Consider the following 144,179-nt stretch of genomic DNA (forward strand, 5'->3'; position numbering starts at 1 on the left):
CTCGCCTAACGATTCGTCACCCAAACATATCCAATAGGAGAAATCATACAATGCAGGTCGTAAAAAGTTAATCTCCTTCCTCATGAGCAGAAGAGAACTCTACCGTCTGGCCAGTCCAATAGGTACGCCACGCATGATTCCACAAGGCTCGAGACCGGCTGAGACCGGCTGAGTCCGGCTATGAGTCCGGCTATGAGTCCGGTCATTGGGTCCGGCTTGAGCCCGGCACAACCGTAGGCTCCCGTTGACCCCCGTTGACTCCCGTAGACTCCCGTAGCTCCCGTAGGCTCCCGTAGCTCGACCTTGGAATCCCGTTCTAGGCAAAGTAGCTCCTAATGTAGGGAGGGAACAAATCCCGAATCGTATCGTGCCACAGAACTCGCATGCGTATGCACGTAATAATAATATAGTCTTTTACGAGAAGAAGACAGCTAATAGCCTAATATTCTAATAAGATACATATATAATATTATTTAATTACTCTACTCTTAAAATACAGTAAATTCGAGTTTTTCAGGGTTCATGCAATTCTACCTACAGTGCAGAAAGGATAAACATGCTCTACAGTTTTAAGGCAACTACTTAAAAATAAAGTGCGGATGTCAGGTCAGATGGATCGACTGGTAAGAGTACGCCCACGAAAAGAATAATTCAGATATCCCACACCTGTAGGGCTGGAGTCTCTGTCGCTAATAATCAACGTGCTCCGCGTATGCTCCGAACTGCGGGTCAGTCGGATCGATCCACGGATCAGACTCGTACGGAGTCGACTGATCTGAAATCACGAAATTACACTAATTAAAATCTACGCTAAATTATTCTAACCCTCGCCCCAGTTAATATGTAAATTAAATTATCAATTATTTCGATTTTATAAAGGTTATCGATTCAGTCAGCCCGACTGAACCAGTTAGTCGGATATTAATTATTTACTTTGATTTAAATTATCCAAATTTTAATTCTAAATAATTTATAGTTTTAATAATTTAATTTGAAGATAAGTTGCTTATAAAAAAAAAAAAAAATTCTAAAGTCGAAATATTCGTAAAATTATTATTCGTGAGTTACATAAATCTTTTACATGTTCTTACCTAATTAGTATATCCTAATTACTTAGCTATTTGCTTTATTCTAACTTAACTATAATTATTCTAACCAATTGAATTGCATTTTCGAAGAATTAATTTATTATTAAAAATTCCTAATATTACTATTCTTATAAAAGTGCATAACTTATGTAATTATTACTAAACTAATAAGTATTATAATATGTCTTTAGTTATAGTAAAATTTAGATACGTAAACTTGTTTTACGAAAATTTTAGAAAAGAAATGTTTACCTACTTTACGTGTTTTGCTAATTATTTCTAAGTCGAGCAGTTCGTTATTTTATAACTAATCTAATTCTACGTATAATTAGTCGTTTCGAATCTAAGTCAGACATAATATTTTTCTGTTACTAATTAATCGTCATTTATTAATTAGCAATGAGTTTTCGTACAAGTTTGAAAATGTTTAAAAGGAATGTTTTAATTTTAAAAACCTCTTATGAAACTTTTATTTTTATTTTAATGTGTTGGGTGTTTTAGTTGGGTTTGTTTCGGGATCATACAGGTGTCCAATCGGGTTATTATAGTATCTGCTCAAATTATGTTATGAGTCATCATCGAGGCATCAGACCCTGGACGGTATAATCATTTCCCGAGCTAGTTCAAGTTTACGTAAGCATTCGATTTTAATTCGATTCCTCATAAAACTTAAACTTAAAAAGCCACGTTTTAAATCCGACAATTACGCTTTTTGGAAAAATTCCAAATACCATAATTATTAATAAAGCCAAGCCCACATTCTTTTATTTAATTTCTGCATAGGCCCATAAAGAAAGCCCAAGCTTTCCTCAATTTATTAATAACTTGATTTCGGCCCAGCAGAAACCATAGGCCCATAAGGCCCCCTTTTATTATTTGTTTTACAAGGGCCCAATTCCAATTTCATACATATTTTCAAAACAATCCCTTCTTAAATTTCAATTATCACAAGGACCTACATTATGCGTAAACAACCCCCACAATTCAGAACATCACGAAAGGGGTCCCTGTCAGATCAATATTGGTTACCAGTAATTACACTAGGTCTGTACCGACTGGTACCAGTACCAGAACTCAAGCAAAATAGCACAACCAGGCTGCACGGAACAGAGGTCAAACAGCACCAGATAGGGAAAACAACAAGCAACCAGCATCACAGCAGATAGGAAAAAAAACAGAACTGGTACGATTCAGTACCAGTTACCAATCAATACAACAATGCAGGGGGGGTAAGTGCATCATACAACAATTCACAAGGGTAGTAGCAAAGCACAAGCCAAGCAACATAACACACTGACAAGGCAGCAGCAAGGCGTAAATTAACACAGCCCCCAGGTCAAAACTTTGCCGAGAAAATCAACAACTCGAGCAAAGGGCCAAAAATTCGATCACATAAACGAGTGTTTTAGAGTTTACCCGATTGAGCTAGCACGAGATGGATTGGGAAAAGAACAGCCGGCTCCAAGCGAATACCAGAACAGCACCGGGCCAACACCAGCACGGCACCAAGCAAGCGCCAGTCAGAACAGTCACAACAATCACCAAGCAAAGGAAATCAGAGCACACCGAGACAATGGAATCAGCGAGCACCAAGACAGTCACTACTTAGCACCGAAATTTTCACACTAGAACAACCAATTCAGAGGGAAAACAGAAATTTATAGAGGGAGATGCAAGTTTTTCTCAACACATGAGACAAGGCACAGGGGCATCACTATCAATGGCAAAAAAAACAAAGGGAAAAACCAGAGAGAGAGCTGAGAGGGGAATTTATAGCAACTCACACCATTTCGTACACGAGGGGACGGGTCAGTCTTGCAGGGACAACCATCTGACAGCCGTGCTGCCGAGGTCATCGCCCACGAGGGTGAAACGATGGGAGCAGGTGGAGAATGAAGAAAATCGCGACCACTCGAACCAAAGGCGGGATTTTTCCCTCCTCTTTTTCGTCTCCATGAAACGAAATGGAAAGAGAGAGAGCAACGGGAGGGGGCCCGTAAGTCAGCGGAAGAGGAGATGGGTGGGCCTAGGGTTTTAGTGAAACAAAGAGGAAGAGGCAGGGGCGCCTCTGTCTTGCGCGAAAGGGAGAAGAAGGGGAACGGGAGGGGAGAAAAGAGAGAAAGAGAAAGGTCTGTGGGGGTGGGGTCCGTTGTCGGTGGAAGAAAGAAGAAAAGGAGAGAAACGGAGGCAGGAGTGATATGTGCATGGATCCGAAATTTTTATTCAATTTGATTAAATCTTAGTTTCAATTGGATTCAAAAACAAGGCATGGGATTAAGTCAAGATTCGTGCTAGATTTAATCCAAAGGTCCAAACGAATTCAGAATTTCAATATGAATTTATTTAATTCAACATCAAGGGTTTAGATAACTTCAAATGCAGTGCTATGAAGAGATCCAAGGGTTACAACAATCTAACAATAAAATGGGGTTTCTAATGAATATGATTGGATATAATAATTGGATTCTAATGAAAATTGGTTTGGGAAAATTTGTTATAATACTCATTTATGCATATAAAAATCTAATTTGGCTATATAATTTATTATGAACGAGATTTGTAGCTTTTAAAGTTTTGTTTGCGTGAAAACTCATATCCTTGTACATTTAATTAAATCCTGATTGATTTATCTATTTACACAATCTTGTTGTTTATTTTCAAAGTTTCATAAATTATATATATGTATATATCTCAAGGTTTCTAGTTTATATTTTAATTTGATAAATAAAATAGAATAAAATAAATTATTTGAGTAAAACTTTTAGATTAGTATAATTAATCATGTTTTAAATTTATGGGATATAACAATAATTTTACAAACGAATACTATAAAAAGAGTAATCAAAATGAATAATTAGTATTTGAATATTTCTCGATATAGAATGATAGAATAAATCACAAATAAAAATAGAAGCATATAGTTTGGTTTAGTATACTTATCGTAGAAGACCATGTAGCATTAGAAATAAGAATAGAAGTATAGAAGTCCATATAAATTGCAAAAAAAAATCATGTAGCATAGTGCTAGCTATAGCGGGTCTCATATAGCGGTAATAGCGGTCAGCTATTATAGCTATAGCGGTCGTAGCTGAGTTAGCGCAATTTTATCTCACAGCTTAGCGTTTATGGTCCGGAAAAGCTATAGCGCCGCTATTTAGAAGCCTGAAAAAAATATAAAATTTATGTGGAGACCATATTGAACGATTTCAAATCGACTATTTAAACTTTGAAAATAAAAATATAATAATGTAGTCTCACTCTTTAAAACGTTCTCATTGCTTTCTGTTTCCATGTTTTTCTATTTTCTATAGCTATTTTTCTTTCTAAGGCACTATCTGACATGAAACGTGATGTACTAGTTTCAATGTTATCAGAATCGGACCGAACGTCGATCCAGTAAAGCTTCGGATCAAGAGTTTACTGGTCAGATCGATGGATCAATCAGTTAAACCGTTGACTTTTTAAATAATTATATACATATTATGTTTCCGACTATATATATATATATATAAAAACGACCATAATTTTACATATTTTTGATGAAAATAATTATATTGTACTGTGTACTTCAATTTGTAACTTGACTTTGAAGTTTGAAGATTGTATCAAATTATTGTTTTCTGTTAGAGAGGAGACGAGTACATTTATTTACATATAAACATGAAAGGTTACATAATAACAACTATATAATATTAAAATGTGTAACTAAAAGAAGAGAAAATAGAAAAGATGGGCTCTCAGACTCATCTTTTATATCGAATAGTATTGACACCTAATTAAGGCTACCGTCTTGAATTATTACTATTTTTCTTAAGCACTGCAAAATCAGTTCTAAACTAATTTGTGCTTAGCTAGTTTCCAATGTACTTGCTCGCTGGAACATTACGCGGAGAAGCAACAGTTCAGATGGGAGATCGGAGAAGAGGAAGGAATTAAACAATTAAGGCACCAAATTAATATTATTTGTTTAAAACCAGTTTTTCTTTTTCTAAACAGTTGTCGGTTTGAAATAAAACCGATAAAAAAGGGGATTTGGGCCACTTCAGAATAGTTAATTTTCTCATGAAATTAAGTATCATAATATTCTAAACCCTTCTTCTCTTATTCTCTACTTCTCCCACACTAAATCTTCTTCTGCTCAAGAGAAACAATTCTCCACTGTCACATCCCTCCCTCTGTAGTCTGTATAGCTCTAGCTACGATTAATTGATTACGGAGGAATTAGAACTGATGGATAAGTAACTTGCATTAAAATTGAAAAAAATTCATTACATGAGTTGCAGCATAAACAACATATATAGCAATTGACTAAATATATAACTCCTCCTGGTACCTAACACCACTACCTCTACTGAAAGTACATTAAAATTAAAATAAAACAGCTAGCCTAAAATATGTCCTAATTCAACCAAGGGATTCCTTCATTTCTAGCACAAAATTATCCCTGTTTAGTTCGAAATTCATCTGGATTTGGCGTACCAGTAAAGCTCAATCTGCCTTGTTTCAAATTTTAAAACATACCTTCTTTATTTTTAATAAGTAGCGGATTTTTTCTGAACTAAATTCAGACTGTTTTTCTATTATTATTTTTTTTTTTCAACACCTGATACCAGAAAGAAAAAAACAATACTTGAGAAAAAAGTTGATTACGTCTCTGATCTCCATTCAACCCTTCACTAAATAACACATTGAATTCAATTCATGACTAGCTAGATTGCTATGAATTGAAACAGATGAAGCCACCACATATATATATATATATATATAGTAATCCCAATTTACACATCAATAACTCAAAAGATAAGTTTGCATATTCTCAAATTTAACAAAACATTAATGAATGAAATAGGTGACCAACAGTGCTACAAGCATGAGAGCATAAGCTATTCCTTGATCGATTGCACTTCCAACGACGCGGCGGCTCGGTGTAGTACTCGTCTGGCCTTGCGCTAGCCATGTGAAACCGGAAAGGAAGAAGGTAAACAAAAGCATGGCTGATTCCCTTACAGAACTCATCTTCAATCTACGACTTAAGAGAAGCTAACTTTAAAAATGGTAGGTTTGAACTTGAAGAAGGAAGGAGAGAAATGTGTTGTGTGACTTGAAGTGAGAATTTGAAAGGGGATGTGGTATTTATTGGAAGGAATGGGTATGGTGGAATTTTTTGGGGTTTTGTGTAAAATTTTATTTAGGGATGATTCATGTGTATTTTTGCATAATTGGTAGAAAGTCTAGACTCTAGAAGACCGCCTGCCTTTGAATACTTAGGAAAGAAGAATATATTGGTATGAATCAAACCTCTGAAATTTTAACAATTGGACCTGGTGGAATCCATAGTACTGTCTATTGACTCCTTTGATTACTTAACAGAATCGAGACTAAAAGTTAAAATTGTAGAGGAAATGAAAATGAGAATGGTCAGACAGAGGTTAGAAAACGCGGAGCCCACCAGCAGATTTGTATCCACTAAACTAAAGCAACGTCTAAGGTAATTATTTAATGTCTATTCTGGAAACAAAAAAAGAAAAGAAAACCACTGCTTTAGGCTTTAGCTCAGCCAGACAGATGGCGAGGGGAAGCATCTATTCTACTTCCATTTCTTTTCTCCGTGGTGTCGTTCCAAAGCTTTATTCTACTTTAGAATTTGGATTTCCTGAGGCATGCAATTCATATATAGTTACACCGCACAGTCGAGTTTGGGATCGAATGGTATGAATCATGCATGGTATCATTTAATTACATTATTTGACATAAAATCATTCACACTTAATTGGGACTGATTAATTTGCGCATCATTTTATAGTGAATAGCTCTTTCAAACAACTTTACTTCGCAAGTATTACTTTTACAGTTTTACTCAAATGAAATGGTTTTTTTTTTTTTTTTCTCTAAATAATTTGAGAAGAATTGAACTCTTTTCTATTTTGATTCCAATCAACAAAGTTGAGTTAAAAATTATCTCTATTCAATTGAAATCAATTGAAATCTTGTATTCCGATCACAACCTAAGAGCATCTACATTCCTAAAACTCTTGGAGTTTCTAATCTGATGTGGCAGTTTCTAAACCAATTTCAGGGATGCAGATGAGTTTCTTATTTAGCAACTTTGCTCCAAAGTTTCTTAATAAGAAATCGTTTATAAACTCTGACGTGGCCAAATAATTTGCTCAAATTCTTTTCTCCTTTAATTTATTTATTGATGTGGCAATTAAGAAACTCTAATTTTAGTTTCAGAAATGTGGGGGTTTTGAAACTTTCAGAGACAAAATTTTTAAAAATTAGTTAACAGTTATTTAGAAACTTCAAGAGTTTCAGGGATGCAGATGCTCACTAACGATAATTTTGAATTTATTTTTTGTCCATCACCCATCATATATTTTAAAATAGTGGTCTTCTGTGTGGGAAGTTGTGGGTTAGAAATTTAAAAAGAGAGTCTTCTGAATATTAAAATTTAGAAAGTTAAATCTCCATCTTTAAAAAAAAAAGACTGTCTAAAATATTGTGTTCATAACTATTTTTTAAACACGTGTGTCCATGTAATAAACCTAAAAATTTACAAATTTTGAACTAAAATTGTTTTAGGTCTGAATAAATATTTTGTGATATATTACTAAACATGTGTACAAAGTTTTTTTTTTTTTTTTAAACCTTCACAGAGGCTGTGTGTACAAAGTTAACACCTAATTTTTTACGATATTTAAGAAGAAGAAACAAAGTACATTATCAATATATTAATTTTGTATAATTATATTGAAAAAAATGTTTCTAAATTGAAAGAGATAAGAGAAGTTCAGGTTTAGTCAATTTTGATGATTCTCTGCACTGTCACAAGGCTGACGCTTGTGACACCTACCACAGATAGAGATAGAGGATCCAAAATAAACCTGAGATAAATACAAATTATGAACGCATAACTTTATGGTATTTTAAGAAAATAAAGGGACATTATTGCTAACTTGTGTGTAATTGAAGTGAGAAGTTGAGGTTTAGTCAGGTTTGATGATTCGCTTCACCGCCACAGAGGATCCAAAATCTCAATCAATGAATATTGAATAAGAGTTCAACTTGGAAAGTTCCAAGTCTTGACTCGTAACTTCTCCGCGTTTTTTTTTAAATAATCAATCCAATTCATCACGTGTTTCAGAAATTACAAGTGTAATGCTTTGATCATATAAATTGAATCATTTGAGAGAGTGGGAAGAGAGATCTATAGGTTTAATTAATTGTTGGACTTGGATCTTTTAAATGGGCCGATACAGTACGAGGCTTTGGGCCTTGTTAATAGGGAAATTCGGTATATCATAATTCATATGCAAACTATATGCTTGGTACCAATCATGATCAAATTTAATTGCAACGGTTGGTTATGCTACTTGCGCATGTCGCCTTCTTATATCTTGTTAATTAATTGTTCTTTTCAGTATGAGAACTTGATTTTCTCCTTTTTCTGATCCTATATATGCCTACGGTCAAGTTTTAATAACCAACTTTGCTATTACTTTATAACTTAACATTTGCTAATTTAATGCAACTGGGCTATTTTTTTTATTGCACTTCTCTGTCAGTTTTTATGTCATAATACAAACCAGTGGTTGTTAAGTTCACCTTCTACAATAAAATAGAAAAAGAAAAAACAAGCACGCACACACGCACGCATGCACGCACATTTGTTGATGTTACTTGGATGGACAAATATGGTTTATTACCAAAAAAAATACCATTAATGCCCTCTTAAAATGTTAATTTATCTGTGAGCAATCTTTTAAAATACAATTTTACATCATTATAACCTAATTAATACGCATTGAAAATACACATCAGATCAAATCCAAGATACAGATTTGAAATATATTTAATTGCCATCATATATGAAGTACCAACTGGCAACTGCTATACAAGCTAATCATAGCAGATGAAACCTTACAATAGAATCTATTTTTAGCTCTCTCTCTCTCACACACACACACACACACATTTTCACTTTAAGGATCTCAATTCACAAGGAATTATAATGAGTTCTCTGAGAGAGACTTCAAAGCCTTCTTTGGCACGACACGTCAGAGGCGCCTCGGCTGTGACATCTTTGGTTGATCAGGGGAAGGTGATTGATCAAGTAGTAGCCTACATTCTCATGATTTTGGCACTTGTTCTTACCTATCTTCTCCACTAGAGAATTTAAAAAAAAATAAAAAATCTTGTATTTTCTTTTGTCTTTTTTTTCTAGTTCTTGGTTATGACCTTATGTATGCTCTATTTCTCTGTGGCAATTTGTGATTCCAAAGTGGAAATATAATGTCTCAGATTGTTGACAGATTATTGCAGTCAATTATTTGTGATGCTTAAGCTTCTGAGTGATACAACTATATACTTACTGCTGTTTTTTATTTCTTTCTTTTAAGCAAACCGTAATCAGATATATAATAGGCTACCAGATGATGCGCCTTAGAAGCAAAATTACAAAATTTTGTAGACTGATACTGATCTAACATTGCCGAGTAGATCATTTCTGGCATGAGTTGGCATTAATTTGATGCTTATGAAAAATCCTGAGTATCTGGTATACTGCTGTGCAAATTTTACTGAAAATGGTAAATTGATCCCTAGCGTTCACTGCCTTAATTATAAGGATTATTTTATTGTTTTGAATTCATATATTAAATATGCAAATTACAAAAACAAATCGACTTAGTGTGGTGATACTGATGTTAAATTGGAACTCTCTTCAACTGCAAGAAAGAAAAAAAAAAAAAAAATCTTAAAATTAGGGACCCCAGCTACTGGAATAAGAAATGTTATTGGGCATCCATATATTTAGAAAGAGGAGGGGAGGGTCCCACTTAGGGGTGAAAACGGAGCGGATAATGCTGATACCATATCCACATCCTTCGGATAATGAGCGGATACGAATACGGATACGGATAGTAAACATATATCAAAATTCAAAACCAAATCCGTCTTAAACGGATACGGAACGGATAGTCCACAGATACGGATTCGAATACGGATATAAGACAAATAATTATCGGATAATTGAGTCATGTGAACTTTAAAATAAAATAGTAATTAACAAAATTTAAAATGTTTTTGTAATGCAGCAAAAAATCAATAAAAAAAACATATGCCTTAAAGGAATAAAGTTTACTGGAAGAAAGCTGCATGAAATATTAGTAAAAAAAAATATTAAAATTGGGATGAGGATTGAGTCATTGGACGCAATAGCTGTTGTTATATTACGCAAAAAAAAAAAATTGAAATTTGATATAACGGCCAGGAATTTTTTTTTTTTTTTTTTAAGAAGTGCGGTGATTAGTGCTAATTCTGGCCGTGATAGTCTATAACGGTCAGAAGACGTGCTTAACTATCACGTTTTCTCTATATCTCAAAAAAACGCAAAAGCGTTCTTCATTTTAGATAGGAGAGACAACAAGGAAGAATGTGTGTGATCGACGGAGAGCTTGCGCGCGCGAGAGAGAGAGAGAGAACGGCGAAGGGTCTCTTTTCCAAAAAGGAGATGGATCGCTGAGAGGGAGGGCAACAGGAGATGTCCAGTAATGGGCAATGAATTTTTGCGCTGATCAGTTCTCTGATCTGCACGATTTTTGACGAAGATCAGGTGGTGCAAATTTTAGGAGCATTTGGGAGTAGAGAATTTTGGGTGCCTCATTTAGAAGGCCAATTTACATAGGCGGACACAAAATAAAAGAAGAAATGTTAAAATGGTTTACATTAACCCTTTAACGTACATGGTAACAAATAATTGTACGTACATGATCAAACCTCTATACCTCCCAAACATTTTCAATAAATTACGCAATTATCAATATTCTAATTAATACATTCAAAGTAGCCAGAAAATAATTATGACGTATTCTGGAAAATAAAACACAATTATTTGCCAGATTCTCTGAAAGAAATGTATTAATTATGCAATCCTAGCCTCGTGATTTAGAGAAGCGCTACATGATACAGAAATTAAAACCAAACCCAAATCATAAAATGTTAATAATGCACCAGCTGGTATTTAAAGAGCATTAATTTATGGAGTGATCAGATCTATATTTCAATTTTTCAATTTTCAATCCACCGATCATAATTCAATGGCTTTTCAAAAAGAAAAGAAAGTAAAAGCTGTGGCAACCATCTAAATTTCATACAGTGCACAATGCCTATATCTAAATTTCATACAGTGCGCAACCCAAATCATAAATTTCCTAGATGCATACATAAAATGTTAATTATGCACCAGCTGGTATTTAAAGAGCATTTATGGATTGATCAGATCTATATTTGTTTGCATAGCTTAACCTATTTTTTGCAAAATTTTGTCCTTCCCATGTATCGTCCGTTAGCTATTCAATCTACCTAGCTAGGAATCAGTAGTAATTGTATGTGTACCATTCCATTAATTTAAAGTGAATTTCACACACACACACACACACACACACACACACACATAAGTTAACCCCGATCGACAAACTGAGAGCAAATCAAAACAGTAAGTAGAAAATGCCTAAGAAGAAGAAATCCACATTACCTCCTCTAAGCTCTTCTCAGGAAAACTCTCCCCGGGCAGAATTGGTCGACACAAGCACCACAGCCTTCAATGACGACCCGTTGGATCTTTCTCCCCCTTGTGGTTCCATCGCTCCATCGGACCGGTTCTTCATCCCGGTTGCTGACGTGGCAAGCGGTTCTCTCATCGAAGAGGCGCGGCTCACGAGCTCCGGGTCTAGGGAGCGAAGAAGCGCGAAGATTTACGGTTGGCCCGTGGTGGTGAATTCTAGCGATCCGATCGAGGATTTCAGACGGTCGATGGAGGAGATGATGAAGGAGATGGAGATAGAAGAGCCGTTGGATTGGAAGCAATTGGAAGAGTTATTGGATGCATATTTGGAGGTGAACGAGAGAAGGGTGTATAGGTACATATTCGCGGCCTTCTTTCATCTCACACTCACACTCACGCTCACAGTGGATTTGTTGTGATTTCCAACCGAATGGGCCAGAATGAGATCTTTTTCGAAATAAGGCCCATGTGACGGTTTTCAAAGGATCCGATTCCTTCTACATATATATATAAGAAACAATAATATAATATAAATGAATACCATTTCTGCATAACTAATTTCTTTTTGGAAAGATAAATGCAATTTTCTTTCTAAAGATTAATGTACAACTTCCTAAGTTATGGAAATATATTAAAATTACGAAGCAGATAAAGGGGAACGAGTGCTAAGCACCTCTTATAAATTAAAATTTTCAATTTTGTGATTTTTGTCCTTCAAGAAATTTTAATTTTCACAACAGAAAAAATTATAATATCAGTTTCTCCTCATAAAATGAAATTACATAAGGCTTTTTTCTCCATTTTGTGGGAGCAATGTAAAGAAGTGCCAAGTTTTCCTAATTTGAAGCACTTAGTTGAGGATTTGGTTGAGTCCTTAAAGAAGAGTCTGGCTAATATAATATCGGCATCATTTCAGTCTATGTAACACAAACTCCAAAATCTATCGAATCGACTTCAAACGGTGAACCCAAACTGTTCAAAACGATATACTTCATTAGTAGTGCATTTAAATGTAAAGTTTATAACTTTTTGAATTTATTTGGTATCAAGTCAAGCGGTCAAATGTGTGAGTTTTTAAGTTAATTTTAATACATTCATTTTTCAACATTTTTACCGCTTGATTTGATATTAAAATAACTCGAAAATATAAAAAATTGCATGTAAACGCATTACTCATAAAGTAAATTGGTTTGAACAATTTAGATTAATCGTTTAAAGTCTATTCAATCAATTTTCAAGTTAGTGTCATGTGACACATATATCATACTAGCTGGATCCCTTGAAGAATGCTGAGAACAAACTTGTGGTGGTTGCAGAAGAAAAAGGAAAGATTGGAGATCAACGGCTATTCAACGCTACATAAAAAAAAAAAAAAAAAACAATGTTGACAATCGTAAATGTTATATTTATTTGTAAAATAGTAAAAAGTACATGAAACTTCTGAATAAAAAATCTATAGTAAAGAAATGTAATAAACTCATTTTTATTGCTTTACTTGTATTAACTTATTATGTTTAAGCTAAATAGTCTACACCCTTTTTTGTTATTAGTGTTGACACAATTTAAATTATTTTATTGATATATTGAGGACTTTGAGAATAGCCAAGTATGATGGCAAAAATAATTTGTTTGGTTTTGCTCGTGTATATTAGACATAAATATAAGCATGCTGAAGGTTTACGTCAAATTTTCCTTTTAAAATTTACTTTATTGGAATGGGTAGTAAGAGGTGGAGTAAATTTTTTAAACGTGGATCAAAAGAGGAGTAAAATAAAAGAAACAAGATGATGGAGTAAGAAGTGAGTTAATCCGGAATAAGTTACTCTGCTTCTCTAGATGAATTAACTTACTCCAAAGTCTACACTTACTATATCTATAGGATCCATTATCATATACATAACTCATTTTTCAACACTGTATTCCTTCATATGAATAAATTTAATTCATAACTTATGTTATCAAATAAGGTGTAAAAGTTAAGAAGTAAGATAGAATAAGCAATTTAATCTTATTAACTTTACTCCATAATCAAACATGACCTACGTGCTCCAAAAAAAAAACACCCACTTTCATTTTCTCTTTAGTTTACAAAAAATTAGAAGAGAGATATTGCAGTATTTCTTTCTAAATTTTAGGAAATGTTCTATTGATTGACAAATTTTAGTGTATGACGTTCATTTCGTTTGAAATTAACATCTACTAGTTTGCCATCGTGCAACTGAAGAGGAGATCGTCGCCAACTTATATATTTATTTTGCAATAATTTTATTTGATTTTAGAATTTACGGTCATATTTGATTGGAATGGAAAGTAAGAGGTGAAGTAAACTTCTTACTCTATATTTAAGGAGTCAAAAGAGAAATAAAATAAAAAAAGCAAGATAGAATAAGAGATGAGTTAATTCAGAATAAGTTATTATATCTCTCTAGGTGGATTAACTTAATCCACACTTACTCCATCTATAGAACCCATTATCATATATATAACTCATTTTTTAACACCTTACTCCTTTATATGAATTAATTTAATCCATAACTTATGTTATCAAACGAGATGTAAAATTTAAGAAGTAAGATGAAATAAGTAATTTAATCTCATTAACTTTATCCCATAATCATATATGACCTACTTGCTTCAAACTAAACGCCCCTTTCATTTTGTCTTTAGTTTCCAGAAAATTAGAATTCTTTATATGTTATTAGACATACAAATAAAAATTTCATATGAATGTTATTTGATTATGCATCACGTATCAACAATTTCACATCACTAAAATTTTAAATTACTTAGCTTAAATAAAATATAAATTAAATCTTATCATGTCTTATATACATTATACATGCTTGATATAAATCATTTCCATATTAATGAATTCAAATTTCAACCGTATTTTTATGAAATTGTAGAAATTATCAAAATAATTTTTTTAAGAGATATTGCATTATTTCTATCTGAGTATTAGAAAATGTTCTATTGGCTGACAAATTTTAGTGTACGATGTCCATTTCGTTTGAAATTTCACAAATTTTCCTTTGCATTGAGTAATAGATAAAAAAAAAATTGAAACGACTAATCCAGATCATTGAATTAGATTTTTCAGCATGAAAGACGCATACACATCAAAATATAAATATCAGAAGTGATGTGATTTTTTGAACTAATGTTGAAGGTACTATTGCAAAAGAGATAACTTCACTGCTATTAGTGCATACATAACCCCAGATTAGCCAGTATATATGTGCTGAGAGACCATCTTTAGCACATAAAACAAAACTTCGCACTGGACACATACCCTAATCTACATACAAAAAATAAGGTTAACTACTAATCCGACTCACTATCTGAAACCCTAGCAGCCTCCTGATAATTGCACATATCTGCTTCAGAGTCTGATATGTACTCAGTGTTAACTACCGGCCTCTGCCTCAGTCTTTTTTTGGCCTCGGGTGTACCATTTCCTCGGTATCCCATTTGATCACTGGTAGGTGCATTTCTTTTACTCCGGCGAAGCACCACCGGTAAATTAGGGTTTTGACCGCGCTTTCTTTTGGCAATACGCCCTTTTCCACAATCACTATCAGAATTGGTAAGACCAAAGTCACTATGCGAGTCTGCCTTAGAAGAGGTAGCACTGTCAGACTGGAGGGCTCCATTTCGGGATCCCTCTTGAGAATTATCTTTGCGATCATCATTCCTGATATTCCTAGTTCAAATAATCAAATTAGAACATTAATTAGTACTTTATTACAAAAATCATTGAAAACCAAAATGTGGCTCTTAATTTAGAACTTCAATACTGAAAGGACTCAATTTAGGAACTTACTCTGCTTGATTTATGGCTTCATTGATACGCTGATCATAATCATCTATTTACAAAAACAACATAACAGTAGTTAGTATTTCATGGCTAGAATTGCAAAGAGCTCTGCAAAATAAATTTGGAAACTATGAGCCGATTGTTACATGGGCTTATTTGGTGTTTAATTGCATATGGATAATAAAGCGAGAGCTAAACCAAAGCTTGATTGAGCCTCATATCATAAGTGAAAAAAATAGGTTAGGTGAGACAACATTGGCCTCAACAAAGTCTCTATGGAACAGTTCCATGGTTAATCAAGGCTTAATTTGCTAAATAGGAGAGACCACCTTAATAAAATAAATCATTAATGCACTGATACAGAAATCCATCAGAGATGCAATACAGACTTGGACAAAGATAAATACAAAAGAAGAAAAAGGAAAAGGTATACTCACAACCAATTCAACAACTGTGACAAATGACGTCAAAATTCATCAATATACAAGAATAAGTAATAAATTGTTAATTAAAATTTTTCTAATATATTGAATCTCAGAATAACAAATTAGAAATGCATTTAATAAGCCATTTTCTGTAACGCTTCAAATGCAAATTGCAAGTGGATTGATTTAGGAGGTAGTAATTGAGGGGCCCACTATTGTGTGTCAGCTTCTTAAACTACTACACTCTTGTGTCCTTTTTCGTCAAAAATAAGCGAAATTTGACCAAAAAACTTGGATTTAAATCAGGAAATCATCTAAAAACTATAAAAAAGAAACAATCGAACTAATATCAGATTGCAGATCCTTATCTCTGATATTCCTAATTGACAGCCTTGATTTCCTTCATCCAAAATCCACTTTTTCAGAAAATTTTCCAGGATTTACCAGGTCCGCAGATATTATCTGCACAACCAAATTGTTATGAAATCCAGTGCAATCAATATCTAAACAGACTAATTTGGTTTCGCAGATAATAAGTGCGGACCTGGTAATTCTGGAATTTTTCAAAAAAGTGGCTTTTGGTTCATATTTTTTTTGGAAGATGGTAAGAAAAAAAAAATTGGATCACAGAAACCTCATATTTTCCCTCAAAACGCCATAAGAGAGATCACATCTGACTAAAAGGAAATTTTCAGAAAAAGAAAGAAAGGCGGATGTGGTAAAATTCATGCTTGATACTGGAAATCAGGAGGAAATAAATGGCATTTTCTTTTTAGGATTTTGCAACTGAATCAAAACATGTCAGACTATCAAGGTGGGAGGGAGGGGAGGGGATTGGGGGGGGGGGGGGGGGGGGGGGGGGGGGGTCTTAGATGGAGAGGAAGAGATCATTAATTGTCAATTAGATAGAATCTTGCGTTGAACTTGGTGCAATTTGAAAATGGTTGGCTGCCAATCAAAAGCATAGAACAGGTCTGTTTGTATTTCTTCTCACTAGATGGATGCTTAACCTGTTTTCATACCGTGCCGAATTTGAGAGATGATGAAGAAAATATCTAAAATTCTAAAATTTATTTGGATAAGCATATTTTTGGTTGTCAAATAAGATTATTGTCACTATAACATATCCCATAAACAAATAACATGACATAATAACTAACCATAGGTGTAACTGACAGGCTGAAGCCCACGGCGGGTACGTGAAATTCTCAGAGAATTGCGAAAAACATCTAGCATCAGTGCCTCCTTTTGCTGCCGCTTAAGCTTCCTTTCTCTCTTCTGTTGTGGATCACACAAAGATGCAGAGTAAAAGAAACACAAAGCAGTCAGACTACAATACTTGCTCCTGCAAGTTACAAACTTCTACAATGAATTATAATAACTTCCAAATATATCAGAAGAGTGAAATCATGTTGGCATCACACTCATTATTTTATGTTGGTATAACATGAGTGCAAGCTCCTCTATGTACTTTCTCATATGACCTTGGTGGCTTGTAGGATTAGAAACAACCATAAAAGCAGCATTCAGCAGAAAGAAAGATAAAATAGATAATGCATAGTAAATGATTTACATCTATTACCTTGTAAAGTGCCTCAACTTTAGGTAAGATGTCTACTTTTATTCTCTCCCCAATAGAAGCTTCCTGAATATCTTCACTAGATATCATTTTTTCCTAAATTCCAAAAAGAAATCAATGCACTAATTAACATATTATTAAACGAACCCTCCCAAAATTCTTTTCCACTCTTTTTCATGCACATCATTTGATATGGGGTGCAAACGGATCAGATACGGATTGGATATGGATGGATAATATCCAATCCGTTTGCACCCCTATTTGATATTCCATTCATGGACTCATCCAAAATAAATCAAGGTCTCAGCCATTTCTATGGAACGTAAGCATCATTGCCAATCTGCACCCATGGTCATGTAGCATATATCCTAAGAAAAGCCAGTGGTAAATGGTCATATAAAATTCATAATTTCCTTACTGCATTTAACATTTGTGATCCAACCTCAAAAGATGCAATATTTGGTTTACCGAAGCAGGTTTTCTCATATCATGGCACCAAATCTGTACTGATTGTCTGATACAACCAACTGGTATGGAAACCTTGGTAAAACTAAAAAAACAAAAAGTTAATATGATAACAATAAACAAGTTAAACAAGCCATACTGCTATCTCTTGAAATTCATCAAGATTTGTTGCAATAGTTTCCCACTGAAACTCCATTTTTGACTCAGTTAATCGGCCTTTTCTGTTCCAATTCGGCTTATGTTCAACTTTAACCTCTTCTCTGTACAGCCTATAGCCTAAATCAGAGGTCCCGTCATACCTAACAAAAAAAATATATATATTGAGAAGGGTTTGTTCAGGTTCCACCACCATGGTCAGATTATACCAGTACTGGTCAGTTTAGTTTTGTACTTCATAAACAAGTTGATGTGCAGTAGGATTTCGAAACAGGCAAAGGGGAAATGTGATACATATGAAAAATGCAATAACACAAATAAAAAAGTAATACAAAAGAAGGACATTAAGACATCACAGGAATGAGCTAATCAATAAATTAAGACATCACAGAAAAGATTGACACTCAAATGAATTACTAAGATAATCAATAAAAGTAAAGTCCAGGCTTACCAGTATGTAAAACCTCTGTTGTTTCCTATGCTCTCTTTACGAAAATTAATAATTGGCCTTCCCATTTTGAGCTCATCAGCGATATACCTCAACACATCCTCTTGCTACCAAATGCAAACAAATAAAGTAAAAATAAAGTAAAAAATTAATGCAACATAAAAAGTGCCCGGATAAGCCATGTGAGAAGAAAACATTACCTCGCCTCGAAGCTCACAAACTGCTTTCAAAATCAGCAAACGGGTCACAGGATTGAGCTCTGCATATGTAGTTATTTCCTTCCTGTATATGCAACAAGAATATGAGCTGTTTTGCATGTGTGCTTTCTTCCAAATCTAAATTTTCATGATTTTTGGGCAAAAACATAAGAACAATAGTCTTTTGATATATAGATTAAACAGAGAGCTGGATACCAAGCTCAATCTAATATAAATGTTAAGTATTCCAGGTTGAAGTACAGAAAAAAAAAAACAACAAAGCCTTTAGTCCCAAACAAGGTTGAAATACAGAAAACATTGACAAAATTTAAGAATTGTACCAATTACATACCCATGATCAGGTCTGAGTGGGTTTTCTCCCTCAGCAACCTGCTCTCAGACAAGGAAATAATTAATCAAACATTGAACCATGAGAAAGTTGTAACAAATAAATTAGAACCTGACAATTCTATCAATCCTGCATTTTTCAAAATTTGAACTTAGTTACATACCCATTTCCACCAGGGGTCTAGCTTTTTGCTGGTTGCTGTTATCCATGCATTTGGTTCCTTCATGTTTCTTGCTGCCGGTGGAATTCCCTAAATGATTTTTTATTTTTTATAAAAAAAAGTTAGCAAGTATCATTTTGACTCTTCTTTTATTTTTTCTTACAGCATCTTTCATGCTTACTTTAACAGAAAATTAATAGCAGAAGAACAAATAATATATGTTATATTGACAAGTGACAACCATGGTAAGTTGGCATCTGTAAAAAAGCTTATCAGAATTTAAAAAAAAAAATAGATTGTAGATATTTTCTCCGTATTTTACAAAGGCTGTGTATAAAAATTGGTGTAACGAGAAAACTGACCGGTCATTTCTCCAGCAATTTGAGGAATCAACTATTTTTTATTATATATCGTGGCTAATAAAGTACTGACTTTTTCTATTCTCTCACACCACATGATGTTGGACTTAGGTTACTGAGAATACCATCAATTTTATTATTTGCATATTGGAAAAAAAAGGCAAAGTTGTCTGCAAGTTTAAACATCTCCAATAAAAAAAAATGCAGCCAATGGTACGATTTTCCGTAATCCTTGTACAAGCAAAATAACAGTAACCAAACAAGATTGGAATAACTTGATTCATTAAATTAATCGAACAAACCATTTCCTTAAAGTGGTGAGTGATCGGAAATAAAGAGCAGAGGAAAACCTTCAAAAGAGCAATGTGAAGCCTTGCCAGATCATTATTTGGCGAAATCAAAGCCTCTTCTATCTCTTCAGCTGATAAACCTAACTCAGCCTTCATCAGCGGCTCAAAAACCTAATATGCACAAAAAAAATTGCACGAATTAACTAAATGAAATTACCAGCAATTTAAAACTATTAGAGCTGAACTTACGTCAAAGAAATTTAGAACTGATGCGAGCTCCCATCGCCGTCGCAATAGTTTCAACGGCTCGAGGTTTGGTTCTGACATGTGTTTGATTTTGGGGAGAAGAGCAGAAGAGTAGAAAGAAAGTCGCGCGTAAAGGTGCGGAAAGCGAAACAAATGGAGAGAACGAGAGAAGCTTGGAGGCCTGGACCAGTGATGGAGAAGGAGAAAGAGAAAGAGAAAGAGAGAGGGGGGGAAGGTTCGATCTTTCGGGGGGATGGAGAGGGAGAGAAAGAGAGAGAGAGAGAGAGAAGGGTTCCAACTTCTAAGCGCCTTTTCGTCTCCCGCCTGTGAAGCTCTTTTTGTGTTGTATTTTTGAGCTCCGGGAGTATTTTCATTTTGCCCCCTTAAAATGTCTAAATATTATATTTCCTCGTCAGAGATATTTCTGATGCGTCACTCACTCTTCAAACCAAGATTCGTATCACCCAGCTTTTACAGCAGATTGGAATCATTGGATGGACGGAAAATTACCATCATTTATATTTTCATCAAGATTCGTGTTATGAAAATATCTTGCTGGCGGTGCGGTGTTATGAAAATAAGTTTTAGTATGCGTTATTTTGAGAGCAATAATTATATTATACAACTCAAAAATAATTTTTTATTTTTCTCTAATTTATCATTTTTCTGATTACGGTAGTGACTTAATAAAGCTTGTATCAAATATATAAAAGGAAATATTAAATGTTATTTGAAAGAGGGTGAAAGAAATGACTTGACTTATTATCTTTTTTTATTTTTTGTAACACTTATTTTGAGAGTTGAATACCGTTAAAAATTACAACAACAACAACCAAGCTTTTAGTCTCAAACAAGAAATTCACATCCTCTCCAATACCTGATAAGGGAATCTTTTACAATTACTAGATCTGAACCGTTCTTTTTAACTTGGCACGAATCTCAAAGCCAAAAAATATTGCCCCCTATTGCAGCCCGAATACCAAACTGATTGAAATTTAATCTCAAACCGTAAAGTGAGGGTGATCCTCTACAATACCGAAGAGGATATGGATTCCCAAACAAGTTGGGGTAGGCTACAAATAAAATCCAATCACAGTTATAAAATAAAGATAAGTAGTAATAAAGTAGTAATAAAAAAATAAAAATAAAAGTGAAAGTGAAAGTGATAGTAATAATACTAATACTAATATTAACTATATTATATCTAAACTATTAATCGTAAAGGTCAAAGTCATAAGCTTACATTCTTGACTCCAAATTTCTAGTCCTACGACCTAAGACCTATAATACTATCCCTAAATAATCCCTAACTACTACTAGGTCATAGTTCTAGTACATATATAATAGTCCTATGTTAGAAATTAATAAGCTTAATTATTAGTCAAATATAATAGTTAATGGTTACAAATTTTTATAATTATCATGAATGTATTGCTTAATGTTGGAATAATCAGGTCATGTTGTGATCTTCTAAGTTGTCTTGAAAGATGAAAAATATGTATGAGAAGTTTAAATGTTATTTAGTTATAAACTTATAATAGAGTGTGTAGAAAATTTATATGAGGTTTATACAATGTGTAATGAGCCTTTTGAACGTAAAAGAGTAAGAGAATATTGATAGTACAAGTAAATTTTCTGTCATAGAGTGTTTTCTCATCCACTACTAAAATATATTAAGTCTGCCTCTATATTAAATCGATCATATCTAATTGGTATCAGAGCCTTGTTGAAAATGACAACTACAAATCTAAATGTCTCCTTCCAATATCCAATTCTTGTTGTTGCAAGCAATTTTTTGTGATGCTTGACTAATTTGCAAAATATATAATCATTGAATTTTACAGTTTCTCTGTTTAAGATGTATGCAGGTTTAGTAGTTACTATCAAAGGTCAAAGAAAGTCAACAATTCATATAATGGCAAGTTGGTGCAACAAGTCATGTTCGAATGTCAAAGCAAACAAAGTAAGTCAACGTGCATATCATGACAAGTCACACAAGATAATCTATTGCATGATTTTCTTAAGTTACAAGAAATGATTTGATAGATATGATATGATGGAAGATTCACATAAGTTATTTGGAATGTCGGATATTAAAAAGATGTATCATAAAGATTACGAAAGATCATGAAGATTATGAAAGAACTTAAAAAACAACTAAAAAAATATGAAATACAATAATATAAGATGAAAGACAATTAGCAAAATATAAAAAACAATCAATACAAGTAAAGACAACTAAAAAAAGTGAAAAATTAACTAGTAGAAGGTAAAATTAACAAGTAGGAGGTGAAAAACAACTAGTAAAAAATTAAAGACAACCAGTGCAAGATAAAAGACAATTAGTAAAAAATGAAAAACGATAAAAAGAAGATGAAAGACTAGCAGTAAAATATGAAAGACAACTAATACACGATATTAGACAATTCTTCTAGAGTGAGTCTATGGTACTATGCATATCACGGGTTGTTACCGTGCTACGGCTCTATATTCGAGTTTTCAAATCCTAACGGTCGATTCGAACCGTTCATCTTGTTCTCCATATTAATATGTGTTTGGAGACCAAATTTAACATTTTTTGAAAAAAAAATTTACCATTTTTTTAGATATTTAGAAAATCACTTGATCTGAAAATTCTGGACCATCCAAAAACATTGATTTTCAATAAATCTAAAAAAATAGTAAAAAAATTTCAAAAAATGTAAAATTTATTTAATGATTGTTTTTGAAAAAAAATAAAAACTTTAATTTATTTAATGATTGTTTTTCAAAAAGAATTTTCAAAATAGATACAACTTTTTATAAATTAAATGTACTAGAAAGATCACAATATTTTCTGGATTATCTAGAAGTGACTTTTGAACCGGGATCAATAACTCAGAATCTAAACATTTTTATTTTTTTCCAATAACACATAAAGAAATATATTAATTTTTCTTACAGCCGCGAAAAATCCGGCCTGAAAAATATTGATCCGGGTTATTTGTTGCAGTCTTTCTAATAAATCAAATTATATTGTATTCCATCTATTTTCAAAGAAATATATTCAACATTTCTAATATTTTAATACAAAAAATAAAAAAATTAGAAATTTCTGTTTTTAAAAAAAAAATTCCGGTTAGTGATTAACCGGTTAAAAACAAAAAAACAAAAACCAACTTTCCGGTTAGTGGTTAACCGGTTTTATTTCTTGAGTTCGGTGAACCACTAATCGGACATTTATCCCAAATCCGGTTATTGGATAACCGGTTTGGGTAAATTTTGAATTTCACTCGCAATTGGATTATTTTTTAAAATTTTATTTATTTTTTGGATATAAATAAAAAAATCGGTCAATGGGATTTAAATAGAATGAATAGAACTTAATTGACCGATTTTTTTATTTATATCCAAAAAAAAAAAAAAAAAAAAAAAATAACCCAATTGCGAGTGAAATTCGAAATTTACCCAAACCGGTTATCCAATAACCGGATTTGGGATAAATGTCCGGTTAGTGGTTCACCGAACTCAAGAAATAAAACCGGTTAACCACTAACCGGAAAGTTGGTTTTTTTTTTTTTTTTTTAAACCAGTTAATCACTAACTGGACATTTATCTCAAATCCGGTTATTGGATAACCGGTTTGGGTAAATTTCGAATTTCACTCGCAATTGGGTTATTTTTTTTAATTTTATTTATTTTTTGGATATAAATAAAAAAATCGGCTTAATTGATATCTATTCTTTATTTAAAATTTTAGCTGCAGCTGTGGAAAATTTGGATGAAGCACAAAAATCGTACCTTCACTCGGATTATAGTAATTGTCTCTCTAATTGTTGAAATTTCTCCCTTCTCCCTACCACCACTGTGATTTTTTATTTGGCTTTAATTAATGAAATTTCGATTAGATATTTTGCACTAGAATAGTTACATTATTAACAATTTAACATCATGTCATTTTAGTTGGATAGAAACATGATTGTTTTTTGTAATGGTAATATTCTGAATATTCAAATTTTAGGTTCCAAGATTTTTCACTTGCTTTCTTTTGAGTATATTAACATAAAACTGATTTAACTGAGCAACTAAAACTTATTATGCCTTGTGATGTGAAGAACCTCTTAGGTACTAACTGAGCGCAACTAAAGCTTATTATGTCTTGTGATGTGAAGAACCTCTTAGGTGCCATGCGGACTATTTCCATGGGGGATATACATGTTACAACCCTTATGAATATGAATAGAGGAGGGACAGTTTTGGATGGTGAAAACGAGTTGCATACGATGCCTTGGATGAATTTGGAAGATGCATGGTCTTAAATGCAAACTTTTACTTTTGTTGTTGCCATTAACATTTGTAGGATTGTGTTTGTATTGTGTGTTTTTCTGAATTGTTAGTTGTAGGTTATTTTTTGATGATGCTAGGTTTTATTGTCGGTTGATGGTTCTTTTTTTGTAGGTATGTGCTTAATAATTGTTTAGGCTTATGGTACGCGTGTAGCTAGTACCAGACTACCAGTAATGCTGCGTGCGTAATACTTTGATTTTCAATTTAATGAAAATCTGTGGCAATACCACTTCTTTCCAAAAATAACATCATATTTGATTCACACAAAAACACTCCAATTTAAAAGAGCAACAAAATATAGATTTAAGAGATTGAAAGAGGTTAAAGAATAGGAACCTTTGTTAATCTTATTTTTCTCATTAAATATCGAACTAAACAATAATAAATTATGAAAATTTCTCCCTTAATTTCCAGAGGTGAAGTTCTGACAAATAAAAAATATTATTTATTTCAATTCATATTTTTTGGATACTTGCAGATGACGTCATAATGACAACTTAATCACCGTTATAAAAATTCCATCACAATTTCAACACATGAAGAGTAATATATTTTCATTACTGGTCCATAAAACACCAATCTCTCTTTCAAGTTAAGCACAATCACAATACAAACAAAACACCGCACCTACAGTAAATAGGACAAAATTAATAGAATAATATTAGCGTGTGTGTTATGCTCGCCAAGAGAGTTTAATGAACATAAACTTTAAAATCTATTAGATTAGATTCAAATGGCGAATTAAAACTGTTAAAACTGATCTACTTCATGAGCGAAATGTGTACATGTAAAATTTAAAAAATTTCAAATTAATTTAGTATAAAGTCGATCGGTAAATAATTAAAAAATGAATGCATTAAAATAATTTATAAACATTCATTTTTCATTAGTTTTGTACTGCTTGACTTTGTACTGAATAAGTTTGAAATTTTCAAAATTTTGAATCTACAGGCATCACTCGTAAAGTATATCGATTTCAATGGTTTAAGCTTCATTGTTTGAAGCCAATCTGATAGATTCTCGAGTTATGCTCACTAAGCCCTTTAGTGAGCATAGCACATGCTAGCTTTGCTTAAATTAATATATCTATATGTTAAAACTTTTGACATGCTTTACTGTCACTGCACTATTATAAACAAATGTACAAGGCACTAAACCATTAACCTAATCTAGCAAGAAAGCAACCATCTCAGGTACTCTGATGCGTTCTCCAAAGAGGCAGAGGAATTCTGAACATGAGATGAATCAGGCGACATAGCCACTCTCTTTCTCTGCAACATTTCAATTGTTACAGTTTTTCTCTTTCTTCCACCTCTCTCCCTTGATTGGAACTCCTCGTCTGCTTCCTCAAAGTCCCCCTATTACCACCAGACAACCAATTAATAAGATGAACAACCTGTCTGACCTACTAAAGGGCAAGTAGGTCGCATTGACCTTTGAACTGTATAATTATACTATTCACATAAGATTCAACCATCTCAGTGACTAAATTGCAGTTTTTATATCCAAAACATTGTAATATTGGGCTAAATATTGATACAAAGGTGTACCCACACTACATCCTGGGTAAATATCAGCATAAATTTCCATTCTTAGCCCTTTTAAAACCCACAAACAACCCAGATGCGTAATGAAGTATGGGGATATTCTAGAATATTCAAAAAAAAGGACAGCAATCCAAGAGGACATTTTTCTTCATTTTGTACATGTATTATGTGATATTTCTTACAATTTCCGTGGATACACAAGAATTGGAGCTACATGAAAATGATAATTGCACTTGCATAACACAAAAATCACGGTTACCAGAAATGATGAAGCACTTACATGACAATACAGATGTCTAGCAGTCCTCTCATGGTTGTCCCTGACATGGCGGTAAGCAAACCTTTCATCGCATCCAGAGATGCGGCAGGAAAACGGCCTAAAATCTTCATGGACAGCCACCACATGCTTCTTTAGGTTTGATTTCTACACGATCCATCATCAAAATAAAAATCCTAACTCAGAATTGGAGTAAAACTTCTAACTACAGAGAACGATTCAATGGAATGGGAGTAGTCTTTTACATTAGAAAATGTAGCCTTGCAATCTTCAAAAGAGCATTTTATCTTTGGCATAGCAGTGCCTTCTTCATGTGTACGCTGGTGGCGCTTCATGTTCTTCTTCAATTGTTTCTTCCCACATGTCTCACAAGTAATATAGCTGTGACATAATTTCATATGCTCCTTCAGACATTCCGCATTTGAGAAATGTTTCAGACAGTCTTGTTCCATGCATATAACCTCACAACAGTCCAGTTTCACTGACACATCATTGGCAGCACATTAGTACAGCTCAACTTCATTCATGATTTTTTTTTTGTTTTTTTCCCCAAAAGAAATGCCCACTCTATTTCCAATTATTTACAGAAGATAGTATAACCTTTTGGTATTTACAAAAAAAAAAAAAAAAAAAAATCTCATAGTGTGGGCCGTTTTAAATGGAAAAAACAAGCATTCTCACAGGATGTATTTTTATTGGTAAAGATCGTGTATTGGGTTTGTTTGTACATTGCTGCTTGCTCAATACATCATGTTTTATTCCAAGTTCACAACTTGCTTCTCAATAGATACAGAATTAGGATTTTGAGTTTTAGATATATCAATGGAGGACAATAGTAAAAGAAGAATTTATATTTCTTCAGAAAAACGAGAGTATAAATTAGATGAGAAACATTTTGCTGCAGTTTATGATGAATTATTAGAGATTTACAGTCAGCGCAAAGTGCTCAATTTTTACTTTTATTTATAAAACCAGTTTGTTGCTCACTTTAGACAACCCACAAAGTGTGTACCGTGATTTCTTTATAATAAGCTTCATTTAAAATAATAAGAGAGTTAAAACAGAGGAGTTGCCAGTTAAGTACCATGTGATTTCTCATGTGTTGCAAGCTTAGAAGGATATTTGAATGTTTTCCCACAACCGACCTCCTGGCATACAAACTCTAGCTGTTTCTGCTTGTGCTCTTTATCAGGTGATATACACTCGTGGAAATCTTTAACATGTCTGTTCATATTAGCTTTAATCACAAACCGACTGTTGCAACTCTCCACAGGGCAACTGAATGTCTTGCCTTGGTGTGACATCAAATGCCTGTTCAGATGGTCCTTTCTTTTATAGCTCGATTTGCAATCTTCCCAAGGGCATGAAAATAGCTTCTGCAATTGTCACATACAAAATTTGATAAATACCTATTAAAGCAATATTAACTCAATCAAACCAACAGAATAAAAACTTAACTCTTTTTAAAAGGTTCAAGGAAACTACACCAATAATCTCTTCAGATATTTGCAAAACAATACATAATTCATATTAACAGGGAAAGAAAAAAAAAATATTGACAAATGTTGTACGTGCTTCTTGTCAATACTAATTAAGATAAATCAAGCAAAGGGGAGTGTGTGGTGTGTTGGTAAGTTGCAGAGTTAATATTTTCACTCAAAAATGATTTAATTGAGTCAAGATGAAAAGGTTAGGGAAATGATCAAATGCCTATCAAATGCCTTTTCATTAACTAAACCTTTTGATCTGCAACTGGTGTTGTTCACAAGATGCAAACAAATTATCATTGTCCATGTATGTAAATTATTTTTCTCTATGCAGTATTACAGCATTTTGCATTAGTTTACACAGTTGCCCATTCAAAATTCCAAAGTTGAAAGAAAATCAAATCAAACCTGGCAAGTAAGAAGCGTGATACTGAGGCACAAATATTAAAGGAGCTTCACAGGAGGTCAGCCCATCCTGCTACTAGTCCATTCAAGGCATGTACCTCTTCGCATTTTGGAGATCTTTTATATGAGATCCAATGCTTCACACCCATTGATTACATTTTTTATAAATGTAAGGAGGACCTGCAAAATCTCTGAATTTAGTTTCGCATTTCTCAGTAAGATTTAATTAGTAATCCTTTTTATCAAGGGAATGGAATCAGATTCAAACTGCAGAGCATGTACATAAAATCAGATACTGATGCGAATTGTTTGTAACAGATATACAAGGTATAGATAATTGGTAAAAGGGAACGTAGAATTTGACCTGAGAGGAATGAGAGAACATGTGTTGTTTGAGATAAGCTGGTTTTTTGAACGAAACACCACACTCCTTGCATCTCTTTCTTTCTGCCTCCTTCATCAGCTGCTGCTCCTTTTCACAATCTACTTGGCCTTTGGCCGCTTCTTCTTCCTGCAAACATCACATCACATCTCAAGTTATAATTACCATTGTCACAGAGAAAAAGAAGGAAAAAAGATGTGTGAGTGAGTAATTAGTTACCTGATGCGCGGAGTGGATGTGAGATGTTATGAGAGATCTCTTAGATCTCACAATTCCACAAAACTCGCAAGAGTACCTCCTTATGTCTACCTTTGCAACCTCCGTCTCTGCCTCAGCCCTCAGCCCTAACTTGATTTCTCAAAATATTGTCTCACGTCAGGCAGCCATATTATTACAGCAGAATATGCTTAATTTTTCATTGACAGTGCGCATGAGTCTTCCATTGCAAAAGGATATCTCAGGTTACCGAGACATAAATATTTGTACAGAATAAAGCAGCACAAAGTTGAGGATCAGTGACAACAAATTGCTTTCTAGAGTAAGCAGTTAGGTCTCAAGATCAATTCCGTCATAGAAATTAGCTCAGTGAGACTATGAAAATTGCAGCCTTTGCTGCTTGTTAGATTTCCATCTTTGTCTTTTGAGAAAGCAAGTTATGTTGCTTCAACAAACGCACAATATAACCAAAAATGTATATGAAAACTTTGGGCAAGGACAACATTACCTTGGTCTCAGTTTCCATCTGCACATGCTTCTCATCAGATTCTGGGGTGCCGTTTTCACTCCCAGGAGCAGCAGCACCAGCATCTGCTTCAGGTTTCGAATCCTGCATGTTGACATCTGCTCCAGCTGTGGCGGCATCATTCTGAGACTCATTAGTTTCCATCTTTGTAGCCTCTTTCGGTAATTCATTCAAGTTTGTGGTGGAAACAGGAACTTCAGTTTCCTCCTCTTCTATCATCTGCAACAATTGAGTAACAATAAATATATTAAAGTTGCATGTGACATTATTTTATGAACCAAAGAAAATCAACCTGGAGCAGAGGTGCTTTCTGGTCTATAAATTATACCCGAAAGTTTTGGATGAGCAAAACCCCCGATAAAGGAAGAAACATGTTCAACAACAAGCCGGAACTAATAGCCTAGATGGCTAAGAGTCCTTGACGATTAACCAAAAAGGACTTGGCGGTTGAAAACATTTTATAAAATTTAAATAGTACTGTCTCAAATACTTACAGTTGCTGAGTCAACAGAGACAATCCCGTGGATGTTGAGGCGAACCTTAACTTTCAGTTTGGCCTTCTCCCCGTTGCTGGATTGGAATGGACCAATCTACAAACAATGGTACCCAACAAGCATTTTAGATACAAATTAGAGAATTTCAACAGCACAGTCATAGCCTAGTTGCCTGCCAGAGATGTGCAACCCAACAACTGCCATGTAGTGCAAAAATTCCCACTTGGAAATTAAACAGAAATTTTAGCATTTACAGAAAGATAATAGCTATGCTCTGGAAACACGACCATCTTAAAAAGTAATGCATCAGGTCCCTTGCAAATTAATTGGATGTTTAGTTGGACCAGGGCCAGACAGCTAAACTGAATAGAGTTCTCAATTTATATGGGTCAAAGCCTACAGAAAGCAGATAGTGCATGTTTGACATTTTGTATTCCAATTTGAGATTTTCTTTAAAGAACTTTCAGCAAAATCCCTGAAAAACAGAATTTATTGTGATGGGTACTGACCGTGTATAGTTGTTGGAAGAGAGAGATCCGAAATTAAATTAGAAATTGAATTAAATGAAGCTTGCAAGAAAGTTGCATTAAAATACTTCATTGAAACAGTTAACACCTGAGATTTATCGAGCAATAAGAGGATTACGGGGAGATCTAACCTAACCACCTAAGTAGAACCATTGCTCGTAAGGATTGAGTCAAAACTAAATATTGACAAGAAAGACATCCATAAACTATACCTAGCGCTGGACGCTACGAACAGAAAACGCCGCGAGCGAGGAATTATCCGATCCGTTTGCACCCCTAGCCGCCGTAGCGAGGTTGAAATTTTGGAAACACAGAGAGTGGGTCTGTGGGTGGATGGGTAGGGGTTTCGTTTAGTCGAAGAGTCGCATCTTGGTGCGACAGGATAAACAACTTGAGATTCGGAATTTCCAATCGGATAATCAGATAATCGCGGAAATAAATCTGCTGCGATCCCTGTTATTCCAACTTTATATGAAAGGCTGGATTTGGAATAACAGGGTCCCTGCAATCCCGTTGGATCGCGGCCGTCAGTTCTCTCATGCGTTGTTGTGTCTATTGTCTGTACTTTTTAGCGATCCGTCAGGTAATATTTTATTTGCTATAAGCATATGCAATTTATTGTTTGCTTATTTGTTTCATACAGTATTGATGAATTGCAAAGAGAAAAATATTTATAGTCTCGACATCGTGCTTATATAATGCTTAAAACTGAATTTCCGGTAAACTTATTTAAGATGACGATACATGTAAATGTGATCATTTTTACGATTATTATATATCAATACATAGTCAAGAACATTATTCCAAAACATATATTATCCAATTTAAGAACATCTACAGCGATGGAATAAAAAAAATTAACTACCGCTGATAAGTCATTTAAATAAATTAATTAGATAAGATCATGCATCTTCGTAATTTCATTTTTCATCCACATAAGCGGCGAAGAGAGCGGACAAAACAAACATACCTAATAAAAATAAAATGTTTTGCCAGGTGTTCAAAAGAAAACATTTTCTTTCAAAGTAAATTTGTTAATTTAAAATCTGTAGTGTATCTCAGCAATTATATTAATAATTAATATATCAAATTAGCAATCTTAAAAAAAATCACGGTTGCAAGGGGGCCGAGACGAAGGGGTTATGTCGTTTTGATGTGTTGACAATTTGGCATGGCCCAGCCCATTTATACCAACGATTGAACCCAAAACAGAAGACTCCTGGTCCTGGCCTCCTGCTCCGTCTTCTTCTCACTTCGAGGGACAAAGTTGTACTTGTACAATCAATCCCCAGTTGGAATTGGAAATAAATTTCGCTTCCCCCCTTCCCTCTTTCATTTGCCGCCAAATAAATCTTTTCTCCACAGTAGAGCAACTTCATCTCTCTTCTCTCTCTCTCTCTCTCTCTCTCTCTCTCTCAAAATGCAACGCCAGAAGTCGATTCTCTCTTTCTTTCAAAAACCCCAGTCCAACGCCTCCGCTCAAGATGTTAGAGGGACTGACACTCCGACTGAGAAGCCCCGCCGTGCATTTATTTCTCCGATGGGCAGTTCAGCCGGAGTTCGAGCGCCTCAGTCTGTTTCCAGCATTTTACAGAAACTCGCTAGATCTGATGACAGCTTCAACAAGGGGTATGGTGATTTTGTTCTGAGTCTAGGATTTAGATTTTTTTTCTTAATTTTATGCTAGTTTTTGTTCAAAATCTTGGAACTTAAGGGTTAACTTTGTTTTTTAACAAGTAGGCCTAAGCCCAGAGCTAACTTTTGTTTCGATTTAGCAGTTGCTCTTGGAGTCACCTCATGTTGATGAGGCGACCCTTGTTGCTTAGGCACTAATATACAAATCTCCAAATGCAAGCCATTGATAAGCTGATCACGGTGCTCTAAATTTGAAGGCTTGCTTATGCCTTGTCTGTAAGACTGTTAACAAGTAGTTGATCATTTGTTTGCTACCTATGCCTATATTTGTATTTTTGTATAATCGTCTGTGCATTATGCCCTGCTTGTACAATGTGAAGCCAATCTTGAAACTAATTGTGTTACAACTTGTCTCTTTTGTTGCTTAAATACTAATGCTTAACTGCATTTCAGATCACAGGAAAATTGGATGCATCCGACACCTGCTTTCCAGAGGAATACACCTGTTACCATGGAAACCTCCACACAGCAAAATCCGAAGCCATCCATGCATGCATTCTCTAAAGACTATTTAGATGACATGCCAAGCTTTGAGCTAGATTTTGGCGAGGGCTTCGAGCAGAGGTATGTACAAGTTTGCACTCCTATGGTCTATGGATGTACTTTTTTTGTTCACTAAAGCTGTTTATTTGTGCTCGTTAGCTTTTAATTGACTCTGATTATGAGTAATAATCCTTGTTTTAAACACTTTGCTATACTCGTAGGCAGCGCAAAGCTAGCAGTTCAGTTCAGTTAGGTCAGTTTTAGAGAAGTTTAAGGAACTTGTTGAAAAGCGTCACAAAACTCTTTACTTCTACTTACATTTTGATTTATCTCCCTTGGTGTCACATAATATGTCGATCTTGGCAAAAAAAACTTGAAAGCAAATTTCAAACAATTTCATTTAATGATGGTTCGTAAAATAAACTAGAGAATGAAAGTTTTACTTACAGGAAACTTGCCTCTTATTTGTAATATAATTTTGTTGGAAAAAATAAAAAATAAAAAATAATAATGAAAGGATAAATAATTGATTCTGAGTATATTATAATCTTGTTTGAAAGAAGCCCATATGAAACAATTATGATGAAAACCATCTCCAGGTCATGACAGAACTATTGCCTGTGTTTGTGCAATGCAGGACACAGGATAATCAGTTCCAGCTGAGACAGGTTGTCGAAAAAAATACACCCAGTAATGGAGAAACCCCTACTCAACTATTCTCAAAGCCATCATCTAGAGACTTCCTAGGAGACATGCCTTGCTTCAAACTGGAGTTTGACGAAGTGGAACCTGAAACCCCAGCTCCGCGGCCATTTGTGCCAGGGCTCAAACGGGTCCAAGACGAATCCCCAAAGGCAAATAATAGTGCCACTTTTAAACAAATCTCTCCATTTTTTACTTCTAACAAAAAAGCAAAACCAACACTTGGTGAAGAATCAGATGGTGTGACCAGCAAATTTGACTGGCTTAATCCTAGCAATATAAGAGATGCAAATCGAAGGAGGCCGGGAGACCCTCTTTATGACAAGAGAACACTATACATACCGCCTGATGCTTTTAAAAAAATGTCAGCTTCTCAGAAGCAGTACTGGAGTGTGAAGTGCGAATACATGGATGTTGTTCTCTTCTTTAAAGTGGTATTCCCTTTGTGTGCCTAATATGTTAATTGTTGATAGTAACTTTGTATGTCTATGATAAGATGGATATATTTTAAACTTTAATATAATTTCTGCCAGGCCAAAACCTCATGGCCATTATTAGAAAACAATGTTAATTTTTTTTATAAAGGATGCTTAATGTAGACAACATATCATGTGTAGTGGCATCAACACTACTGCATCCTTATTTTAAATGATACAAAAACAAGGCGTGTTCATGTGTTTTTTATCTCAACTCCCTTAGGTGTTTGCTGACACTTTTCCTGCTTATATTTTTTGCAACATCATATCACTCATTTGATTTGATACTTGAACCAAGTACTGTATTTATGTATTCATAATCGAACAGAAACCAAATATGCTTTCTAAATTGTATTTTTTTTTTTTTTAAGTTTTACTGTATCCATGCTGGTATGACCCATCCTTTTATATTCAATTACTTCCTGGTGAATTCTAGGGAAAATTCTACGAACTTTATGAATTAGATGCTGAAATTGGTCAGAAGGAGCTTGATTGGAAAATGACTATTAGTGGAGTTGGTAAATGTCGACAGGTAAATTATTTGTTCCTATTTATATGCTTTTGATTCGAGTCTTTTTACTCTCTGTCAAATAATAGAGCATTCAAATAACAAGCAATAAATATTGAGTGGTGCTATACAGGTTGGTATATCTGAGGCTGGAATTGACGATGCTGTTCAGAAACTGATAGTGCGAGGGTAAATATTCTATCTTTAGAAGTAAATTATTCTCTACCAAGCTTTGTTTTTGAAAAAGGGAGCATATAAACTACTTAAAATTTAAGGTCATGTTTGGTTGTGGAGTAAAGTTAAACCGGATTAAATTTCTTACTCCAAGCTAAACCGGAGTAAGTTAATCATATTTGGTGGAGTAAGCTAAACCACCTCTCTAGGTGGTGTAAGTTACTCCGGTTTAACTCAAATCTTACTCCATCTTAAACTGCCTATGTTACTCCTCGTTTGGCTCCTTAAGCGTGGAGTAAGGGGTTTACTCCTCAACCAAACATGGCCTAAAGGATGAGATAACACAAAGGTTTATTTTTTATTTTAGGCATAAGCCTCCAACAGAATCTCAAATTATCATGAATTGCTCTCCAGAATGTAAAATGCATAATGCGATGACTGCACCAAATAAAAGCCCATACTCTATTAGTTTCTTTTAAAAAGATACCTGAATCTCTGGTTCACTCTACATAACCCGAGTACTGATTTTGAGCAGTATCCTTGGGTTTCTCTTTTGAGGAAACCTGTACAGTGTATAGGTATATTATCCTTTCTTGAAGTGTGAACTTATGATAGCAAAAGAAGTAAAATTTGTGCCAATGTTACCGTTCTTATCTCTAGATATAAAGTGGGAAGAATTGAGCAGCTCGAGACTGCTGACCAAGCCAAACGCAGAGGTTCTAGTTCTGTAAGTACTTGAACCTTTTCATTCCTAAAACCCAAAATAAACATACGCAGCTGATATATATACCCAGACATTTTTTTTTGTTTCTTGTCCTCTGTCTTATTGAAATGTTACGTTTCATCATAAATTAAACTCTTATAAATTGCAAAGCACTTTGCCTGTCTGATTTGTGGAAGTACTTTAGTCTGTTAACATATATTAATTTCAGGTTATACAAAGAAAGCTAGTTCACGTTTCTACGCCATCAACTGTTGTCAATGGATGCATCGGGCCAGATGCAGTTCATCTTCTTGCTTTAACAGAGGTGCTTTAAGCCTGCTATACCAATTCAACTTAAAATATTAGGTTTTTTGACACAGAAACTGTGTCCAGTTTTTAGATGTTACCTATTTGCCATAGAAACACTTCACATGTTATCTACACATGACAGAAATTAACAAATAAGGGAAATATGTGGAAGTTCCCAAAAAAGTTAGCTGATTTGATTTTTTAAGGATTGGTTCTTTAATGTATCATCTGGTAGGTACTACTATACTAGTAGGTACACTAGGAGTCTTCTTCTGTGAATGGAAGTTGGGAAAAGAGTTTCCAGTTATTATTCTCATTGTAATGTACTAATGTACATGCAGAGAAATCAAACCTCTGATGAGGGAAGAACTGAGTATGGATTTGCATTTCTGGACTACGCAGCTCTAAAATTTTGGGTTGGTTCCATTACAGATGATGATTCTTGTGCAACACTTGGTGCTTTGCTTGTTCAAGTAAATCTGTTTTTCTTGACATTAAAACAGGTTTCTTCTCTCATGTAACATACACAATCTTCTATGCTTTAATATGTATGTTTTAAACCTTTTTGTAGGTGTCGCCTAGAGAATTAATTTATGAGAGCTCAGGTCTGAAGCAAAAAAAAAAAAAATAGAAGCACAGATTTCCTTTTATTTTAAGTTCTGGTAACCTATGAAACTTAAGGTTGAAAATCATATTCACTCCTATTTCCAGGGCTCTCTAAACAAACTCAACAGGCACTTAAGAAATATGCTTCTGCTGGTAAGTTCTATATTTTGTATGTCTTAAAAAAAAATATAAAAGCATGCCTATATCCTCAAAGTATTACTGTCCATGCAGGTTCAGTGAAGACGCAACTGACTGCAACATTACCTGGTATTGGTGTGGATGCATCTCAAGTACAACAGATAATAGATTCCAAAGGATATTTTGGGAAATCTGGAAACTCTTGGTCAAGTGCATTTGACTATTCAATGGATAATAGTCTGGTTCTCTGTGCGCTTGGCTGCATTATTTCTCATTTGTCTAGACTCATGGTGTGTCTCAACTCCCAATATTTATGTTTTTTAACCTACTTGTCAAGAAATAGTGATGAAACCATGGATGAGTACCTAATGCCCATGCCCTGTACTAGTATGTTACTGTAGCTACATAATGTTTGTTTGGGTTTGAATGAGTAATTTATTTAATTCTCTTTTTAACCAATCTTAAGTAGCACGAATGTTCTGATGAATCTTAACTTATTTTCTGGACCAGCTAGAGGATGCTTTAAAAAATGGGGAGATATTACCATATCTTGTGTATAAGAGTTGTCTAAGGATGGATGGCCAGACTCTTGTCAATCTTGAAATATTCTCTAACAATGTTGATGGTGGGTTGTCAGGTACGAGTCTGCCTTTTCTCTTGCTCCTATACATAACTTGAACTCAAAGCAGTAAATCCATTCTATATCCCAGCCAGGGGTTACGGGTTAGCATCACATGGCAAATGAAACTTGGTTCAGGTTTCAAATCATTTGGACATTATTTCAGTGTTAGGTTAATTATAGATCTTGGTTGTTGAGTCAGGCTTTGACAGCTCTTGAAAGTTCCAAGGTACGTGCTTATTTTTAGATGTCATGTCTGGGGTCTTGATTTATTTTTCTTGGGTTATTTCAGATTATCATACAAAAAGTTGTGTTCAGAGTTGACAATCAGAGATTTATTTTTGTTCAATTTATCAACATTTCAAAATTCTGGTCAGGTTGGCATGCTCTTTGGGTCAGTTCTGTTTCCCTAGGCTCTAGTCAGAACCGTACTAGTTCAATACCAGCTAAATCCTGGTACAGTATAACACATATCACGTCCTTTTGTTATTCTTAACAGGACCGTTTACTGAGATCTATTTATCCCGCAGGTACACTATACAAGCACCTTGACCACTGTCTGACGGCATCTGGCAAGAGGCTTTTAAAACGGTGGATATGTCACCCCTTGAAGGATATTGATGATATAAATAGTCGTCTCAACATTGTTGAGGGGTTTATAAACAATTCGGTTCTAATCTCCATTATCCATGAGCACTTAAGACGGGTTCCAGATCTTGAGAGGTTATTGGGACAAGTCAAGTCAGCTGTTGGGTCGTCAGCAGCTCTGCTATTGCCCGTGATTGGTCAAAGAATGTTAAAAAGACGGGTATGCAATGATTTGTTTTAGTATTTTTTTTTTTTCCTTTTTCTTCTCCTTTGTAACAAGATGACATATTGTTAACACATTAGTTTAGCGGCACATTTGTTTCTTGCAAAAGCTAAGTTTAAAACTGGGTAAATCATATACCTCCCAGAAATATGTGAAATCCATAAACCTAGAAAACAAAACACAATTCTTTCTACTCCCCAAATTTGAGAAACTCAGAGTCCCTTTTACTTGAGTTTGTTTGTCCATCTATAAGTTTAAATTCCATGTTTTGTAAGAATAGATTAAAAGCATATTTTTGTGAAAGGTTACATGATATTTTCAGCTTTTATGTGATTATGCATTTAGTATTTTTTTTTTCACAATTCTAGTTATGAACTGCTGAATTTTAGGTTAAAACGTTTGGTTCATTGGTCAAAGGACTAAGGATGGGCATGGATCTATTAAATGCGTTGCATAAAGAGGATCATGGTGTACCATCTCTGTCAAAGGTTGTAAATATCCCAACCCTAAAGAGCCTTGATGAGTTTGTGCATCAGTTTGAAGAAGCTTTAGACAATGACTTCCCAAAATATCAGGCATGTGTGCTCTTTTATAATTTGGAATTAATTTTTGTTGTGCTCACTTCTAACCTTTTGTGTGTGCATATAACTGTAGCTGGGCTTTCATATTTATTTTCTATCGTCTGATTGTCTTTACAATTTAGTGAGAGAAATAGATGATCAAATGCATGGTAATCCATGGTTACAGTGCTGATGTTTGACAGGAATAATTTGGTTTCAGCATTAGGCTGCGATGTGCCAGTTCCTGACAAAAATACAGGCAAATATTGTATAATGGCGTCAACGAATCTCAAATTTAACATTGAAAATGCAACATAACAAAAAGGGACACATGGCGGTGTTGAAACCATACAAGAACTGACTTATACCGGTATCAAGATCTAACAACAATCTATCAAGCTACTAAATATGTGATAGTAAAATTTAAGTATATTTATATATTTTTCCAGGATCATGAGGTGAAAGACTCGGATGCAGATACACTATCCCTTCTTACGGAGCTCTTTGCCGAGAAATCAACTGAATGGTCTCAAGTTATAAACACCCTCTCCACAATTGACGTGCTCCAATCATTTGCTGCAGCTACAGTTACATCGTGGGGCCCCACCTCACGGCCTGTCTTTGTTTCCCGTAACTCGACTTCTGGAACGTCCCATGGGGATAGGGGACCAGAGCTGAAAATGAAAGGGTTGTGGCACCCGTATGCTGTTGCCGAGAGTTCAAGTGGTTTAGTGCCTAATGATGTACATTTAGGAGATTCTGAAGGTAGTAATGATTGTGCATTGCTTCTGACAGGACCCAATATGGGCGGGAAATCAACACTAATGCGCGCCACATGTCTATCTGTTATTCTGGCACAGGTAATCTAGTATACTGGTCAGGTGTTTGGTAAGAAATTGTGTATTGCTGGTGTTTGCTTGGTTTGATTTATCAATGGTTGATTCATTGGTTACAATGTGGACCCAAGCCTGTTTGGTCTATTTGGCTTAGAATTCAGGTAGTGTGGGTTGATGCGTCAGGTTAGTGATTAAAGCCTGGGAGAGTATCTTGACCTAATGGGGTATTGATTAGGTCCAAATCAGAGGTCCATAGGCCTTTCTTGTAGTTTGTTTTAATTGTGTGCTGAAATGACGAGCCTTGGTCAAATTTGGATTTTATTGTAACTGTTCCAGGTTGAACTGTTTGCAGTTTTGCACCATACTGCTGCTCCATCTCACTGAATTATATAACTAGGAGAAAGATAGTGTTTATCAAGACTTTGCATTGAGTATAGCTTTTTTGCAAATTGTGATAATCTTTTATTTTCTTTTTGTCAGTTGGGTTGCTATGTGCCGTGTGAATCATGTGAGCTCTCACCTGCTGACATCATCTTCACACGCCTTGGTGCAACTGACAGAATCATGGCTGGAGAAAGTTAGTTTTGGCCATTCTCCAGACAAACTGCAAAAATCCCCTTTGAATTTTTATTATCACAGATGTTTTAAAAGATTTGAACTTTTCTTAGTAAAACTCTATTTTCAGGTACATTTTATGTTGAGTGTGCAGAAACTGCCTCGGTGCTGAGAAATGCCACACAAGATTCTCTTGTGTTGCTTGATGAACTGGGGAGGGGAACTAGTACATTTGATGGATATGCGATTGCATATGCTGTAAGAACTCTTCTCCTTGTGTTATTTTTGCATATATTATATTGTGGTGGTTTCGAATTTCATATAACAACCAAGTGCTTTAAGAGAAATTTGCTTTTCATATAATTTCGTCAAAATCTGTCCATTTTCTTATTACTTTATTATTATCTCAGGTATTTCGCCATCTGGTTGAAAAGGTATGCTGCCGGCTTCTCTTTGCCACACACTACCATCCCCTCACAAAAGAATTTGCATCACACCCTCGTGTAAGCCTACAGCACATGGCTTGTGTTTTCCAACAAAATGGAGGTAGCCTCAGTAATGAAAAAGAACTTGTGTTTCTATATCGTCTGACACATGGGGCCAGTCCTGAGAGCTACGGTCTACAAGTGGCCTTAATGGCAGGAATTCCAAAACAAGTTGTAGAGGCTGCATCTGAGGCAAGTCAAAGAATGAAGGTTTTGATGAGTGAAAATTTTAAGTCTAGCGAGGGGAGATCGGAGTTCTCCACACTTCACGAGGATTGGTTAAAAGCGGTGTTGGCTGTTTCAGGAGTGAATAGGGGATGCTGGGATGAGGATGCAGCTGATACTATCTTTTGTTTGTGGCATGAGATTAGGAGTCAAAATCAATTGAGGAAATGACAAGGCAGGCCAGGTCTAACTTCACCCACTTTTGCAAAATAGATGTGGAGTCCTGTAGATAAGTAGGTTTAGTGCATACTTTGCTGATGTTTTGGAATTAAGCCGCATTTCCTAATTTTCTAATTTTAATGACTTGGCGAGTAAGAGCAATCTCTGTTTTGACATTATGACTACTGAATGGCTTAATCTCATTAAAATATCCTAGCATGGATTTGTTCTCAAGTTTTTAATAATTATTCTGGAGCTTATTGCATTAATTGCTGCCCTTTATATTCTTCTTTCCCGCTTGTTTGTCCCATAACTTCTGAACTGTCAACTAACCCACAAAAAAAGGTGTATGTAACAATCTCGGAGGAAGACATAAAGTAAGCCCAAAAGAGATAAAAAAGCCCAAAAGAGAGAAAAAAAGAAGTAAACGAAGGCAGCTTAGCATTTATAAGGACACTTCAACCCATGAGTCTCTCTGTAAAACTTCCACCCGCCAACTAATAAAGATAAAAATATATCTCGGCTTTTTCCCAAAAGAGATAACCAGCCAACCACTTGTTAACCAATAAGAACCTTCTTTTTATGGCGGGAGAATTCCTATTTAAACCCTTTCCTGTAAACTCTTTGTGCACACTAACTAAGTTATCAGAATCAGAAATGGGAAGAAGAGCATTACTCTTTATAGTCTTTGCAGGATATGCTATGAGTGGTTGTCTTGGCCATGACTACACTAGGAAGTTTGGTGGAAAGAGTGAGTTGCACGTGACGAAGCACTCCTCTGTGTTAGGCAGTGGTGGGATGATGGTTCAAGATTGTGATAAAAAGAAAAAAGGTGGCGGTCGAAAGGGTGCTGGTGTTGGGGGTGGTGGGGCAGGTGGTGGAATTGGCGGTGGTGTTGGTGGTGGTACTGGAATTGGAGGCGGTGCGGGTGGTGGGGGTGGTATAGGTGGAGGAAGTGGCGGTGGTATTGGAGCTGGTGGTGGTTTTGGAGGAGGGATGGGTGGTGGTGGTGGTGTAGGTAGTGGTGCTGGTGGTGGTTTAGGTGGTGGAGGTGGAGGTGGATTTGGAGGAGGCGGTGGCATGGGTGGAGGAGCAGGTGGTGGATTTGGCGCTGGAGGTGGGGCTGGAAGTGGACTTGGTGGAGGTAGCGGTGGGGGAGGTGGACTGGGTGGCGGGGGTGGTGGTGGTTTTGGTTCTGGTGGAGGTGTAGGTGGTGGCTTTGGAGGTGGAGCTGGTGCTGGTGCTGGTAGTGGAGCGGGTGGTGGATTTGGTGGTGGAGGTGGCCATGGTGCTGGTGTAGGTGGCGGTATTGGTGGTGGAGGTGGTGTCGGTGGGGGTGCTGGTGGTGGATTTGGCGGTGGAGGTGGCCATGGTGCTGGTGTAGGTGGCGGTATTGGTGGTGGAGGTGGTGTCGGTGGGGGTGCTGGTGGTGGATTTGGCGGTGGAGGTGGCCATGGTGGTGGTGTTGATGGTGGAATGGGCGGGGGTGCTGGTAGCGGAGCAGGTGGTGGATTTGGCGGTGGAGGTGGCCATGGTGGTGGTGTCGGTGGTGGAATGGGTGGGGGTGCTGGTGGCGGAGCGGGTGGTGGATTTGGTGGTGGTGCTGGTGGTGGCGGTGGCGTCGGTGGTGGAATGGGCGGGGGTGCTGGTGGTGGATTTGGTGGTGGAGGTGGCCATGGTGGTGGTGTTGGTGGTGGAATGGGTGGGGGTTCTGGTGGCACAGCGGGTGGTGGATTTGGTAGTGGTGCTGGTGGTGGAGGTGGCTTTGGTGGTGGAGGTGGTTTAGGTGGTGGTCATGGCGGCGGTGCTGGTGGCGGTTTTGGTGCTGGAAGCGGTGTGGGTGGTGGAATGGGTAGTGGGTTTGGCGGTGGTTTTGGTGGAGGTGGTGGTGGATTTGGTGTAGGAGGTGGTTTTGGTGAAGGAGCAGGTGGTGGTATTGGTGCTGGAGGCGGTGTAGGCCATGGTATTGGAGGTGGTTTAGGCAATGGAATTGGTGGCAGCATAGGCGAAGGCCATGAAAATAGTAATAACCACGGTGGAAAGGGTATAAAAGGCATCAACAGAGCCGGCGGTGAGAGCTGAGATGAGCCTTGGACACTAATAAGCCGTTGCATGCATGCCTGATGCCTGGCTTATATACAAGCTTTATGCATCAAGTTTGAATTTTCTTTTTTAATAATTCTGGTTTAGTGGTTTATGGGAGACTTCTTTCTCATTTTAATCCGGAATTCTTTGAATATTTTTCATCTAAGTCGTGAACAGTTCTTTTCGAAAATATATATGGTGTTCAGCAAATGAAGTTCCAAATGGATTTATCGGACATCTAATCTTTCAAAGAGAAGGAGAAGTCAGAAATATATGGGCCGATAATTTATGAGTAAAATAAAAATTGAAAAAATAATGGATGAAAATGCAACTTAATATGGCCTATTTTGTTGTCAAAAGCCCAAGGCCTATGTAAATAGGCCCATTTGATTTCCTGGGAGTTGTTTTTAAGGCGCATTGCTGGGGTTCCGTATTATTTCATGTTTCCAAGTGGAGCACCCACACGTGCAGTGCAGAGGATTAAATTTCTGAACAAAAGCAAGAAATCCCCAGAGTAAGAATAATTTACAGAACTACCCTCCATATTTGCATTAGTCTCAATCTACACGGTAACAAGAATTTTGTATAATAATTAAGATCTGGTCTCTGATATGATGATAAAGGATAACGCTTTCTATGCGAGCGAGTTCAAAATTATGATTGATGATTCTTTGTAAACATTGAAATTCGATAAACTATTTTCAAACATAGATTACATATGACGATTTTTATTTTGAGTTATTAAAGTTTTTAAAAATAGAAATATAGTGGAGACACCAAAAATGAAGACATTTGAACCCTCTCTAGAAAGAATTACTTGATACTTGTAAATATTGTCTTCGTTTACTAAATTTAATTAGCAAGTAATTTGTTGCTACCTAAAAATATGTACATAATTAATCAATGCTGACATGTCAGATTCACTGAAGTGAAGTGCAATAAATAATGAAGATTAACATTGAAAGGATGTCCTTGAAATTTTTACCTTTTTCGGGTGAGAGAGATTATGATTTATTAAAAGAAGAGCCCTTGAAAGCGACAAAAAAAAGTACTGCATGTGCAGATGGTAACCCTTGCTACATTTCTTAATTTTCCTCGTTTTACAATATTTATTTTTCTTTTTTTAGAATCTTTTGCTCGTTTTTACATAATATCGGCTTTTATTTGGTACCACTCTAAACGAGTTTTTGCAGTTATGCTTAATTTTATTGTTTATTGTTGTCAAAAAATTCTCTTTTTTTTTTGATAAAACGGGATATAACTATGAATTTGTATCATCTGCGTTAACGGAACATGCGTTAATAGATCTGGCCCGTCCGATTGAGATCCGCACTAATATTGAAGGGCCCTGTACGTTATAGGTGTGGGTCAGATTGACTCCGATCCTGATTAAATGTCCGAGATTCAATAGACTCAAAAGGTTTGCATAAGACACGGACTCATATAACCACCTGTTTCACTGAACATAACATGTATTTATTGGATCTGTTCGGCATCAAGAGATTAAGAGTGGAGGATTAAAAACTTAAGGAATACTAAGGAACCGATGTTTGATTGTCTTAATATGTGAATGAAAGCTAAGGAAGTTAAAATAAGTAGTAGAGGTGCCTTAAGGTCCGGACAAAAAATTAAGATCCAGACAAAATTAGAACTAGCATTTGGTCTAACAACAAAGGCACATGGTCTCTATGTGAGAGGTCATGGCCTATATCTTTCTTTCAAAAAATATTTAAAATTAATTTAGTATAAAGTCAATCGGTCAAAATTAGAAGGTTAATAAATTAATTTTAGTGCATTCATTTTTTGAACATTTTTTGACCGCTTGACTTTATACTAAATTAATTCGAATGTTTAAAATTTGTATATGTAGACGCATCACTCGTAAGATAAAAGGGTTTCAACGGTTCGGGTTCGTCATTTGAAACCGATTTGATGAATTTTGGAGTTAAGCTCACCAAACACTTTGGTGAGCTTAAGAACACCCTAGTTCTACTCTTGAGTAAAATACATATTTTTAAAATAAATAAAGATTTTTCACAATAAATCTCACAGTACAACCGAACGTTTATTGAATCACATTTTCATAATTAATCATGTGCGTATCTGTATCTATGAATTCCTACTTTTCGAAAAGTGAGTTTCCATTTATGTCAAACTCCATCTCCCGTAATTTCATGAAAAACGAACATACAAGCCCTTATACTATGGGCATCAAGTGGGTTTTTTTCTTGTCAACTATAGGAAAAAAAAAGGTAAATGCCTTTTGACACCAACGAGACCGATTTGCTTGTTTTATGAAAAAATAATTATAGTCTACTTCTTTTGATTCAAAAGTTGTTTTGTATTGGCTCAAAAGATTGTACAAATTTGTATTTTTTTTGTTGTAGTAATGAAAAATATTTACAAATTTCACGCCAAATTGTGTCATCTAAGTAGTTTCCCACTTGAGCTATCAACTATTCTAAATTATGTTTTTTTTTTTTTGTATTACAAGCTCGTATACGTTGCACAGTCTCCCTTCTTCAATCTTTTCAACCCAAATTATTTTTTTGTTTAAAAATTTAAATTTGGTCTATAAGAATATACGGTTATTAATGATCAAATTCCATTTGCACCAACAAAAAAAGATACCTTTTTCTTATGAAAGATATATCTTTTTGTACTGAAGGTAGGGCTAACAAAGAGGGATACTTTTAAACAAATATTTATATTGTTCGTCGCTAAGAAAGAGCTATCAACTATTTTAAAAATGAATGGCACCAGTAACGCTGTTCTTTTGTATGGTTTTTATTTTAATGGAAATCGATAAACTCACTTGAATCAATCAACTAAAATAAATTTCCAGGAGCATTCAAATCTGCTGGAAGCCTGGAATCCATGGGGATTTCAGGGATCCTGAAATTTTCAATCCAACCATCTATATATTTTGTGATTTGTGCATAAAACTGTCTGCTTTGAGATTCGTGTATGAAAAAACTTAAATGGTTGGATTTGAAATTTGAGCAGATTTCATTTCTTGATTTTGAAAACAGATACAAAAGGGGGCGGCACTGAGGCTGCTGTATCATGGAATCAAATCAAACAGTGAAGCACTCGTCACACGGTGTGCTTACAAACTGTATCGATATCTATTCTAAGGGATTCTTTTACTTCATTTACTTTTTTTACCCTCTTCTCTTCGTCATGATCTTATCTTAAATTTTGAATTCTAGATCCAATATTTAATGCATCAACTACATAATATGCTAATTATGTCTATGAATGATGATAATATTTTTATGTATTTTAATTGTTTACTAGATAATGTATTTTTTTTTAGACAGAACAAAAGTTATTGTCTTTTGTCAGTAAATCAAAGACTATTTTTTTATAATTTTATTAAAAGATTTAAGATTAACAATCTTTTATTTCATTACTAAAAAGTACTTAAACTAATGAAATTTACATGATAGATTTTGTACATATTCAAGGACACGTTTTTAAAATCATTTTTTTAATATTATATAAAGGAACCTGATAATTGTACCTCAAACAAAATCCCCGAGTAGTTTAACAGAAAAAACTTTCAATGATATCAAACTTTAATTTTCAGCACTAATATCCAAATATTTAAAACTCTGTTTATAACATTTTACAATGCTACTCGCAAGCATTTAAACCTCTGTCTGCAAGCATTAAAATTCTAAATCTGTATAATTTTAACTCCTAACTACTTTTGTTTTCAAGCCAAAAATGGAAAGATTCCTTTCACTCACTTTTTATTTTTATTTTTCTCTGATCATTCTCATCCATTTTCTCGACGACCCGTGATGAATTTTGTGAATCTAAAATTATGAACGTTTTTTTATCCGATTTTCTCTTTCAAATGAGATCCATGAATAAAAACTTTCGAGTTATATTTGTGTCGTAATTTTTTTTATCACTTTAAATCTTTGTGACTTTCAGTTTTTTTTTTTTTTTGCTTCAAAATAATTTAAACCTCATGTACAAGCATATAAACCTCATTAATAACGCTTTAAATCTCTAGAATAAAACATATAAACCTCATGTACAAAGAATTAAAACCTCAACAATAACATTTCAAAACATATAAACCTCAACAATAACACTGCATTTACAAAGCATAAAAACCTTACGAAGCCTTGAAAATTTTAATGGTTGTAGATTGAGATTTAAAAACTTGAAAATTTAAAGTGCTCATGAGTTTTACTTAAAAAAAACAAATGACTTTAAAATTACTCAAAAATATTTCTTCATGGATCTTATTGGAAAGATAAAATCAAATAGAAAATGTTCGTATTTTTAGATTCGTAAAATTCATCACGGATCATCGAGAAAATAAATTATAATGATCAGAGAAAAAATAAAAAAAAGTAGGTGAAATGAATCTTTTCGTTTTTGGCTTGAAAACAAAAGTAGGAGTCTGGCTAGTATAACATCAGTGTCATTTCAGTCTATAAAACACAAACTCCAAAACCTATCGAATTGACTTCAAATGGTGAATCCAAACCGTTCAAACCGATCTTCTTCATTAGTTGTGCGTTTACATGTAAAATTTATAACTTTTTGAATTTATTTGGTATCAAGTCAAACGGTCAAATGTGTGAGTTTTTAAGTTAATTTTAATACAATCATTTTTTAATTTTTCTACCGCTTGATTTGATACTAAAATAACTCAAAAATATAAAAAGTTTACATGTAAACACATCACTCATAAAGTAAATTGGTTTGAAAGGTATAGATTAGTCGTTTGAAGTCTATTCAATTAATTTTGAAGTTAGTGTCATATGACACCGATGTCATACTAGCCGGACTCCAAAAGTAGTTAGGAGTTAAAACTATGCAGATTTAGAATTTTAATGCTTTCAGAGAGAGATTTACATGCTTACGAGTAGTATTGTAAAATATTATAAACATAGTTTTAAATGTTTTTATATTAATGCTGGAAATGGAAGTTAGACAACATTGAAAGTTTTTTTTTTTCTGTTAAACTACTTAGAGGACACGCTCGGATATGATGGCTCGGGGTACCATAACATTTCTCTTATATAAATTAATACGAAGGACCAATGATACTTGCAATATCAATATATTTTGACATTCTCTAATTTCCGACTGTGCTTTCATTCGAATTAATAATTAGCAAAAACATTTGAGACTGTATTGGATACTTGAACTGTCCTATACAAGTGGTCAACAATTTCTTTTTTTAATTTTCGAGAAATAAGATAAAATAGTTTCAAACATGTGCCCATATACTTTTTAAATAAATGAACACACAAACACAATTCCATTGCCACTAACAATATATTGTAAATTTTCTTTGCAAAATATAAAATAACTAATTAAGCCCAGTAACTTTTGGACAAATACGTAGTTAAAATAAATGAAGTTTAAATCAATATAGTTCATAAAACCCGTACCTAGTGGAATTATATTATTAATGCAGTTCTTATTTTTCGAAGAGAAAAAACAATAATTATTTTTTCTGAATATTTTTTAAAATTTCTAAAACAAATAAAATAAAATACTACAGTTACAGTCCAGTTGAAAACAATATTTAGTGATCCAATTTTGGTTTGCGAATCTCATCTCAATTATTAAACTCACATGCATCATGAATACATGATGCATGATATTTTTATTTTATTTATTTTAGTAAGATAAATAAACAAGTTGTTGGGGTCGTATGTCAAACTAATTCAGAACAAGTGAGAGGCCCCACACGTCAGCCTTGTCCCTTTTCCTGCCATCACTGTCTCCATCCGGTGGGCCCACTTCAACAGAGCATAATCTGTATCAAATATGAATGAATCTGAAAAGCTTTTACAATCCTCATATCATATGGATCATGAAGAAAAACTTATTAAATTTGTATTTTAATTTTGTAGGATCCGAATTACAATTACTCCATAAATAATAAATTTGATCCGAATCTGATTAAGTGACACAACCTTATCTCATTTTTTATCCATAGAGAATGTTCAAATCAAACGCTCAGTTTTAACTTTTAACAATGGAAAAATATTTTACCATAAAAAATTACTTTGTTGAAAGTCTGAAACTCAGCTTTTCCAAACCCCACCAAATGATTTCTCTACTTTTTGTAATAATAATAACTAACACCAATGCTTTTCGGTCCTTTGAGTTTGAATTCTTTTTAGAAACCATAAATAAAAATAAAAATAAAAATACTTACCAAACCAACTTGTCTGATTTTGTTTTTACAAAAAATATAAGAACTGAAATGATATTTTGATTCGAGCTTTTTTTTGTACCAAATTGTCATTTCGGTCCGTGATAGTTTCACAATTTTTCAGCCCACAATCACACAATTTTTCTCCAAAATTTATAAAACTACCTCGGACTGAAATGACAATTCAGCACGTAAAAAAAAAACTCCTTCGGACCAATATGTTATTTCGGTTCTTATGGTTTGTAAAAACAAAACCAATTAAGTTGGTTTGATAAATTCTTTTTTTTTATTTATGGTTTCTAAAAAAAGTTCCTTTGAGTTGTCACTTATATTATATGAATTAGTTCAGAGATGTATAGTAATATTCTTGAGTAGAACTAGAGTGTTTTTAAGTTTATCAAGTTTCTTGGTGAACTCAAGTCTAAAACCTATCGAATTAGTCTCAAACGATGAATCTAAATCATTGAAATCCGTCTATTTTACGAGTAATGCGTCTACATGTAAATTTTTTTAATTTTGAAATTAATTTTGCAAATAGTCAAGTGGTAAAAAAAGGTTCAAAAAATGAATGCATTAAAATTAATTTATTAACACTCTAATTTTGACCGCTTGACTTTATACTAAATTAATTCGAATGTTTAAAATTTTCACATGTAGACGTATCACTTGTAAGGTAGGTGAATTTCAACAGTTCGGATTCATCATTTGAAACCAATTCGATGAGTTTTAAACTTAAGTTCACCAAGGATAAGAACACCCTAGTTCAATTCTTATTCTTATATAAAGAAAAATTTACGTTGTACTTGTATTGTACCCTTAGAATAGAAAAATATTTGAAACTTATTTTTTTAACAAAGTGACTTGAAACTAGTGGCAGTGGAGATGACAATAGCAACTATTAATTAAGGGGAAATTTCATGTATATCCCTCAAAAGTTTCAATATTACATATTTATCCCTCCAAAATAAATAATTACATATTTATCCTTGAAAATCATACAAACTCACATATTTGTCCAATCTAACTCTATAACATATCAAATATTTCTAAAAATAATTAAATAATATTTTTTTTAAACTTAAAAATATTATTTTACAGTATTAATTAAAAAATATGTAGACTATTATGCTCTTCATTTTTGTCTCTTTAATATGTCTAAGTTTTCTTCTCTCTAAGACATCAAACCTCCCGTCTCTCTCTAAACGAAAATAGAAAATTAAAGTAGCGAGGAGCGACAAAAATCTGTGTGAGGGGAGGCGGCTAGGATAAATCTATGATTTGATGCGTTTGGAGAGAGTGACGAGGGAGGTTTGACGCCTTACAGAGAAGAGAACTAAGGCTGACTAAAGAGATCGAAGGGTATAATGGTCAACATTTTATTACTTAATATTGGAAAATAAATTTTAAAGTTTAAACAAATATTATTTAATTATTTTGGAGATATTCGATGTGTTATAGAGTTAGATTGAGCAAATATGTGAGTTTGTACAATTTTTAAGGATAAATATGTAATTATTGATTTTGGAGGGATAAATACGTAATATTGAAACTTTCGAGGGATAATATGAAATTCCCCCATTAATTAAATACATTTTCATTACATTATTCTCATGAATTAAAACCAAGATTGTGTCCATTTACACTTTACATAAAAATATAAATTTGTGATGGTAATTAATAGAGACCCGCGAATAGGGGTAAAAACGGATTGGATAGTGGTAAAACTATATTCATATTTTTTTTTGAATATAAATACAAATCGGATATTAAATAGATATAGATACAAATATAGATAGGATATTCATTTTTTCAATACTAATATTTATTAAAAAAAACATATCAATATTATTAAAAAAATATTTCATAATACTTATTTAATTATAATGATGAATAATATTTTTTATAATATATATTAAATTATTTGGTATATATTACTATTTGGATACATATAACTAAAATTTAAAATCACATCCATACCATTATTCGCGCGGATATTTGAATATCGGATATTCATATCTAATTTTCAAATACAAACCCGCATTTGGTTGGATAATATCCGACCTATTTTCACCCGTACCCACGAAGCTCATTATTATTATTTTTAAATCTGAGAAGAGATATATTGACAATTATATTTATTTGATATCCACGATAATTAACAAAATATTATCAAAATAAAAAGTAAAATTGTAGATACGTTTTATATTTAAAAGTATACTATGTATTAAATTTGATGTAATTTGAGAATCATCTGTTTATTGATTTGAGCACCAATCATTAATTTTTCAAACGGCTCAATAACTTACTAATTATTTTTTAAATTACATAAAATTAAATACAATAACTATTCAAATGTAAAAGAAATATTGTAAATATAACATATTATGTCAAATATTAGGTTACAAGTTATGAGTTGATAGGAACGAATAAGTAGAATATTTTGTTTTAAATCTTGTCTTCATTCCAAGTTGACGAAAGATGACACTTGAAAACAAAATGTTTATTGTCATGTTACATTCACAGATTCACCTGATGTCCCATGTTTGCACGGGAGATCTCCAGTGAGACAAAACTTGAGGGAAAGAAGATTCCCAGAGCATCTCGGATGGATCACGGCCGTTTGTCCAGTAAACACAGAGACCCCGCTGTCGGTTCTCTTTGATCAGGACCGTCCATGTTTGTACTTGCGAGTTTTTTTTTTTTTTTTTACTAAAAATTAGAAGTGGCTAGTAATTAGTTCTTCCTTATTTCATATTAATCAATTTTTTTTTAAATATAGTGATATGACCACTGATTTCATATTAAAACCATTAGAACACCTGCTAAAGTATCCAAAATGGGAACCTAAAACAAGCACTTAAGTAATACAACTGTTCTTACAATCACTTATACAGAAAGAAGAACATCTAGCTGTTAACCGACAAAAAGAAACTAAGTAAGATGAAACTGTATTAAGCATATTAAAGAGAAACTAGGACCGGTCATCACTCCATATCACTCCAATCAATGGAGAGATCATCTTCAAGATTGTCTTGGTTATTTTCAGACATTGGATCGGAGTGGCCACCCACCCCAAAAGGCATCTGAGTGGTAGCATCATGCTCCGATAAGTCCCTTTCCATCTCTGACATTGCAATGAGCAAGGAGACTGCCTCCTCCTCCTCTGCCAAGAGCTGGTCTCGAAGACCCTTGACATCAGAGGGTAATATGAGAGAGAGCTTTCAGTAAGAATTATTATTGCGGGACTGGCACTTAAATGAGGTTAATGACAATATTCTGATACCCCAAGACTTTGCTGAGGCTGGTTTGGTACCATTGAAATACACATTATTTCTTTCTAACCAAATAGTTCAAAGAATAGCTCCTCTAATTAATTCAAGTAATAAGCTATCCTTTAAAGGGATTACAACATCAAGAAACCATAACTCCTTTACTGTTTGAAAAGAAAAAAGATAATCCATTAAAATCAGCCATCCATTGCCAAATAAGTCTAATAATATAAAAACAGTGAATAAATAAGTGATCCACACTTTCAAGTTAAGAGCAAAAGACACATGTAGTGTCACCTTGCCAACCTCTATGAGACAAATTAACTTTTGTAAGTGTTTTATCTTGTATAACAAGTCGAATATTTTTTTTGATCCTAAGAGGTAATTTTGACTTCCAAATAGTGAGGTACTTTTTATTAGAAATACCTTCGTATTGAAGCCATTTATAAAATAAGCTTACAGAGAAAATGTTATTATTGGACCATCTCCAAATTAACATATCCACTAAAGTATCATCAAGAGTAAAGTGCAAGAAATGCCTTTTGAGTTGCATCCATTTAGAAAAAATAGATACCAGTAAATTGTCTTTTGAACTCCAAATGCATATATAACCTTGAAAAGGCAGAAGCAACATAAATAAATATGTTTTGCACAATAGAGGTCCCGTTGCTGGTTTGTTTATTGAGGCCTAAGCCAATAATGCCATGATCCTTCGGAATACCTCTCCAAAAGGAGAACATATTGATAGAATATCTTTCCATTTACCATAGATATTATTGTCCAAAAAACGTATCCACCACTTAGCTAAAAGAGCTTTATTCATTAATTTCAGATCCAAAACTCCTAAGTCTCCTTAAGAGATGCATTTTTTTCAATCTAAAAAAAAGGGAAATGATTTTTTTTCAAATATAAAAAATGGTATGTCTTTAAGAGATGCATTTTTAGATTGACGTCTTTATAGGGACGAAATTTTTTGGTCTTCAAGGGATGAATATTTCGAGAATTAAATCTGAATTTAAATTTTATTAAAATACACTACTTTCTCTGATTGGGGGTATAAACTCTAGGTTAAGTACTTACATTTTGCTTGGCCTTATTAATTCATGGCTCTCCAAAAAAAAAAAAATCTCAAATGTTGGTGCAGAATAATTCAGTGCATGAAAAGCATTTATCAATTAAAAGGGGGAAGGTGGATTGGAAATTTTTTATTCATAGAAATTATAAAATTTGGATGTATAGAAATAGAAAGAGTATCTCGTTTGTATCAAATATAGTAAGATCGGACTCAATGAGTCTAATTCATATAAATTTTATAGATCGGACTCAAAAATTCCTATCCATAAAGAGGTTAATTTTCTAGATCACAAAACAATCTGTAACCATTGATTTTTTATGAATGCATAGAGTTTTGTGCAGCAGAAAATCAACCCCTTTGTAGATCGGAATCATTAAATGAGATCCATAAATTTTCTAATTGATTTTCTGTAGCAAAATCCTCTCTATCTGTAGATACATAAGATTTTGTATCACAGAAAATCAATCATTTTATGAATCGGACTCAATGAGTCTAATCTTACTATATTTAATACAAACGACTCTTTTTATTTTTTTTACGTCCGAATTTTATAATTTCTATGAATAAATATTTTTTCAGGCGGATTTAGAGGAAAGAAAAAATCAAGTAAAAAGGAGGAAAGAGGAAAGCGCAAATCTTCAATCATGCAAACAACATGAAACCGGATCATATACGGTTTTCATTTTTGGTGCCTTTTATTCTTCACATGTCATCATTCATATCATCAATTGTACGGTTTGTACCTATATATATTACAGGTCTCATGCTCTGAAATTCCTTCCACGTCATGAAAATGAACCTTTTAGATTTTTCATGCTTATTTCGTCTCTATCTTTCAAACAATACGTGACTGTTGTTTCTAGTGTTTGGGTTTTTTACGAATGGAGATTTCTCTGCTCTCATAGGTAGAAAGCTATTAATTACTCTATTTATTTATTTTGACTCCTTTGTTTGGTGCATAAACTCTTGAAAATTATTTTTGAAAATAATAGCTTGAGTTTTTGTGTGGAAACACAACAAGAAAAATACTTATTGACAAGTATTATACTATAAAATTCACGTTTCAATGCGTAAGTATGAATACTTGATATTTTAGAAATGAACGTTTATAACAATTACAGCTCTGATACTTGTAATGGTCATTACGTATTCGCTTGTCCTTAGTTTTCTGCGTGTGATCCCTATTGTGGTCGCTTTCAAGTGACGTTTGTGGTCCTCCCATATCGGTAATGGTCCCCTCGGTAGTTAATACCCAAGAGATGTATGTGGATTTCTCATAAATACTTTATAACATAAATATTCACACTTTATTATATTAATTATGAATTTTCAACATTTTAGAGAATAATACTTGACATTTTAGATATGAATACTTGACAAGGTATGAATACTTGCTCGGCGAGATATGATCATATGAATATTTGCATGTTGAAGTATTAATACTTACACGTTAGAGAACTCGAAAGTACTTCGTTATGGATCTCATTTAGAAGATGTTCATGGTTTTAGATTCACAAAATTTCCACAGATCGTCAAAAATATTGATGAGATTAAATGGAGAAAATAAAACCTACTTTCAAAAAACGTGTAAAAGATAGGCGTGTGATTAGAGAGAAAAAAGTTGATCTCTAGCTATTTTTTTTAAAATACTTAATGTCTTAGATATGAATACTTAATATATTATACAACAATACTTTTGTATATAAATATCTATACATGCGCGTGACAATTGTAAATTTTTTCAAATAACAATATTCATAAGTATCCATAATCAGGGGCAGAACTAGAAATTCATAATTGGAGGTGCTAAAATTAAAATGAACAATATGTTATTAGTGAGAATTGAACCCAAGCTCTCCACAACCACAAAGTAAGCTCTAATCACTAGACTACAAGTAAACATGTATTATTTTATGAGAGGAGGTGGGCTATATAAAAAGTTATAAAGAAATAAAATTCAATTAAATTTCAATAAACATAACTAAAATTTTAAAATCATAGGGTGCCTTGAAAACCATACGAGTAAATGTAGATCCGCCCTTGTCCATAATATAACAAGATTCGTAGATTATCAATTTTCAATACCTCTCCGAGCGAATAAACAAAATATGGGTTCTTGAATTATTTCAGTATTAATTGAAAATTACACAAATTATTTTCGAATTATACTAATTTTATTTCGAAATCATGCATTTTAAAGCTGGTTTAATTATATGAAAAGGCCAAAGAGTACAAGAGTTAACAGGGAGGCTGTGACTACGTTGTTAACGGCCACATAAAATCTGTAGCGCATGAAAGAAAGAGCAAGGCACTGAAGGCAGTAAGCAGTTGGTGCTTTTCCGGAGGCCCCATCCAATGGATGGATTACCGTGCCTCTGTGGCCCTCACCGACCACACTTCTATTTTGACAGATCCCCTGTGACGGAAAATGGGCCGACCACACTTCTATTTTAAATTGCCATTTTTAACATCAAATGTTGAGTGAATTGACAGATGAATTTGTGACTATATATTTAGATTTTAAGGAAACAAATATATTGAGAGTGAAAGTTATTTGATAATTATGACAATGTATGATGAAATTAATTTGACAATTATGACAGTCTACGTCAAAATTAATTTGTGAACACCTGTGCTCAACTGGATCGTCTCCATTTTGACAGGAAAGGCAGAGGTTTGGGTTTGGGTTTGGGCTCACATCCAAATCTATTATCTGTTCGACTGTTCCTCTTGGCTTTGGCTTGGTAGACATTTGGGACACAAGGGGTCCCCAATCCCCATCTATATTCAATTCAATTCAATTCAATTCAATACGGTATCAGGATTGCAGTGTTGTACAATTAGTGAAGTCTATAGGGGTATATGGACAAGTATCCGAATTGTTTACACATTTACACTTTACAGTCATGAATAATGAATTGGAGTGGAGGAGTATTTCAGAAGCCACACTGCGCTTCTCTGATTTTTATGCATCAATTACATTACAAGCCTAGATGGCTACACCGCTACATATGTGAGAGATAGAGAGAGAGAGAGAGAGAGAGAGCGAAAGAGAGAGGCCCTCTCCGCAAGTTCAGTTCTAGCTCAGAGCCTCAGACTCATAGCTTCCTTCCTCTCCTTTTTAGATTGAATCTATCTGAGTTCCTACTTCAGTCACACTATCTCAAATCTCTCTGAACAATCACCCTCTCAAATCTCTCACTCACTAGCAACGAAACTAGAAGGAATTAACGGAAGAATCGGTGAGTCTTCTCTTCCGATTCCGATTCAACCATTCTTTCCCCCAAACCATGGCACCAACAAGGGACTATTGTTTGCTATTGTACAAGGTCTCCTTGATGATCTATTCCCAGACCAGATCAGTCAAATTCTTTCCATTAAATCTAACTATCTAATAGTCATTGCTACTATTATTAGCCTTGTTATTGCTACCTTATGCTCCATTATTTTCTTAATTGTTGTTTGCACAGAAAAAACGGAGGTGAGCCTCAGTCTTGGCAATGCTAAGCAAACACAAAATGTCTGATTCTCCTTCATCAGATCTCTCATCTGATGGGTCGACGGTGCGCAAGACCAGGTCCAGCTCCATTTTTACCATCCCTCGTCTCTTTGTCGGGTTCTCTACCAAGGGTTTAATGGATCTCGACCCGACCCGTAGCCCCACTTCTCCTCTTGATATTAAGTCACCCAAGTACTGTGACTATAACACAGCTGGTCTTGGTCTACTTAATTATCTCACTGATGAGGTAAAACCTGTTAACAAACTATTGGGTTCTCCTCTCAAGCTTAATAGTACAAAATCTCTACCCAAGAACTATGGCTTGTTGATTAAGGGTTCACCTAAATACGATTTAGATTTAGGTAGCCAAGAAATGGTGATCAGACCTAATTTGGTGCACGATGAGTTTAGCAAGATGAGGTCATGCTCGGCTGATTTGGGAGGATCAGGCTCGGATAAGCCTGATTTGGGACATCTCAAGTCAGGTTTAAATGAAAGCTTGTTGGGTCGGTCATTGCCGATATCCATACATTCTCTATCAGCTAGAGAGATTGAGCAATCAGAGGATTACACTTGTATCAAATCATATGGTCCAAACGCAAAGACCACACACATTTTTGGAGACTGTATTTTGGAGCCTCATGTCATTGAATCACCTGATAATATTTTAAACAAGGGTGAAACTAAAGGGATTGGATTTTCTCAATTGGAATCCAAAACTCCGATTGAGCCACCACATTGTCCCGATATAGATTTTTTGAGTGCATGTTTCGCTTGCGAGAAGAGATTGGATGGAAAAGACGTTTACATTTACAGGCAAGTTATCGTATTGTTTTTTATATTCTTGCTTAAGATACTTGCTACCAAATACTATTGGGCAATGGAAAATATAAAGTAACCTGCAATGCAAAGCTACATGATTAACTTGCATAATACTAATTATCTTTCTTAATTTGGCTCCTCCTCTGACAACAGAGGTATTAAACAATAACCCTATTAGTCCCTATTATGCCCATACCTTACATTTAAGAAATTTCTTTTTGACCCTGTAAAAGTTCGCGAATATGCCAGATAGCCTTGTTAAATTCCATTATTTATTGTTGCCCTGATACACCCTTTTCTTTTTTCTTCTGAAAACCACAAAAAAAGAATCCTATAACTCCCTCCTCTCCTCTGTTTGACATATAAATGCTTGAAAAATGATAGTAATTTGCGAACTGCAGCCTAAGGCAGTTGGGTGGACAATTTGGGGGTGCACAAGAAAACTTTATTTTTCTCTAATTAGGTGCCTGATTAAAGTATGTGCAATAGAATAGTCGTGTACTTAATCCAATAGCTATTTCTATTGCCGACTAATAGATTCCACCTAGAATATAACAATGTATTATTTAGTCACAGTCCTAAACTGGTACTGTCTGTTGGTATTTTATAATGACAATGCTTTTTAGTCCCTAACCTTTAAATTTAACTGCTCCGAAGGAATTGTTTATGTACAGTTTTTAAATTTTAGTTTGCTTTGAACTATAATTAAGTTGAAAGTTGGGTTCAAATCAAGAAAAATACTGTATTCTTGTGTCCAAATGTACTTCCATCATGCAGAGTTTTTTGGAGAGAATTTTTTTTATTTTTTTGGGGTGTGGGGAGAGTAGTACAACTTATTCATTCTTTAAGAACAAAGAGGATAATGGAGAAACATCTCACCTTTTGTAGGCTTTTGTATGCAAGTTTCCAAATTTCACTGATGTATTCTGATTGCTTTTTTCACTTTCATTTTCTTTTCTTTTTACGTAGAGGCGAGAAGGCATTTTGTAGTGCGAGTTGCCGTGACGAAGAGATTTCAAGAGAAGAGGACAGTGAAAAGCATCATTCGGACTCGCCTTCGTCCTTCGACAGTACAGAGGATGACATATTCATGGCCGGCATGGTTGTGGCCACATAAGATCCAATAATGAGTTAATAAGGCCTAAAAGCTAGAAATAATTTGACCATCCGTTAGGAAAAAAGAGCTGTTTATGTTTATGCTTATTAGCAGCCATGGATGGTCAATGTTGCTGGAATTTGAACTATATTATAATTTTGATGTGGCCTTCTGTAGGAGTTGTTGGAATTTAGATAAACATTTAGACAAATGTTTATTTCTGTAATTTTGATCGGTATCGGTTTAGAGTAACTGCGCAGTGCGCTTATTTTTCTTAATTTTTCCAGTGTCATTGTTGATCAAATTTTCATGTTCAAAACAAGTCTCACACTGGGCTTGAAAGTTATACTGACCCCGAGACAACAAAATCTCACAGCATGGCTACAAAAGATGAGAGAAAAGCGTGTACCAGTACCAGTACCGCCCTAAGAGAAAAACATGCATTAATCGAAGATACTGTCCTCTGAATCAAATACTTTTTGAGGAGATGGAGACTCATACAGTCATACAACGACCATAAAACTTTTAGTCTCAGAGAAATTGAGATAGGCTAGAAATGAAACTCAACTGGAATCACAAAATCAAAGTAGATAGTAATAAAAATAAAAATAATAATATTAACAATAGCAGTACTAACAGTTATGGAAGTAATAGACCAAATGCAAACACACTCACAGTCATACAGTGGTAAAAAGTAAGAACAACTCAGTTTTATTTGATCGTTCCAGATTAAGTAATGCAACTTTGTTGCTAAACCAACAAATGACAGTAGCAATATTGGACTCTATATAGCAAAAAGGGTACAAATATAACAAAACAAAAAGGAAAATAAGAATATGGCACCACAAAGAACACCATCCAACATGACAGTTTTGGCCGCAAGTGGAGGTAATTTGTATGGAAACAAGAGAAAGAAAGCCCACTGGAACATCTTTGTTCTCTCTTGTTTTGGCCCAAATTGTGGTGCATCCAGCCCGGACAATTGAGATAAGCCTGACATGTGGATTGTGGGCCCACTGGAAAATCTGGTCTCCCGCTGCGGTTGCGGATAGACTTTACTTTCCTTTCTCCTGCTGATCTGGGCCATCTGGCGCTCTTTCAGTGGTAACCGGTTGTTAACGGGTCCATTCTCATGCTGACGTGGCATACCCTTTTGAGGCTTTCGGTTTCGTATATTTGTCAGTTATACAACGGGGAGTTGGGGACTGACCGACGAATCCATATCCTCTGAGGTAACAGAATATTTCTCTTTGAATCACCGATCGGAATCCGTACCAATCTGATTCAAGGTGGAACGTACGGAACCGCTTTAATAATCGTGTAGATTCTGATTGGACAGTCCAGATCTAAACAGAAATATTATGTTACTTTAGGTCATAGACTGATACGAATTACTGGGTGACCGGGTCTGGGATACGACGACACATTTGTTGGATCGGGTTTGATTTGCATAAGTCGAAATAAATACATCCACAATCTTCTCTATTTATTAAAAAAAATAATATAATTCTGAGAATAGTTTTAACGTTATTTGTTTGAGGAAAAAAAAAAAAACTGAAAAAGTAGTTTCACTTTGTACCGAAATTTTTATTAATAGGAAAAATAATAATTAAATATCGAGATTGAACAAAGCTTTTGAATTTTTTTCAGAAATAGGGAAAACGGGATGGGGCATGACGGGTACTGGCCGTTCTGGGGCATCACGGGCATAGTTAGTGCCTAATTAACCTCAATAACTGATATTACCCTCCTAAACGGACTTCTAACTGAACCAGAGAAAAAAAAAATCGGAAAAAACCCTGTCCGTTATGGGTTAAAACGGGCATGCAGTCCGTGATGCCTAGTACCGGCCAGAGGCCGTGATGCCCCATCACGGACAGGAGCCGTCATGTTTTGTGAAGGGCTGACTCTGTCCGTAATTTTCCATAATGTCCCGACACAATATAAATTAAACCCAGAACGTTCAGACTTCATAATCCACTCTTAATTCCAAAATATTACGTTATCTCCTCTGAAAAAAAAGAAATTCTCTCTCTTAGGTAATTTTTCAATTATGAGAAAGTAATTAATTTATTGTAGAAAGTGTTGTGGAGTTTTGCATCGTGAAATATATATTAGATATTCGTTCCCTCCGTTCCACCATCAACTTTTGAATTTTTCTATGTCATTATTGTCATAGACTGAAACTAGATTTGTTGACGGTGGTATGGAGGGAACGAATATTTGTTTCACTTTACAAAGCTCCCCATCACTTTCTCAGATTCCCGTATTGTAAATTATAGCTTCAATCAATGTGAGTTATATATGACCATATTATATTTTTATTATCTTACTTGTGAAGTTTTAATTCTGATCCTCAATAAAAATGAACTAATTTTTTTATGTTTGCAATTACTCTTCGTAAATTTTTATAAGCCGTATATTGATCAATTGGAGAACCGGAAAAAGTACATGTACTTGTGTTCTTTTTCTATTTAATAATAGCTGTGATGACAACAGATGCATCTTTAAAAAATAAGTGTTAATTATGATTTAAAAAATTAGTTCGTTAAACTCAACCTAAACATGTATCAACATAATTATGAAAACAAATTTTGTTGATGCATCATTGAATTTATTTATCTTTTATTTTTGTTTAAAATACTTTTTTTTTATTATAATACAAATAATACTCGATTGAATTGTGTTGTTGTGTAAATCGAATATGTTACATCAGATATATCAATATGGCTAAATCTTGAGCAATGTATTTTTCTTTTTAGAGTTTTGTCAATAACTTTATTTATGATTGTTTCTTAAGAGTATGTTATGTTTTTTTTTAAATAATAATTATTTATTTTGAATTTCGCCAATAATTAAAACATGAAATCCGTATAATCCAACTATCTTAAAAGAAGTATGAGTTGAGTGATTTTAATTTAAATGATAATATTTGACAAAAGATTGAAATAATCATAATATCAATATTGTAAATCTGATTAAAAATATAGATGAACCTTACCTAGCCCTTAGGTGCATTAAAGTGAACATATATTCGACTACGGACATTTTTATTAGTACCTAAAGCACCTCACATAAACAACTTAAAAAAATCATAATTAGTTGAAGTGGTTATTATAAACAAAATATATGCCAGATAACCAGGTTCATTGGAGGAAAATATAACTGCTGCGCAAATCTTTTTAATTAGGATTAGATTAAAAAAAAAAAAAGGGACAACAAGTTGACTAAAGTTTTTTTTTTCAATTTGAAATGGTACCGATAATATAAATATATCAAATTGAATTATATTTTATAAATATTATATGTAGATAATATAAATTAACATAATATGCAATTTATTTTTAATTAACATAATAATAAATTATATCTAATTTATTTATTATTGTGTAGGTTAATTTATCAAAACAACTAATCATGCTCCTGCTAAGGATTCATTTCGGTGGTGAAGTACGACACGGTCGTAAAGGAGCGGCATATAGCATTGGTCCCCGATTCTCATTGACGGCAACTGATGAATCGGGCTGGTATGATGTGAAAGGTGAAATTTATCGTCAGCTTGGATATTCTGAGAGTGAGTACAATCTAAAAATACTTGCACGGGTTAATGTTGGTACAACATCTCGACGTTATTATGAGATACTAGAAATCGTTTGTGATCAGACTTGGAGAGGTATTTATACCCAAAGTGTGAACACGAGTACCCAATTTACTTATGTTGATTTATACGTTGAGTTGATTCCAATTGTGGGTTCAATGCAACCAGAGCTATTCATTGATAGTATGGTACCGGAGACACAACCTGAAGCTATACATACCCAATACAGTGTTCCACAAGCGGGTCCTAGTCTATTCCAACCCTATCAGACACAACCAACCCTATTAGACACAACTAATCATCACAGTCCATGGATTGTACCCCCAAGGGTAGGTAATTCTTGTCCTGATGACGACGTGCCTCTGAGTGATACCCAATACAGTGTTCCACAAGCGGGTCCTAGTCTATTCCAACCCTATCAGACACAACCAACCCTATCAGACACAACTAATCATCACAGTCCATGGATTGAACCCCCAAAGGTAGGTAATTCTTGTCCTGATGACGACGTGCCTCTGAGTGATGATGAAGATGACGCTGACTCGTGTGAGGATGATACTGATTAGGAAAATGAAGCGGATTCAGAAGGAGATGTCCCTGCTGATACCCCTAGACAATCGCAGCAACCCCGTGTTCAGGCTCAACATTTTCCTATATCTGATCGCGGTATGAGTCACCCTGTGGCAAGTTTCAATGACACCTCAGCATTCCGACAAGCAGACGTCAGCTACTTTGGTAGGACCAAACCCCTCTGTGATGCACTTGCTGTAGGTCAAGAATTCTCTTCGAAAGAGGCTCTAAAACATAAAATATATCAGTATCACATAAAAAACAATATTGAAATAAAAACTATTGGTAGCAATAGAACCAGCATTATAGTCGAATGCAGGGACCTCAGGTGTCAGTGGCGTTTGTATGCCGTGTCTGGATTTTTTTCGTCTAAGTGGGAAATTCGAACAATTTCAGGACCACATATGTGCAATGCCGATGCTTCTCGTACTGATCATGCACAATTAACTGCAGAAATGATCGCCGATGTTATACGAGAAGATGTTAGGGAAAATGTTACATTAATATTTCAATAAAATTACATTAATATTTCAATAAACATAATCAGCATCATAATCAAGACTTTGTTAAAGGTACTGTAAAGTTTTATATACTTACCAGATCGTACTGAGGTGGCATGTTCGCGACTTGTGCGAGATAGTCCATCAACCCGTTCTCAGAGTTGATCCAATTCTCTTGATAATTGGGATTATCATCTTGTGGCAAAGGTGGGATAGGTTCTTGATCAGGTGGAATATCACCAACTTCAATGTCATCGGGATTCTCCAGAAGATTGGCCGCTCTCATCATGTTACGATATTTAGTTTCCATACCATTATCTCGCAGAAGGCCACAACTTATTTTTAGCAAAAACTTCCCGATAGCCTTGTAAGTGTTTGAGGTTGATTTACTCATAGCTATACTAATGACATTTAACTTTATCCCTCGTAGTCCCTATAACATTAAAAATATTGTAACTTATTTGATAGAATAATTCCATAAAATAATTGTGTTTATAATTAAATTTTAACTTACAACACGTGTGGATTTCGGGGCACTGGGAATGTATCCTACTTCGCCGTGCTTATCTCTATATTCGGGCATGGGATTATCAACACCCTGTATGAACGTTCTATTCAAGAAGACGTTAAACATACAATTCCTCTGAAACCAAGTTCGATAATCAAAAAGCTGGTCATCCGTCCATATCCCCGTTATTTCAGCCAAGTTGTCGGCAGGATTAATGGCCAATTCAATGTAGAATTGGTGCTCATCGGCCCAATTTTTTCTGACCACACCGACATTGTGACTAATGTTATGTAACCTGCGTACCTCCATCTCGTTCAACAACGGTTCAGGAGGTGGGATGGCCTGTGCATACACAAACTGTCTCATCACTCGATTAGGATAATGATATTCCACTATCCAAAAGTGTATTAGTGGCACACAGGCAAGCCATACATCACTCTCATCGTAAATTCGTAACGACGGCTTGGACGAATTCTCTAGTAACTTATCTTTGTAAGGCTCCCATTTTACCATGTAGTCTTCAAGATCTTGCAGTGTCGAGCGGAAGTAGCCAACTCCAGCACGACCGTGAGCTTCCCTGTAGTCACGATTATAACACCACTGTTCCCCGATTGCAGGACACCTACAATAAAAAAAATACATAATCTTAATAAACATAATAAATGACAAATTAAACTATTGTAAAGTTTTTTGTACTTACTTTTCTAAATCCGGCTCACCCCATTTTGGAGTCCATCCACCTAGGAGACGAGGACGTCCATTCGGTAATCTAGTCCAACATCAATGTTGGAGAAGAAGAGTTGGTCCCCACACTGTTCTTGTCTTACGCTCAACGGCATTACATAGGTTTCTATATAGTACTGCTAGAACAGCACCACCCCAGTTGTATTGAGTCGGTGAGTTAAGATTTTCAAGAAATTGCAGATACATTGCCGGAACAGAATCTCCCGAAGAATCAGCATAAAGCATACTCCCGAATAAGTCAAGTATGTAAGCCCGAGTGTATTGTTGTACCTGCTCCTCTGTAGGCTCACCCGGTTGTTCATTTGGCATGACAAGAAATCGATTGCGCAGTTCCTTCAGTTCTATGGAATATCCAGAAGTCGTGCGAACAACTTGTTCATTTGGCCCCATTCTCTTCTTCTTTTTAAGCAGCGGAGCTGCAAGCCCAACTCCAAGAAGCCGCTCCACTAATTCAGACGCTTTTACGTCTGCAAAACCAGTCACAGGAGCCCCTTTTATTGGCAATCCCCATAAACATGAAACATCTTGCAGTGTGACTGTCATCTCTTCCACTGGAAGATGGAACGTATGCGTCTCTGGTCTCCACCGTTCAATGAGGCCAGCGAGGAGACATTTGTCAATATTTATTTCTTTCATTCTAGCAACTTGCAACAAACCTAACCTCAGCAAGTACGGCTCGCAGCGCTCGTGGTATGGAATCACAGCCCGGGGGTGTCGAACATCCAATCCGTGATAAGTCTGTCATTAGTATACAATTTGGTTAAAATCAATATCGTAATTCAAACATTTATACATCATAGCAAAAATTATGTGAAATTTGAATTTTACAAGATTCATTGAGTAACTTACAGGATCAGAGAATAACGATATTTTATGTTGTGCATGCGGCATCCATAACAGATCGCTAAAATTTTCTGCTATCCTGCAAGAATAATATTTTAAATAATTTGGATTCAACTGTACATTTTTTAGATACATAATATGATGAATTTTGTACATAATATTTGTTAAATTTTAATTAAACCTAAACCTAATTCAATCTAACAATAATTTTAAAAAATTACTAATTGGTTGCAATTTCACCGAATTAAACCTAAACCTAATTCAATCTAACAATAATTTTCAAATATTACTAATTGGTTGCAATTTCACCGAATTAAACCTAAACCTAATTCAATCTAACAATAATTTTCAAAAATTACTAATTAGTTGCAATTTCACCGAATTAAACCTAATAATGATCTTCACAACAAATCAAATTAATCAATTATGGAGAAATTATTAATTTTAGTAAAAGAAAAAAAAAACTCACTTGAGAGAATAAATGCAGAGAAGACTTGGCCGTTACTTCCTATAACGTCCTGTGCACGTGCTTGACTTAATTAGGACCACCGATTTTTTTTTCTTCTTCTGGGCGTGGTCGGTGGAGACAGAGAGCGACAGAGAGGGAAAGAAATAGCGAGAGAGCAATAGCGAGAGAGCGAGAGAGGAAGGGCTGGTTTACTGTTTTCCCTTGTCCGTGATGGCCCATCACGGGCATCTTTTTTTTTTTTTTTTCCTCCGTCCGTGATGCGTAGTAACGGACAGCTTTTGTTTTTTATTTTTTCGCTGGTTTAACCCATGGCCGTATTGCCCCATCACGGACAATGTCCGGTTTAAGCCATAACGAACCGGTTTTTTTTTTGGTTTTTTCCCGGTTCATCAGTTATTGAGTTTAGGGGAGGTTAATTAGGCACTAACTATGCCCGTGATGCCCCAGAACGGCCAGTACCCGTCATGCCCCATCCCGTTTTCCCTATTTCTGAAAAAAATTCAAAAGCTTTGTTCAATCTCGATATTTAATTATTATTTTTCCTATTAATAAAAATTTCGGTCACTTTGTAGGTCGTCGGGTTATTGGTTCCTCTTACGGCTATTTAGCCCGATTAAAGGGTAATTTAGTAAATTCAGGGTGCTCAAGTTCTCGCCCTTGTTTCTTGTTTCTCGTGGTCCTCTCGAGTGGCCAGGCTAACAACCGTGTCCCGTGTCCAATTCAAAACATCCAAATTTCGGAGATGGGTTAATGGAAGTGGAAGGAGAGTGAGCTCTTCAATAAATTTCTCCTCTTTGTCAGTACAAAATTCTAATTAAAAGAGAAAATAAAGTAGAAATGGGATTTTTGATCGGAATTAGTTCCAGCTGCGCTCAATCGGCACTGCCAATAGGCGGATTGTCTCCTTCTTCTTTACTTACACGACGACGAAATGGAAGAGCAGTTGAGAACAAGGTGCTTGCCATGTGTCACCATCGCGATGGTCATGGCAACGTTGACCGTTCTAATGGCGTTGGTGCTGATGGTGTTCACCAGGGGAGGAGGAATCTGTTGCTCGTGGGAATCTCAGTTCTTCCTCTTTTGCAACTCAAAGCGATTGCTCTCGAAGGAGATCTATCTAAAGGTTGATTTCTTTCCTTTTTATACATTTTTTTTATATTCGTTTGCACTTAAAAGTGGAAAAGTCGGATTTTAGTGTATCTAAAGGTTCAATTTAACTACTTCCTTTGGTAAAACCCTTTATAGGCTTCTTCAAACTAAGAAACCCAAAAGCGTTAGGTACATGGGTGTTTTTCTGTCTAGTAGAAAATACCTCCTTTCAAATATAGAATGGTTAACTCTGTTTGTTTCCAAGTTTTGTGCTAGTCACTTTGGCCATAGCCCTCTTTATACTTGTAGAATAATTATCGATGCACAATTCTTATACACATTGCAATAGCTATTCATCTTTGTATGAACGTTATCATTTTGGGAAGAAAATTGCATAGGGAGAAGTAATTGAGAGTTGAATTCTCGTAACATCAGTAATTGTCACGTCCTCACTCTCAATTGGATGAATTAAGAAGCAAAAACATGCTTCGATACAAAATACCAACTAATTTTATTGAAAGCTGGTTAAAAGATGCAGTAATGGCGGAGCCAAGTTTGAGAGGTGATTTCAGAAAAGGATTACAGGTTTCATAAAATTGGCCTAATATGAATAATGTCTATATATAGGCGATGCTATAGCAACAAGAAGCATCTTATTCTGTTGTCTCTAGCGCCCTATCGAATCTCCTTGCGGCACGTCAGTTTCCACAACAGACAGTCAGCTGATCTGTTGTAACAGATTGCTAACAAACTCTGTCGCCTCGCCTTCCATTTCTTCTTTAAACACACTCTCCATTTCTGGTTCTCCTGGCCCAACTTGACAGACGTTCAGCTCTTCAACGGTCGACGGTCTGCATTTTAAAGCAGGTCCCAAGTGCAGTGCCTCTCTTTCTTTTAATTTGCTGCCCCACACCCTGACCCCGCTGCCCAGCTCCTTTCCCCCCTCCTTCTCCTTCTTTAACTGAGTCAAAATTGAACTCGGCAATCCACAATTCAGGATTCACACCTGACAGTGATACACTAATATTGGTATACTGGCGTGGCGTTGTAAAATTGCATCGGGTTGAGCAAAGGCCAAAAAAGAAATAAGTAAAAATCTACCGCGTTACATCTGTCACAAAACTACTTTTTTCCTTTACCTCAGTGCATCCTTTTATTATGTATATATATTGTATTATTGTTTTCTTTTATATAGCATGCCTCCTCTACTTTGAGATGCTCTTTTGATAAAGTATTTGTTTTCCAAGCTCAGTAGTAAAATGATTCCCAAATGGATATAACTTGGCAATTCATGGTGTTCGATATGGTACACCTACTCTGGCGCGACTTACATTCTTGATAGAGCACATTTTTTGAACTAAGCACACCTTTTTTTCCTAATTGACTGTAGCTTATTGTGTTTTTATTGCTGTGGTTAACATATCTCACAAAATCCGATGTCAACAATACTAGGGAAAAGACATTGAGCATGGCTCAGTACCATCTTTACTACCTAGGATTTTGTACTAAAGGTCCAAAATTTGCGTTTAAAATTCTGAAGTTTGGGAGCTTCGCTGTTTCTAAAGGGGGCAGATCTTAAGAGAGCATTATCGCAATAATGTTTATTTATAACTCTTGCTTTACAATGTCCTTTAAACTATCAAATGCTCTTGGTAGTCATTTCCCAAAACTTGAAAATCTTTTATTAGGTTTTGGTTATTAGATCAAAATTTGGTGGTCCAAATCACTTTCAGACACCAAAATGGCAATTTTGAACCGTAAGTAGTCAACCCTGGTATTGTTGATTTTGGATTTTGCGAGATATGTTAATCACAGCAATAAAAACACAATAAGCTATGCTCAATGTCTTTTCCCTAGTATTGTCGACTTTGGATTTTGCGAGAAATGTTAATCCCAGCAATAAAAACACAATAGGATATGCTCAATGTCTTTCTAGTATTGTCGACTTTGGATTTTGTGAGAAATGTTAATCCCAGCAATAAAAAATTAAAAACACAATAAGCTATGCTCAATGTCTTTTGCCCTAGTATTGTCGACTTTGGATTTTGCGAGATATGTTAATCACAGCAATAAAAACACAATAACATATAGTCAGTTAGGGAAAATAAAAGTGTGCTTAGTTCAACCCTGTTACCATAGCCATGCTAAAAGAAATTAGAGAAAGGAAATAATACATCAACTGTAATAACAGGAGTATAATCTGACATGATTTTTGGTAACAACTAACAACCAGGTAAGCTTGATCAGTTACGGACACGTCCGGTTATCTTTGGGAGCCGTCGAGGGGCAGTTTTAAACCGTAAGCTGGCCGAGGAAGAGCAAGCCCAATCAACAAACCCCGGACCCACTGCCACACCGGATCAAGAAAGGTCTTCTCTAGAAAGTTCGGAGTCTACAGCCACAGTAGAGAGCACACAAGCAGATGCTCGAGAAGAACCAGAGACAGCTGTAGCGGAGGATAGTAAAGGCAAGATATAATACCCTCTTTATTTATGGTATTTTGTGAAGAAAAGTTTACCACATTCGCTAAAAAATCTAATTTATTTTGTTCAGACAGTGCAGAAAAGGAAGGTGATAAATTGCCAAAACAGGAACCATTGGAGGTTAATGTCTTTTTCTAGTTCTATATTATCCTTTTTTTGGAGAAATATTTTCTTCTGTGACCTGGAGAAACCTGAAGATATGTTTTGTACCCTTGCAAATTTAGAATGTTCTTCATACACATCCACAAATTCCAGTATTAATCCTCCTAGCTTTAGTTGATCCTCATGAGACCCATGAATTGGTCTGGGATTTTAAATAAAGAAATGCATTTATAATTAGCTTGGGATTATTACGGAGTATGGAGAAAATGTACCAGCAATCATCTGTAAAAAGATGTTATTGGCACTGTACTATGGTGTGCAGGAGAGCGCAATCTCCCCACTATATATTTATAGTTTAGTCTAATTATCAATGCTTTATTCATTTAATTTTTTGTTGTCACAGAAGATGGAAGGCCAATCTGGAAATTCATTTCTTTCTTTCCTTAATTTGCTGGGCTTATATGGGTCAGGTATTCTGGGTGCATTATATGCCCGTTCTCAGAAAGAGAAGGCTGAGATTGAATCAACCATTGCATTGGTAAGTAAATTAGACTGTCTGATGCTACCTTTTCATTTTTGTTCAAATTTCTATTCGGTTCACGGTACTGAACGACAAGGATTAGGGTTTGGATAGGTCAAATTTTGCTGGGAAATACCCGTATTTGAAAGAATGAAGTGGTTTAGGGTTATTTACTTTGGAGTTATTTAGCCATATATTGTTTGGGAAATTAAATTAAATTAGGATCAATTGTTATTCACAGAAGCTTATTGTAGTACCACTTGGGATTGAAACAGTACTAATTCTGAGATTGAATTCTGCATATTTTGTAATCAATTGCTATTTTCAATTATTTAAGACCATGCTTTCCGAAATTTGAAATACAGATGCAGGCTAAATTTGGTGAAACTGAGCAAGAAACCTTCCAAATTCGTAAGAATTACGAAGAAGCCCTTATGAAAGTGAAGGACGAAGAAAGCAAGCGATTAAACAAATTCATGGAAGAGGAGGCTGCCCTCCTAAACAAATTGAACTCAACAAAAAGGACTATAGAGTCTCTTGGTAAGGAATTAAATGGTGAGAAAATGTCAGCCCAGGGGCTGAAGTCTGAAATTGCAAGACTCGAGGGTCTAATTGCAAAATCTAAAGAAGATAAAAGTTCACTTGAGGAGAACATTAGAGACAAACTGGAGATGATCAAGGCGTTGGAGGATAAAATTAGTTCAATTAACCTAGAAATTAGTGAGAAGGAGCAGGGCATCAAAGAACTTAGTTCAGCACTTTCGACAAAGGAGGCCGAATTTGAGAAGTTGAAGTTGAACTTTGATGCCACTAAAGAGAAACTCCAGCAAGCCATCTCAACTGTAGAACAACTGAAAGGCGAGATTTCTAATACTAGAGAAGAGCTGAGTGAGAAGGATTCCCTGATCAATTCACTAAATGAGAAAATTTTGTTGTTAGATGCTGAGAAAAGTGAAATGGAGACAAAAATTGAAGAACTCATACGTGATTATGAGAACTTGAGGGTCTTTTCTGAAAATAGAGCAAGCACCGATTTGGATCTCCTAACCAAGAAAGATGAGAACCTTAGAGAACTAGAAGAGAAACTTTCAGCTGCATTAGCTGAAATTAACAATGGCCATGCTAAAATATCTGAATTGGAAAGGGAAAGGGACGAAACAAAATTCATGTTAGAAAAGGAAGCTGAAATTGTGAAAAATTTGCAAAATTCTCTGGACTCTACCAAAGAAGCACTGGAGGCCTCTAAACTGGAGGCATCCAAGCTATTCGATGGTCTCGGTGAGATGAAAAAGTCTTATGAAGAATTACTAGGAAATATTTCTCTAATCACAAGTGAATTCTCAGAAGAAAAGAAAATTCTAACTGACAAGCTGGAGGAATCAAACTCAGCCATGAAAGCCCTCATCACTGACCTCACTTCAGTCCAGGATGCATTCAACAAGTCACAAGAGAGCCTTGCAGCAACCAATAGCGAGCTGACAGCTGTCATGGAAGATCGTGACAACCTTAAAATGGAGCTGGTTGAGACCTACAAGAAACTTGAATCGGCTAACTTCGAGTTGAAGGAAGAGAAAAAACTTATCTCAACCTTGAACAAGGAGATCGAGGCGTTATTAAGAAAAATCAATGCAGATTCAGATGTGAGAAAGGCTCTAGAATCAGACTTAGACGAGGCAACTCGATCTTTAGATGAGATGAACAAGAGTGCAATGCTTCTCTCGAGAGAGTTAGAGAACACCAATGGGAGAAACGGCACACTTGAGGCCGAAAAGGCAATGCTTCTGAAGGCATTAAATGATCAAAAGGATTCCTCAAAACAAGCAACGGAGAATTTAGAGGATGCACAGAATGTGATTGACCGGCTTGGTGGAGAGAGAGAGAGCTTGGAGCTGAGGGTAAAGAGGCTTGAAGAGGAGTTGGCTTCGGCCAAAGGAGAGATTTTGAGGCTGAGGAGGAATATGAGCATGAATGAAGCTGCTAGGCCTGGTACAGAGAAGAGCTTGAATGCCCATGGGAAAACACCTTTTGTCACAAAAAGGACAACTCGTAGGAGGAAGGGCCCACCCGGGACGAAATTGTCTGACTAGATTTCTAATAAAATGCTTCTTTGAAGTGTTATTCTGGTAAATTTGTTTGGTAGTGGTGAAGCTATGATTTTTGGGGACTATCTTAGAGTACATCTTCAGTGAGAGTTGAGAATTGTGTAGAAACTTCAAATAAATAAATGAATGAACTTGTGTTAAAAGTTTGGCAATGGCTCCCGCTCCCAATTTGGTATTATTCAATCTCTGACTGCTCAACCATATTGGGAATTTTGCTGCATCCAGTTGCGTTTTCTGTTTACCTTTCTTTCTTATCATTTTCTGTTGATTAGAGAGATTCAACTTGTGTGCTTAGGCAATCAACTAATCTCATTTTCTCAAATGCATTGTTGATGATGTAATCTGAAGCAAAAACAAAGGTAAAGTAGATAAAATATAGGCCAATATTCATTAGTAAAATACACGTAATACACAAACGAGTTGATTGGGATACTTTTCTCAAGTTATTTCTCCATGTCACAGAAAGGTTAATACAAACAAGATTAGATTGTGTCGAGTTTTCCATGCTTAGAAATTTTATTTAATGAATTTGTCTTTCTTTTTTCCGATTAGAATTCTGTTGCTTGCATGGTCATTTGCTCGTTTTATTTTCTCTCATATATTTTATTCCATGAGCTGGTTACTTAACTTACTTTAAGCTTAATACAATAGTGTTTGGGCAGTGAGCTGCTGCTTTTTTGCAGCTTCTCATGCATGTTATAGGCATTGGATAATAATTAAGCCCCGTGTTGGTGTTTGGACAATAAAAAACTTCAATCACAAGAATTCATTTGAATGTATATATGTGAACTAATTAATTAATTTTTCATACTTGTCCAAAACAAAATTTTTAACAGTTAATTTGGTCTTTTTCCGATACAATAGTAGTGTACTTGAACATAAATGCACAATTCTTTTGTAGAATCGAGATATATTGACTTTTAGAATTAATAAAAAAAATTAAAATTAAAACTTTTAACCTCTTGTGTTCCGTTCAATCCAAAATCATCATGCAATAACTTTGTAGTTCCATTTTCATTACTTAATTATATACAAGAATAATAAACCAATTAATTGAATAATATACTCTCTTGGATACGGTCATTATAATTATTACAAAAAAAAGTCTCAATTAATTAATTATGACACAGGTGGCATTTTTTTTTTTCAAAACCATTCCACAAAAGCTTATTCACCACCTATTGTTATATAATTTATCTAAGTTATGACTAATAATCCTCATTGAGTAATGACCACAGTTCCAGTCAGAAGCACAATCAGTATAATCTTTTTAGTTTTTTTTTTTTTTTTTTTTGGTCATATGATCACATATATTGGCGTTTTATAGAAGAACATTGGAAAGCAATGTTTGATAGGTAAAATGATCCGTGATGAATTACCAAGCCAGAAGCATTGGAGCAGATGCAAAGTTATAATCGGATGTTTATAAGGATTGAGGTTAAATAATTTTGATAAAAAAATTATTGAAAGATAATAATCTTTTTGATTTCTTCTAATATCTTAATTAGCTAATTTTTGTTTTTCCTATGTTTTTTATTTATTATATATAACAGGAAATAAACACTGATGTATTTCAATTTGCAAGTCGCTAGCTAGTTTATTAGCTTAGAGAGAATTTGGCTAAGAAAGAAATATTGCATTATTTATCAGTGGAATGCAGCTCATTTTGCATTGAAGGGACATGAAATTAAGTTGATATATCAAATGTTATTTAAATGATTCAACAGCCAGTCATGTCATCAATTCTGTGCATCGAGAGAAAGATAGCAATCCTAAAGAAATAAGTTTAACGTGGGATATGCTTTTGGATTAAGAGAGGGAATTAAAGTGCAAGAGAATTATATACAAAATTAAAATTGAATGGGTAAATTTCCTCAAAGGTCGTCTAACTTTGTACTATGTAACAAGTTAGTCCTTTAATTAATTTATGCTCCACAAGCCAATAAATTAAACTAATTGTGTTGTGTGATGATGATGTGACACATGTTATATATATATGCTGACTTGGGGCAACGTTAACATGGACAAAATGTTTTGTTGATGTAGAAAACATTGATGTTGATGTTAAGTATCACTTAAGTCCCATTTTATTTTATTAACTAAAGTTTAATAAGTTATATTTTTGTTTTAAAGCTTTTAATACGTATGAAAATAATATATTCTATTAGCTAGGTGTCGCCTTTCAAAATTAGGTTAAACAAATCACATTATTATTTTCATGTCATGTCCTGATGATGTCCATATATATATATGGTGATCAGATCAATGTATGTACATAGATGTCATTTTCTAGTTAATTAATTAATGAATTACATGAGCATTTATTTCTAGCAATTATTTAGCTTAATTGGATGTAAATGTTGTATATATAATGATATAAGTATTAGAGTACCCATATAACTTTTGCAACAACGTTAATGTCATTTAATTGCAATGTTAAAATATGTTGATAATGTTGATTTTCACTAAAACATTATTTTGATAATAATTAGTGACATGACATGACCAACTTTTAATTCTGAGTTTTGCAAGCAATAGTAAATATGATCCGTTAATTTGTCTCAATATCTATTGATCTAGTTACTTCTAAACTATTTCATTTCATATCTGCTATATCATTTGATTAATACATAAATATGTAATAATGCCATATATATATAAGAGTTCATTAAAGAAATACTACGTACATACATAATATATAGAAATGATTTTTTGACCTTCACAAAAACGTGAAGTAACCCATCTCTCTCTCTCTATATATATATCAAAACAATCTGTAATGACGTTGATATTTTCATTGATATATATATATAAATTTAATTGGGTATACTATACTCTATCAAGCTATAAATTTAAATGACCAAGAGCCGTTTAAAACCTGTCATGCCATGTATTATATAAATACTCAATTATATTATAAATAAATTGTAAAGTAAATTTTTCTTAATTTCAACCCCACAAATATTTAATCAAGAGACAATTTATATAATTAATCTGTTCTCTTATTAATTTCCTCTCTGACAATTATATATATCGTGTTAAGAATAACATGAAACAAATTAAACAAATTATTCTAAGTTGGAGACCACAAAGAAATTACGTCAAGATGCTTTTGATCTGTGATCAAACAGAGTAATGATGCTTGCATCGAGATTAATTATATCACAATTTGATTTCCTTATAAGTTAGGATATCTTAGATCTTTGCGCTATATATAGTGATGACCTCAAAATCATAATTATTTTAATATCCTCCAATATCCTAATTATATATTTTTATTAATATCAATTTATTGTTATCATGAGTAATTGTGCATGGTTGTGTTTATCTTATAATTACTATTTAATATTGCTATTTGTTTCATCGATTTCTTCCTTGAAAGAGAAAGAAAAATGGCCTCATTTATAATATACACATCTCCATGAAGAGAAGACAGTCAATGTTATTTAGATGAAAGAATTGCTGAACATGAGATTTGTGCGTCAATACAAGGAAGCAATTAATTATGCTAGATTACATTTTGACACACGCAAATACGCAATCATTAAAGGCTATATATCATGATAGCAGCAATGTGTTATAGTTTAAATCAGAGCCGTCTAATTTAGTTAGAGGCCTGAGATTTTTAACTCTATCGCTTCATCTCAATATCTCCTGACTACATTTCCATAATAATAATATTATTGTTATAATAATAATAATAATAATATTGATATTATTATTATTAGGGTAAATTTAGCTGGAGATTTGCAAATAATGCCAGTTTGCAAAAAAAAATCATTTTTTAGTTCAAAAAATCCTACATACATGCAATTAATTAGCAATTATTTAATTTAATGCAAGAGCAGCGAATTTGATTGGTCGTGAGAGAGTAAAAGTGGAGATGAAAACTTTTATTTAGTAAAATCTTTCCAAATTTATAATTGCAATGCATTCATGTAAAATTGAAAGTGCCAACTAAAATTTTGCAATTCAATTTGCAAGTCTATGGAGATACTCTTCCTACATTAATTGTCAATCTAACTTTGCACACATATCAACCATCTATTTTGTTTCTCTCTGTTTTTTTTTTCTGAGATTACATCCAACCAGCCAGCAGCTCCCACAGGCTTAATTTCCAGTTTATCTTTGTCGATCCTTTCTGGAAAGAAGCTAGAGCTTATTATTAAGTATTTTATTAAAATATTATATTTCATCAAGAGCAAAGTAAAAATATATATATATATATATATTAGAATTGAAGAACCAAATAACTGAATGTTAAGTAGTGTACTTAAATTTTATGAAAAGGTCCAAGAATGTTGATATTAGAATGAAATGTATTTTTTTGTGGGCCCATGAAATAATAGAGCACACTTGATCCTCATTGTGCCCTTGAGGTTCCTTGCCTCATATTATTTTTTTTTTGATATAACATTCCTTGCTAATTCTTCTTCATTTTTGCATTTGAAGTTTAATTTCCTTAATAATTGATGAATTTACATTTTTGACCTTCAATTCATCAAAGATAATTGATCTGGTGCACTTAATACAAATAATTTGCTAATTAAAACTAGAGTAAGAAGATTAATTTTCACACATCAGGCAATGTAACATTTATTTTGTTCTTGATTTCCTTTTCTAGCACCAAGTTGGGATTGAGGTCATCCATTTTCTATATCTTGAATAAGGATTAATCTTTCTTTCACTCTTGCTCTGTCTCTTCTCTTCTTGCTCTCTGTCCTGGAAAAAAATTTACAAAAATGGATGATGTAGTCTCAGTGCTAATTAGTGTTTGCAACATGAATCACCAAAGGTAACAAATGGTGTTAGAACTTTCCATTAGTTGATAAATGACAACTAAAAAGAACAAAATATGAATATAATTGATTTAATGGCCGTGACAAAAGTCGTGTGTTTGTTGCTGATTAACTTTGGTAGTTCTGGCTGTTGCCGATTCGCTAGTATCTTAGTAATGATCCGTATTGATGACACTGATCGATCGACAGTCTGATATGGTGGCTGCAAGCAGTGCTGTGAAAGTCCATAATCAGTCTGGTCGTCCTTTATAATTGGCCATAATTCTTTGTAGAACTCAATTGGAAGTCCGTTCGGTTCGTTGGACTTTCCCTTCGACATTTGGTTGATGGTCAGCTATATTTCTATCTGTGTTAGAGGGTCATCGAGATGTCGAAGTTCTGACCCCGCCACAGAGATTGAACGGTGTGTTATGCATGTTGCTCTGGCCTAATAGGTTTTTGAAGTGACTATGGATATAACCGATATATTGTTGGAGGTTATGCTGGCTAACAATTGTTCCGTTGTCTGCCCGAATTTTTACCAGAGAATTTTGTTTTTTTCCTTCCGTTTGCCACTGCATGGAAATATTTGGTGTTCTTGTCCCCCAGCTTGAGCCACGTACAACCCCATCTCTGTTTCCATCTCATTTCTTTCTGGCATGCCATTGCAAAGACATTTTTAAGGAGCCTAATGCGTAAGCTCTACTCAACGGGGTTATGCTAAAATGACTAAAAAAACACAAAATTAATTGAATTCCTATGAAAACAGCTAACTAACCTACTGGTTTTGGTCATTTTCTAAGTCAAAACATGACCTTTTTTACTATAGTTTCACACCCTATTGGGTGACCGTTGGGGCACCATTAATGAGATGTGGCATCTCAGCAGCCGATTAGTACGGGAATAAGGACTCTATAGAGCTTTTTAGGCGGTGGGCATGCGTACATATGGGATGATGGGTGTTGTTACGTTGGACGCTATCATTACACCGGGGGCACCGCTGATGTAATTGGTGAGTTTTTGGTATGTACATGCGCCTTGTCAGACTGCTATGTTTGTTTTGGGAAGCGATGTCTCATCTCCCTGGCTTGCTTTGGTTGGTGTCTCCTGTCTGATGCCACCTGAAACCATCCATCTCCGAGCAGTATCGCCTTGCGTCGCACCATGGAATCGCCTCTCAAATCGCTTCTTTAATGGGTACCAGAGCTTAACAGGTCCCCAATAAAATTTAATTAATTAATTTTTTTCAACTACCTGATCACACCTGTTTTGACAACTCACAATTAAAGAATTTTCACTGCTAAACCATGGGCAGAAACACACTGTTCTGTGTGTTATTAGCTGTAATATATAAAAGTTTTTCAACTAAATCGGCTTATGTTAATTGATAAATCCGCAATATACCTTTCAATGTACTTTAGAATGGAACTTATTTGATTTTGACTGAAAGGAAAAAAAAAAGGTAATAAATCAGTATAATACGAGTTGATTTAATCAAACTGATAAGTTCATATTATGCAATGTTAGGATTTTTCAGAAAAACCAGTCAGTACATACAGAAAAGCATTAAACGTACCTGCATTGATATTTCATTGTGATCTTCAATCTGAGTTGCTCGTTTAGTTTCCTGTAGTTTCTCTTCTAGAGTGCATTTACAGCCTTTGACAGTTAGTTTTTTGGATAATTCAGATCTCTCTTCTTCTAACCCTTGTGTTAACTGACAAAAAAGCAACAACATTGAATCAACAAAAGAAGGAGATACAACATCTATCCATGTTCCTTTAAATCCCTTATTCAAATACTCATCAAATCCAAGTAACAATTTCATATTTTCTACTTTTAAGAAAAGAAATCCAATAAATAAATTAATGCAAACAACTTTATCTTAAAGCTAAAAAAAACAGTGAATTTATTTTTACATGAAAGGAACTTCTATTTTTTCTTAGCAATTGTAAGGCCAGAATGTAATACTCTCTTACACAGAAAAGAAAAGAAAAATGAAACACCAAAAATGGCATGAATATCACCTTCAACACTCGTCGCTCAAGAGTAGTCACTCTTTCCATAAGAGATCCTTTGAGAGCTACTTCTTCAAGAACAGTAGATAGATCTTTGCAGGGATCACACTCATGATTTTCTTCTATTGATACTGGTAAATTCTTCTGTGCTTCTATGTAATTTAGCTGTGTGTAAGCATCAAAAGCCCTTATATCAGCCAACTGTACTGCAATATTACTGATTGAGACTAGCTAGGTTTTTCTTATTTTATTGATTATTTTGTGATTGGAAATCAAAGTTCAGTCAAGGATAATTCCAAATAGTATTTTTACTAAACTAGTCAGGTTTCTTACTAATATGCACTGATCTAATCTTTCTAATTCTGTCATCAAATAGGTAATTTACCTAGATAGAATTTCCTGAATTGAAGATGAACAATAATGAATTTAAGGACATGATTTCTGTATGTTAAACGAAAGAAAAATTTGACAATAAGTTCAACAGAGAAATCTCAACTAGAAAGAAAAATTATCTCCATGAGAAACAAAAAATTGCTGAGTACCAGATGTTCCAAACGATCAAGCCTTTGTATAATAGGCAAATTGACCTCCATTATCTGGCAAACTCTGTTCAGATGAAGTCTGAAATGCAATAAGTTTCAGTTTCTGGGGTTATATACAGAGAAAAGAAGGTTTTTATTTATAGCACAAATTTCGGTATCGTATTTAATACATACATTTTGTACCAGACAACCAATTTCGGTTGCATACTGGCACCTAAACACTATTTTCGAAACTGATAATTTTAGCATCTTAATTTTTGACAATTGTCATCAAATCTTGTTTAAATAAAAAAGTTAAATTTGTAGATATGTTGACACTATTTGAGTATGGTGTATATCAATTTGATTGGTAATAAGATAAAATGCTGATAAAACTAATCTCCAAAATATTTGAAATTTTTTTATGGAGGGCGGAAGGCCGAACATATTTTAAATTGGACTAAATTTTTGATACATGTAAATAGATGGAGAACACGTATATAAATTTGTTTTGAATATTAAATTGATGTTTCATGAATCGATTGATTGCGAAAATTTCTCTTTGAAAAAAAAAAAAAAATGAAATGAAATGAGAATTAGGTGGGCATGTGTTAGGTGAAACTGAAATCCTTTTTAAGTGTTCTAGAAAAGATAACATGATGTTTGTCAATATATATAATTCGAACACTGACATTTTGATAATGATAGGGAAATATGCCCCACCCAACAAGCAAGGTTTTTTCAAGAAAGAGGATAAAATTAATAAATTTCGATCAGCTACTGGAATGGAAGTCTCAAGTCTCAAGGGACAAAATCTTAACAGGGCTTTCTTTCAGTTGGGTTCTGATTAAAAAACAAGGCCTGGTTGAATTAGGGTCAAATTGTATATGGGATTTATGAAAGCTATGCAATATATGATGAATATGTATTGGGCCTCTTATTGGGTGACATATGAATTTATGAAACTATTGCCAGGTTTCCTACTTTCCTGTTGGCTGTTGGTGGGATGGGAATTCGCATCCTCTGACTCTGAGATATCTCAATTTTGGTTGAATCCTTCATCGATGATCAACAAATATAATGGTTCTAGTGATGATTCTACAGGTACCTCATATGTATCTCACTGGTGAATTTCCGCGAATTAACTTAGGTTACAGGTGTAGTTTTGGATATACTAACTTAAGTTAGGATTCAATCTTTCTGATACTGATGTTTCGTAAATCATAATCTTTTTAATTTCCTCCAATATCCTAACTATATATTTTTATTTCATATCAATGTATTTGTTATGAGTAAATTGTGCACGGTTGTGTTTATCTTATATTGCTATTTGTTTCATCAGACTTTTTCCTTGAAAGAGAAGAATGAAAAAGAGCCTGATTTATACATCTCCATAGAAGGCACAAATAGAAAATAATGAATGTTATTTAGATGAATTAACTGCTGAACATGAAATTTGTGCGTTAATTGAAGGAAAGAATTGATTATGCATGATTACATTTTGACACACGCAAGGGCTATATCATGTACCGGCCCATAATAAGTGCGTCCGGATCCTCAGAAGTAACTCAAATTTTGAGTTTTGAACCGAACCGTTGATCAGCAAAATTCGTGCAGTTTCTCATCGGACAGTCCCAATCCAAACTAAAATTTTGAGGTACTTTAGGGATCCGAATTCAGTTTAAAATTTATCTTTCTTGTATAGGCAACTAGTCTAGCCAGTTGGCGCACAACTGGTCTGTAGGCCTTTGGTTTTATTTTTGTTAGATTTGTTAATTGCAGGCTATTTCTTATCAGATCAATTTTCATTACCTTATTACAGGGAATGGAGTTATGATTTATGAACTAGGCATATTGCGTTCCAATTTCCATATGACCATATGTTAGCATCAAGTGCGGTTTCTGTTTATATAATTTGTGACAGTACGTACAGCATTATGTCTTTTGAACTTTATTCTTTTTAGATTCATCTATAGTTGTTGTAATTTGTAACTTGTAAGCTGAGGATTGTAACTTTTTACTGTAGACAACAAGTGGATAAATTTGCAAGACATTTCTCATAGAGCAGTGACAAATTCAACATTGTAAGCACTGGTACAATACTGCTTGTATCACATGCATTAGTTGAAAAGTTTCGCAAATGAAAAACACCTAAAATTCTTATCTGAAACATCAATGCATCTAAGTTCCTAAAATACACCTCCCTCTAAATTAATAGAGTTACTTAAATGGAATGACTTTTCCAAAATAAAAAAATAATAAAGAAAATCATTCAAAAAAATTAAGCTAAATTTTCACAACTCAGTAGCACCTATGCAAGTACTGCACGTGTTGCCCCTTGAATTATTCTGACTTACTCTACGCATCAAAGTCCTGATCCAGCCAAGCACCTGACTAATATTTCAAAGTTGAGACAGTTTCTGCTAGCAATTTTGTTTCTAATTCCAATGATCCATTTTTTATTTTTCAAGTAAAAATATGATCATTGTTATTACTGGTACGAAATCCATTTATTTTCCTTTTGTATTTTATTGATGAACAGTCCCTAAAAAATGACACAAGTTCAGTAATAAGCTAGATGTAAATAAATGAAAAATTAGCTAACTAACTCTATATAGTTTAATCTTATCTATTTTTATGTTCTGTAACTTATCCAAAATTATGGGGACATCTTGACACAATTTCCTCCTACCTGACAAGTTGATAACAGCTGCGGCAGCACAGGGAAGTGCAGAGGAAGATGGTGATATGTCATAACCACTTACAAGATTGCTTTTTGAGCGAAACAGAGTACATCGATTGAAACAAGATAACTATAACAACTTAAAAAAGACAGCCATAGAACATAAGAGATCTGGTACTTTATCAGGTACCAAATCCAGCAAGGAGTACCAGATGCCATTTCTGTTACTTCTTTGCTATGTTACCCTGACACTCCTAAAAACCCATCGTACCCGTGTCCGACACGTATCCGACACCGACACGCCTCCGATACGGGCCCGATACGTATCAGACACGCCAGCTGGCGTGTCAGGTGAGCTGGCGTGTCCCAACCATCTTGATACGGTCTCCGATACGGGTTGACTCGCTGGGATACGCCTCTGACACGAATGGATACGTCTGGGATACGCTTGGTTCACGGTGAACCGCGCATACAACCCTCACAGCGCATGGTCCACCATGCACCGCGCCAAACCAAAAATTTTTTTGTGGCTGAGGCGAATCGAACCCAGGATCCATCACAGCATATCAACAGCACATTACCACTACGCCACTTTGTGTTTGTGTTAAATTACAGTATATATTATATTTAATGTATAGTAAGCTGTATTTTAATATGTAATTTATATAAAAAGAATTAATAATATAATTAAAATAATAAATATATATATATATATAATAGGCGTGTCGTATCTTTGGTTTTTGAAAATTGCCGTATCGCCGTACCCGTGTCGTGTCCGACACGATACCCGTACCCGTATCCATGCAACATAGCTTCTTTGTCAGTTAATTTTGTAAAATAAAAAACCATGACTTAATTTGTGTCATTCCATCAGACAGATATTAATTGTGTCATTTTTAAAACTGAAGTTGTGGCATCAATGGTGGATCATTGCATCAGTCGAGTCCAAAAAGCATTTCATGCATTCATTTTTTTATTATTCATTTATCTGTAATAAGTTCATTGGTAACTGCTAGCTTGTAATAACCCAGTTCTTCCTAAGTTTTTTTGCTGTATATATCAAGGATAAGTGAAGATATACTTTTTAAATCATATTTTATCCTTGTTTGTCTTGGTAAGACAGTAAGACGAGGTCTTTTTTTTTCTTTATTCTCGGGTTACCGAAATTCTGTAATTCAAGTACTTTGCAAATATGCAATGTGATACGATGTGAACATTTTACCAATAATATTGTTTTCTTTTCATTAGAGCATATTCTTGTTTTCTTGTCACTTTAATTTTTTTTTTTCAAATTTCAAATATTAATGTTGCTCATTAAATATTTCTCCTCCCCTTGAAGTCATTGCTGGAAACGATGAAAAACAACAGGAAGAAGCATGATGTAAAAGTATTCATAGATATGGAACAACACATGTACTTAAAAAGTAGCACAATTATCTTCCAAAAGAAAACAAAAACAGCATCTGTATTCTGTACGAGATACAGCAGCTTAAAGTAGCCTGGTAAACATGAAATCTAATAATCAAGACCAAACCCGTATACCAAGATTTTTTTGAGCAACCGCAATAAGGTTCTCTACTTCGGTTTCATCAATAAACCCGTTTCGGTTTTTGTCAGCCCGACGGGTGCTCCTAAAAGCAGTGATCCTACCAACACCTCTCTTGCGTAGTGCTTGCCTCAGCTCCTCTCGGCTTAACTGGCCGTCTTTATTTGTGTCGAGTTGCTTTAGCCATTCCTTGAATTCTTCAATGGTCATGTCACCGGTTGAGGTGTTTATTTGTTTGAGTGCCATGGTGTTTTGTTCTCTGTGGTTTTCTTTTAGAGTTGTTGTATTTTGTTGCATTGGAGGTTTGCTCTTCTTGGGTTTTTTATAGGCCTCACAACCAAGGTTCCCAGCTGCTTAAATTCTCGTTTCGTTCGATTCCTTTCCATTCCGTTTCAGTAGAAAATCTATACGGATCAACCAGACTATAGAAGGGAATTGATATCTAGGGAGAATCAATCTTTCCATTGAATTGAGACTGGTAAAAGAGAAAAGATACCCAATAGACCACATAAATGGTCACTTTATTCCTCTTTATCTTTTCTAAATGACAAGTACTTGGTGATAAAGATAACCATAGGAGAACCAAATTATCCACTATCTTGGAAGTGGGGTCCGGTGCTCCATTTACTGAACCGAAATCTATTAGAAATTTGGATGGTTCATGCCATACTGGACTACCGAAATGTTGCAATATGCCAATATCAGTCAGTATATATAGCATGCTGTTTTAAAGCTTCAATTAGCATGAACTCAGCAGTTAATAAGCAATTGAGGAGCAAAAGAAAACAGCAAGGCCAAGTGAAGTCAACCGGTATGAATAAAAAATCTGCTGGCACATGCCAGTATATTGGCTTTGCCGGTATGAATAAAAAATCAACCGGTATTCAATTCCGATCCATACAAAAAGATATATGCCAAGCGTGTTTCTTAAGATGATCGCTAAAGGAATATCGAATCACAGAAAGTTTCATAAATTATATATATTCTCTTTGATCATGATAAACATGCAAGGACTTGTGTTGACTCGAGAATCCTGAGGCAAACATGAGGTTTGAGAATAACTCGTGATCCCTATAAAATATATATAAAGTGATCTAAATTAACCTAAAAAGACAGAACCTTGAGCTAAAAGTAAGTAATACAAAAGGCCTTGTATTAATATAAATCAAATTAATAAAAAAAACGCCATAAACACCCCAAAAATTAGAATAACTGGGTAGCGAGCATGTGTGCTTGCCTGCCTGGCACCATACAAGTATCACTATGATATAAAACTTACAAGTTACAACAACAGAGAATAAAGAGATGTGCAGCTCTGTTTCAGAAAAATAAGGTTGGACTTTTATACACCTTCACATTTGTATTTGTTCATAAATACAATATCACCAAGTCTTCCAAAACACCATGAACAACAAACAATACAAGCTGAGATTATACAACTCCTCTCCTGGCCTCCTGGGAGCCTATGGGCCTTTATAAAAGAAAAACAAATAAAAAATTATACTTTAATAACATAACTAGGTGCTTCATGTTGCGGCTACGCCGCAACCGTCATGAAGCTGTTGTTCGTTGATGTTACTGTAATGTTGCTTGTGTTGTATAGTAGTGGAATTTGAATCTATAAATTATTGAATAGAAATTCCGAACAAAAATTGTGCGTAATTTTCTGCAGTAATCATGGAAGAAAATGACTAAATTGTGTGTAATTTTCATCCGATTCATTGGAGAAATTTCTTCACAAATTGCAAATAAAGTGGAATAGTATGAGTAATTGTAAATATGTGAATAAAGTATGGAATCCTCCGATTCATTGGAGAAATTTCTTTACAAAATGCAAATAAAGTGGAATAGTATGAGTAATTGTAAATATGTTAATAAAGTATGGAATTATTTTGTAAGCGAATCTGGCTTCAGCTGCATCTTGTACTTTTGTCTTCTTTGAATCTAATGCATAAGTTCAAATTCGAGAGGGTAGAAATCTATAATTGAGCAGATGGTATACCGGGCCACATATCGTTCACCTGGTATTATTGTGGCAAATATGTTAGTAGACCATTTCAGAGAATTTCAATAAGAAAGCAGTAATTTTTACTCTTAAGATAATAGACCAGCATTGCTCTGAAAATATACAACTGACAATTGGAGGGAAGTAAATATATCAGTGCAGCTAACAGTTTAATTGATTCAATTTCTTATTTTTTCATTATCACAAATTGGGACATTCGAGGAAACAAAAGTTAACAAATGATAGTTTTCGCTTGCATGGATTGAAGAATATAAGTCATATTTAAACATTGGGTATCTATTTAATCTTTCTCTTGTTAAGAATAGATGTTTAAGTTTTTAACTACATGGGAAAATAAAAAGACAATTTCAGTTAGATGTGCTAAGCTGGAACTAATCTCTAACGAATCGTTTTGGGTGCCAGAATTGTAGTGTATACAAAATAATAATATATATGAGTTAGAAGGTAAAGTACAATGAAATTACCTAGTTAAGTCAAAGTTTGCAACTATTGTACCTGAAGGGCAAATATGATCATTTCTGAAAATTATAACCTGCAAAGAATACTTGATATGTTTCAAGTCAGACTGGTTGTTTCTCATTCATGCATGATGAGTGGCGCACATATGTGTTGACTTCTTTTATTGGGCCTAGGAGGAAAACTGAATGTGTTGACATGTTAACAGTGTTGTTGTTATTTTTTTTTATTTTTTTTTTTGCGAGCATTAGTTGAAGATGATTGATGGTGTTAACCATGTATATCCAAATTAATAGTGTACGTGGAGATAATTTTTTTCAGTTTCTGTTACGACCACATTTTTCATTGATGTGCATTTCATTATTTGTGTAATCTCTAATGGTAACATTTGAACCGTGCATCATATTGAATTGAACCTCCTGTAGCAAGTATTTGATAAACTGAGTTCATATATACACTCAATTACTATCTAAGATGATAGTTGACCTACTTATTTCTCTATATTTGTAACAAAAATTTAATCTACACCTGGTGTTGACAAAGAAACATTAGGTTTAGGCCAAACCTTTACGAGTATGAAAGATACAGTCTTCTTCTTGAATATTACCAATTCGTCTCTTTACTTGCTCCTCTCTTGCTAGCTACTTTCATTTCTACTCACCAGACTTCATTTTTTAGATCACTTTTCTTATAATTAATTATACTTCATTTAAAATGACAAACAAAAACACTGGTTAATTTATAAACGTGTTTGACACGTTGTATAAAAATTACCGAACGAAAACCGCAGAGGAATATAATTGTATATGACAATTATATATTTGATTTGGATGTTTACTATTCATAATGGGTTTGGGTTAATGGGTTTAGAATCCATTAAACTAATCTTACCAATATGAAGTTGCAAAATCAAATTTGAATGCCATATCCAAAACTGCCACAAAATGGCATGCCTTGTAATTAGGCCAAATGTTGGGGGTATTTTGGTCTTTTGGCGAACCTCCTCATTTGCCTATAAATAGAAGGGTGAGGTGAAAGAGAAAATTACTAATTCACGTGTTAATCTGATTACTTCGTTAATTGGAATTTCTCTCTTTCTCGGTTTACGATTTTTCGGATCAGTGAATAGTGTTTTCTCGAATTTCGCGGTATTTCAGATTTTGCTTATTAGTGAATCTGATTAACCGAAAGTTCGTGAATAGTGTTATTACGCCTTTTTGATGAATAGTGTTTTTGCTAGAAACCCGCGGTTTACGGTATTTCTAGCAAAAGAAATAAACCGCTCTCCAGTTAGTCCTGGTTAGGGCTGTAAATGAGCCGAGCGAGCGAGCCAACTCGAGTTGAGATGGTAATAACGAGTTGTAGAGCCAACTCGAACTCGGCTCGTTATCAACTCGAGTTGGCTCACAACTCGTTTAACCAGTGATAGTATTACAACACAAGTTCAAACATATTTTGCACAAATCTCAAAGCACAAATAACAGTCTAGAGATTCGGGTTTGATTATTTTGGAATTTATTGTGACCAATAATTTGCAACTCGAGTTATAAATGAGCGAGTTGGGGCCAACTCGAACTCGGCTCATTTATTAAACGAGTTGGCCAACTCGAGTTGTAAATGAGCCAAGTTAAACGAGCTGTAAATGAGCGAGTTACGAGTTCGAGCTTTTTTGCCCAGCCCTAGTCCTGGTGGATAACAAATAGAGGTATCATTCGTTTGATACTCCGAGGCAACCGTTTATGATCGATCTTCTCGCTTAGCTACATTCCAACTGAGATTTGGAAACAAGGTATAAACATGTTATATTAATCTATTTAATTGGTAAATAGATTTAAAGCTTTTAGAAAAAAATTATGGAATAGATCTGTAAAAGAATTAAATGAGATTTTGATGCCGAAGGATTACTGAAGGTGGACCGTCTTAGAAAGTTTCCTGACATACCCCGTTTAATTCTTAGCTTAACTTAAACGTAAAAATTTTGTTTTACGCACTTTCCGCAATTAAACTAAATCAATGAGTTTGAACTGTCAAAACCCAACATGTCGCACGCGCAAGGCAGCAGCAGACGACAGCTGGGATCCGATGCGAACTAGAGAGAGGCCGAGGGAGTGATTTGGGGCTTCTTCTTTTTGTGGGGCGGCTATGGCGCGCGCATTACTGGAGAGAGTAAGTAAAAGGAATAGGCATGGCGGTGAAGAAGAAGGTAGGTGGTACCCAAATAGAAGGGGCACGCGGCGTCGAGCTGAGAGCCACGCGGCAAAGAGATGAGGGAGAGAGCGAAGGTCAGAAATCGACGGCGTGATGGAGCTTAAGATAAGAGGAAAATTGAGAAACTTTTGCTGGTGACATCATGTGACATCAGCGAGGTAAATGCAAATCGCAAGATGAGAATCGGAAGGCATGAAATGGGAATGTTACTGTTCATATCTCCAGTAACACCCCATTCTCTTTTTATGAGTTAGAATTATAATGACATCGCCACATACACATTGTATTGTTGTATCTGGGTTCCATTAATATTATAAACTTGTTTGATCGGCCCATTTTGAATGAACCATTTATGGGCCTAACACTCCCACTCATCATTTCGTTCCACCAAGGAGCAGAGAAGAGAATATCAAGATGCTTTAGTTTAGGCTCATCATTTCGTTAAACGAAAACGAATTAACGATGACTGTTATTAGATGCTTTTAGCTCTTCCTGAATTGAATAGCAAGATGGTTACAAAGCATATGGCATCATGACATTATCCATCAGTGATTGAATTATTGAATTTGGAATAAAAGAGGCCCCCACTCAAATCCAAAGGTGACTGGTTCTGATTGTGCTTGATACAAACCTAAACAGTGTTTTGAGTAGCTAGTGCTTTAATTTAATCTGCTTTTCATCTTTCTGCTGTCATCCACATTTTGTATTTAAATTAACTAATAATTTAGTACAATAGCCTAATACCCTCAAATTAATTAGGCTTTGGGGAACAAAATCTATCCTCAGTACGTACTTTCATAAAATCGGACATAGTCTATTGGGTATCATGCATGCTTCAAATGCTTTTTTCTGGAAGTGTGGTAAATTACCAACAAAACTTATTTTACATACTCTTGTCTTGTGTGAGATGAAATTAAACCAACAATTAATACTGTCATTACTATTTTATGTTCATTTAAACTAATAAGCATACACAATTTAAATCATAATATTACAATATCTGTATAAATTTTAAAAATAACAAAAATTAACTAAGGGTTTGTTTGTTTAGGGAGAAATTAGCAGGGAAATCAGTAATTTTTTTTTTTTGGAGGAAATATTTTTCTGACCGTTTGTAAACAAACAGGGTCTTTACCTGCATTATAAGTTTATAACAACTAACAAGTGGCCTATTTTATTCGCTACACAATGGTGCTCACTAAAGTTGCATCAAATGAACCAAACACGGCCCCTAAAACATTTGCTCAATCATATCTACAGAAGGAATGATAGGCTCTGTTTTTTTTTTAAATCAAACAAGAAGGTCAAAAAATTTGTTTTCATTATTACGCTTAGATGGTGTTTGAGAGGTTCAATTCCTTCATTTTTTTCATGATATTTTAGGAAACGTAAAATTAAGTTTGTGATACAATAAATGTAAAATTATATTTGATCACCAATTACATTTTAATATGGAAATCATGTTGAATGATTCATATCGACTGTTTAGACTTTAAAAATAATAATATAAGTAACGTAGCTGAAGTCCTTATATTAAATATTAAATACATATTGTTTGATTTTGATCCCACTTAGATGCTTAGGCAGTAATTTAGTGTTGTTGGTAGCACTGCTAGTCTTGGCCTCTTGGGGCAACAATTTGGGACAAAGTCAAATGAACACATGACATGCATCAAAATATGAAATCCATCATGTCTTGTTAGAAAGATTTGATTTGAAAAGTGGGTTTATTAATTAGACAACCGACTTATTTGGAGGTCTCCGTTATAATATGAATATCACATGCTATTACTTATTTGCTTGCCTCCATAATTTGATGCTTAATTAGCTGTGTACCTATCGCTATCTGTATAGAATAGATCGATAGTACCTACTACTCTTGATGTGATGTCGTTGAAAGCCATGTACGTACGTAATATTATTGTTTTGCTTTAACATCTAATCTAACATCCTTCTCATCTCATTCATCTCATCATCTCATCATCTCATCTTGTGAGTTGTGAGTTGTGACAGATCGAATTCTACATTGATTGTATTTATCATAATTGTAGAGGATTTGAAGTCTAACAAGTTTGACCAGTGCCAGTATATGTTGAGACTGAGTAGATTGTAAAATAAATCACGGAGAGAAGTAAGCACCAGCACCAGCACCAGCACCAGCACCAGCACCAGCACCAGAGTAATGAGCATCCCCGTGATGCGTCGTCTATTAACCGCTCTTACCTAACGGGGATGTGATTTTCTGTGCCACCCTTGTTTCTACTGTTTTGTGTTGCAGTTTTCAGATATTAATTTGTTTGCAAAAAAGTTAATAGAGAAATTAAGAAATGAAATTGTAATTTGTTTATTCCAGTCCAGACGTAGACAGACGTAGACAGACGTACGTACATCAGATCGATCAGATGATTACATAAATAAAAAGCCTTAGTACGTACAGATCTATCTAATCTAATTAATTTTGTAACAAATTAACTCTGTTAGGATAACTAATCATCTTTGACCAGTCAAAGGCTAACCATATCCTAACAGAAACACTACTACAGTCTACACTCACCTAAATCTAATTTGCTCACTCAAGTAAGTGTCAAATAGCGTCACCGACGCCCATTATCATTTCAAAAATAATTTAATTATGACATTAATATTACACATGTATTACATCACCTCAAATATTATCACTTGTTAATTAGCTCTTTAAAATATTATCATTTGTGAAATATATATATCATCGTTATCAGCTTTTCACAAATCCCCCCTCTGTTTTTGCCTAATGGGCGATGGCATATTGGCATTGAATAATTAGTTAGCATTAAAGCTTGGCCTGCTACTGCTAGCAACTTAGCATGCATTTAAGGATATCTGATTCATGCAACTAATTTATTAGTTGTTAATATTCCTTTTCATTTATTTATTGCTGTGTCTTAATTAATTAATATTTCATTAAGTGACAGCTCTAACATTGATTCTGATTCTCTGAAGCCGCTCTGCATCACTGACAAAACCATTTTTCAGAGGACCAATTAGTAAATTGCAATTTTTCATTATCCCATGTTATTGTTTTGCTAAACATTTTTATGGCAATCTCCTGAGTTACCGTTGGAACCACTTTTTCTTTTTCTTTTTCACACCATCAGTAAAAAAAAGGTTTTCAAATTAACAAGATTAAAAATAAAAACTTGACGCACACGTGGCGGTCTGAAGGGTACTGGAGCGGGGCGCACATGATCGGATTCAGGGGCAACAATTAAGCGCATGCCACCGACACGTGTCACTGAAGCAACCGCTTCTTCTACGCCTCGAGCCGTTTTGTAACCGCTTCCCCCATGTGCAATGGTCAACTGCTCTGTATACAACTATACATTGTGGAACCCAGCTGGACCATGCCTTGCTGCTGGGCCCTCTTCCTCAGTTCTTTTATTCCCTGGACATGTTTTTTTTATATGGACCGGGGGTGGTTATATCTAGGACTGGCAAAAAAATTCGAGGTTCGTGATTCGATTCGGGTTTGATTCGGGTTTGATTCGAGTTTAATTCGATTCGAAATGGGTTCGAATTGAAACGAACCAAACCAGGTTCGGTTCGGAATTAATTCAAACCAAACCCAAACCTAGCCTGGTTCGATCGAAATGGGTTCGATCATTTTTATGGTTCGAATCTCATAATAACGTCGGCCGTCCATTTACCTGATGAAATTAAAATCCAAGATAGAGAGTCATAATTTAACTTAGCCGACATTCCCTCGCTCTCAAATCTCAAACCTAGTTCTCTCCACCTCTCCCTAACTCACTCTCCCTCTAGCTCTAAAATCTAGCCGATGCTCTCGGCGACTGGCTGTCTCTCCGGCTGTCACTCCTCTCTCCGGCCTAGATGACTGTCTCTCCTCTCTCTTCGGTCGTCTCTCATAGTTCATACCAGGAAAGCCGTCTCTGATGTATTTTTTTCATGAACAATTTTTCAACTTAAAAACACTCATTTCATAGTTCATACCGGTAAAAGGAAGCCATGTGAATTGTCCCGCGAGAAAAAATTAATGTATAAACTACCGGTATAACTAGGACTGCTAAAAAATAATTTAGTTCGTGATTCGATTCGGGTTCGATTCGAAAAATGTGTAGTTCGAAATGGGTTCGATTCGAAACGAATCAAACCAGGTTCGGTTCGAAATTAATTCAAACCAAACTCAAACCTAGGGTAAGTTCGGTTCGGTTCGGTTCGTTGCCACCCCTAGTTATATCTGTTCTTTCTTTCTTAAAGAAATTAATTCCTTGTGTTATTTGATGGAGAAGTATTTTTATGTTATTTTCTTTCTTGAAAAAGAATGACAATGATTAATTTCTACATATAATCATAAATTTTTCAAAATTACTTTTAATGTTCTTTCAAGTTTCAACTAAAATGTAAAATTATAATTTGCATACTATGAAATTAAGCAAGAGAAATAAAACGGCCATTTTTATTAATATCTCTAAAAAAAATCAAAATTTAAAAAATGCCCCTGTCTCCTATTTTTTTTTTAAAATGCCCTGACCGCCAGAATTACGGGCGGCCCAAAACACAAGCGGAGCGCCCGTGGCTGGGGCGCTCCATGGTAACTAGCGGGGCGCCCCATGGCCTTTTTTTTTTTTTTTTTTAGTATTTTGATTTGAATAATTTTGTGAAAAAAAAAGTTTTCTTATTTAGAGTGTATGCCAAAAAATAAAATATTTGATATATTTACGAAGTGATGTCGTAAATTTTTATAACTTTGATTTTTTTATTTTTATTTTTTTGGTGAACTTTGATTTTATTTGTCAGTTGGATATCACAAGTCTAAATATAATACTAATAAGGACTTGGCCTTTATTATGATTTTTATAATATATGTATAATATACACATATATGTATATGTGTATATTATACATATATTATAAAAACCATAATAAAGGCCAAGTCCTTATTAGTGTTATATTTAGACTTGTGATATCCAACTGACAAATAAAATCAAAGTTCACCAAAAAAATAAAAATTAAAAAATCAAAGTTATAAAAATTTACGACATCACTTCGTAAATATATCAAATATTTTATTTTTTGGCATACACTCTAAATAAGAAAACTTTTTTTTCACAAAATTATTCAAATCAAAATACTAAAAAAAAAAAAAAAGGCCATGGGGCGCCCCAGCCACGGGCGCTCCGCTTGTGTTTTGGGGCGCCCGTAATTCTGGCGGTCAGGGCATTTTTAAAAAAAAATGAGAGACAGGGGCATTTTTAAAATTTTGATTTTTTTTTAGGGATATTAATAAAAATGGCCGGAAATAAAATGACTAAATACATAGATAAAAAAAAAATTATCTTTTTAATGAAAAACTATGCATGCAATCATATATGATTGTTCATAAACAATAATAAAAATGTTAAATCTACGAACACTGATTATTATTTGTAATATATAACTATATAACAAATAGTAGAATATAAACACCAAAGATGCATTACATTTCTACAAAGAAATATTCTGTCCGAAAAAGTTGATAAATGGTCTATAAGACCGTGCCTATCTAAGTCTATTATATATACACTTTTTAGTGGTGTGCCGTGTGGTTAGGGGGACGCGGAAACAATGCTTTTCCTCCTTTTATATATATATATATATATATATATATATATATATTGTTTTTTTCTATAAAAAAAACTAATATTATCTGGTGTGAAAATGACGAGAGACATTTAGCAACCATGGCCCAATGCCCCAACCCAAATATAAGGTTCAATCAGAACAACCTACAAAAATTATGTGGGCCCAGTGCTTTATATGGTAGTTAGTATGATGATGATGATGATGATGATTATTATTGTTATTATTGGGTAGGAATGACACTGGATCAGATTTGAAATATTTAAATGAAGCAGTGTATAATCCTTTGAAATTTCTCATCTATTTTTATTTTCTCGTATTTGTTTCTCTCTTTTTTCCTCATCCAATATTGCGTCCTTTATATATATATATATATAAGTTAAGTGAGTCTAGCTCACTAAATATACTATAATTTGATCAATATTAGTAACAAGTATTAAAGATATCTTCAACATTGAACCAAGACATTTGTTTCTAATTCAGAAATTTATCAAATTTATAATTTGAGTCTCTACTAACTTGAATCAGATAATGCGTCTTAATAAAGTTTTTCGTGAAAGATAAACTCTCTTTTTGTGAAGTAATCACAATTCTAAATTTTTTTTCTTCTAACCAGTTGTGCTATCACCTCATCTCACGAGAAATTAACTCTCTCACTTTCTTGTTGTATTGTATATTTGATTATTTGTTGGCAGGGGCGGATCCAAAGAGGTCCAGGGGTAGGCAAGTGCCTACCCCTGGATTATGAATTTTTTTGGAGATATACTAGCATTATATGTTAGTGCCTACCCCTGAAAAATGTTAGTGCCTACCCCTGGTCTAGAAGGAAAAAGAAACACGGCCCAGCTGAGATTTGCACCGTGAATGGGGGAAAAATCAGGGGAAAAATGAAGAATTTGGGAGAAAATGAAGAAGAATACGTTGTTTGTTCATTAAAAGAAAGAAGACAAAATGAAAGAGAAGAATATGACATGTGGGACCAATATTTATAATTTAATTTAATGGGCCACCTTTTGATTTTTATATTGGGCCATATCTAATTTAATGTTTATTTTAAGTGTTGTGTTTCAATTTTGATCTGGGGCGCAAGTCCTTAGGGCTCAACAATCTAGAGGCACATTGCATTAGAATTAGTCTTTATTCATTTATATAAAATATTGTAGTTTAATTTTAATTCTACATTATTTATATTAGTAAATATTTGAGTCTTGTCCTTTGTATTATTAAATTAAAATTATATAAATCATTTCTTATTTTTCTAAAACAAAACATATTTTTTTTGAAAAATTCGAGACAATCAATCAATACATGAGAACAATCACAAGGCACTACCTCATAGAATAGACCAATTTGTTGAGTGTAATAATTTGTCTTAACATTATTTTTGACAAATTATTTTTTTTATCAATTTTTTTTTCTATTTTTTGTAGTTTAAAACAAACTTCTACAAACCATGTCTGTAATATCTTGTGTGTTTACAAGAAAATATATAAAACTTATTTTAAAATATGGATTTTAAATAAATTTCAACATAAATAATTACGTTATGTTTTTAAAACTAAATATAAATAATTGTGTCTATTTTTTATGTCAGTTTCGTATAGATAACTATTTTTTTCATGTATAAATTTCAAATTTGAAAATGTGTGCATTTTGTGCCTACCCCTAACCGAAATCCTGGATCCGCCCCTGTTTGTTGGCATTATTAATTTTTTAAATATATATACTTCATCTAAAGAGTAAGGATTGATGTACATGTGTGCTTCTTATCTAATCTCCGCGGATTGATGGGTACAAAACAGACGGCTGATGTGGCGTACAAAACAGCTGGCTATGCGCTGTATTCTTGGAATGTCATGCTTTTTATTTTCCTTCTTTTCTCAATTAGGAATTTGTATCCCCATAGGCCCATACTAATAGAGACTATGCATGATTGCGTTGAGATTCGTGTTGAAATCTAGGAGTGTGCAGCGATTTGTAGGATAATAATGCTGCCAAATTAATTCTCAGCTCATATGAATATGATTTTGAGGTGGATTGGGTTCACACTTCACAGTTCGCTGCAATCCATAAAAATAAAACTAAAAGAGAGGTGAAACTGAAAGCGTGTCCGTGTAATAGGAATAGGATAAAGGAGCATCTCTCTCTCTCTTGAGTCTTGACAAATTTAATTAGTTGCGTATCTTAACCTTTTGAGGTCTGATTTCTAGTTGCCTCCAACTGTGCATGCGACAGCAACAACACCGCACCAAACCCAACCCAACCTCATTCATTGATTTTCATTCAACACTTCTATCATGCCATTTTTCCTTCTTTCATTTTGCCATTCAAATCCAAATGGAATGTCATATCACATATGATATCATGGCATTCAGTGTTTTGTTACGCTGGAACGCACTAATCATTTTAAGCCAAATATATCAAAATATTACAACATTTACACGGATGGTAGTACAGTACGTGCAGCAAAAAATCTACAAAGGAAACTAGATTTTGTGACATTTATAACTTGTAAGAAAAAGTGCAGTTCCTAATTGACTGGTAAGTGGTAACAACCGCCTAAATCCAAAATCAAAACAATCCAAATTAAACTTATATTAAGCTTACGCAACACTCTTCCAAGTTCCAATTGGTTTGCAAATGGGGAATGAACAGAATAGAAAGGTCAACCGTTGGATTGATAATCAATGGTCAAGAAAGCATCACAAATGATGACGTGTCACGATCAAACTTCACGGGTTACGCGGTGTGGTGCCTGGCACAGCCTACGGTCCAGTTGTCTTAGACGTGACACGTGGGGCCCGCTCACATGCATAGCTTCCCTTAAACAGTTGAGCGCAGTTTGCTCAATGCCCCCTCATTCTTTTATATTTTAAATTCGTATTGAGCAAGTTTTTTCTTTTGTCCTATTAGGTATATCTGATTGAATATATTTCATAATTTTGATACGAATATGATGCAATATGAATTACTTTTTTTTTAAAATAATGAAAAATTGTACAATTCAAAGATTAATAAGAGAGAAATAATATTTAATTTGTGACAACTTTTGAGTAATATGTTATTCTTGTAGGATTGTTTTGTATTATTTAATTATGAGTGAAAAAAATTATCTTACTGTGAGAATTTTGTCGATAGGTTGTACGTACTTTTTAGATTACCTAATGTGTCTTCAGTAAGAAAGAAATATACATTACAATAATACATGTTAAAAATAAACATATTAGTTTTATGGAGCATTGTTTGTCGTATCATATATATCATATTTTGGAAAATAAAGACTGTACAAAAAACGTTTGTGGTGCTGCAATTTCTCATTGTTCATTAATTTGTAGAGATTTTTTTGTCAATTGACTATGGTATGACTTTTTTACATATATTTTTGGAGCTATATTTGGTGGGACTGCATTGTATGTTGTTAAATGTGGAAATAATTTTTTTTTTTATGATTACACTTAGAAAAACATAAGTGAACAAAAAAGAAGAAGATAAAAATAATGGATGAATGTGCGAATTAAGTTGTCAATATCTAACAATGTACGTAGTAAGGCAATAATATATATATTAATGTCTGTCTTTTTCCGAAAACAGCAAATGACAGGTATTTAAACATCTCTATCACAACAATTTATTCATGGTTTAATCAGTCATTCTCCAATCTCCAATCTCCATGCACGGAGGCTTACTGCACAAAAGACCAAACTACCCCTGTTTCGAGACAAGCAAAACTTCTTCAACCGCATGCAGGATTTTGCCATACTAAATTTATATGTATAAAACCAAATAACAAGGTAAAAGAAAATGACAAAATAAGAACGTTGATTGCCATGCATGCATAGGCTCTACTTTTCAATAATATTTGTCAATTTAAATACGGTCAAAAAATTTATATCAAAAATACACGGTGAACAATATTTGATTTTTTTTTAAAAATTAATATATTTTTGTTTTTGTCATTGGCCTTACAAAACTCTTGATCTCAGCAGAATTGATCAAACAAAGGATAATAAATGCAAGACAAATCAATATGCTACTTATTAATATATAATATGACCTTTTGATAATATACATACATACATACATACTGGATGTACTACTCCGGTTTTGTTTTATTTTACATTGAGTGGAACCCTCCATCGTGAACTTATATTTGGAAATTCAAGATGTTGAATACTTGTTTTTGTTTAAATGAGTTTGTTTATTTTTAGTTTACAAAAAAGTTTTTCATCTGCCATTGCCAATTGATGTGTATAGGTTTAATCATTACAACACTTGCCATTTTTTATAATAGAATGTATGCATGTTAATTTTGTACTACGGTCTATGGATACAAATCTCGATGGTATTGTCATTGCTGTGCGCGAGTTTATACCCAAACCGAACCAAATAAATTTGCATAAAAATATAGAAAAGTTGAAGGTCAGCGATGCAAAACATTCTGATTCGGTGATTCCAGACTGCAGAGAATACTTTTCGTTTTTTTTTTTTTTTTTTTTAACTTTTTAATATTTTACTAGACAGACTCCGCTTTATTTTGATTTTTGAAAAGGAAGCGCGTATATACGGTACCCAAATTAAAAGCTAGCTGCCAAATTTCTACCAGACCAGCTTCTATTAGCAATACATATAACGGGTGGGAAAAGATTCCTTTGATTGACTCGCGACATAATAATGCTGTTTCTCTTAAGCGCAGAAAATCTGGATTGCATGAAACAGAACGGAGATATTAATAACGGTAATTAAGGCTGAGCACCGACAAGAAAAGAAAGGACATATGGCAAACAGTTTCATATTTATTTCTTTCAGGGCTCAAAACACTTTATTAACTTCTTCTATCGAAATTTACCACAATAATAATTACCTACTTATTATATTTACTCCACTATGTCAATATCAATTTAATAAAACAAAAATTATATGCAGAAAAAATAGTGTATTTTTATTGGCTGCCTTTGTTTAACTTGTGAAAAATATATGTGATTTATTGTGACTTCACCCAGGTAATTATGATAATAATGTAAGATCACATTCATTTTTACCTTTTCTTCAGAGACTAATATATAAGCATTAAATAAATAATTCTATACAAAAACTGAATAATTATGCATACCTAAATAAACAATTCTAGATAATTCTTAAGTGAAAAATAAAGTTAGAAAACACCTAATTTCAAACTGGACAATGCGTCCCCTGATGAAAAATGAAATTATAAAAATCAAATATCAATATAACAAATATTTTTTATAATTTAATTTCAAATACTGGGACAATTTGGACAAGCATTTAAATTCAGTTTTTGTTTTTTTTGCATATAATTTGGTAACAAGCAGGCCCAATTAAGTTACTCTATTTCTCTTAATTCGTTATTACTAGATTAATTTTCCTTTATTAACACTATCAATTAAAGATAAGAAGGTATTTATTGAGGACAAAACTGGTATTAAAAAAATTGTCAGCACTGAACCCTCCAAGAATAATTCTTTGAGTTCCAGTTTCTTACTTTCTTTAGTCCGTCACATACGCAAATTACAAACTCCTGGTTCACCACATCAGTAAACACCTGGTATGTGTATTAATAATTGGTGGTCCAGGAGCAGGAAAAACTCTGTCTAGCATGGAACTTGCGACTTAAAAGCCACACGTAATTAACCTCTTCCTCTCTCAGTCTCTCTCTTGTATAAACAACATTGTACCCTCTAATTCTCTCTCCTTATCTCTCTACACAGTCTCCCATAAACCCTCTTAACAAAACCACCGCGCTCTCTCTCTCTCTCTCCCTCTCCCTCTCCCTCTCCCATATCCCCTTTCTTGCATTCACTCTCTCTCTCTCTCTCTCTGTCTCCAAGAAAATAAAGAAAAAAAACAGAGAGCAAAAGAAGAAAGACGGAGAGAATGAGATGAAGAAGGAGAATAAACCCTCGCTACTACTCCTACTATTCCTCTTCTTATTCTTATTCCTTTCCTCCTCCGCCGCCGCTTTCTCGTCGCATGGCCTCACGGACTTCCAGGCGGGTCAGATCCGCCGCCGCCAGCTCTTGTACTACCTCGACGAGCACGGCGACCGAGGCGAGCAAGTGTCCGTACCTCCGTCCTTCTCCTTCCCCAACTCTCACCTCCTAGACGCCTACATTGCGCTCCAAGCGTGGAAGCACGCCATCTTGTCCGACCCTTACAACTTCACCGCCAACTGGAATGGTCCATTCGTGTGCAACTATAGTGGCGTCATTTGTGCAAATCTCCCCTCCGATCCGTCTATATACACTGTCGCTGGAGTCGATCTGAACCATGCTGACATCGCTGGTTACTTGCCAGAAGAACTCGGTTTGTTAACTGATCTCGCCTTGTTTCACATCAACTCAAACCGATTTTGTGGTACAGTACCTCACAAGTTCAATCGATTGAAGCTTCTTCATGAACTCGACCTCAGTAACAATCGATTTGCTGGTGCATTCCCTGATGTGGTCCTCCAGTTGCCGAAATTGAAGTATCTCGACTTGAGGTACAATGAATTTGAGGGATCAGTACCGAGGTCCCTGTTCGACAAGGATCTTGATGCGATTTTCATCAATAATAACAGGTTTGTGTTTGATATACCTAATAATTTAGGGAATTCGCCTGTTTCGGTTATAGTCTTGGCGAACAACCATTTCTCAGGATGCCTCCCGGCGAGTATTGGTAACATGTCGAAAACCTTGAATGAGATTCTACTTATAAATAATGGTCTTAGATCTTGCATCCCTGCGGAGATAGGGTTGTTAAAGGAATTAACAGTCTTGGATGTGAGTTTCAACAAACTAGTGGGGCCATTGCCGGAGCAGATTGGTGGCATGGTGAAACTCGAGCAGCTTGATGTGGCACATAATTACCTTTCTGGTAGAATTCCTGAGGCAATCTGTCGGTTACCCCGACTGAAGAATTTTACCTTCTCATACAACTTCTTTACTGAGGAGCCGCCTGTATGCCGGAGGCTTGAGGCTTTTAGCGACAGAAGGAACTGCTTGTTGAACCAGACAGAGCAGAGGTCAACAAAGCAATGTGCTATGTATCTCTCACGGCCGGTAGACTGTGGTGCGTTTAGGTGTAAGCCCTTCGTGCCGGCTCTGCCACCCCCACCACCTCCTTCGCCGGTTTATTTACCTCCAATAGTGTATTCTTCCCCTCCACCGCCACCCTCACCACCCCCACCTTCACCACCACCACCTTCTCCATCTCCACCGCCTCCGTCACCTCCCCCACCTTCACCACCACCTCCATCCCCACCACCACCATCTCCACCACCTCCTTCACCACCTCCACCATCTCCATCACCACCACCACCACCATCACCACCACCACCATCACCACCACCTCCGTCACCACCTCCACCATCTCCATCACCACCGCCACCATCACCACCACCTCCGTCACCGCCTCCACCCTCTCCACCCCCACCATCACCTTCACCACCGCCACCGCCTCCATGCATTGAACCACCACCGCCTCCACCACCATGCATAGAACCACCAACACTGCCTCACTATTCATACACTTCACCACCCCCTCCGGCATCAGTATATGAAGGCCCGATACCGCCCGTGTATGGAATTTCATATGCATCTCCACCACCTCCAACTTTATATTGATTCTTTTTTGTTATTTTTTTTTTCAAAGATTGATCCTCTCCATCCTTCTCCTTCCCTCTATTTCAAAAACAAAGAGTCTGCTTTCATTTGTTGGTTGTTCTCTTTACACTTGTTCGATCCACATCCAACCCAGTTATGGTTTTAACTGTGTTGTCAATTGACTGCTACTTGAGGAGAAACGGAAGGTAATTCAAAGGCCTTGAAGTGCTTTTTTGGTGAGTTGCTTGAAAGGAAGCTTCATGAAATTGTTTTGATTCATCATGGTGATGAAAAAGAACAGGAGGCAGAGAAGGAAATGGATGGAGGCTCTTCTTCTTCTTTTTTTCATATAAATTTGAACATTGGATTATGAATATTTTGGTTTGTGGTGTGAATAAATGGTTGAGAGAGACAGATTTAAGGGAATTGAGAGGGAAACATTAGATTCAGGGAAAAGGAATGTATGTATAGAGTATGTGATTCAGGTCATAAACTTAGATGAAACTTTGATCTCTTTTTTGTTTTCTAGTTATCACATTTTGTTTTTCACTGAACACTTATAGCTTCAATGACTTGTGGTTTTGTTCTTTACCATGTTCAGTTTTCTGCATCTGCTCCTTAGTTATTGCTTTTAATTTTTCCCCAAGAAGCAATCCATCTAATTCTTGTTATTATGTGAAACTGCTCTGATGCTCTGTTTTCTCAATTGCTTTTATATGTTGTGTCCTTGAGAGCTATTCATCTGAAGTGCTACTTCATGTTATTCATGGAATTATCTGATTATGATGGTCATTCCCATGATTAGGTATATATGCTTATTACAGCCACAGGCATTTGGAATGTCATGTGGAGAAATGGTTCTCTTGCAAAGCCCTATCTGATTTTATCTATTTTTTAAGCAGCTGCCTGCTGCCATTCCCATTCTGAGCATTCACTGCTTTTCTTCTATATTATCTTATCTCGGTATTAGGGAAAGGACTGGTAGTGGGTAGGTAGGGTAAATGTTTGATCTTTGCTTAACTTAGAAACAAATTAAAATAATATTAGTCAAACTAGCAGGATTTAGCCAGGTTTAATTTTTACAAAGCAGCGTCACTTTCGGTGAGAAGAACATGGTAAGTTGTAGAGTTTACTTGTGGTGCAAAAGCTGTGTAGCAACATTCTCCTGTGCTGTGCAGGAATTTTGCATTTATACAATACACCTCACTCAAGTCTGAACAATGATACAAATTGCAGGGAAAGTGGGCTTGTTTCTGATTATTTTAATTATATTAGAGAATTTAACGACATCTAGCTCCAATTCTCCATTCCAAGAAATCCTAATTTCACGGCATGATGTCCGGGATAGTGTTAAATATAATAATACTAAGGAGAGGAGAGATCATGTCACTTGGCACTTGCTATTCGAGATTACATTTTTTTATAAATATTATACTTGACGCATCCATTGGGCATGCATGACTAGTCTAACACTCTAACTGGATCTTGGATTTTGACATACTGTGCCTCTCGTCTCGTCCTTTGAGATATCTCAGAGGATGCGAATTCCTCTCTTGCACAACATGTCTACTTTATATTGGAGACATATAGATAACCTTTTATATTACATTTGCCAATTTAAGCATTTATGTAACCATCTGCCCGTGACTTGAGGGAATATGCAGCCATCCCCTTCGCAGCTGGTTGCACGGGGTCAATATATTTTTTTTTTTCAGAAAATCGGATAATTGGAATTATGTTTTTCTTTTTAAATAAAATATTGGTCAATATGAAATTGGACCTACCTAATGAGCAATTAAAGGAAACTATTGTTAGTTATATCAATAATTTTGTTTAAGTTAGCATTAATTAAATGGGATAACATTGCAGTGGTGTTAATGACTGTCCTTTATGATCTGTATGTATAGACTATAGTCATCACCATTCATACACAATAAATCTAAATGTGACTATGCATTAATATAGTTATTTGTACATGACATATCTATTTTGTTGGAAATTAAGACTTTAACATGATAAGCACTTAAGCCTTCATTAAATATAAACTTAAATAGACAATGAATTAATTATATATGTCATGTGTCAAAGTTATTCTTCTTAACAACAGCAATAGTATGCGGTTTTTATTTATTTAGTGTGAGTGGTCCTTTTTTTCCAATTGGGGACACCATTTGAAGAGTAACTATGGTCCCATGGGATTTATTACTCTTCAATGCTTCATTTATAATGACACCTTTATTTTTCCTTTTGAAGGAATTAAGATGTAATACTATTATACTAGTAGATGCGCTGGCGGTATTGTGGTATGAGAGCAAACATGATGTATTACTACTTACTAGTAGATGTATTATTATTTTTCTTCTGATACATGCAACTCTCTCTTATCATTTGTTTGATATGTCATGAAATTTACCATTAGCAATTTTCTAGCATGTAAGCTAGACATGTATTTTAGCAAGCATCGCAAGTCATGAAATTACTAAACCCAACATGTAGGTGGGCCATGACCAATTGACCATGAGAGAAGCCTTAATAAAAGAGGAGTGAGAGAATCACAAATTAAGATGGTAGCGAGGTGCTGTCACAAACTATTTTCATAGCAGCACCTCATGCAAAGAGTTCAAATTGTTGCATTATCACGGCCCACAGAATCAAGTACTCATCACTGACATTGTCAGAGTTGCACAAATCTTATGACTTGTCGCCTTTCTTCTCAAGAAATTTGTTTCTTACAGAAAATTTGGGGCAACAACATCTTGCTCCCGGAATTCCTCAATTATTTTTTTTGCCGAAAGTCTTATATAGTATTTTAGCACAAATTACATAACAATTATTTTATTGGTAAAAGTATAATTCAAGGTAGCAAAATCAAATCTCTTGCTTGCCTGGTTTTCCAAGTGTAATTTGCAATGCACCCACTAGGAACTATATCTTAGACCAAATCCGGTCTATTGCTAGGTCAGAGCCATCTGATCTACATTAATATTCACGCAGACAACTTTAAGATACGTGGGGATTAAGTATGCACACTTGATGCCGTCTCAGCTAGCAAGCCAGGGATGGAATTTTGCCCAAAGAGCCAAATCGTTTCCCATCCAAATTTGTCGTCTTCTTCTTCAAAGCCTTTATTTCCAAACAATTTGGGATAGACTAGAAATGAAACTCAACCGGAATCAGCAACACAGGAATTTTCCAAGAGGTCACCCATCCTAGTACTACTCCTGCCTAATTCGTGAGAGTTTCATTTCCTTAAAGAGGCTGTTTTTTACCGCTTGCTCGCCAAGCCTGTCACGAACCCTCCTCTTTTTTCCTAGCTTGGAACAGGCTTTGTAGAAATTACACAGGTGAAGTTTCTCACCCGAATTTGTATTAAGCAAAATATAACACATTGTCAGGGAGCACACTACAGTGGTCCGGTTCGAATCAGCAAGGGCTTAAAAGATACAAACAACTTTATGTACAGAGTAACTTGAGTCCCCCCCCCTCACTGGTAACAGTCCCCCATTTATTTGCTTAGACAGTCAGGCCTGGAACAATGATAACTGTACCAGTGGAAGGGGCTTGCTGTAGAGAGAAAAGCAGCAGGCTGCTTTTCCGAATCTAACCGTTCAAATTTGTTGAGATTTGTGCATAAAAATGTTTCTTTATAGAGATACGTGAATATAAAATTTTGAACAGTTAGATTCGGAAAATCAGCACGCTGCTTTTCTTATAGAAAAGCAGCAGATTCATATCCTGCTGTAGAGGTACAGTCAGAGAGGTATAAGGTGATCATCAAGATGCTATGGATGGATTCATATGTTGCCAGTTCAGTCAATTAAACGAAACCTCGTCAGAACCACAGGAGGTGATTCAACCTCCTGAAACACATTCCCTAAACATTTGCTTCTAATACAGTGAAACACCTTCTATTTCTCCAATTTTTAATTATGCTGGGGTTAGTGAAAAGTGCAAGTTTCATGCATTAGTAAGGTCAACTAATAGTAATGCCAGTAAATTTGAGCAAACTAGGAACAGCACATGTTACATTTTTCATTTAAGAAAAATAAGGACCACCTGAAGTACCTGAGTTATACAGAGTTGTGCTGGAGATGACAGGTGGGATCGCCACCTGTTATGTTGTGCTCACTCATATTTTTGAGCATCCTGGGACCAGTTTGCCAGTTGTGCAACACAAAAACAATTATAAATAAGACCACCTGGAAAACAGCTATTTTAATATTTTTGGTCTGAGTAAAGCTCTTACAAGAAAATGTTTCACTAAGAGACTTTCCAAAACCTATACAATCCCCACCCTCCACAGTCAAAAACACACACAAACATGCATTCAAAAAAACATGCATTCAAAAAAAATAAATCCCAGTTAACGTTTCTCTATACACTCCTTCGGGAGATCATAGCGCAAGCAATATGTTATCTGAGGGCTTTGGTGAAAAATCTCTCTCTACAATCTGCAAAAGAACAGTAAATGTTATTGCTACATTCTTACAAAGTAAAGAAGGGTTTTATTGAATTTACCTTAAATCCCATCTGTTGGTACAGATTCTGTGCTGCAAAATTTTCTCTGTCCACATGAATAAAAACGTTCTTAGCTCCTGTTGCACAAAGTAGACCCAGAAAATTATCATCAAAACTTGTGAGAAGTCTCAAAATATCGAGTTAATTAAATATATTGCCCTTAAGTATAAACCATTTCCCTATGGTACCTAAAGTTCAGAGGTCCATATGGCTCGTGAACATTTTGTTTCCTATCATTTCTCTCCCTACCAATATTTCCCTTGAATCCAGAACAAGAGAACAAAAATTATATTGTTCAAATTATATTCAGTCAAAACATCAGCATTTTCTGAATCTATGAACATCAAATCATGGTGAGGATTTTCTATTTTAGGGATGATAACAATGGACTATCCTTGAAAATTGCTCTATCCAACCTTCTTTTAGAAACTTAAAAAAGTTTTTTTTAAAAAAAAAAAAAAAAAAATCAACCTTCACAAAAATAGTAAGAATGTCTGGCAGGGTTAATATTCCATGAATAAAAGAACAGTCACTTAACATTAGATAAGGTGGTGGCATATTAGAAATGATACTCTTCATCTCTAATTTAGCACAATTATAGGTGGGGCTATTGATCTCTCGTACATATAACTGATGTGGTGTCTAATATACAACGACAACGGGGAATTTATCTCTGGTTGACTTTAGTTTTGGTGACCTGATGCACCAGACCTTTTTTTAGTAATTTGTAATTTAGAAGTTAAAACAGGAACATAAATTTGCAAAATTTGCAGACTAGGAAGTTTGCATCCATTGAATTTGAATAAAGCAGTAAAACTAGGAAGTTCGCATTCATTGAAGGCAAACATGGCAGCAAACCAAGTTCACACCCTTCGCACACTAACCATTATCGATATAACAGAGAGAATGTCTGTAAAGGGTTCATACTTGTTGGTCACAACCAAGGCTTTTACCGAAATAGTATACTAATGTTCACATTAATAAGGTAGATGACTCTAGAGACATCTCTCTTTTCACTTTTTTGAAGTGACGTGTCACAGTGCACTAGACGAACTCCATGAGCTTCTCCTATGAGTAATGGAGGTCTCCATTTAGCACAACAAACAACACAAAATATTGAAGTAGAAAAGAGATGGGAATGTCTTACACCATTTGCTGGGACACAAGGGGTTCACATCTGTTGTATGTGGACCAAGCAGTTTACAATCAATAAATGCAAACCAAAAGAAAACTAAAATGGTTTCTCTTAATTTAAAGTAGCTCATATTCAAAGGATGTACCCTGACTCGCTACATGGTTCGCATTCAGTGGATGCAAACTTCCTAGTTCACTAACTAATAAATATAAAATAAATGGTTTGCAAATTCATGTTCCTGTCCACTAACTTCTAACTAACAAATAAGTGCTGTTTATAATTCATTCTTATAACCGTGGCGTTTTTAGTATGAATAGCATGCAAGTCATTTTCTTGACCCTAGCTTGATTAACACTGGGAGGAACAGCATGCCTAGATCATAACATGGAGCCCTTTCTCTAATTAGTTGCTGTGAACTGCATTGATGCATTAAAATAGCTGTCTACATATTTTTTTCACATGCCAATAACTAAAAAAAAAACATGGAGCCAACAGTGTCTAAACTCTACACTAATAAGCGACCACATAATTAATAATGTTAAACGACTCAGATGGAATGTTTGCAGGGTCAGCATTTTAGTGGATTGTCTGCCAACTTTCATACCAGTTTTGTAGAAAAAGCTGATTCACATGGCCAGTTCATGAAAAATTCTTTTGCAAATTCACAAAAAAAGAAGGTATTGATCCCTAGAATTTCAAAGTTACAATATTGGTTCAATTAGCTATCAAAATTGTACCAAATGGGTTATACTGTAATTAAATATGTTAAAGAAGTGGATGGCAGATTTGTCAGAAGCCAGCCATTATGCCAAACAACGTGGATGCTGACATGGATGGGATAACACATTTTACTGGATGTATAATGATGTAATGCTGCTGTTAGTAGCCACACAATGGTACATCTACTTATAATGAAACTTCACATCCACTTTCAGTGTACACAGTTCACACCATCTACATAGCACAGATGCAGCTGTTTCTGACATGTGTAGAATAGGTAGCCAATTTTAACATGCCCAAACTCACTTGGTACCCAGTCAACTTGACTCAGGACAAGGACAACACCTTTAGCACTTTTGGACTGGCTGGGATATGGGTTAGACAGGCCGTTTAAGATCTAATACACACTCTAAGCTGTGTCCATGATTGAAGACCCAAATAGTGAGGTATGGGCCTCAAACCTTACCAACCAGGCCATCCTTCTTGTAATTATAGTGAAGACAAATTAGAATTTTTAGAATAAAATATATTACTGTTTCATAAATGACGCTGTGGCTGTACCATGTAAAGCCACGTAATTTTAAAATTACCATATTGTTCAATGTCGGCCCGTTTCATTCTGTGCTACAATGCACAATATCAAGTAAATATACTGCAGGTATTAGAAAATGGATCTCCAACTGCTCTATTAACAATATGTTTATGGTCAATTTGATACAAATTGCAAACTTTAGGAGTTAAATAGGGAAATTTGGAAATTCAGGGACCAAAAGGTGATACTATTAAGGACAAAAAGAAAATTTCTTAAGTGGACAACTGATCAGAATAGTAGAGTTTTGATGATGTTGAAACAATATGCAACTTTGAAACTACAGGGATAAAAAAGGGCAATATCCAAATTCTCAAGAACCATTAGTGTAAATTAATTCCTTATCTTACCATGAGAAAATGAGATATTGATAGCTAAGTAAATCATGTTCCTTCCGATTCCTTGGCGGCGTGCATGCTTTGATACACACACATCAGAGATATACCCAAACTGTGGTTGATCAGTCCTGTAGATATCACATATGCCAGGTTTATTTACACCTTCCTGCACAAAGTACATACAGAATATCCTGTAAGTATGTGACTCTAGTTAAAAGTGTTAAACTGCTGAATTAGGATTTCTTCATGCTTAAACATTCCAGTTGAGGGGCCTGAGAAAAACTAAGCAAACTATGACAAGAGTAAAGCAACAATGTTGGTGCATGCAGCATGAAGGTCAAAATTAAATACCCCAGGATAAAGCTCTCCATGAAGCGGATGCCTCACATGCACGTCAAGTGTACCAACCACACTTTGTATGGCAGTTCGCTTGCAATTTTTCTCATCATTTCTGACCTATTTATCATTTAAAATAAAAATTGACAACATGTTGAAAATAAGAAAACCGGTTAAATTATGATGAAATTAGCAGCATTAGGTCGACAGAAATCAAGGTTCTTTTACCTCTTTGCATATTGAATGCCATATTGCAAGGTTCTACTTGATTGAACATTTTTATTTTTGTTTAAGACTACATGGTAAACCTTACATAGTGCCTTACTATTAATATTCAACACATTAAATCCTAATCAAACATAGACCACCACCATCACCCCCCTTACCAACCAAAAATAAATAAAGATCACACATTTTATGTAACAACATAGTGAGTCTGAGATGATACCGTGACCAAACAGAGGTGTTTCTGTGCATAATGCTTCTTTCCAAACCACTTCTTCATTGCCTTGAATTGCTGGAAGAAACCAGTGTTTGATTATTTATTTGAAAACATGTAGAGATTATGCAAAAGCTCCTTGCACACATTTATTTTACTTCAATGTTAATTTTTTTCCGTAAGAAAAACAAATTATTTAAGGAAAGAAAAAGACCAATTTGTTTTCAAATCATTTCAAATAATAAAATGCTTCCTGATACCTGTTGAGCATATTGCAATTTAAAGCGCTCTACATAGCTACAGAATATAAAAAGCCAAAATCAGCACATAACATGGATTACAATATGCATGGTACTAATGCAACTAGAACCCACTTTTCCAGGCCTGTCACAGAACCCTAAACTTGTTTCTTGGTTAGACCAGAGAAGTGATGTCAAATCTCAATCTAAATTACTCAGCGACCTCAATTGAAAAAGGAAAAAACAATGAAAAGGAAAAAAATGAAAAGAAAATAAATAAATAATGGGTATCCAGAAAATTTGGACAGAGGCAAACATAAAGGGCAGGCCATTTCATGCCCCCCATTTCTTTTTATGATGCTTTCGAAAAAGCACTGCAGTCAGGTATACGAGAAATTACATTTCAATATTTGGAATGCTTCATAAGATAAATAAATTAAATTAAAAAACTAACCGTAGATCTATTTTGTTTTCATAGTTGGTTTCAGCCCTCAACCAAGCTGCAGCCTATTGAAAATCACAAAATAAAATAATAAATGATAAGAGTGATTGGAAATTGGAGGAGTTGATTGAACAGTAGTCAGATTTAGAGTTGAGCCTACCCATAATTCTACATCTATTAAAGCAACTCGGGCAGTGAAGTGGTCAAAATCTCTTCTAAGTGCAGGACTAAGATCTTGATGTGATGGCTGTATCTCATCAAACTGAAGATCAGAGTTTTGAGTTTGATTGTTAACAAGTGGTGGCCTGATGGGGTTAACAGCAAATGAGTCTTTTGTACCACTACTGGAGAGAAGGAGCCCCTCGTTACTGTAAATGGGGGTAAGAACATTAAATCACATTTAATTGATTAGTTTAGTTTAAAAAATTTCCTCTTTTTTTTTATAAAAAAAAAAAAAAAATACTCCTGGAGCTATGCAACAAGCCTTACCCCTTACCTGGTACTGGTAGCATAGGCATCAATTGAAGATGAACTAGTGGGAATTGGAGTAATTGATCTGATAGCAGTTGAGTCTTTTGATATTTTGAGATTAGATATATGGTCTTTACCACCACCTGCTGCCTCCACTGGTCCCTCGTACCTACCCGCACCCGCACCCGCACCCGCACCCGCATGGACAGTGAGCCGGTCGCACGGCAACGGCCGCATAACAGGAAAGGCCGATCTCGCTGTTTCCATGTTCAATTCAACGAAACTTTGCTTGGGAGAGAAATGGAGGAGGAGCAAAGAGAGGAAAACTAAACTAAATTCTTTTTTCTTTTGAATCGTCAGTCGGATGGGAATTGGGAATTGGGTTTGGTTTGGGTGGGAATGCGCGTTAGACAGATATTTTCATTCATATCTCTTCAGTTAAAAAGAAGAGAGGAGATTTCATATCTCTTCAGTTACACTTTTCTTCTCCTCTTTTGGAAGTTTCTGCTGCCGATTAATGCTTATCTCCAAATCTTAAACCACAAACCTCAATTATATTTATCACCAACTCAAAACCTAAATACAAATGTTTGTGATTGCTTTTATTTTGTTCCTTTGACATACTTAATTTAAATTCTATACACACGATTATTAAATATACTTATCTTATGTTTATGTTTATGTTTATTTACAATAAAAAAAAATTGCCTACTCTTGCAAATCAAATATAAAAAAACGAACAAATTCTGCAATCACCGTACAAATAATTCAGGAGGCTTTTTATAGGGAACGAACATCAATTTTAGAGAGAAAAATATGTCTTTGGTCCTTCCACATTGATGAAAATAATTTGAGAAAAGAGCGAGGATATGGTATTGTGTAATGCGTGTATCACTTCCTACTATGAATTTTTATTTTTTATTTTTGAAGTTTAAACAGTTTATCCAAATCATTCAACATAATATTTATATGAAAATATATTTTGAGATCATTCAAAAATATATACTTTCTAACTATCTAAAAGTATTCTTAAAAATGTAAAATTTAGTTATTAAATAAACTTTTATGTAGAGATCAAGTTGGATAGTTTCCGACTTTTTGAACTTTAAAAATATAAATGTGAATTTATAGTACAATTTGATATGCGCATTATAAAGTATAGTGACAACTTAATGATTTAAAAAAGATTTGACAAAATAAAAATTTTGTGATTTGAATATAATTAAAAAGTAATTTAGAATTATAGGTTGAGAGAAAAAAAGAAAATTCCCATGAGAAAACAACACCAGCAACAAATATCGCAAAAAGTTGAAAAAATATTCACAAATATCCCTACATACAAAATGGGGCCTTTTGTATGGGCTTCGGCTAGTGTTGCCGACTGAACTTCATTTTCTAATAGTAATAACAAAAATAATTCATAAATTTCGTGGATATAATTTATTATTTTTTAAAATTGTGAGTATATGAATATCGGACAAATGATTTACGAACTTAGTTTAATTCATCTATTCATTTAAAGAGAATTAATCTTTAGTTTAGTTTAGTTGTTAAGACGTCTTATGCGCGGAAGATTATAAGTTTCAAATTCGATTAAAAAGTGTCTTATAAATATTTAAAAATTAAAAAAATATAACTATTTTTATCTCAAATGGAAAGAGACTTTACAAATAATAATAATATAAAAAAAATGTGATATTATTTGACAGCGCCGCTGGTTTACTTGGCTCTGCTTGCTGAATGCTGGGTTTGGTGATGATAATGACAGTAATTGCTGGTTTGCACTGCTTTTATTAGGCAATGCCACGCACCCCGAACCAGAACCACTCTTTCTTTGCCAGCGCTGCTCACTTCGCTCTAGGGGTGTATCCGACAATCCGCAAAATTACTTAAATTATACAATCCCTATCTATATCCGAAAAATACTTACCATATCCGATCCGCATCCGACCGTTTACACCCCTACTTCGCTCTCTGTTTGCAACATAGCCTCTTCTGGAGTAAAACTAGGGCGTTCTTAAGTTCTCCAAAGTGTTTGGCGAGCTTAACTTCAAAACTCATCAAATCGGTTTTAAATGACAAATCCGAACCGTTGGAACCCGCCTATCTTAGGTGTGATGCGTCTATATGTGAAATTTTTGAACATTCGAATTAGTTTAGTATAAAATCAATCGGTCAAAATTAGAAGGCTAATAAATTAATTTTAGTGCATTCATTTTTTAAATGTTTTTTGACCGCTTGACTTTATACTAAATTAATTTGAATATTTAAAATTTTCACATGTAGATTCATTACTCGTAAGATAGATGAGTTTCAACAGTTCGAATTCATCATTTGAAACATATTTAATGAATTTTGGAGTTAAGCTCATCAAACACTTACTCATGCTTCTGAATATGACACCGTACTGTTAGAATATTCAGTTATTCTATTAAAGTTAGAATATTCAGTTATTCTATTTCTAGAATCTATTTATGGAATCCTATTTTGAGTAACCTATTTATTAAACATATCCATTTATATATGTATATATATTTTTGGGGAATGGTTACATGAATTATAATTGGATATCTATTTATGGATTAATGGTTACATGAATTATAATTGGATATCTATTTATGGATTAACCGCCCACTCATCCCCACTCATATCGTTGATGGATAGAATGAGTGTAGGGTATAAATTAGAGTCCTGGCTGATCCTCTCTCTACATATTCTCACATACAACCATTAAAAGGATTTTGCTCTCCATTAGCAAAAGTGAAACAGAGCGAGAGAGAGAAATCGACCCGGCGCAACCTCGAAGGATCTAGGGTTTGCGATCATCGTTGAAGTACTTGCTTGTTGACCACCATGAATGCTAGAGGTACGCTTATGTATTATGTTTTAATTTAATTATAGTATTTAATGTAATATCATGTTGTTTCAAGTTCTTGGGATCTTTAATGGTCTTTTGCTCTTATGATGCATTTTCTAATGCATAATTAAAGATGATCAAAGTGTTTATGTTCATGTAGTAATTCTACTTACACGTACGTCACAAGGGTGATAGTGGTTGGAGTATTTTGGAAGGAGGTTGGGGTTGCCCCTATCTATTGTACTACGTGAATGAATATTTATCTAATCTTGAAAATCGTGGAACTAAATTTTATAACAAGTAACAAGTTGAAGGCTTGGAAGTTTTGTATAGTTATTATTGGCATCAAATTAGATTAGTTTAATTGGGCCGAACATTATATGAGCTTAACCTTAAATTGCATCCTGGATTTGATGTGTGTTTTTCTCCTCAAATCGGAGCCGAATTTACTATGGGCTTTTTTTCAAAATGCAATGATTTGTTAATCACTAATTAATACATGCATACAGCATTATAAAGATAAAATGATACAAATATAAGGCAAAAGTGACATCAAGTCAGTGCTTGGTTATATTTGACGAAGGATCAAATATGGTGGGGGCATGACAAAGTCGATCGGATTAAGACTGGATTATTTTGAGTCAGGTCACTTTAGGTCACATTCGTCTTGAGTTTATAATTGTGTCTGATTCGAGTATTTTTGTTTTTGTTTTGAATTTTGAATTATTTAGTTATATGTCAGGTCAAGTTTCGGATAGTCCGGTTTTAGACTATCTTCAGTTTCGAATTATTCATGTTATAATCAAATTGAATTTTGAATCGTTTGGCTTAATTTCGATCATTTGGGTTTGTACCGGTTGGATTTTGAATAGCATGGTTTAAAGACCTCTTGATTTTCACATCATCTCAAATTAACAATCATACAACAGAACATCAAACATCTAGTCTAAATCCATATCTTCAACATTTTCAGAGAGCGAACACAAGTCCTCCCACAGGAGGTATCCGGCCCACACTCCGGAGACAGTTTTCTACCAGCACCTCTACCAGAAAACAAAGATTAGAACACCAATTGCACCTCTACCAGCACAATTGCACACTGATTATCAGGTAATGCAACTATAACACAACAAGGTGCAGCTAGTAGGATTGACCAAAATCTGATTTATAAAACTAACATGCCTCAATTATCTACAACACAATACATGGTACGAGACCTGACCAATAGAATTCAACTAATGATGACTTGTTCGAGTAAAGATGCAATTCTCACCAATCCACAGTCATTGTCGCGTATAATCCGAAAGATCTGTAATATTCTTTCATTATCTTCTAGTTTCTCCTCAAATTCAGGTACCTTTAAAAATGGATTAAATCAAACAATGGTTTAAGAAACAAAGAACTAGACCGGCAAAAAAAAATCAGATCTGACCTATAAAGGTCAGTGTTAATATTATTCACTGAGAAAAAGAAACTACAAACCCTCTCTGCATGGAGAGTAACACCTTTCTTATTGTAGAGCTGAAACTGAACAATGTCATTTGAAGAGAACACCTACAGGTATGAAGCAAACTTCTCATAAATTAATTGTCAACAACCAAAAAGCAGAATGCCACAAAGATAATTCAGAGTACCTTAAATTTCTCTCCATGGTAGAGTTCGAGAAGCCGAAGCTTTCTGCTGCTATCAGAGAGTGGCAGCTGATAATACAAAAAGAATAGTACTTGCAATAATAAGCTTATCTAGCAAGAAGAAAGCAGCAACGGATTAAAGGGTATGGGTTGCCATATAAGCTCATTCGTATTGTCAGTTACTGGACCTGATCAGTATATAGCACAGCTGGTTCAAAACCAATTATGGTAGTTGTAATGCCCATATCATTGGAACCTGATGTTGGAATTCTCTGTTAAACCCCAAACTGATTTAAAGAGACTGACATATTAAAGTAGGAAAGAAGCAAATCATTTCAAGTTGAAATAACAGAAGCAAATCATTTCAAGTTGAAATAACAGAAACAAAATTTCAAATCTTTACCAGTGACTGGAGCTCCTGAAACACAGCTTGAGCCGTGAAAATGCTCCGCATTGAGACCGTGTATGCAGTTATCTGATAAGTTGCAAAACTTAGCTCTTTCTCAAAAAGGAACGACATCTTTGGAAAAATATTCAAGCAAGGTTTATAGAATTTTATTAGTATATACCGTTTGTATATGTTCTTGCTTGTAGTTGTTACCGATAATGACGAATAGGTAGTAGTACAATTGGCACAAGGTAAATTTGAGAGCAAACAAGAAGAGAGAAAAATTTGACTACTACTAAGCACATTTATAATTTGTCTACTAACAAGATGAAATTTTTACTGGTACACTATCAGTAAAATGACACAAAATCAAGGAAACTGTACCTTGCCAACAATAAGTTATACAAAATAGGACCCAAGATACAATTTAGATTCCGGTTAAGGTGTTGTGCATGGGTAACAGTTTAGTTGATACTGAAAATTAAGTTCCAAAAAAATTATAAATTAGAAGAGAGAGATTGTTCCACCTGGTTGCCAGAATGGAAGTAAACTTCCACACTCTGTAAGTTGTTCATCACATGTGTTTTGGGTGCTCTGCTCGAAAATGTTAAGCCAACAAAAATGTTAGCAGAGTTAATATATGTCACATGGAACTTAGGATAGCAAAATTCCAAAAGGGTCCCAAACACAAATTGAAAAACGGTGGGACTTCTTTGCTATTCTTTTTTTTTTTTTAAGGTTAGATGGCTTACGCCTCTAACAATATATTGATAAAATAAGTTTTTTTACAAAGGCCTAATCTATTGTTACATAGCTCTTCCCACTGGCCTAGCTATCCTAATGTACTCAGATCTATCTCCATTTACCTAGCACCGATTGCTGACTTGTTTGCTATTCTTATATTGCAAAGGGTATTTTGCCAATTTCTTGCAAATTGAAAGAAGGCTTGCTTCTATTGTTTATAGGCAACATGCAAATTTCATTCTAATGCAATTTTGAAAATGTTATTCAAGTATAATTTTAATTGAAAGCATTCTCAAGCCATGCAACAAAAGGATAGTTGCTTTATCATAACCTTAGGTAGCAAAAGTGATGGCGTATGAATTCATCAAGTGGGACAGGACAGAGAAGGCGAGAAGAAAGCGAGAAGGCGAGAAGGCGAGAATGACGTTTGCCGATCAAGAACGCAAGATTGCAAGAAAAGAGTACAGTGTAAGTGTAGTATACAGATTACAGAGCGTTGGCTCGCCGACTTCGAATGCGTTAAAAATATATCTCCTCTCAATTTCAAGTTACTTGTTATCCGTTCGATCTTCCATCAAAGGGACAAAATTAATCAAAAACAATTTCTTTTTTACCATTTTAAAAACAAAATGCTTTAAGATCCGCGAGAACGAAAATTTAAGTGGACGTGTCATGTCACATGTGCACATATATTAAAGTGGATTGTACGGATTTTAAAGTAGATCATATCAGATACTTTGGAAACCCATCGAACTCAGGTTAAGTGCCCATCAGAGGACCAAGTCGAAAAAATTATGTTAGAAAATTATGGATTAACTATTAGTCGTTATTAATTGTTGTTCGCAGTAAAATCAAAATCTAGATTAAGATTATGATCTACCTAGATTAAGGAGTATTTAAGACAATTTTTAGCAATCTCATCGATCATACAAATAATATAACAAGTTTTTCAGTTTTGTCATTTGAGTAATTCAAGCCAATATTTAAATTTTATATACAACATGTCTAGATACGAATCCTGTGATTAAAATTTGAACTTGAGAAATCTTGTAACTTTTTTTTCTATTAAAAAAAAAAGGACTATTTTTTGTTCTTTACTTTATTAGTAGATGGAAATATAATTTCTATTAAATATATGGATCTGAAGATTAAAGATTGTGATATAATTTTTCTTTTATAAATAAATATATAATTTGATATTATTACATATTGAAGTTATTTTCTACTTTAAAAAAAACTAACAATAATTATTAGGAATATACACTTTTACATGCTGAATAAAAGTTTTTCGATATGCGCAAAAATCAACCTTTTGATTATATGTTGTTCCTGACGGTTCATTTTTTTTTTCCAAATTGTCAAGAAATATGGCGGTTAACTTATTTTATGAATCGTTAGGTTTTATGACGGTTCTGAATATATATATATTTTTTCCTGAAAACAGGTTATATGAGCTATATTTCTCTCTCCTCTTTTTTTTTGAAACCTATATTTCTCTCTTTTTCCACTCACAATTCACTTAAATCCAACAAAAAAGAAAAAGAGAAAGAGAAGAGGCAATTTCGAGAAGAAAATGATTAACAATAACAACTAAGGTAGATCGTCAAGTCGTAACGTAGCAAGAGGAGGGTCAATAAGGAGTCGAGGTAAATGAGACAAACATATGCCCTTGTTGTATTTACTTTTAAGGGGAGATTTTGTAGGTCGGAAATTCAATATGAAATTTCAGACAATGATTTTGTGGAACATCCTTAATTATGTCTATTGTTTGAAAAAAAAATATTGATCCAAAGCTGCCAATATCGGACGATGACTTTAGACTTTATTCCTTGTACTTAAACTGATAAGGCTAGCACTACGTCTGCTGTCACTGATCCAGAGTTGTCTATTAAGATTTATAATTATTGGTGCTTAAATTATGATTTGAGGGTTCTAGGATGAATTAGGGTTTTACTATTTTGCACTGGAGTTTTAATTTCATCAATTTAGTGTTTATGCTAAACGTTGGATGTAACATTGTAATTGAATTTTAATGTATTTTTTATGTTCATATTTTCAGAATAGTAAATTACCTTTTTTTTTTCAGAATAGCAAATTAACCAAGAATGAATATGCTGAATCTTTGATGTAATAAATCCCTTGTGCATCTGTAACTTCTCATTACAGTGTACGTAGTGAAATGAATATTTTTGACCAACAAACTACGTTTTGATAAACGATAAATATCTGTAAGTGATCTACTAATTACAAAATTAAGTTACTAATTAAAAATAATTAAATAAAAAGTAAATTAATTAATTAAATGAAAAAAATTACTAAAAATCACCTCAGAAATCGCTTTAGAAATCACCTCAAATCATCTTTGAAATCGTCTCTTGTCTCTCTTTTTTCTCTTCTTCAGTTGAGTTTGACACCATGTTTGGATGGAGAGTAGAGGAAGGGATGGGAGGTAAAGAAGAGAAGGGAATGGAATGGAATAGAAATGAAGATTAACATATTTAACTTCTTCGTGTTTGGATGATTAATGAGAGAAAATAAATTTAATTTTCCTTTCTTGTTTGGTTAATGAGAAATTCGGTAACTGTTGTAGGTTTGAGAAAAAAAATCTTGCATGAAAATTATATATGTAAGATATAGGATTAGGCATTTGTGTCATTTTTTTCTAAAAATATTTGTAACAAAATTTATTTTCATTCGTTACACCTCAATTTGGGAGGGAAACCAATTCTATTAATTATAATGATACAAGGTTAAACCTTTCACCTCCTGTACCCTTCACCTCCGACATAATTTTATCAACCAAACACGATTCAACGGAAAAATTTTGTTCCTTTCCATTCCCTCCCTTCCTCCACTCTCCATCCAAACAAGGTATGAGTGAATTGTGAGTGGGAGGAGAGAGAAACAAGACTTATATAAGTTATTTCCAAGAAAAAAAAATCCAGAACCGTCAAAAAACCTGACGATTCATAAAATAAGTCAACCACCAAATTTATTGGCAGTTAGGAAAAATTATGAACCGCTAGGTTTCCTAGCATTCGGACATTTTTATAATTCTTCAAAAAACGTAAGCATTTTTATTATTATTTTTTATTTAATATTGGATATTAATAAAAAAAATGCAGCTTATTTGGACTAGATTATATAAATTATATAGTTTTATTTAATTTAATAAAATTTTTATATATAGATTATATGTTCATTAGCTGACAACTGTTACAATCTAAAGACACGATATGAGTATTACTCGTGCATTGGATATTTGGATTAGATAGGACACAAGGTAGATAAAAAAAAGAAGATAAAAAGATAAAACATTTATCTTTTTGGCTATTAGAGGTGTTTATAGCTGCCATTTCAATAAGTCATTGATCTTAATTACTCCAGTTGTAGGACTGAATGAGACACAATCCAAAATGGATATCGGATCCATGTCGGTCGATCGGCTCAAAGCAACCTTGATCAGTGCACATTACAACTTGTTTAATTTCTTTAGCGTGTGTCAAATGGTAATAGTATGAAGTGCACGGATGTCCTTGCAACAAATTAATTGTAGATGAAAAGAAAGAAAGAAAGAAAGATATACGCCTCTGTTTCAACTTTCAAGCCTCCTTGCTTAGCGAGAGAAAGATACCATGGCCCACTAATGACTGACGCTCAAGTTTTGGGCTTTTTTGTCCCTTTCGATCGGGTTGTGGGAACAAGTGCGACCCACCCCCCCACACACACCCATGATGCAAAAAATGCTTTTATGCTTTTTCTTTTTACTCATCATCAGTTGTTACGGTCATTATAGAGTTTTGTTGTCAAAGTAGAATGAGGAAACTTTATGTGAAAATTGTTTATATATGTTTTGGAGCCATGTTTGTGAAGACAGTGATACAAGTACAACAAGTTTGACAAAATAGAAAAACAAAATGAGCAACATAATAAATTAATAGAGGAGGGATCTAATTACATTTTTCCGGTGACACCGAATTACACTTTCCATTTTTAAAGCTTTCAAAGTTCAAATAGTCAATTTAAACCGTTCAATATAATGGATATATTAAAATGTGCTTACTGATCAAATTTTACATTTTTTCAATTTTTTTTACTATTTATTAAGTATTTAACAAAATTGCTATATTCAGACCATTGAATTTTTGTATCCATCTTAATAAGTAGTAAAAAAAAATTAAAAAAAATGTAAAATTTGATCTGCAAGCACATTTTAATATATCTATAATGTTGAAGGGTTTGAATCAACTGTTTGAACTTTGAAAATATAGGATGTAATCTGGTGTCACCCAAAAAAATGTAATTGGATCCCTTCCTCAAATTAATAATAGCTGTCTTATTTAGTAATAATATAGTAACAAATGATGCAATCAAAACTTTGACGAATGACGACTCTCCGATATTCATCTAATTTTCTCAGTTAGACAAGCTCCCATTTTTCGGGCCTCTATTCTAAAAAAAAAGAAAAGAAAAAAAAGGAATCTCAATAACGCATTTACCAATTAAAGCAATATTCCTTGCCACCTACCAATTTGGGTACCCAATTTGGCAAACAGAGCATTTCTACCTGAACTTGAACTTGATGCGTTCTCGCGTAGAGATTTTTAGCTTCATACAGCGCATAAATTATATGCAGTGCTGTTTAAATTATATATTTTATGCGCGGTGTGAAACCAAAACTGCTCTGTTAAATATTTACCATGCGTTCTCTCTAGGTGGGTCCCCAGTCCCCACTATCAATTGCACTGTACACACACAACTATATATAATGACTGTTGGTTCCTTCATGCCACCACCTCTGACCGCAACCAACTGGATTCATTCTTTTCGCTGAACCTGAAACGGTTTGAACACAACAAAAAAGAGTACGGAGAGAATATATATATAAAGAAATCTCAAATCTTTTTTGAACCAAACACCGATAAAGCAATTTCCAAATATTGCGTGACACAATCCCATCAGCATCTGTAAAGCTAGCGGTGCAAGGTGGACGTAAAATACCCACACAGACGACACAGCTTGTAGATAGATCGATATAAAGGCCATCTGATCTGATCTCTCTCTAGAGAGACTAGAGAAGTAGAGATCGATCAAAATACGGAAAGATATCTCCACAAAAACAGAGCTCTTCGTTCGTGAGAGGTAGGTGTAATTTCTTAATTTCATTTGTTTCCATATAATTTGATGATTGATTTTGTTTTAGTTGATCTTTTAATCTATTTTTATTTTATTGATTTGAATATATAATATAAGAATGAGGGATGAGATCCTAAATCTATAGCTTACTCTTGAATATTTATTTAATTTCTCCAATTAATTAATGTCGTTGCTTCCAAGTAAGCAAGGAATACTTTCAGATAGGTTTATCTCTCTGCACTTGTGCAGGCACTGTACATTTTCATAGTGCGCTTAATTAATTAATAGAACAACTAGTTAGCTATTTCCTTTGTGAAGGGGCCGGGGGGTGGGGGTGGATAATTCATAATTGATGGCAAATTAATTAATTGGCAATCCTTATTAAAGTAGCTAGGAGACGTACTGGAGACATCATTAGTACTTAAAGATAAATAGATCGAGGGGACCTTGCATGGTTTTAAGGTTTTTAGATATTGCTTTTTTGTTTCTTTATATGATCATCCTCTTTTTTATTACATCTCACATGATTAAAAGCTAAGTTTTGAGAGGTTTCTTTCGCTTTATATTAATTGCTTATTGCCTTGTTGGCCTCTGTAAAGACTAAAGAGTGCCTCTAGTGCGCCAGAGTTTGCTTTCTATCTTTCTTCTACAGCAAGCAATGCAATGCTCATCTTTATTTTCTTTTCACAATCTGCAACTGTACTATGATTAGCTGGAATTTTCTTTATTAGTTACATTTAATAATGATTGTTCTCATAGTAACTGTCTTAACCTCATTTGTCTACAAGTCCAATACAAAATTCTAAATCAGTTTATTTATTCTGAAGAATTAATGTACGTACGTCTCAGTTTACATATATAAATTATTTGTTATCAGTGAAGGGTGTTCTCCTGTCGAGAGATTTGTTCCATTTAGAAGTTTAAAATCAATGTCTTCCATGGTGAAGCATCTACTTTGGAGCTATTGAAATTGCACAACTGCTGAGCTCCATTAGGTAAAATTTTGTTCCTCTCTTCGTTATAATTTAATTTAATTTAATTTAATTTCTTCGCCACTTTAGTACGTACAAACTAATTAATATGTTTAATAGCTACATATAGTCACAAGCTAGTGTCAGGTCAAATTGGGAAATGCTGGTTGAGTGAACATTAAATGCCCAAAAATGTGAAGTTGTTTACCCATAAATGCGTTGATATAGTTTTATTTGTGAGGAGGGGGGCTAGTTGGGGTGTTCAGTGTTCACAGTCAGGAGTCAGGAGTCAGGACAGCCGGAAGGAAAGGAATATCTCTTCAGTAAGCCCACTTAGTATTCCAATTGGACCTGTACATGTTATTTGTCATGATAAAAGATTGCAAATGGGCTTCTATTTGTATGTTTCTTCACCAAGCCCACTTCTGTTATGTTTTTTTTTTCTTTTCTTTTCCAATGTTTTGTAAGGGTAAACCTAAAGACCTTCTGTTGTTATTTATTAAATTCCTACGGTTTTCTCTATATATATAAAAAAATGCATTACCGAACAGCACAGTCACCACTTTAAAATTGTGTAATGTCTGTGTTTGACATGTCACCGTGGCCTAATAGGAATGAACCGAAATGATGTGTAGTATCATGTTGTCTCCTTGCTACATTTATATCCAATTATTTGTGTAAGCCAGTGATGTTGCAAGTTTGAATTCTCAACAGAGCTTCTTTTTGCAAAAGAACAATGAAAATAAAATTGAAAAGAAGCAACGCGGTTTCAGGATTGCATATATTAGAATCCACTCTTCTAGTTTAATTGATTAATTCTACATTAGTTTCCTATAGTTCACTTGAAGCAAGGACGACTTGATGCTATGACGAGAGAAGAGTTCATGGAGGAGCCCACTAGCAGTAACAGTGTCAACAGAAAAGGTTGTAGAGAGAGATATGCACAGTTTATGGAGGAGTCATGGTGTGCTCACTTCTTCCTTGGGCCGAATCCGTTCATGGCTCGTTTTGTTTACGCACTTATTTTCCTTGTGACAAATCTATTGGCATGGACCATTCGTGATTATGGCCGCTCTGCTCTTTCTGAACTCCAAAGTAAGTATCAATTGTTTTGTTTACTTCTGGTTCTGTTATTCGGAAAATATATTTAACATATACATTGCTATTATGTATTTTCATTTTTAAAAAAAAAAAAAAAAATGGTCTAAGGTTACATGGTAAAATGCAGGGCTGAAAGGCTGTTATGGTGCCCGCTATTGTTTGGGTGCTGAGGGTGTTCTCCGAATAAGTCTTGGTTGCTTTGTATCCTTAACATATATAAGTTACTTTTCAAATGATTTGTCCATAATTTAACCGTTGTAATGATTATTACTTCTTTGGTTTCTTGCTGGGTTATTCAACCTTAATTTGTTGATCAACTTGGTTTCCTAATTAATATCACTTTTTTTCTTATTCCTCGAAGTTCGACAGAACCAATTCATTATTAGAAGAAATTGCTGGAAGGGACTAGAGTGAGTTCAGTCACAAATAGCAGAACCAAATGTTTAGTCACAATTTTTTGTTTTTGCTTCTGTAATAATTTTACAAAATTACACTTGGTGGGATCTAGTGATTGATGAAATATTTCCGATGCATAAATTGGCATTACCTTGACACTACCATAGCTTTTCTTCTTTGTTATGTTCCTCTCCACAGTTAACACAAAAAAGGTACAGGATTGGCGTAATTCATGGCACTCTGAGTGGTGGCCTGCTAAGATAATTCTATGGTTAGGATTTATGGCTATTCCGTTCTTCATACCTTCAGCATTTATCCAATTATATGGTTAGTCTCTGTTATACTGAGCAGTTGAATTTGTATTATTTCATTCAATGCTTATTCTAACTGCTATTGTTGGATTTTACAGGAAAGGTCGCACATTTTGGTGCTGGGTAATGACATTAACTGCAAATTGTATTTAATTTTCATATGTTTGAATTATACAATTAATATTAGTTCATCTCAGATAATCTGATTTTTGTTTCCTAAAACAGAGTCTTTCTTCTGATTCAACTTGTAAGTGTTATCAGCTTCATCACATGGCTAAATGACTGTTGCAGATCTGAGAAAAATGAAAGAAGATGGTATGTTCTATGACTGTTTCAGATCTATTGCTCCAGTAACATGGGTTTTGTTGACTGTTACGAAATTACATCTGATATAAAGACATAAAGTTAACCTAACAAATGACAGCTTATGAAACTGCAGCCATGTCCACGTGATGATAGTCTCAATACTCGCCTATATGGCATCAATTGTGGCAATTGTACTGTTGTTTGTATGGTATGCACCAAGGCCAACATGTAGTGTCAATATACTCTTCATCACTCTAACTTTGGCGCTGCTTCAACTCATGACTTTTGTCTCTATGCATTCCAAGGTTAACATTTTTTTAATCTAATATTGGTCAATTATCTTAATTGTTTATTTCTATAATCAGACATTGTTATGTGTAGATTAATGCAGGACACTTAGCTCCGGGGCTCATGGGCTTGTACATTGTTTTCCTTTGCTGGTCTGCAATAAGGAGGTAATAATTGAGTTTCTCAACTGTATCAAATTTTAAGATTTTTGTTTGCTGTCAATATAGCAAGATAGTTCTGAAAAATTGTACTAAACCAAGCACCCAGCAAACTTCAAGTGTTTATAATTAAATCTTCTGGTCAATAGTCCTGGTGCTTTATATTCTGTTGCTAATGTTGTGCTACTTGATATATATGTCATATAGTGAACCACATACAGAGATTTGCAACAAGAAAGCAGAAGCAGAAACAAGGGCAGATTGGCTCACAATTACGGTACTATTGTCATATATTTCACAATAAAATTCAATCCTCTAATTAATTATTTTGATGGATTTCATGATTTTCCCTCAATAGATCATCCATTGTAATTCTTTTTAGGAATTTATGATCCTTACTAAAGGAATCCATGTTAATTTTTTGTTTTTTTTTTGCATCTCTTATCTCAGAGCTTTGTTATTGCAGTACTAGTCTTAGTAATGGCAACCTTCTCCACAGGAGTTGACTCCAAATGCTTTCAGGTGAAATAAATGTAGTATTATATTATCATTCAGTACTAACTTGATTTGAGATGTACTTTTATTGTTGCAACTATTTATAAGCCGCAATTAATCCAGGATAATCCATGGTTGTGAACTTTGAAAGAATTAATATATATTCTTCTCTCACCTGAAATTAATATGTAGTTCAAGAAAACAGAAGCAGAGTCAGAGGATGATGTACCATATGGTTTTGGCTTCTTTCATTTTGTTTTCGCCATGGGTGCAATGTATTTTGCTATGCTATTTGTTGGTTGGAACGGCCATCAAAATATGCCTAAGTATGCTTCTTCCCACGCGGCATATATTCTCTGTTTCCATATATATATTGCTTTTGCAATCCATAACATATATAAGAATATTATTAGTCTTGTAATTAATTTTTGAAATTTGTTGAATGAGCAGATTTACAATAGATGTAGGATGGGCCAGCGCTTGGGTGAGAATTGTGAACCAATGGCTTGCTGCGCTTGTTTACAGTAAGTACCAAAATCGATCTTATCCTAATTCCTAAATCACCACACGTCCACACGTACAATTAAGTTGTAGTCACTATTGGAAATTAATGTGTAAATTTTGTTTACTTGTCCAGTGTGGATGCTGATTGCGCCGCTTGTTTGGAAGAGAAGACAGGTGGAAGCTAGCCACATAGGAAATTAATTCTCAGATTATTAATTGTACATATATACTACATATATATATAGTGATTGCTCTGCTTATTCAATTTTATTTTATGTACAAAAGGATGGATTATTAATTACACGGTGAGGTTAATTATAATCACCATGGCCTCCACGACCACGTACAACTAAAGCGTGCCAGCAGAGATGGGACTTACTCTCTGGCTGCAGAGTATGTAAGAGCAAGTAGATTTCGTTCATATGTTTTTGTTTATGGAGGAAATTGATCCTACAATATATTGCATATAAAAAAAAAATGTCGTTCATATGTTTTTTATTATCACATGCAAAACATCATGCATGATAGAACCGTCAAATAAAAACATCTCATGGACAAATTAATACCTTCAATCAAATAAGCGTACTCAAATGACGCTTTAATAAATGCGGCCTAATTAAACATTTCCGTTCGTTTGCTTACATAAAACGCTGGCAAAATTCAAAAATAAAAATAAATTGTGGTCTGACCTCCACTTACAACGTGCTGAGCTGGACTTAATTGGGCCTCAATTTAGAGAACCAATCATGGGCTACGAGAATAATCATCACTTCAAACCCTGTAAAAGTGTCGTCCCTGAAAATAATAATAATTATTATTATTATAATAATGATAATAATAATGATAATGATAATAATAATAATAATAATAATAATAACATTAATAATAAAAAAATAGAAAATAAAATGCAACCGTAACATCAACAAGCTCAAGCGCTGGGCCCGAGCAATCATTTCATGATTATTTGCATCTATCCAATGTGGCACAACACAATCACCAACTTTATGGAAACATACAAAATATCTTAACTAAATCAAGGGATGTAATTAAAAGTTAAAACAGACAAAATCTTACAAAATCAATATATGGATGTATATTTGGTGTATCATACGCAATTAATTAAAACAGGTCATTCTCAAATCATCAGTACTACTTTCCACACTGCATACGATCGAGCCATACACTATGTGGACAACACTTCATCATCATCATCATCATCATTATTCTAAGGTCAAATGACGTCTTAGAATAGACGATTATTAATTCAAGATATGACTATATTTATCTCATTCATGAGAAAGCACATGCTTAGAACGTATTAAAAAATTTTAAGGCTGAAGTTGAGAATCAACTCAGCAAAAGGATTAAATGTGTCCGGTCTGACCGTGGTAGTGAATATTATGGTAGATATGACGGTTTAGGTGAACAACGCCCATGATCTTTTGCTAAATTTCTAGAGGAATGCGGTATCGTATCTCAGTACACCATGCCAGGTTCGTCTACTATGAATGATGTGGATGAACGACGAAACAGAACGCTTAAGGATATGGTAAGAAGTATGATTAGTTACATGCACTTCTTTACCTGAATCACTCTGGGGAGAGGCACTTAAAGCTGTAGCTTATATCTTTAATAGAGTTCCAACTAAAGCAACAAACAAAACACCCTATGAGTCGGGTTTAGGGGTGTCCAGTGATAAGCCAAAATGATATATGTTGAAACCTAGGGTTTGTTGTGTAAATTGAGCCGAGTTTTGTTGAAATTAGAATTTAATTAGGTTAGAAATGTTTAAAAGTTCAAGTTACTGCCCTAGCTGTGTTTATTTTGTAGGCAATCAAGTGCTTGGAGCTTAACGGAGGAAGACGAGCTATCTGGAGCAAGAAAGCACGAAGTCTGGCGAATTTTCACTTTTATTGCGGGCCGCAACCAACTAGTCAGAACTGATTTGCAGAACAGAAAATTTGTATTATTATTGCGGCCCGCAATGGAGGTTATTGCGGCCCGCAATGGAGGTTATTGCGGCCCGCAATAAACAGTTCCAGAGCGAGATTTTTGCTATTTTTAGTTGTTTTTATTTTCTGAAGGAGATAACTGTTTTTGGGGGACGAATTTTAGACATTAAAAAAAGAGAGAAAAACACAGGAGAATAAGTAGGAAAAGGAGAGACAAAAGGAGGGAGAAGAAGATAGCGAATTCTTCGAGCGGTTACATTGATTTCTTTCTTTTAGAACTCTTTTACTTGTTATTTCTCTTGTGTGCTTCAGCCATGATTGGCTAAGGTTATTTCTAGGGTTGATTAGGGTTAGACTTGAAACTTATGTCATGGATTAGTTGATTTTATGTTATATTTACTTGTTCCTTGGTATGATCTTTTCTTTATATTATTTGATTGTGATAACTTAATCGAAATTTCATGAAACCCTAGGATTCGGTATTTACAATTGAGAAATTGAGTATTTAATCCTGACCATAAAGAATAGGGTATTTGATAGGCTAAGTACCGAGAGGCGACGCTTATCTTATACGGGCTTAACCCGATAGGTTAGAAAATTGTACCAAGTACCGAGAGGTGACGAATAACTTTCTATACCAATTGGGACAGTTAAGAACTTAATATACTTTGGATTCGTGTAACTAAGTACCGAGAGATGACATTTATGCTAATTTAAAGACGGTATTAACATAGAGATATCACTTTATACCGATAATATTAGACTGTGCCTTCATAATTATAAGAACAACCTTAATAAATCAATTAATCGTGACATTAGTGGATAGGAACCCTAAGAGACCCTGATTTCTCATTCTTGCTTAAAAACCACATTTAGACCTAGAATTTAGTTAATTCAATTTGATCAGCAACAAACCAAACCATCATATAAACAAACAAATTCCTTTTATTTCCTTTTACTAAATTAAATTAGTAGGTTAGGTTTAATATTCCGAATTGTCCCTGTGAGACGATCCCTAAGTACTACTTGACAAGGTTGTACACTTGCAACCGAATTGAGAGTAAATTAGGATTTATTACTTGTGTAGTAAAATTCACATCATCCAGCTGAGGCAAGACTTTATCGGTCTTATGAAAAGAAACTTGATGAAAATATTGTTAGTTGTTATTTTGTTGGATATTCTTATAAGTTAATCCCGTAACATAGTAGATTTTTGAGACAGGAAATGCAAAGTTCTTTGAAGGTGTTGAGTTTGCGGGGTGGAATAAGGTTCAGAATTTTGTCTTTGAAGAAGTATATTTAAATATTCCCACAGGTGTTATTGGCATTAATCAGAATTATGATTCTGATTTTGTTCAAGACACAATAATTGAAGACAAAAAAATAATACAATCATAGAATAAACAATGTAATTAAATTGAAACATCATGGAGCTGAAACTAATATATATATATGTTCCTTGAAAAAATTAATATCAGAAAGAAATTAAAGAAATCCTCCTACGGAGGCAAAAGTAGGCGAGGAGCCGATACAAGAGAGCCATTAAAACTAGAATGAAGGCCTCTTGCATCCCTCCATCCAATTTGATGGTGTCAAAAGAAGGTGACGATTGCAAACTTTGACACCCTGCAGCTTGTTTTGTCTCACTCTCACAATTGAATGTCAGGTCTCCACTGTACTGCACCTTCAGCAACAACCTGAATCCGTAGTGCATGAACGAAATGTACTTCAACCATCTCATAAACTTGGGTATATGCTACACGTTAATTTGTGATTAATATAATTAATTAACATCATTTTATTAATTGTATAGGTAAATATGTTTCTTTGAGAAGAGAAGCAGCTAGCAGTAAGTACCTGAACATAATAGCCTCCAGTTAGGAGAAAAAGCATTAGAACAAGAGATGCCATAGTTCCGGCCCTTTTCACACTTAGTATTGCTGCTCCAAGTAGCTCTCCTGTACCCTGAAGATCATAAATTAAACTCAAAATTTGTTAATCTTAATAGAATTTCCTGGTTATTGATAGTATGTATATATATGGCATGCAGTTTGGTAGATTTTGATTGTAAATTAATAACCAACCTGACTTGTGATGACAATCAACTCAACAGCAACAAGCGTAAGGAAGAAGGATGCAACTGTCTTTCTGAGGTGTGCCATGAAATACAAGATAGCCATGAAAATAACAGGATAAAAGACATGGGCAACCATGTCACACAACGTGCTACTTATGTAGTACGCGCTTAACCGATACATGTCAGCTTTCCTTTCCTTGACCAAATACAGCTTCTCAAATGGGAATACATATACAGCTCCAAACAATGATGATGATGTCCAAAATATGCAGATATAGAATATCAAACCAATCTACATTTACAAAAGTAAACAAAAATATAAAATAATTAACCATATATCATTTTTTCCTTTAATATATATATATATATACATGGTGCTTAATTATTGCAGTTTGAAGTTCAAAAAAGTTTTTAATTAGTTGGGTACTCTTTAAACCTGATCTCTTAACTGAGCTTCAGTTCCGATCTGGGAATTCCACCAAAGTAGTCCGAGCAAGGCTGCTACACCAACTGATTGCAAAATCCTCAGTTTGTCAAGGTAGTCGCTGCTTCTTTCTCTAAAAGACCTCTTTGAGAGGATCATGAATTGGTCGAACCAATTCATGGTCCAGTCTTTCTTCATCCGGAGATCTGGGCTTTGTTGCTCTGGTGTCTCTATGGCTGCTCGGTTGTTCACTTGTATGTCTCTTGGTTCAAGCTCGGTCTTGCACTTCCATTGGAGAAACTAGAAGGAATGTCATTGTAAGAAAGGGAGTTTCTAATTTCTCAAGTATATACGTCATATGATAAAAGATATATAACAAAGAAAAATATCTTAATTACTTTGATGACATGTGATCTGAATTGTTCAGGGGAAGAATCACGCAAAACTTCAGGCACAAAAATATCGTCAACATTGCCGGTGGCGAGGTCAAGCAGCAACTCAGCTGGGTTCATGGCAATTTCTGGAACAAAGCCAAGAGATGAGAAGTATGGAACAGCTTCAGAGGCTTTGCCATGGTATATTGAAAGACCTTCGGAGATAAGAAGCAGCTTGTCGAACATGCAAAACATGCGACTTGATGGCTGGTGGATTGTTACAATGATCGTCCTTCCACTCTGCTTAATTTTAAACCAAACCAGGATTAACTATTTATTTCATCAACTATATTATATATATATACATACATAAAGAGATTGGTTTGAATTTGTCGTTTGAAGTTGATTCAATAGGTTTTGGAAGCCGGAAGCATATTGTTGAAGTTTTGGAGGAATTGAGCGTGTTAGCTAGCTAGCCGGACATATTATTATTATTATTATTATTATTATATATTTGGTTGTTGATGCTACCTTGGCAAGACGTTGAAGGATGACAAGGAGCTTGCCTGCTGACGTGGAGTCTAAACCTGAAGTAGGTTCATCTAGTAGTAGTAAAGAGGGGTCCACAAGAATTTCATAACCTATGCTAGTTCTTTTTCTCTCTCCTCCTGATAGGCCCTTCACAAATCCTCCTCCAACTTTTGTGTGACGGCACCTACACCATATATAGTGACTTTATTAATTAACATTACATTAACAGTTCTCTTTTAAATCCTCTTTCAGTTTCTCAACAGATGTATAATAAATAATTAATTATGTCTAGCTTATGATATATATATAGTTGCAAGGTAAATGATCTGGCATGGTATTTTGCAAAGTTAACACCTTTGTAAGTTGAGCTCATCTATGATGGCATCAACCCGGGCGAGCTTTTGTTGCTTTGACATGCTGGCAGGAAGCCTCAGCAGAGCAGCAAAAACCAAAGTCTCTTGCACCGTTAGCTGTGGAAACAATACATCGTCTTGTGTGACAAATCCTATCCTGAAAATTAAACAAATAATTGATCAAAGTTAACAATTGATATATACAAGGAGCTAGCTAGCTACGTACTTTTTAATTAATAATTCAATTACCTCCTCTTGAGGGAGGGCCCATATGGTATATCATTGTATCTTATGTGCCCTTTAATTACACCATTTTGCATCCTTCCTCCAAGTATCTTTAGCAGAGTTGTCTTGCCACTACCCGATGGACCCATAAGTGCTAAGATCTCACCAGATTCCACATTTCCTGAGATGCTTTTCAGGATTTTCTTGTATTGCCCTTGTTCCATGCCCATATGTGCAATTGAAGCCTTCAAACGGTTCTTCTCTACCTTCACCTTGTACTCCACATCTTCAAACTGCAAATTAACAAATAGATTAATTTATATACAAGGATCAGATCAGATCAGATCAGAGTTAATTATTGCTTTTATTTTTGTTTTTCCTACATATTCCTCATGGTTGATTTGATTCAGTGGGGACAAAATATTGGACTTAAATTAAAGATTAATTATAATTTACAAACTTCCATTTCTTAATTTCATTATTCTACCATAAATATTCCATTTTCTAGTATTAAAAAACACGATATAGTTAATATATTAAACTGAATCTAAAAAAGAATCCAATCATTGTTAGTGCATATATAATTTTGATATATATGGTGAATTAAAATGTCAAAATGAGAAAAAGAAAAGAAAAGGTGAAATCTCTCCAATAATTAATGCTGATATGTTTCAGTTTGAGGTGATAGCAATGGAGAGTAAATAATTTTAATTTCTTGTTAAAGTATAGTTAACATTTGGAATTAAGTGAGATGTTCAGGAATTAAATTCCCTTGTTGTCTATTTTCAAAGTAGCTAGTAGGCAATTAATAACATGGATGTCTTTACTGTCATAACCTCATTTTTCTAATATTGATTCTATCATTGTTGTTGAACTCAATTAGCAATTGACTAATTCCTAGTAAAAATATTGACTGCAGCACAATTGTCATGACTAGAACTTATTAATTAAGAGTCATTCAAAAAATGTGGCAAGAGTAATAATCCTGGTGAGTGTTTTTAATGACCGATTGTCTGTGTGTGTGTGTGTGCGTGTTAGAGAGAGAAAATTAAAAAACAAAGGAAGAAATTAAAGAGTACCTTAACGAAGATTGGAAGTGGAGCATCATTTGGGTAGTGGTCTTTGGCTTCAATCTCAAGAGCTAATGCAGGCTCCCTTGCTTGTATTTCCATGGCATATATGGATCTTAATTTTTTGGATTGGGTGGTGGATCAATATGCAGCTGAGACAAACTTAATTAGATGCTCTGCTTTCTATAGCAAGGGATGCATGGTTTGCATGCATAGTCATGTTCAACTAAAAGCAACCAATATTTTGCCTAAATTCTCCCATTATCCCCATCCCCATATAATTTTGGTAGCCCACAACCTTTCTATGAAGCACTTAATTTTAGGAACCCTTCCAATTACATCAATAATATATATAGAATCCCTCCTAGCTAGAAAGCTTTGGACATCCAAAACAGTCATTTTGCATCTATCGATCTAATTAAACATATATATAGTAAAAACAAATTTATAAAAAATAAAAAATGTGGTCTCAGGTACATTTTTAATATGGAGATCATGTTGAGTGATTAGAATTGACTGTTCATACTTTAAAAACAGAGATAAAAATATGAAACATATATATTAAAGAATAAATCAATGATATATTTTAACCCTACTCAAAATAATATTTTACTTCTCAAATAATTATGAATTATACTCACTAACTTCACTAACTAAAAATGATTCAGTTTGGAAAAACAGAAGTGAAAACCATTGTGAAACAGAAACTACGTACTCTAATCATTCTTGGCAAATATGAATCAAAATCTCGTGATTCATACATAATATTTTCGCAAGAGCAGAGTCAAAACTCTTAAGTAAGATGATACAATTTTTTTAGAGTAAGACATAATTTTATAGTTATTTTTTGAATATTAATTTTAATATTTTTAAAAAATATATATATTAAGATAGAAGCATATTTTGAAGAATTTTTTTAGGAATAATATATAATTTTTTATTTTTCAAATCCGAAGTTTATATTTTTCTATTTTTTCTTAAATAAATATAAATAGCAACATGCTTTTGAAATTTTTTAAAGTAGTGTATTCTGGGGTACACATTGATTGGGCCGTTTTTTATTTATGCTAAGTAAGAGTCATGTGCAGAATTATTATGAATTAAAAATTGTTCACTTAGATAAGGTTAATTAGTGAAATAAGAAAAAGGAGAAAAAGGAAATTGAACCAACTAGATTCCAAATTAGATGCTATATATAATATAGTTGTTTTTTTCACTTGTCTCATACAATGATATAACGCATTGCCACACTAAAGACAAAAACTGAAAATCAAGTTTTGATGGTGGTGGAAAATTTGTGGATGGAATTTGAAGCGTGGTGAAGATGCAAAATCTTCCCGGATCTCATCTCCACCTATCATTGCTAACTTCCTTTATTTTTTTTTTATTTTTTTTTACCTTTCCTTTTATAGTTAATTCATTGATTCTGGACAATTCTGGTAGTTCGACTTTTTCCCTTATCCAGAAAACCCTCTGATGCAAATTATAACCTCTCTCTCTCCTCTGGTGTCACTTTTTACTGTAATCCTAGCCATGTTACCAAACGATATTTGCTTTCTTTATATGCACAATGAAAGGGAAATTTGACAATTTTTTTTTTTTTTAAAGGATAAAGATTCCAGCTTAAAGTCCACAGAATAGAAACATTTAATATCAGTAACAGTACATTCTCAATATTTGCAAAAGCTATAGATATATGTATATATTAGATAATATATATAGTTTGTATTGTTATGTCACTACTACTCTATTTATAATTTCAAAATTCCTTTCTAATTTTTCAATTTATTTTATATTATTTTCATTCCTTTCTAATCAGAATAGTAATTTATAATTTAAACTTTTTATCAATATTAGAAATTAATTATAAGCTGATGTGACATTTTTAACAAAATTGTTACATTTTGGCAAAACATAATTTTCAGATTTTTGTGCTGCATCATTTTTTGTTTTGGGATTTCATATTAACTTGTTGTATAACAAAAATAATTACCTGCTTCCTTCACGCTACATAACACCTAACACGTACGTACCTAGCAATAAGCAATATAATTCCACAGCGTAATTAATTATATGACATTAAATTTAAACCAAAACATAAAGGGAAAATAAACAATTAAACACAGCACTTAATTATGAAAATTAATTCCTCCGCCATCTATTTCTCATCTGCATTCCCCGCCACAAGCGCTCTCAGATTCCTCTCCGACGACCCGCCTTCCGCCACCGCCACTTGAGCTCTCTCCTTCCAAAACCCTGCCATCTCTCTAATCTTCTTCTCTCCCATCACCGCCTCTAAGCACCTCTTCAACTCCTCGCCATCCATCACCCTGTCTTCTCTCACCTCAGCTCTCACTCCAATCCCCCATTCTTCCATCAACCTCGCATTTGTCCCTTGATCAGTCCATTGTGGCACCCCTACTGCTGGTACGCCACATGCTAGGGTTTCCAGCGTTGAATTCCATCCGCAGTGTGTCACGAAACAACCGACTGAAGGATGCCGCAACACTACAAGTTGATTGCACCACTCCACCACCAATCCATCTGTCTCCGATACCAATTCTTCCAGCTTGCTACCGATTTCTTCTCGGTTATCTTTTCTTACCACCCAAAGAAATGGCCGCTCTGTCTCTTTTAAAGCATGCGAGATTTCCTTCATTTGGCGCTTATTCATTACGGACATGCTGCCGAAGGAGATGTAGATGACAGATTTCTCGGGTTTTGTATCGAGCCATTTCAGGTAAGTGTCATCATCTGTATTGAATAAATCTTTTGATTTCTTACCGGCTACTTCTTTAGAAGAGAGCACCGGTCCGATCCCCATCAGGTCGACCTCTTTCTCCACCGATTTGATTGCGTCGGCTTCTAGTTCATCAAATGAGTTAACCCATACTTTTGGCTTCTCGCCAGCAACTAATCCTCTCTCAAGAGTTGTAAATGTATCACTAAAATAATTAAGTATTACGTAGTAAGGATCGTCTTTGTTGGTAATGGTAAGGAAGGATGGTAAATCTCTGATTTTAAGAGGTGGCAAACATGGTAATTTCACCATTGCCATAGGATCATTTGCTTGACAAGTAATTGTATCCTTGTAACCATGAAAATAGTGGTAGTATACGGCCAGAACCGTAGCTGGCTGGATCCAGTAGAGCGCGCAAGGAATACCATGATTCCTCGCTACATCAGCGACCCACGACATGAGAAGTGTATAAATGATACATGTGACGGGTCGACCGTCCTTTGCTAGCCGATTGATCACACTTGTAAGAGTCCTCGATCCGACAACCTTCGACTCGGTCATGAACTGGTTGTGATCATGCACATCTTTCTTAAACCCTTCATCATACCCGTCTGAGTAGGGGAGGTAATAAATGAGACCGTCGTGATATTCTTCATCAAGCGAGGTGAACATTTTTCGATGGCCTGAGATGGCGGTGGAAAGTGTGACACGTGCCCCGGTAGAATTCACGAGTTTTCTAGCTAGGTGACGGGACGGGTTTATGTGGCCCTGTGCCGGGTATGTTACGATCAGGAAATGCTGCTGGTTTTGAAGCTGTGGTTCCATGGATATAGTAAATTAAACTTGGTTTGTTAAAATTGAACAACAAGCTAGCTAGTTTATATGTATGTCTTGAATGAATGGTGAAACACTGAAACCTTTGGAGGAATTAAAGTGTCTCTTGTTGTAGCAATTGAGTGGGATTGAGAGTGGATTTATAGGTGGAGCTAGCTAGCGAGGGAGAGGTGGCTACGGCCACGGCACAAACATTTTTTTGTCTTTAGCTTAGCTTAGGTGGATAATTAATTCAACAATGATGCACTTGGCGCACGGTTTTTAATTGTAGGGATTTTTGTAATATATGACTTAAATTTTAGAAAATATAATATTAAATGACTAATATAAGATAAGAGTATGTTTGCTGATCGTCTTAGATATATTTTACTTAAAATTGTGAAAATTTTACTAACGAAATAATATTGGTCCACAATAAATTATGTATGAATATTATTCTAGTTAGGAAACAAGAATAAGCAAATAGATGGAAATTTTTTATCTGTAGAAATTATTAAATTCGTACATACGGAAACAGAAAGAGTATCTTAATTGTAACAAATCTAGACAGATCTGACTCAATGAGTCCGATCCAAATATATAGATCGGACTCAATGTTTCAGATCCATAAGTATATTTTATTTAATAAAAAGATAGACGTTGAAGGAAAAATTTGAAATGTAGAGGCCACAGAAAATCAGATAAAAAGTGAATCGGTCTCAATGATAAAGATCCAAGATTTTTTTTTTAAATTAGAAGGATTAATTAGCCTCTACCGATTTTTAAAAAAAAAATTTGACCATATTAAATGCGGCATACAAATTTCTCCTTTTTCACCGTTTACAAATATATATATATAGGTTGGCTAAGATCAAGGTGGTAGTTTCTGAGCTTTGGTTCTACCAATTCGGTTTTCAATTTTCAAAGTTCAAAACGTCGATCCGAACCGTTCAAGTTGATATCTATATTAAAATGTGCTTGGAGATCAAATTTTACATTTTTCTGAATTTTTTTACTATTTATTAAGCCACTTTGAAAATCGCTGATCCAATGGTGGCTTCTGATTTTACTGTTTTGTTAAGCCGCCGTTGGATCAACGATTTTCAAAGTGACTTAATAAATAGTAAAAAAAAATCAGAAAAATGTAAAATTTGATCTCCAAGCACATTTTAATATAGAGATCAACTTGAACGGTTCGGATCGACGTTTTGAACTTTGAAAATTGAAAACCGAATTGGTAGCACCAAAGCTCAGAAACTACCACCTTGATCTTAGCCAACCTATATATATATATATAGAGAGAGAGAGATAGGCTAATGTGCTTTCGGTAGCATATGGGCCGAAATACACACGGTCCAAATTTGAAATTTCAAAATCCAAAAAGTCAATCTGAACCGTTCATCTCGTTCTCCATATTAATATGTGCTTGGAGACCAAATTTTATATTTTTCTGAATTGTTTTACTATTTATTAAGCCACTTTGAAAATTGCTGATCCAACGGTGGCTTAACAAAATAGTAAAACCGTTGGATCAACAATTTTCAAAGTGGCTTAATAAATAGTAAAACGATTCAGAAAAATATAAAATTTGGTCTCCAAGCACATATTAATATGGAGAACAAGATGAACGGTTCAGATTGATCTTTTGGATTTTGAAATTTCAAATTTGGACCGTGTGTATTTCGGCTCATATGCTACCGAAAGCACATTAGCCTATCTCTCTCTCTCTCTCTCTCTCTCTCTATATATATATATATATATATATATATATATATATTTATGGATCTGGATCATTGAGACCGATCCATATATTTGGATCGGACTCATTGATTCAGATCTTTCTAAATTTGTTACAATTCAAGTACTCTTTTTGTTTTCGTACATACGAATTTAATAATTTCTATAGATAAATTTTTTTCCAAATAGATTCTGATTTGTTTTATTTTATTGCAAAAAGAAATTTTGGAGCAGAGGAAACATCCATGATGTTGAAAGAGTAATAGTGAACATTAATTATATGATATTTAATAATTTAATGGAGTGATTTTTAAAATGTCACTATAATAAAATGCTTCATTCAAGAAATTACAATGTCAAAAATTTATAAACTGAATGGCCAAAAGAATAACCAAATTAATGCTCCTACTAAAATATATGCCACCCTTAAAGACATTACACGGATTTAAAATTTCAAATTTTGTTAGAAAAGTTATATCAGTAAGTTTTGCAAGACCATATATGGTATTTCTACTGCAATTTTAGCAACATTTAATACGGCTATGCTCCATGTGCAGTTCAATTTAAGGGCCCTATTTTAGCATAAAAGGTCCAAACTTTTCCTGCTTATTTTATTTAAAATTTATCTTTTCTAAAGCAGACGCTGAGGGGTCCGGATCCCCTGAAGTAATCCAATCCAATTCGAATCCGTTGCTCGAAATTGTTTTATAATTTAAATTTATCTATCGGAATGTGTGCGCTCCGCTTTAAATAAATTATCTCAATTCGAATGAGACAATTCAGATTTAAAACTCAATCTTTGAGTTACTTCACTAGATCTGAATACGGCGGTGAGTAGTACAACTGTACATGTGTGCTATGGTCTGTACGCAGTGCTGCCTGGTGGGGCCAATTTAGCCCAGCTATGGAGTTAAAGATTTTAATTGCTAGGCTACGGAGTACACTGGACCTGGTCTATGGAGGAATGGCTAAAGAAATATATATTTTTGCTGACGTTTGTAGTGACGCATTTTAGAATGCATCACCAAATATAATTAATATAAAGTCTAAACTCAATCAATGTTATGATAGTTGATAGATGAGAGTCTGTTTCATTTTGTTTTGAAGCTCAGCCAGACAACATGCATTGATGATTGATGCATGCCCCCAATTTTCTAGCAGGATAACAATTTTAAATTGAGAATCCTCACCAATCATAATTGACAAGTCAGCTTTGTTTTAAGCCGCAGCCCGCTACAATGAATAAACGTAACTAAACAAAATTTAATGTCACCCTTGCAAAACAAGTTACGGAAACACAATTAAACATGGAATTCTGTCAACAATGAGGGGCTACAAATTAAACATGGGTTAGTAGTTGAGAATAGTGTTAACCCAAATGGTTTGAGAATAGCACTAACTCTGGACTATTCGGGTTAGTAAAAATGTCGTTTGGATTATATATTTGGAATAGCGATGGAGATAATAATTAAATAAAATAGTGAGTAACCTAATCTAATATTTAAACTAATATTATATTACATTTAATATCTAAACTAATATTTTATTTCATTTAATATTTAGACTAATATTATATTACATTTGAACTAATATTTTTTAACACTAATCGAATATTTTATTTAATACTAATCTATTTAAATATGATATTATATTTATTTAATGCTAATTTAATATTTTATTTTAATACTAATCTAATATTTTATTTAATAATAAACTAAAATTTAAAGTAATATTGTATTACATTTAATATTTAAAGAAATATGATACTTTATATTTTATTTTACATTTTATTTATATTAATATTTAAAGTAATAATATATTTTATTTTATTTAATATTAATATAATATTTAAAGTAATATTATATTACATTTAATATTTAAAGTAAAAATATATATATTTTATAATATTTTATTTAATAATAATCTAATCTTATCAAATATTATATTTATTTAAAATTTGGAATAAATTTTGATTTCTTAAATTGTGAATGATTAATATATTTTTTTTTGTAAATGCAGTATGCCCAGGGCTAGACGGTGGGGAGTACGAGATGTGCCTGCAGCGAATCCAGCTACAGCGGGTCCAGATGCCGTGGATCCAACTATAGCAGGCACGTCCTCGGTGGATCCGACTGGCCTGTCGTCATACGAGGATATGACTGGTAGGGGATTTGAGGATTCGATTGGAGCGGGTTCGTCGTCTCAGGCCGATTTTACAGATGGCGCGCATGATTCTGACATATTTAGTCCTCTTCTATGGACCCATCTTGTTAAGCACCGCGTCTAATTGGCATCTCTCGAGGTACGTGATTTTTATACTTAATGGAAAAACTACTAAAAAAAACGATTTGAGTCTGACAAATTGGTAATAAACACAGGATGATGTCATGCTTATGGTGAGGCACCGCAGGTCTGAGATTTCGTTCGTTCCCCATAAAGAAATGCATCGATACATCTTGAACCTTGGGTTGTATCAGCTTGCAATGATGCCGCAGAGTAAGATCGATCAGTCTCTAATGCACGGTCTAGCGGAGAGATGGCGACCTGAGACCCAGACATTTCATCTCCCGGTCGGGGAGATGACAGTCACCCTTGGTGATGTGAGCTCCTCATGGGGTTTACGTATCAATGGCGACCCCATAGGTGGCATCTCAGACCATCCAGACCTGCAGAGGATGATACCGGGGTTGTTAGGGTGTGATCCGAAGACACTGCAGAAGAAATTGAAGAAGAAGAAGAAAGGGGACGATGAGGAGGAGTTCCGGTATTCTGGGTACTGTATTTCTCTAAAGGCACTCTGGTCTCACTTCTTCCAGAATCAGATATTCCCTGAGACTGATGACACTGAGGCGATCAGGAGGTACCATTGCACTCTTTAAAGTAACTTAGTAATTCATCAACAAACTCAATTATTTATATTAATTATTTTATATTGTAGGTATACTAGGGAGTATGTGCTGGATCTGTCATGTTCGAGGATTCCAGTGGTGACGTGGTTCCGATTATGTTTCTCTCCCTGTTGAGGGACTTGGAGAGAGAATCGAGATATAACTGGGGTAGAGCTGTCCTTGCCTACTTATACAGAGGCCTATGTCATGCTTGTATGGTAAGTCTCTACTAATATACGTTGTTATTTACGGTTGGATAAGAAGCACCGAGATCTTATTTTAAGTTACATTTTCAGGTGAGGAACAAACAGATTTATGGACCGCTTCTTCTGCTCCAGCATTGGTCGTGGTCACATCTGCCCGTAAATCGGCCAGTTATACCATTGCCACATCCCCGGTGGGGAGAGCCTGACTCAGACACATGCCCCGCGTATGGTGCCATATGGGGCCATGATCACGATCATAAAGAGAAGGGCAAGGGGATTTCTTACGTACGGGGTCAGCTCCAGATGCTCCGAGATGAGAATATCGACTGGTTTCCGTATTGCGCATGGTACCAGCGTAGATGGCTGAGCCGATTGACATTAGAGCAGACACGGCTATGGTTTTATCGAGGACCGGTCATTTGTTTTTGGATAGTGGAGTATCACTACCCCGATCGGGTGTCTCGACAGTTTAGCTTGGATGCTTTCATCTCGGAGCATCCGCAAATGGGTAAGGATGATACCGACAAGTTTCATAAGTAAGTACTACCTACTTCATTTCATTATCACTTTAATAATGTCATCGTTTGTCTCATTTCTAATTAATTGTAATTGCAGGACGTCACACAGTAAGTCCAAAGTCGACTGGAGCCAGCATTTCAGCTTCCAATACGACTGGGCTCGACATTCGAAGCAACACTTATGGAGCCCGCCATCTACTGCATCATTGGGTGCTGGTCCCGGGAATCTAAGATACGCCGTCTGGTACCAGAGATGGGGCATGCCGTCAGTCTACCTGACGGGCCATTATGGCGACACCCTTAGACGTAGACTGATGGATTCATCTGGTAATTACATGCCTTGGGTCCAATCAATGCTCGTGCGGTAAGTACAACTGAAACATACTTTAATTAAATATTGCAAATTTTAATTACTTACTGCTATCGTAATCATGTTGTGTGCAGCTGTTGACAGCTATGAGAGTTGGACACAGCCTGGTGTGCATGGCGAGGGATACTTGGCGATACATAAGATGCCAAATGCTCAAGCATACTGCACCAATCGTGGAGACAGGCGGTTTTGAAGGCCGCCTCGTTGGCATGCTGCGCGATTCTGGAGAGAACATCAATTGGCGGGAGATACAGAAGACACCGCAAAATCCGAATTATCAACCAAAGGCTATCTACGCCCATGATATGCCGCCACCTCCTGCAGGTAATTAGAAGTTAATATTAAAAGTAGGACACACACAATGGTTTTATTTTTCTCGAATTGTGGTTTTAGTGGGTACAGTAATCAATGGCTAATTAGAAAATAAAAAAAAATAAAAAATAATTTCCCGTGGCTACATTAATTTATGTTGCTATAGTAATTGCAACAGTAACAGTAATTGTACATTAATTGCAACAGTTACATTAATTAATAATTAGCAAATAATTAATAAGAAATTTAAAAAAAACCTGTTGCTATAGTAAAATCGCCCGACAATCGTTTTAAGTTCTCTCTCAAACAGTAAAATCGCAGCACATGAAATGTTTAGTTTACAGAATGGTTGGAGTGGGCAGGAGAGAGAAAAAATCGGGTTAAGTAGGCACCTATAGCAAACCGCCCGTGGGGGGGGGGGGGGTTTGGTCCCCTAGCAGACCGCCCGTGGGGCCAGGCGGTTTGCTTATTTATTGGGCCGCCCGTGGGCCGGCGGTTAGATTAGTTTTGAAAAAAAACAGAACTGATGGTTATTTTTAAAATTTACTTTTTTCTTAAGGGTATTAATAAAAATGGCCGGAATCTAATATATATATTCGAACTCATTTTATATATATATTCTCTTCTTTCATATATAGTCAATTGACTCATTTTATTGATTATCATAATTATAAAAATAATACTAATGAAATAAAAGTATTAATTGCTAACAAAATTATTTGATAATTATGATATATAATTAATAGTTTGGAAAAAAAATTGCTTTAATTTGTACAGTGCAGCTGGTTTGCAACTTAATTTGCATATATATGAAATATATGTAAAGTTTTGGGGAATGTTTAATTACTTGAGCTTAGATCGACGTCATACATTTTGGCTTAATTAAATACATAAAAAAATATTGATGGAACAATGAATGCTTAATTATTTTACAAGTCAACATCGGGACCCCATGAGGCCATGAGCATGAGCATGAGCATGAGCATGAGCATGAGCATGAGGGTGTTGAATTTGAATACATTCTCCAGTGTGTGTCTCCCGCAAGTAAATGTAAATGTAAATGTAAATGTAAATGTAAATCTAAAAAATGATGAGGTCCCTTCACTTGTCGTCTCCCGCACTCCAAAATTTGTGACGCGCGCGCAGGAGATGAGGAGATCTATCGAATTCGAACTCTAGCTAGCTGCTAGGATCCATGTTTAATTAAGATTAAGTCTCGCACGAATCTTAACAACATCTAACGTCCCGCAGTACGTGTATTGAAACGTACTTTACTTTTCCATCGCGGAAAATTAATATCATAATATGAGAATTCTGAAAATGCAGCACACAGAAAAGAATATTATAATCCTGATCCTGGTTTATCGCGTGACGTATCATGGATTGACAGGTGACACGTGTTTACGTTATGGAGCTTTGTCTTGTCTTGTGTGTTTGTACGTATTTGGTATGGTTAATTTGTTTGTTGAATTATTATTTCCATCTTGACTTGGTAGGCATGGGATTGCACTGCGTCATGCCTGACTTAATTCAAACAGAGACACTGCCAGGCCGTTTGCCTACAATTTTTATAAATCATAAATAAATAAATAAATAAATAAAATTTAGAGAACCAACTTGATTTCAGCGCTAATTTTATATAGCTGGATTTATGCATTTTTTAGAATTTTAATGGTATG

The 144,179-nt window shown here is 34.6% G+C and overlaps 12 protein-coding genes and 1 long non-coding RNA gene across 20 annotated transcripts in view; 5 read left to right on the plus strand and 8 right to left on the minus strand.

Moving 5' to 3' along the window:
• The window catches only part of LOC144559123 (uncharacterized), a 3,553-nt gene extending 749 nt beyond the window's left edge, over positions 1–2,804 (minus strand). Inside the window, exons 1-2 of the long non-coding RNA XR_013513093.1 lie at positions 2,505–2,804; positions 667–775 (exon numbers count right to left, since the gene is read on the minus strand). This is a non-coding gene — a long non-coding RNA (uncharacterized LOC144559123). The remainder of the gene's footprint in view (positions 1–666; positions 776–2,504) is intronic.
• An 11,979-nt stretch (positions 2,805–14,783) lies between these two features.
• Positions 14,784–20,393, minus strand: LOC144559716 (DDT domain-containing protein DDR4). Of its 3 annotated transcripts, none has more exons than XM_078308823.1 (11): positions 20,147–20,393; positions 19,958–20,068; positions 19,252–19,338; positions 19,092–19,129; positions 18,743–18,824; positions 18,546–18,649; positions 18,078–18,237; positions 17,477–17,569; positions 17,055–17,172; positions 15,476–15,518; positions 14,784–15,346 (listed from the first exon to the last, which is right to left on the minus strand). In XM_078308823.1, the coding sequence occupies exons 1-11, from the start codon at positions 20,222–20,224 to the stop codon at positions 14,977–14,979; spliced, it is 1,284 nt and encodes a 427-aa protein (XP_078164949.1). In that variant the 5' UTR covers positions 20,225–20,393; the 3' UTR covers positions 14,784–14,976. The 3 variants fall into 3 exon arrangements, with proteins under 3 accessions (XP_078164949.1, XP_078164948.1, XP_078164947.1); XM_078308822.1 differs by having other exon boundaries at positions 14,784–15,355; positions 18,743–18,820; positions 19,088–19,129; positions 20,147–20,391; XM_078308821.1 differs by having other exon boundaries at positions 14,784–15,355; positions 20,147–20,390.
• Positions 20,394–25,074: 4,681 nt separating this feature from the next.
• Positions 25,075–30,683, minus strand: LOC144559719 (transcription factor IIIA-like). 2 transcript variants are annotated; one of them, XM_078308828.1, is made up of 9 exons: positions 30,543–30,683; positions 29,804–29,899; positions 29,292–29,528; positions 28,787–28,915; positions 28,550–28,696; positions 27,378–27,669; positions 26,539–26,774; positions 26,297–26,440; positions 25,077–25,827 (listed from the first exon to the last, which is right to left on the minus strand). In XM_078308828.1, exons 3-9 carry the CDS (start codon positions 29,526–29,528, stop codon positions 25,639–25,641), a joined length of 1,374 nt encoding a protein of 457 aa, XP_078164954.1. In that variant the 5' UTR covers positions 29,804–29,899; positions 30,543–30,683; the 3' UTR covers positions 25,077–25,638. The 2 variants fall into 2 exon arrangements, with proteins under 2 accessions (XP_078164955.1, XP_078164954.1); XM_078308829.1 differs by lacking the exon at positions 30,543–30,683 and having other exon boundaries at positions 25,075–25,827; positions 29,804–29,896.
• A 912-nt stretch (positions 30,684–31,595) lies between these two features.
• MSH7 (MUTS homolog 7) lies at positions 31,596–40,509 on the plus strand. The gene is made up of 18 exons (XM_078308073.1): positions 31,596–31,959; positions 32,419–32,589; positions 33,146–33,644; positions 34,123–34,218; positions 34,328–34,383; positions 35,029–35,095; positions 35,301–35,396; positions 35,722–35,853; positions 35,952–35,985; positions 36,092–36,139; positions 36,218–36,414; positions 36,635–36,761; positions 37,274–37,551; positions 37,944–38,129; positions 38,564–38,974; positions 39,431–39,527; positions 39,636–39,763; positions 39,916–40,509. Exons 1-18 carry the CDS (start codon positions 31,751–31,753, stop codon positions 40,384–40,386), a joined length of 3,303 nt encoding a protein of 1,100 aa, XP_078164199.1. The 5' UTR covers positions 31,596–31,750; the 3' UTR covers positions 40,387–40,509.
• A 15,547-nt stretch (positions 40,510–56,056) lies between these two features.
• On the plus strand, positions 56,057–58,694 carry LOC144559644 (FCS-Like Zinc finger 8-like). Its single transcript, XM_078308730.1, has 3 exons — positions 56,057–56,241; positions 56,470–57,314; positions 58,290–58,694. The coding sequence occupies exons 2-3, from the start codon at positions 56,500–56,502 to the stop codon at positions 58,435–58,437; spliced, it is 963 nt and encodes a 320-aa protein (XP_078164856.1). The 5' UTR covers positions 56,057–56,241; positions 56,470–56,499; the 3' UTR covers positions 58,438–58,694.
• A 7,638-nt stretch (positions 58,695–66,332) lies between these two features.
• Positions 66,333–72,087, plus strand: MFP1 (MAR binding filament-like protein 1). The gene is made up of 5 exons (XM_078308049.1): positions 66,333–66,771; positions 68,971–69,204; positions 69,291–69,340; positions 69,726–69,860; positions 70,208–72,087. The coding sequence occupies exons 1-5, from the start codon at positions 66,486–66,488 to the stop codon at positions 71,927–71,929; spliced, it is 2,427 nt and encodes an 808-aa protein (XP_078164175.1). The 5' UTR covers positions 66,333–66,485; the 3' UTR covers positions 71,930–72,087.
• Positions 72,088–78,031: 5,944 nt separating this feature from the next.
• On the minus strand, positions 78,032–79,441 carry LOC144558929 (uncharacterized). Its single transcript, XM_078307798.1, has 3 exons — positions 79,283–79,441; positions 78,750–78,905; positions 78,032–78,439 (listed from the first exon to the last, which is right to left on the minus strand). Exons 1-3 carry the CDS (start codon positions 79,331–79,333, stop codon positions 78,269–78,271), a joined length of 378 nt encoding a protein of 125 aa, XP_078163924.1. The 5' UTR covers positions 79,334–79,441; the 3' UTR covers positions 78,032–78,268.
• A 20,054-nt stretch (positions 79,442–99,495) lies between these two features.
• Positions 99,496–101,951, plus strand: LOC144559122 (leucine-rich repeat extensin-like protein 4). Its single transcript, XM_078308075.1, has one exon. It carries the CDS (start codon positions 99,694–99,696, stop codon positions 101,416–101,418), a length of 1,725 nt encoding a protein of 574 aa, XP_078164201.1. The 5' UTR covers positions 99,496–99,693; the 3' UTR covers positions 101,419–101,951.
• Positions 101,952–105,587: 3,636 nt separating this feature from the next.
• LOC144559979 (Acyl-CoA N-acyltransferases (NAT) superfamily protein) lies at positions 105,588–110,891 on the minus strand. The gene is made up of 9 exons (XM_078309144.1): positions 110,650–110,891; positions 110,314–110,521; positions 110,166–110,218; positions 109,733–109,769; positions 109,482–109,550; positions 109,049–109,153; positions 108,710–108,863; positions 105,916–105,992; positions 105,588–105,848 (listed from the first exon to the last, which is right to left on the minus strand). The coding sequence occupies exons 1-9, from the start codon at positions 110,889–110,891 to the stop codon at positions 105,792–105,794; spliced, it is 1,002 nt and encodes a 333-aa protein (XP_078165270.1). The 3' UTR covers positions 105,588–105,791.
• Positions 110,892–114,712: 3,821 nt separating this feature from the next.
• Positions 114,713–116,103, minus strand: LOC144559980 (ubiquitin C-terminal hydrolase 13-like). Its single transcript, XM_078309145.1, has 5 exons — positions 116,028–116,103; positions 115,516–115,587; positions 115,116–115,181; positions 114,964–115,035; positions 114,713–114,838 (listed from the first exon to the last, which is right to left on the minus strand). Exons 1-5 carry the CDS (start codon positions 116,073–116,075, stop codon positions 114,713–114,715), a joined length of 384 nt encoding a protein of 127 aa, XP_078165271.1. The 5' UTR covers positions 116,076–116,103.
• Positions 116,104–121,282: 5,179 nt separating this feature from the next.
• LOC144559769 (uncharacterized) lies at positions 121,283–126,244 on the plus strand. Of its 5 annotated transcripts, none has more exons than XM_078308889.1 (14): positions 121,283–121,386; positions 122,258–122,375; positions 123,179–123,446; positions 123,580–123,653; positions 124,016–124,175; positions 124,258–124,282; positions 124,385–124,474; positions 124,599–124,770; positions 124,847–124,920; positions 125,119–125,188; positions 125,362–125,433; positions 125,599–125,732; positions 125,857–125,930; positions 126,044–126,244. In XM_078308889.1, the coding sequence occupies exons 3-14, from the start codon at positions 123,218–123,220 to the stop codon at positions 126,109–126,111; spliced, it is 1,242 nt and encodes a 413-aa protein (XP_078165015.1). In that variant the 5' UTR covers positions 121,283–121,386; positions 122,258–122,375; positions 123,179–123,217; the 3' UTR covers positions 126,112–126,244. The 5 variants fall into 5 exon arrangements, with proteins under 5 accessions (XP_078165015.1, XP_078165013.1, XP_078165016.1 ...); XM_078308887.1 differs by having other exon boundaries at positions 123,189–123,446; XM_078308888.1 differs by having other exon boundaries at positions 121,341–121,392.
• Positions 126,245–129,240: 2,996 nt separating this feature from the next.
• Positions 129,241–133,285, minus strand: ABCG26 (ABC-2 type transporter family protein). The gene is made up of 9 exons (XM_078308474.1): positions 132,926–133,285; positions 131,871–132,139; positions 131,623–131,778; positions 131,269–131,452; positions 130,762–131,037; positions 130,376–130,663; positions 129,947–130,231; positions 129,720–129,827; positions 129,241–129,618 (listed from the first exon to the last, which is right to left on the minus strand). The coding sequence occupies exons 1-9, from the start codon at positions 133,016–133,018 to the stop codon at positions 129,337–129,339; spliced, it is 1,941 nt and encodes a 646-aa protein (XP_078164600.1). The 5' UTR covers positions 133,019–133,285; the 3' UTR covers positions 129,241–129,336.
• Positions 133,286–134,968: 1,683 nt separating this feature from the next.
• On the minus strand, positions 134,969–136,637 carry LOC144559604 (UDP-glycosyltransferase 75C1-like). The gene has a single exon (XM_078308674.1). It carries the CDS (start codon positions 136,479–136,481, stop codon positions 135,075–135,077), a length of 1,407 nt encoding a protein of 468 aa, XP_078164800.1. The 5' UTR covers positions 136,482–136,637; the 3' UTR covers positions 134,969–135,074.
• Between the last annotated feature and the right edge of the window lie 7,542 nt (positions 136,638–144,179).

The sequence above is a fragment of the Carex rostrata genome, chromosome 9 (assembly GCF_964058835.1).
Source record: "Carex rostrata chromosome 9, lpCarRost1.2, whole genome shotgun sequence".
NCBI classification, from domain to species: Eukaryota; Viridiplantae; Streptophyta; class Magnoliopsida; order Poales; family Cyperaceae; genus Carex; species Carex rostrata.

Coding starts and splice junctions, on each gene's coding strand:
- ABCG26 (XM_078308474.1), bottom strand. CDS start 133,018: ATGGAAATACAAGCAAGGGAGCCTGCATTAGCTCTTGAGATTGAAGCC. Junction 130,664..130,761: donor TCAGATCACATGTCATCAAA/GTAATTAAGATA, acceptor CATTCCTTCTAG/TTTCTCCAATGGAAGTGCAA. Junction 129,619..129,719: donor CTGGAGGCTATTATGTTCAG/GTACTTACTGCT, acceptor ATTAACGTGTAG/CATATACCCAAGTTTATGAG.
- LOC144559122 (XM_078308075.1), top strand. CDS start 99,694: ATGAAGAAGGAGAATAAACCCTCGCTACTACTCCTACTATTCCTCTTC.
- LOC144559979 (XM_078309144.1), bottom strand. CDS start 110,891: ATGGAAACAGCGAGATCGGCCTTTCCTGTTATGCGGCCGTTGCCGTGC. Junction 110,219..110,313: donor TAATAGATGTAGAATTATGG/GTAGGCTCAACT, acceptor GATTTTCAATAG/GCTGCAGCTTGGTTGAGGGC. Junction 109,551..109,732: donor AATTGCAATATGCTCAACAG/GTATCAGGAAGC, acceptor GGTTTCTTCCAG/CAATTCAAGGCAATGAAGAA.
- LOC144559769 (XM_078308889.1), top strand. CDS start 123,218: ATGACGAGAGAAGAGTTCATGGAGGAGCCCACTAGCAGTAACAGTGTC. Junction 123,654..124,015: donor GAATAAGTCTTGGTTGCTTT/GTATCCTTAACA, acceptor ACACTACCATAG/CTTTTCTTCTTTGTTATGTT. Junction 124,771..124,846: donor TTGTCTCTATGCATTCCAAG/GTTAACATTTTT, acceptor TGTTATGTGTAG/ATTAATGCAGGACACTTAGC.
- LOC144559644 (XM_078308730.1), top strand. CDS start 56,500: ATGCTAAGCAAACACAAAATGTCTGATTCTCCTTCATCAGATCTCTCA. Junction 57,315..58,289: donor AAAGACGTTTACATTTACAG/GCAAGTTATCGT, acceptor CTTTTTACGTAG/AGGCGAGAAGGCATTTTGTA.
- LOC144559716 (XM_078308822.1), bottom strand. CDS start 20,224: ATGTCAGAACCAAACCTCGAGCCGTTGAAACTATTGCGACGGCGATGG. Junction 20,069..20,146: donor CAGTTCTAAATTTCTTTGAC/GTAAGTTCAGCT, acceptor TGTGCATATTAG/GTTTTTGAGCCGCTGATGAA. Junction 18,238..18,545: donor AACAGAGGTTTTACATACTG/GTAAGCCTGGAC, acceptor TTTTTTTGTTAG/GTATGACGGGACCTCTGATT.
- LOC144559980 (XM_078309145.1), bottom strand. CDS start 116,075: ATGAACAACTTACAGAGTGTGGAAGTTTACTTCCATTCTGGCAACCAG. Junction 115,182..115,515: donor TTCAGGAGCTCCAGTCACTG/GTAAAGATTTGA, acceptor TTGTATTATCAG/CTGCCACTCTCTGATAGCAG. Junction 114,839..114,963: donor TTACTCTCCATGCAGAGAGG/GTTTGTAGTTTC, acceptor CCATTTTTAAAG/GTACCTGAATTTGAGGAGAA.
- LOC144558929 (XM_078307798.1), bottom strand. CDS start 79,333: ATGGAGGTCAATTTGCCTATTATACAAAGGCTTGATCGTTTGGAACAT. Junction 78,906..79,282: donor TTGATCGTTTGGAACATCTG/GTACTCAGCAAT, acceptor GCTTACACACAG/CTAAATTACATAGAAGCACA. Junction 78,440..78,749: donor TTGAGCGACGAGTGTTGAAG/GTGATATTCATG, acceptor CTTTTTTGTCAG/TTAACACAAGGGTTAGAAGA.
- LOC144559719 (XM_078308829.1), bottom strand. CDS start 29,528: ATGATAGAAGAGGAGGAAACTGAAGTTCCTGTTTCCACCACAAACTTG. Junction 28,916..29,291: donor AGATGGAAACTGAGACCAAG/GTAATGTTGTCC, acceptor TGAGAAATCAAG/TTAGGGCTGAGGGCTGAGGC. Junction 28,697..28,786: donor ACATCCACTCCGCGCATCAG/GTAACTAATTAC, acceptor TGATGTTTGCAG/GAAGAAGAAGCGGCCAAAGG.
- MSH7 (XM_078308073.1), top strand. CDS start 31,751: ATGCAACGCCAGAAGTCGATTCTCTCTTTCTTTCAAAAACCCCAGTCC. Junction 35,096..35,300: donor AACGCAGAGGTTCTAGTTCT/GTAAGTACTTGA, acceptor TATTAATTTCAG/GTTATACAAAGAAAGCTAGT. Junction 35,854..35,951: donor TTGGTGCTTTGCTTGTTCAA/GTAAATCTGTTT, acceptor ACCTTTTTGTAG/GTGTCGCCTAGAGAATTAAT.
- LOC144559604 (XM_078308674.1), bottom strand. CDS start 136,481: ATGGAACCACAGCTTCAAAACCAGCAGCATTTCCTGATCGTAACATAC.
- MFP1 (XM_078308049.1), top strand. CDS start 66,486: ATGGGATTTTTGATCGGAATTAGTTCCAGCTGCGCTCAATCGGCACTG. Junction 69,205..69,290: donor TGTAGCGGAGGATAGTAAAG/GCAAGATATAAT, acceptor TATTTTGTTCAG/ACAGTGCAGAAAAGGAAGGT. Junction 69,861..70,207: donor TTGAATCAACCATTGCATTG/GTAAGTAAATTA, acceptor TTTGAAATACAG/ATGCAGGCTAAATTTGGTGA.